General features: G+C 37.6%; 1 protein-coding gene across 3 annotated transcripts; it reads right to left on the bottom strand.

The window, feature by feature from the left end:
- Positions 1-12,754: 12,754 nt before the first annotated feature.
- On the bottom strand, positions 12,755-113,829 carry SLC25A12 (solute carrier family 25 member 12). Of its 3 annotated transcripts, XM_035007775.1 has the most exons (18): positions 113,747-113,827; positions 112,747-112,800; positions 94,846-94,988; positions 83,757-83,872; positions 75,400-75,539; positions 61,585-61,731; positions 59,279-59,417; positions 58,532-58,625; positions 56,870-56,954; positions 49,746-49,827; positions 48,298-48,456; positions 45,129-45,181; positions 44,798-44,878; positions 20,009-20,149; positions 18,092-18,230; positions 15,354-15,512; positions 15,148-15,238; positions 12,755-13,863 (listed from the first exon to the last, which is right to left on the bottom strand). In XM_035007775.1, exons 1-18 carry the CDS (start codon positions 113,756-113,758, stop codon positions 13,662-13,664), a joined length of 2,037 nt encoding a protein of 678 aa, XP_034863666.1. In that variant the 5' UTR covers positions 113,759-113,827; the 3' UTR covers positions 12,755-13,661. The 3 variants fall into 3 exon arrangements, with proteins under 3 accessions (XP_034863666.1, XP_034863667.1, XP_034863668.1); XM_035007776.1 differs by lacking the exon at positions 15,148-15,238 and having other exon boundaries at positions 113,747-113,829; XM_035007777.1 differs by lacking the exons at positions 94,846-94,988; positions 112,747-112,800; positions 113,747-113,827 and adding an exon at positions 79,156-79,259 and having other exon boundaries at positions 83,757-83,844.
- Positions 113,830-130,282: the final 16,453 nt, after the last annotated feature.

The following is a 130,282-nucleotide window of genomic DNA, read 5'->3' as shown; positions in this document are numbered from 1 at the left end:
AAAAGGAAAATTTCAAAGTACCAACACTACAGAACAAATCCTAAAAACTGCCAGAGGCTAAGGAAAACAGATGATATACAAGTTAACACTACTGGCATCAGGCCTCTCTTTGACAAGAATATATGAAGACAAAAAAAAATTACTTTGAACTAAGAATTCTAGACTTCCAGTTTCCAGTCCTGCATGTAAGAAGTTTAGAAGTTGCTACTCTGTCCTAATAGCAAGAAAAAGCTGAACAAACAGCTCTTCCTAGATCCATAAGGGAAGTGAGGTCAAAGTGCAAGCCACTGTCCCCCAAATGGGAGAGACAGGCAAAGCTAGAAAACTACAACCTACTGGAGCAGTTACCTCCAAGGGAATCAGTGCCAGGGCAGGAAAACCTGAACAGCAGCTGACAAATTGCTACCTACCTTATAGGTGAAAAGTAATTTAAGAATAACATCCAACTTTGCAGAAACCATGGAAGGAAGGAGGGAGGAGTAAATATTTAAGTGTTGAGAGGGGGGAAAACCACCAACCTAGAATTCTGTAGCATAGCTCAAAGTAAGCAGGAACGGTATGATTTCTATTCTGTAAAAATTTTCAGTGTGTTTTAGGACCCAGAATGTGGTCTTCAAAAGTGAAGACAAAGATTTTCTCAAAACAAAAATTGAAGGAATTTTTGGCAGGAGAGCTGTCTTGCAAAAAATATTAAAAGTTCTTTAGAGAGTAAAAATGATATAGGTTTGAAACACTCTGATCCAGAGGAAAGGAAGAGCATCAGAGAGGGAATAGTGAAGGTAAAATTAAAACCTTCATTTTTCTTATTTTTAACTGATCTAATAGATAACTTTGTTCAAAATAATAGAAACACTATATTCAACTCTGTGTACTTTGTGTGTGTGTGCTTATGTACAAATGAAATGAATGATAACAATGAAGGGACAAAAGGGAGGAATTAGGATTATTTTGTTATTATAAAGTATTCTCACTACCCATAAAGTGGCATAATATTACTTGAAAGCGAACCTGGATTAGTTTTAAGTTTATATTGAAAACTCTATGGGAACCACTAAAAAAGGTAAAAAAAAAAAAAAAGTATGATATAAAAAGGAGAAAATGTAATCATATAAAATGCCCAATTAAAGCCAAAAAAAGAAAAATAAGAAAAAGGGCAAAGAATTGAAAATAGTAACAAATACGGTAGATATAAATATATCAATAATCACTTTGAGCATCAGTGGTCCAAATGCACCAATTAAAAGACAGATTTTGGGGTGCCTGGGTGGTTCAGTTGTTTGAGCATCTGACTCTTGGTTTTGGTTCAGGTCATGACCATGGGTCATGGGATCGAGCCCCACAGTGGGCTCTGCACTCAGTGGGGACTCTGGTTGAGATCCCCCCACTCACACTATCTCTCTCAAAATTTTTTTTAAATAAAAAGGATTGTCAGATCTGATCAAAAAAGAAGACCCAAATATGTGTTGTCTATAGTAAACACACTTTAAATATAAAGACACATAAATTAAAAGTAAATGGATAGAGAAAAATATACCATGCCAACACTAATCAAAAGAAAGCAGGAGTAGCTATATTAATTTCAGACAGAGCAGACTTCAAAGCAAGACAAGTTATTGGGGATTAAAAAGGGTTTATATAATGATAAAAGGGTCAATTTTAAAAAAGAAATAATAATCCTTGATGTGTATGCACCTAACAGAGCATCAAACTACTGGAGGTAAAGACTAATAAACCTGCAAAGAGAAATACATAAAACCACTATCATAGTTGGAGACTTCAACATCCCTCTCTCAGAAAGGGACAGATACAGCAGGGAGAAAAATCAGTAAAGATGTTGTTGAATTCAAAGCACCATCAATCAACTGAATATAATCAATAATCTGTAGACTACTTTATCCAGAAACAACAGAATACACATTCTTCTCAATCTCACATGGAACATTCACCAAGACAGACCACATTCTGGTCCTAAAACACTGAAAAAAAATTTTTTTTAATTAACATATAATGTATTATTTGTTTCAGGGGTACAGGTCTGTGATTCATCAGTCTTACACAATTCACAGCGCTCACCATAGTAATACCCTTCCCAATGTCCATCACCCAGCCACCCCATCCTTCCCACTCTCCTTTCACTCCAGGAACCCTCAGTTTGTTTCCTGAGATTTAGAGTCTCTTATGGTTTGTCTCCCTCTCTGCTTTTGTCTAAACACTGAAAATTTTTAAAGAATAGAAATCATACAATATCTACCCTCAGACCACAATGTAATTAAATTAGAAATCAGTAAGATAAAGACAACTGGAAATCCCCAAATATGTGGAGATTAAACAACATACTTCAAATAATATGTGGGTCAAAAAAGAAATCTCAAAAGAAATTTTAAATGCAAACAATGAATCATGGAACACTACATCAAAAACTAATGATGTATGGTGATTAACATAATAATAAAATATTTTGAATTAAATGATAACACCAGAATTCATGGGATGCAATAAAAGCAGTGCTTGGAAGGAAATTTAGCATTGAATACATATATTAGAAAGGAAGAAAGATCTAAAATTTATCATCTAAGTTTCCACCTTAGGAAACTAGAAAATGAGCAAATTAAATCCAAAGCAAGCATTAGAAAAGAAAAATTAGAGCAGAAATCAATGAATTGAAAACAGGTAATCAATAGAGAAAAATCAATGCAACCAAAAAGCTGGTTCTTTAAAAAGATCAATAATATTGATAAACCTCTAGCCAGGCTAAAAAAGGAAAGGAATTATTACTAATAACAGAAATGTAAATGGGAACATCACTTTAGATCCCAAGGACATTAAAAGGATAATAAAGGAATACCATGAACAACTTTATGCCCACATATTTGATAACCTAGATGAAATGGAAATAATGCCTTGAAAGACACAACTGCTAAAACTCACAAAAGAAATAATCTGAATAGGTTCGTATCAAAGAAATTGAATCAATAATTAAAAACTCTCTGAAACAGAAGAACCAGACCCAGAATAGTTCACTGGTGAATCCTACCAAACATATTGGGAAGAAATTCTACTAGTTCTCTACAATCTCAGAAGACAGAAGAGGGAGTATTTCATCATATGAGGCCAGCATTACCCTAATACCAAAGCCAAAGACATTACAAGAAAACAAAGTATAGACTACTATCTCTCATAAATATAGATGCAGAATCCTCAATAAAATATTAGGAAATTGAATCCAACAATGTTTAAAAAGAATTACATACCACAACCAATTGGGATTTTTTCCCCAGGCATGCAAGACTGGTCAACATTTGAAAATCATTGTAATCCATCACAACAGGCTAAAGGAAAAATCACATGAACATATCAACAGAGGCAGAAAAAGCATTTAAAATCCTGAACAGTCGGGGCGCCTGGGTGGCTCAGATGGTTAAGCGTCTGCCTTCGGCTTAGGTCATGATCTCAGGGTCCTGGGATCGAGTCCCGCATCGGGCTCCCTGATCCTTGGGAGCCTGCTTCTCACTCTGCCTCTCTCTCTCATGAATAAATAAATAAAACCTTTAAAAATAAATAAAATAAATAAAATAAAATCCCGAACACTCATTCTTGATTTAAAAAAAAAAAAATTGTAAACTGGGAAGAGAAAAGAACTTCCTCAACCTGATTTAAAAAAAAAAAAAAAAGATCTACAAAAAACCTACACCTAACATTATACCTAATGGTGAGAAACATGAAGCTTTCCCACTAAGATGGAAGAGGGAAAGCTTTCCCATTAAGAGAAAGATGGCAAGGATGCTCCCTCTCACTACTCCTTTTCAACACTGTACTGGAAGTACCAGCTAATGCGCTATAGACAAAGAAAGGAAATAAAAGATATACAAATTGGGAAGGAAGGAATAAAACTGTTGGTTTGGGTGCCTGGGTGGCTCAGTTGGTTACGCGACTGCCTTCGGCTCAGGTCATGATCCTGGAGTCCCGGGATCGAGTCCTGCATCGGGCTCCCTGCTCAGTGGGGAGTCTGCTTCTCCCTCTGACCCTCCCCCTTCTCATGCTCTCTCTCTCTCTCATTCTCTCTCTCAAATAAATAAATAAAATCTTAAGAAAAAAAAAACTGTTGGTTTGAAAATGAGCATAATTGCTTATGTAGAAAATCTGAAGGAAGTGACAAAAAAACCCCTCCTGGACCTAATAAGTGATCATAGCAAAGTTAAAGGATATGGGGCTAATGTACAAAAGTCAATTCCTTTACCATATTCCGCAATGAACAAGTAGAATTTGAAGTTAAAAACACAATACCATTATCATTAGCACCCCTAAAATGAAATGTTTATATATAACAAAATATGTACAAAGATTTACTTGAAGAAAACTATAAAACTGATGAACAAAGTGAAAGAATGAAATAAATAGATATTCCATGTTCATGGATGGGAAGACTCAGCATTATCAAAATGTCGGTTTTTCCCACATTGACCAATTGATTTCAATGAAATCCCAATTGAAATCCCCGTAAGTTATTTTGTAGATAACATCAAACAGATCTAAAGTTTATATGGAGAGGCAAAAGACAGCCAACACAATATTAAAGAACAAAAAAGGGGTTCTTGGGTGGCTCAGTCAGTTAAGGGGCTGCCTTCAGCTCAGATCATGATCCCAGGGTCCTGGGATCGAGCCCCTCATCAGGCTCCCTACTCAGCCGGGAGCCTGCTTCTTCCTCTCCCACTCCCCCCTCTCTGTCAAATACATAAATAAATCTTAAAAAAAAAAAAAAAAAAGAACAAAGAAGACTGACACCACCCCTCCTCAAGACTTAGTATATAGCCACAGTAGTCAAGACAGTGGTATTGTTAAAAAACAAACAAACAAACAAACAAGCAAACAAACGGAACAGAATAGAGAAGCCAGAATGGTATAAATACAGTCAACCAATCTTTGATAAAGGCGGAAAGAATGGAGCAAAGATGGTCTTTTCAACAAATGGTGCTGAAACAACTGAACAGTCACATACAAAAAAAAAAAAAAAATCTAGACACAGACCTTCCACCCTTCACAAAAATTAACTCAAAATAGATCCAGAGAGCTAAATGTAAAACATGCAACTATAAAACTCCTAGAAGGTAACACAGGAGAAAACTTAGGTGACCTTGGACATGGTGGTAACTTTTTAGATACAACACCAAAGGCACGATCCATGAAAGAAATAATTGATAAGCTGGAGTTCATTAAAATTAAATACTTATGCTCTGTGAAAGACAATGTCAAGAGAATGAGAAGACAAGCCACAGACTGGAAAAAAATATTTGCAAAAGCCACATCTGACAAAGGGCTGTTATCCAAAATATACAAAGAACTCTTAAAAATAGGTAAACAATCCAATTAAAAAGTAAGCCCAGGGGCGCCTGGGTGGCTCAGTCAGTTGAGCGTCTGCCTTCGGCTCAGGTCATGATCCCAGGGTCCTGGGATCGAGCCCCGCATCGGGCTCCCTGCTCTGCGGGAAGCCTGCTTCTCCCTCTCCCATTCCCCCTGCTTGTGTTCCCTCTCTCGCTGTGTCTCTCTCTGTCAAATGAAAAAATAAAAAATCTAAAAAAAAATAATAAAAAAAATAATAAAAAGTAAGCCCAAGACCTTAACACCTCACCAAAGAAAATATACAGATGGCAAATAAACATATGAAAAGATGTTCCACATCATATATCATCAGGAAAATGCAAATTAAAACAAAAGTGAGAACCACTACTATTAAAATGACCAAAATCTGGAACACTAACATCAGATGAGGTGTTGATGAGGATGTGGGGCAACAAGAACTCTCATTCAATTGCTGGTGGGAATGCAAAATGGTACAGTCACTTGGGAAGATAGTTTGGTGGTTTCCTACACTACTAAACATACTCTTACCATATGATCCAGCAAGCATGTTCCCTGGTATTTACTCAAAGGAGCTGAAAACATGTCCTGCACCTGGATGTTTATAGCAGCAGCTCTATTATAATTGCCAAGACTGGAAGCAACCAAGATATGCTTCAGTAGGTGAATGGATAAATATGTGGTATATCCAGACAATGAAATATTTAGGACTAAAAAGAAATGAGTACTCAAGACATGAAAAGACATGGAGGAATCTTAATTACATATTACTAAGCCAATCTGAAAAAGGCTACATACTATCCGATTCTAAATATATGACATTCGGGAAAAGGCAAAAGTATGGAAATTAAAACATTAGTGATTACCAGGTGTTAAGGGGCTGAGGGGAGGCAATGGAGGAATAAGTGGAACCCAGAGGATCTTTAAGGCAGTGAAAATACTCTGTACAATACTATAATGATGGATAAATGTTATTATATCTTTGTTCAAACTCATAGAATGTACACCACCAAGAGTGAACCCTAATGTAAACTATGTACTTTGCGTGATTTTAATGTATCAGTGTAGGTTCACTGAGTGTAACAAATGTACCACTCTGATGGGGGATGTTGATAATGAGGGAGAGGCTATGTATGTGTGGAGATACAGGGGGTATATATGGAAAATCTCTATAATACCACTTAATTTCACTGTGAATCTAAAACTGCTCTAGAAAAAAAATAAGTATTTTTTAAAATGGTAAAAACAAAGGAATTAAAATGGTACACTACAGCTATAAATATAAATAATAGATCTAGTTAAACATATCTATTTTACACATGAAAGCAGTACAGAAGGAAGATAGGAACAAAAAGATATGAGACATATAGAAAACAAAACCCAATTATCAAAACTAATAAGTGAATTCAGCAAGGTCATAGGATACAAGATCAATATAGAAAAATCAGTTGTATTTCTATATAGTAATAGTGAGCAATCTGAAAATATAATTAAGAAAACAATCCCATTCATAAAAACATCATAAACAATAAAATAATTAAGAAGACTTGTGCATTGAAAACAAAACAGCATAGCTGAACTTTTAAAATATCTAAGTAAGTAGAGAGAGATTCCAAGTTTATGGATTGGAAGAATAAAGATTAAGATGGCAATTCAGGGCGCCTGGGTGGCTCAGTTGGTTAAGCGACTGCCTTCGGCTCAGGTCATGATCCTGGAGTCCTGGGATCGAGTCCCGCATCAGGCTCCCTGCTCGGCAGGGAGTCTGCTTCTCCCTCTGACCCTCCTCCCTCTCATGCTCTCTGTCTCTCATTCTCTCTGTCTCAACTAAATAAATAAAAAATCTTAATTAAAATAAATAAATAAATAAAATTTTTAAAAAGATGGCAATTCACCCCAAATTGATTTATAGATCCAACAAAATCTGTATCAAAATACCAAATGACTTTTTTGAAGAAAATCTCCAGCTAATCTAAAATTTATATGGAAGTGCAAAAGATCCAGCCAAAACAATTTTGAAAAAGAAGAAAGCTGGAGAAGTTATATTTTCCTATTTCGAAACTTAATAAGAGGCTATAGCAATCAAGAAAGTGTGGTACTGGCGTAAGTACAGTCATATAGATGAATGTAACAGAATGAAGAGTCCTAAAATAAACATGTATGGGCAATTCATTTGTGATGGAAGTACCAGAACCATTCATTAGGGAAAAGATATGAGACAACTGGATAGCTGCATGCACAGAGATGAATTTAGACCCTTCACACTGTACACAAAAATTAACTCCAAATCGTTCACAGATCTAAATATAAGAGCTAAAATAGAACATTTTTCAAAGAAATCACAGTAGAAAATCTTGATGACCTTGGTTTAGGCAGAAGTCTCAGATGACACCAAAACATGATCCATAAAATTCAAAAATTGATAAACTGGACTTAAACTTTAAGACTCTTGCATTCCGGGGCAACTGCCTGGCTCAGCTGGTTAAACATCCAACTCTTGATTTCATCTCAGGTCATGATCTCAGGGCTGTGAGAATGAGCCCCATGTCCAGCTCATGTGCTAAGCATGGAGTCTGCTTGAGATTCTCTCTCTCCCTCTCCCTCTGCCCCCACCCAAACAAAAACAAACCAACAGAAAAAAACCCTCTTGCATTTCAAAGACATGATCAAGAAAATAAATTGGGAGAAAATAATTGCAAATCTGATATAGGACTCATTTCCAGAATGTATAAAGAATTGTTACAACTCAATAATAAAAGGACAAATCCCCATTTTAAAAATAGGCAAAAGGCTTAAACACAAATATCTGTAAGTACATGAAAAGATGCCCAACATCATTAGTCATTGTGGAAATGGATGTTAAAACCACAATGTGTATCACTACATACCCACTGAGTAACTATAACAAAAAACAATAAAGTGTTGGTGAGAATGTGGAAAAACTGTATTCATAATTACTGGTGGGCATATAAAATGATATATTTTACATTTGGGGAGGTGATGGAAATGTACTAAAATTGAACTGTGGTGATGGTTACATAGCTCTTTAAAGCGTACCTCAGCAGTAAAGCTGTTAAAAAGAAAAATTAACCACTGTACCACTAGACTTCCAGCTTATAGTATTGGGACAAGTTAGACCATACCACAAGGAAACAATGAGATAAACAATGTAAGATACTCTTTAAGACAAATGACTTACAATGTTAAGGACCGACAAACAAGTGAAAAAGCATGGAACTATTCCAGAGTTAAGAACTAAAGATGCATAACCAAGCATAATGTATCAATACTGATTAGAATCCACATCAGAAAAACAGACATTTCTGGAGTAGTTGGGAAGGTTTGAATTTAGACAATATCAGATAATATGAAGTTATTGTGGATTTTTTTTTAATGTGTGATAATGGTGTTTGGTTGCAGAATGTCCTCACTGTTAGGAGATGTTTGCTAAAATATTTAGGAATGAAGTACCATGTCACCTGCAACATACTTTCAAATGGTTCAGCAAAAATAACTATTTGCAAAGATAAAGCAAGCATGGAAAAATGTAGATAAGTGAATCTAGTTGAAACACATTCAAAGAGTTTCATACTACCTCTTCAAACTTCTCAGGTTTGTAATTTTTGAAAATAAAAAGTGGGGAGCAAACTCAATTATATTCCTATGTACCAGGAATGACTTTTTTAAAAAGGTATAATAGTATATGATATATACTATGATATATATATAGAAACAAATATACATACACACAATGTCCAAGACCTCTTTGGTGATAATAAAATTTTATTAAGACATTAAAAAGACTTAAATAAGAAAATAAGAGATATATCATGTTCATGGATTAGAAGGTCCAGTATAATGATGTAAATTCTCCCCATATGGCCTACAGAGTCTTTGCAACTCCAATTAAAATCTCAGTGTGTTTGGTTTGCTTAGTCTTTGGGAGGAAATTCACAAGTTGTTTCTAAAATGGATATGAAAGAGCAAAGAACCAAGAAAAGCCACAAGCTCTTGAAGAACAACAAGGTGAAAAGACTTGCAATACTGTATTTCAAAACTTTTTTCAAGATAGAGTAATGAAGAGAGTGTATATTGGCACAAGGAAAGACCAACAAAACAGTCTAGAAGGAGATGTCTGCACACATCAACGCTCAATATATAATAGAGAAGGCACTTCAAAGCAGTAGGGAAAGGAAGGTCTTTTCAATAAACAGTGCTGGAACAACAGACTAACCATATAATGATGAAAAAAAAAAAAGTTACCTCATACCACATGTAGAAGACATTTCCAAGTTGGATAAAATCTCAATGTGAGCCGCAAAACTATAAAGCATTTATGAAGAAAATATCAACCATATTCATGACCTAGAGAGCGAACAATTTTGAACTGAAATCTAAAACATGCTAGCCATAAGGTAAAAATATATGTGAACATATTAAAATGTTAATATATCAAAAACACTGAAAAGACAAGCCACAAATTGGGGAAAGATTTTTGCAAACACAACTCATAAAGGAGTAGTATCCAGGATATATATCAGAATCCCCTGCAAATTACTGGGGAAAAAATGGACACAAAACTTTACAACATACTAAACTCACCAAAGATGAAATCGAAATATCCAGTAAACATGTTGGCCTTCTCGTGTGCTAAATAAGTCTTTTTGAAGAGCAGTGTGGCAATATATATGAACATAATTTGACATAAGGAAAATGCTAAGTTAAACCACAGTGAGATAACATTATACACCCAACAGATTGGTAAAAACTAAGAAGCCAATATACCCTTGGAGGAATGTAAATCAGTACAAGAATCTCTGGGGAAAGTTTGGCATGATCTGGCAAGAATCTAACAAACCTGTGCCTCTGTGGTTCTACTCTTAAGTACATGTCCTTTTAAAAGTGCATACTCTTAGGGGTTCCTGGGGGGAGCATGCGACTCAATCTTGGGATTCTGAATTCGAGCCCCATGCTGGGTGTAGAGATTAAATAAACTTTTTTTTTTTAAGTGCATACTCTAGAATACACATACAAAATATCCAGAGCAGCACTGTTCGTGATATCCTCAAATTAGAAACCACTCAGATGTCCGGAGTAAAATGGAAAAATTATAATATATTCATATAATGGAATAAGCAAAGTATAGATATACATGATTATATGGATGAATCCTGTAAACATGTTTAGCAAAAGAAACAAGTCTCAAAAGACTACAATATAATTTGAGTCATATAAATTTCAAAAATAGGAACTAAATATTTAGGGATATATTTAGGGATATATACATAGGTCTAAAACTATAAAGAAATGAAGAGTAGGGCTGGTGTTAAAGAGGAGAGAAGGAGTATGATGGGGAGGATATGTGGGAATTTCTGAGGTGTTAGAACTATTCTATTTTTTGACATGGGTAGTTACATGGATGTTCACTTTATGATTTTAAAATATTTATGTATATACATACATACATGTACATCTCATGTACTTTCTGTATACTCCACAATAAGAAAGTATACAAATGGCCAGTAAATATGAAAAGACATTCAACCTTACTAGTAATTAGGAAAATGAAAATTAAAACAACAGTGATCACCTGTCATGATTCACCTAAAATGCAGGACTGATAATACCCATTTTTGCGGAGGTTACAAAGAAAGAGGCATTCTCATATGCTGTCAGTAGGAAAGTAAATTAGTAAAGACTTTTTGAGGAACAATGTGGCAATATATACAAAAATGTAAAACCCATATATCTTGTGAATCATCAGTTCCAATTTTAAATATCCTAATGAAATACTAGCACACATATTCAAAATATATGTACAAAAAGATGTATACCATTCACTACGGTAGTGCTTGCAACAGTGAAAAAAATGAACGTTAATAGGGAGTATTTACGAAAAGTGTCATAACTCATACAATGCTGTCCTATGTAGCTATTAAAAATTAAGATCAATCTTTATGAATGGGCATGGAAAGATCTCAAAGATATTAAATGAACAGAAGTCACAGAACAATACATACATAGCATAACCCTGTTTTAAAAATATAAATATACACATACTTTTTTCTATAGAGATGTATGAAAAACAGACTACAAATTTAGACTTTAACCTATTAGTGATTACCTCTCAGGCAGGGAGTGGTGAAGGGAGAAGCAGGGTGAAGAGGGCACGAGGGCACTTTCATATCTTACTCTAATACAGTTGACCCTCGAACAACTTGGGTTCGAACTGTGTGGTTGGTCCACTTATATGCAGATTTTTTTTTTTTTTTAAGATTTTATTTATTTATTCATGAGAGAGAGAGAGAGAGAGGCAGAGGGAGAAGCAGGCTCCCCGCAGAGTGGGGAGCCCGATGCGGGACTCGATCCCAGGACCCCGGGATCATGACCTGAGCCGAAGGCAGACGCTTAACCATCTGAGCCACCCAGGAGCCCTATGCAGATTTTTTTTTAATACAGTACTGTAAATGTATTTTCCTTATGATTTTCTAAATGTTTTCTTTCCTCCAACTTACTTTATTATTAGAATACAGTATATAATATATATAACATACAAAATATGTGTTAAGTGGCTGGTTATGTTACTGGTAAGGATTCTGGTCAATAGTAGGCTATTAGTAGGTAAGTTTTCGGGGAATCAATATATGCCAGTTTTCCACTGTGCTGGGGGTTGGTGCCCCCTGCCCCAAGTTGTTCAAGGGTCAATTATATACACAGATATTCTATGAATCTTTTGTAAGAACATATCCATGAACTACTTGAATATTTTTAACAGGTGGTAATAGTGAAACAACTGTACTATTTATTCCATTCCAATGAGAACTGAATACATTTGGGGATAACTTGCTTTCAAAGCTAAGTCTTTTGCTTCTTGAGGGCCTGAGAGCCTATGGTTGTGGTACAGGGCTGTGAGCCATCAAGTGTAAGTGCCGTGGAGGATTCTAAGTGACTGGGTCTATCTCCAGGTTTGCCCCTTGAAAATATTTGCATACATTCTCATATCCTGGCTCACTGGCAACAGCAATAATGTTTTCCCAAAGCACTTTGCTCAAGTGAATTGTGATGTACACATCAAATCACAACCACAGTAAAGTGTAGATGTGGCTGTCAAGATGCATGTTTAGATCTAAATTAGTAATCACACCCTTCGTGAGTGACTTTTGGAGTAAGTAGTTTGGATTTGGATTCATAAGGAAGATCCTAGAGACACTAAAAATCACAAGATACAGCTTCTCTTTTTCTTCTTCCCTCCCCCCTCACTCCCATAGCCCTTTCCAAATCAAATAATTTCCTATAGAAGTGGGAGAGAGGGAAACCTAATGATGAGTTATTTGGAACTGGTAGTGAATCGAAATAAAAAGCACTATCAGTGAATTTATGAAGGAAAATCCAACTACATGTATACATTTTGGTGTGCATTTTATTATTTTTTTTGGAATCATAGCCATATGAAGAAAAATTGCCAAAGTATCCTTTAACCTTGAAAGCTAGGCCCTTGCCTTGCCATGTCAGAGGAAAGCAAAACAAAGTCAGTAATGCTGGAGACACCACTGTTTCCAAATGCACACTGACAGGAGAGAGGCTATCGAGGAAATGCCTTTTGATTGATGATGAACAAAGGAGAATCTACACACATGTTAAACACAAATGGAAACACATCAGCACACACAAGTCATTAGCCTGGTCCTCTGGCATCCACGAGCATGCATCTTTTCCAAAGGACCTCTTATTCAATGGTGTAAGCACTGGGTGTCTCACTATGCCTCCTATCAGCAAATACCTTTTTATTCCAGAATGGAAAACGAGCTGGGAATTAAATACATCCAATATTGATGCTTTATTGCCAGAAGTCACCAATAAGAGAATGAATTTAATTTTAATACATTTATTTTTGTGTGACTCTTAATAAAACACTTTCAAAACATTCTGTACATTTCAAGCCACTTAGAACTGCAGTACATTCTATAAACGTGATTTGTTGGGATGAGGTGCCAAGATGTCTCTGTACAAAGATGTACAATATGTACAGTCACTGTAAGTGCAAGCTGTGCAAAGCAGTCTAGGACACTAATTCATGCCAAGGCTTAGAAAACATTTCAACACTTAACACTAAAGCTCAAAACTGCGTGGTTGTTTTTTCCTGGGCAAATGGTTACTTTATAAACAAATATATGTATATGTCATATAGAAAGAATAGTTTGACTCCTCAGCTCAGTCAGCACCATGCAGCTGACTGGATACATTACAGGGCTGCTCTTCTAGGCTTCTCTCTCCAGGGCACCATTTGGCCACGCTCAACGGTTGTCTCATCACTGAGCTGCCGCCGCCACTGCCTTTGGCTGAACTACAGCAACGCTAGGAGATTTAAATTTGGGGAGATAAAGGCCAAACTTGTTTTCAATGCCAGCAAAAGTGGCCGTGGCAAGTCTGTATCCACCGATGTGATCGGGATTGGCAGGAGGAAGGTCTGCGATGCGTGACTTAGGTGTTGGTTCTGAGCCAGAGGGTTTGCTGTTGATAGGAAAAAGCCAATGGTTAGAGCGCTCAAGGCTGATGCGGATGGCACATGCGGACAGGACATTTTCAGTCTCACCCATGCGCCCCAAAGAGGAGTCTTTGTCCGGCTACCTCCTTGTCATCTATGCCACATTTCTCAGGATTTATGGCTGCTTGGAAAGCAACACATTCATATTTTTTATTTGGAAGAGAAATGGCCTCAATTTATAAATAAATCCACAGAGAAAAGATCAGAAGAAAATACACTTAAATATTAACACTCTCAGGGAAGTAGGATTGTGAGTGATTTTCTCTTTTATACTTTTACGTTCTCCAAGTTTTCTGCATTAAGCATAAATTAGTCATAAAAAGTTTACATTTTTCTTTTATTTTGACCTAGTTAAAAAAGTTAACTTTTTAAGTGGTAGACTCATGACGGTTATTACTAAATTTAAAGAGACATAGATATAATTCTTACTTTTACAGAATGTGAAAGCACAGAAAAGCCTGGAATCGTAAGATTGCTATTCTTACTTCCTACTTTGTAGAAGTCTCTCTATTCCTTGGGTTCAGCAGCTAATTCCCTGTTTGGCCTTTAAGCAAGGAAGGGGGTCAAAGGTTTATGAGCTGATGACCCAGATATGGGATTTGATTATCTGCTGAAAAGCTGACAATTAATTGCTTTAGGTAAAACCTTGCCCACCCAGCAGATTCAACAAGTAATTCCTTTTCTTCCCAGCACAGGCTTCAAGTGGCCCAATTTCTGACCTAGATTTCACAAGTAATTATGTCCATATGCATAACCTCTCTCTGAACGTTTTTTTTTTTTCTTTTCTGTTTGTTAGCTCTAAGAACATCTATACCTACTTAATAATAAATAAAAATAAATAATGAAGTCTCGGAGGTGTGAAAAGGCTTGAGTCTTGGAAACAAAGTTCATAAAACTGTTACTAAAACAAATTTACCTTATATCTGGTGAAAAGGCCATATAATAGAATTCAAATAATAAGGACCTAAATCCATGAAGCTCTGTATTTGCTTACACTAAAAAAGATAATTTATTCACGTAACAGTTTAATTTGCTGCTTGCCTTCACTTTCCCCAAGTCGCTGCTTAACACTGCGTATGATGTCCCCTCATACGGAAGCTTCTCAAGCCCACTGTTTTAAATGCACTGGTCCTGTAGGGTTCTCTGTCCTACCCAGTTCTAGGAGTTCCAAAACTGCCTCCGCAGAATGAACAAAGACCTATTTTGGTTTCAGTGCTTTCTTTTACAAGGAGTTGAACAGCTGCACTTACAGGCCTCCAAAATCAATGTAAAACCACCGCTGGAGAAGTTCATAGGTGACCAAGGTAACACCAAACTGGGGAGAAGATCGAAACACTCGAGCTGAAAAACAGACCGGAGTGGGGATACTGAACATGACTGTGGCAAAGCCAGTCGGTGAGTAATGGGAGCAGGTCCCTAACACCAGCGAGCCATTCTGCATGGCTGTAGCCCCTACCTGCAGTCCCCTTCCAAAATGCTGAGGGCCCCTCTTCCCGGAGTATCTTCCTGAAACAGTCAATGACACCACTGTATGTCGTCTGGCCCGCACGGGCGGCCACTTGCAGTCTTGTCTTGATGACATCAGCGGGGGTCACCAGGGAAGCAGCAGGCACACCTTTCAGGAGAAAGGCACACTGAAGTCACCCAAAGTACCTTATAAGGAGCAGAAATACTGCCAACAGCCAACAATACAATTAGCAACTCTAACTGCTCTAACTCCAGTAAGTAGGTGCCTGGGCACTCATGGAAAAAAGGATACATAAGCCTATTAGCTGCTTCAGTGTGGAACAAAATTCTTTTTTCTTTCTGAATTAGGAAAATCACTCTACACTGCATGATCCCAAAGAACTAGGAGAGGAAAAAACGCAGCAACATTACTAGGACAATTCCCAAGTGTTCCCTTTCAGGTTTCTATTATTTTACCTCCTTTTTTTCAGCGAATAAGATACAAGTACTTTTGTATATAATAAGAAATGAGGACACTGCCCGTTTGATGAGATGCTAAACGTAGTGTTTTCTTGCTGATTCTTGTCACCTTACTGTGCAAGGTGAATGTCAATAGTCATATCCACTCACCTGTTTGAGGGGCTAACTCGGGAGTTGGCTGAGACTCTTTTCAGACATGCTTACATGACAGAAGTCATTACAACGGGAGCTGAGGCGGCCAGGCAACCAGTTAAGGAACAACAGGGGAACTGGTCATCAAAAGGCCTCATCATCTATCCCCTGTGCCGGAGCTCCCTGGGTCATGCTGAGATTGATCAGCAGTGGGACACCCAAGATAGATTTCACAACCATATCTTTCCCTTATAAAACAAAGCTGGGGACAAAGGAGCAAGATAACCTTCCTCAGAGGGATGATATTCAATTGGGCCTCTGACTATCACTGAATCTCCACTAGGCAGATGGAGCTAGCGGACCTGTGGGACCTGTGGGAGCCGCTGTTACAGGAGGATGCAAATACCTCCGCTCCACGCGGCCCTGCACCGTAGTCAGATGAAACTAGGTAAACTACCTGTCTTTGGAATGTTCTGAATTCTAAATGTTCTTAGGGCCTGCCAGCAAGGCTTTCCTGTAAAAATTAGAAAAAAATCATCTCTCATTCTGAAAACCGACATCAAATATCTGGGGGCAAGAAGTTGGCACTGACAGTTCCATGAAAACGTTTACTTGGTTCCATCAACCACTGGCAAAATGCCTGTCCATGATTAGACTGTTCTTTGGCTGTTTTTTTGTTGTTTTGTTTTGTTATGTTACTGCTGACTGGAAAGCAGAGGCAAACGCTTGGGGGGAAAATCTGCTGGCCCCATTTAAAAGTGGGAGACTTTGGTGAGTACAGAAAAGGGGCTGGAGGAGCACTCAGCACCAACACGGAGCAGGCAGCTTTTCTGGCTTTTAAAGGACTGAAGTAACAAATGCCAGAGAACATGGGATTTGCTAGACCCCAAATAAGGGCTCAGAGCTCCCTGGGAGAGTTTCTTAACCATCACAAGTCATTCCCTGTCATCATGGGTGAGAACAAGAACACGGTCCATCCCAACACCCTCAGAACGCCGCCATACACACTACACTCTAGGAAGTGCTCAGGCTGTCTGGCTGTCCAGCCAGGGCACCGGAGGAGAATGAACGCAGTGAGAGCTACACAGTACCATGAGCCCAGGTAGGCAGACCGACACCGAGCATCTGGGCACTACGTTTGAGTTGGTGTTCACCCTTCACGTTTCTAGCCTGGACCAGCAGTAATGGGGAGCAAATACATGCCCTTTCCTTCCTCTGTCATTTCTGAGAGCTGGTACAGCCAAGAACACCTGGTCCTCCCCTTCTATCCCAAGTCAGCTCCTTCAAGAGGAAGGCTAGACCTGTGAGACTGGAAGGAAACAACTTAGTACCTTCCTACATTTGTTAGGCTCCTCTTTCAGATGGAATCTCTTTTGTGTCTAACTTGGGAACTCAGACCAAATGAAGATTTTCATTTGTTCCACTGACATTTGAGCTCCTATTATTACTATGCTGGCCATGAAGGGAAAGCAAAAATGAAGAAAATGAAGCTCTTGCCCTCAAAAAGCTCCCAGCCTAGTACAGAAAATAAAACTTATGCAAACAACTATTACTAAAGAAAGTGTTAAGGGACAGAGAAGAGATGCCAATTGAGTACAGGGTCGTTTGCCAGGGAAGTACTGCTCACTTGTATCTAATGAGAACGATGGTAGAAGGAACATCGACAGTACCATGAAGAAAGCTCAATTTTGAGCCAATCATGTAGACTCCATCATGCAGAAATAGCAAGTGAGGCATGCTAGACCTGGGCATCACATGAGGTACAACCAAGCAACTGATTTGATGAAGAACTCTTCCACCTTTATGCTTAGCTTGGCTGCACCCAAGGTTTCAGGGGCACGGGAGGCTAAGAAGCATGTTAATGATGAAGGCCCAATTTAGATGGGCAGATCTAATTTGGCTCTGAGTTGCTAAGCTGCATTATGCTGTTTATCCACATTATGCAAATGTAATTAACTCTCATCAGAATTACAGCACATCCCACAAAGGAGAAAAAGCAATCATATTTAAACTAAGTCAGATACAAACAATAACCCTTCCAGAAATAAAGGCGGACAGGGCACAGAAATTGTGTACTTCTTAAAGAGAATGGGGGGGAGGGTTCTTTGGCTTAAAAAAAAAAAAAATTGTAGTTACCTGCCATGGCTCCAGCTGCAAGGAGATTTATACCTCCCACGTGTCCATTTTCATCAGCCAGAAGTAGTTTGCAATGAGCATAAACAGGAAAATAGATTGCAGAGAAGGGAATGTCTCGGAGGAAACACGCTTTGGCACCCTGTCACAAGTGAGGAAACAGTGCAAAACAGTTGTGTAAACAGGGCCGTGAATGCCCACAACGGATCCAGGGTGGCAAGCCTTAGGTGTTCCCTCAAACAGCATGGGGACTGAGTGGAATGGAAATGGGGGGGAACGAGATGGGCATAGGAAATATACCTGGCTCAAAGTTTGGAGACCTAGAGTTAGTTAACTGGGTAATGATGTTATCCTGACAACTAAGAATTTTCTGGCATTTCCAATACAGATTCAGATTTTAAGGTTAATAAAAATTCAGTTCTCAAACCTCCAGGCTGTTTGTTCTGTGTGGCTTTGGTGGAGTGTACTGTACGTTGTTAACAATGTTAATACCTTGATTCCAAAGCAACGAGCAAAGGCAGCCCACAAAACTAACAATTCATCCATTCGATCTACACAGCATAGAGCCCATGAAGTACCAGTTAAGCTATAGGCAGTGGCACTGGAAAAGAAAGGTGACTATTCTAGGGAATGGGAAAAAGAAACCACTCCTAGATAGCAGAGGACTGGGGGAACTGGGACAAATTATTTTAGCAGAAGTTTCCACTGGAATAGAAAGCTACCCAGGGAGAGCTCGTCTCAGTGACTGAGGAACAGTAAACACCTTCCTCAACTTGGTCAGTTGCCCAGGCTATTCTCCTGCCCAGGGTTTGACCTGAATACTCATCTTCCAGCCGAATACTCCATCTTCGGCCGCTGTTTCCCTAATGGTTCTGTTTTGAAAAGACAAACTCAAAACATTAAAAAAAAAAAAAAAATCCAAGGACTCTGTGAAGGATGATACAGACAGAAGCAGTATTAATAAATTCAGCTCTCAAAGGGAATTCCAAAAAGGATGGAAATTGGGGGTGGAGGGGAGGAAATGTGTACAGAACTCTCTCAAGATAAACATCATTGGTTTACTGGTTTCCTAAGAGCCCTGTACCTGTGTGATTCTAATCTAGAGAATTTCTGATTTCCAGTTCGTAGCTACAGAAGCCAATTTACACATTTCTACAGTGATAGATCTATAAATAAATCAGATGCTGTAGAAACACTGTTGTCTAATAGCAGCCAAATTTACGTATTCCCCCCTTATGCTAGGCAAAAGAATGGAAAGAAATACTCTTCCTTGTTTAAGAAAAATAATAGCTTCTGCTCCATTACATCCGATCTGTAATGATGGGAGTAAGTGTACCTGCAGGGAAGGAGTCTGTTGACTGGCATTTTGCTAAAGTACAGTACACTCTGCGGTGTGTGTGTGTGTGTGTGTGTGTGTGTTTTAAATGGAATTCATTATTGACAAATCCCACCACTTAACTTCTTAAAGACCTGAATTCTCCCAAACTCTGCTACTGTTTCACTGTGGTCAAATTATTAAGACAAACAGAAGCTCCTACTGGGAAGATAACAATACAGATAACTCAGACTCAAAATAAACACAGGACTATTTTGAAGTCCTAAAAAACAGACCAAAGAGAACACCAAAGAAACTTTTCCCAAACCTGCCATCAAATCAAAGGCTGTGAGGCGGCCTTCCCTGCCGGCAGCTTCATAAAGGCTGAAGGCGACAACAGGACAGTGTGTTTGTATAGCCCACTGCCTCTAATAAAAGTGTGCTGATTTTGTCTTTTTTGTCCGATTTTGTACTCGAGGAACCACCCTGCTGGACAAAATTGCTTTTCCACTTTGCAGGGAGAAGCCTGGTTTCCACATTCTTTCACGGTTCTATTGAGTACATGACAAGCTCTCTACTGAGATCACCCAAGGGAATCTACTCACCTTATACAGACCAAAAAGTCCCAGGTCCCGGAGTACATTCAGGGCACTGACCCTGGGTCCTGTGGTGATCTCTCCAGCTACCTGCAGGCGAATCTTTACTATCTCCAGTGGATTAGTAAAGATGACTTGAGAGCCGCCAGCCTGCAGGCAAGGGAGGAGAGACGGAAGCAGATTTCCAAATCAGAGACGGACTGCAGCGTTACCAAGAAAAATCCAGAAAAGCCTCTGCACGGCACTGCTTTACTCCTCCCTCTTCATAGGGGAATGAGAGGCCCACACTTTGGCCAATGCTAGAGGGGCTCACAGGGATGGTCCCAAACTCAGTTTCTTTTTTTTCTTTCTTTTTTTAAGATTTATTTATTTGAGAGAGAGAGAATGAGAGAGAGCACATGAGAGGGGGGAGGGGCAGAGGGAGAAGCAGACTCCCTGCCGAGCAGGGAGCCCGATGCGGGACTCGATCCCGGGACTCCAGGATCATGACCTGAGCCGAAGGCAGTCGCTTAACCAACTGAGCCACCCAGGCGCCCCCCAAACTCAGTTTCAAGAGAATCTTATGTCTGGATGTGTTTTGATTCGAAATGTCAAGAGTATTTCTCAAACCAGTCTTTCCGGGGTCAACCCAGCCATATCCAAAATGGCAAAACTAATAAACACATTTGGAAAACAAAAGTGAAGCCAGATGAGGCAGCAGGGAGCTTCCCAATGAAAGGGAAAGAGATGGTAAAAGACTGGTTGGTATCTTTTGTAAGCTGGAGGTAAAACGTGGATCTACAAGGGTCACTTTCCTTCTCTTAGCAAGGATTCATTTTAGCTCAGCCACCCGGTTCCGCTTCCTTGGATTGTAGAGCAATTAACACAACTTCGCCCCACAGAGGTGCCTAAGTCATAGGGGAAAAGTCTCCCCCCGTTCAAATTCTAAAATCTATTATACCGAGCAAAACTCTTGAGACAGATACGTAGCTAAAAGGAGAGAACCTAGAAAGACACTTTGAGTATCAAGACAAAACCAGAAAAACTGCTGGGAAATGGATCATCTAGTTACCATGAGCAGGAAACTGGGCAAATCAAAGCTACACTCCACAATGGTAGTGAGTGACAGGAATTTGAATTTGGATAATGAGGGTGTATTCGAATCTGAAATCTGTTAACTGGGAGGGGGGAAAGAATGTGTTAACAAAACTGCTACCAATTCTTTTTTTTTTTAGTTTTTTGTAAGGAAAAAATGTGTTTGTATGGGTGTGTGTATATGATATATAAAAATACATTTTTAAAGCATAAATATAGGGGCGCCTGGGTGGCTCAGTCGTTAAGTGTCTGCCTTCGTCTCAGGTCATGATCTCAGGGTCCTGGGATCGAGGTCCCCCCATCGGCCTCCCTGCTCAGAGAGGAGTCTGCTTCTCCCTCTCCCTCTGTCTCCTCCCTGCTGCTCATGGCTCTGTCTCTGTCTCTCTCTCTTAAATAAATAAATAAAATCTTGTAAAAAAAAATGAAACATAAATATATCTCCACGAAGTGAAAAAATCTCATTTGTACATCTTCATCTGAACTGCAGCTGTTTATATTACACAATCATAACCATAGTCACATAATCATATTATACTATATACTTGTAACTTCACTGCAATAGCACGTCCCATGTGGAACAGGAACTAGGAAAGGCCTCACTGGGGCCAATTCCACTGGTATAGACACACTACAAAAAATACCCTTAAAACTCATGTGCAGCATTCAATGACGCTTCAACACTCTACCTTCACCCACATTCCTGTTCATGTTTCTAAAACCCACAGTTCTTCCAGTCCTACTTCCAAGGGGTAGCAGGTCTCAGCCCATTCTCCTCAACTGCCTGCTCCAACCCTGACCCCTTACTCCTACGGACCACGCTGTTCCCAAGTGCCAACACTGACACAAGAGCCCTTCCAGCTCTGTGGGAAGCTTACTATCTGGGATTCCCCAGGGCCCTGATCCCTTTGCTGTCCACCAGGCATGGGGTGCAGCAATGTGCTGTCTCTCTCTGGGTTTCCACAATCCATACCACTGGCACACAAATCCCAGAGTGACAACTGACCCAATTTTACATGTTGATATGCCTGAGTTTCCCTCTCTTAATTTACTGCGCTGCAGGGAGAAGGAAGCATTTCAATGTTTCAATCTAAGCAAACAATACTTTCAAAAGGATTGCTGGGTGAAAAATTATGTTAAAATGATAATCCAAGTAATTGTTCCCATAGCTAGTATTAAAGACCAAACCAATGGAAAAAGTTTACTACTTCCCTGAAACCTCGTGTTTAAATAATGGTTGCGAAGACTACGTGTGGGAAAATGCACCTTATGTTCTAAACTAAAGCAGATTAAAAAAAAAAAGACAGAAACACAAATTTTGATTATAATCTCCAAACTTTGCCACCATCAGATAATGTCAAACCTGGGACGCCATTCATTAATTATGGACATCATGTTTAAACAAATACAAAGTTCTTCCATGTTTTTAATCATTAGTAAAGTACAATGTCCCACAGAGCAGGCGTACTCCAGTCAGTCATACCCCACCCCACAGCTCCTCCTCCTCTCCTCACCAGGCCCTTCGGGAAATAATTGCCAGTAGATTGAGATTTGTACTCCTTCAGCAGCTCTTCACATTTCTTTCTGAGTATACATGTAACATCTAACACATTAACTTTTGTATGCTTTGAAGATCTGTTACCCAGAATGCATACTAAGTCCTGAGGATGCAATGGACATAAGGACAAAACTAAACTGATCTGCATTTATATATACATCTGACAAGTGAGCATGTAAACAAGAAAGCAGGGACAGTGTAGCAAGGCGCACATCTGTGAGCGTGTTTCACACTTACGTACTCTACTGTATTTGAAGGGAGAAAACGTCTAGCAGTTGCACAGTCTGTATATGACTTAAATATTTATATTTTTAAAAACTTTATGATAGGCCTAGGAATACGTAGGCCAATACTATCCAGAAACATTGAATAATTTTAGAAAAAATAAAGATTGTTATTTAAGTTGTCTGAAACTTTGGTAACACTTAAAGGGAAACATCCATGGCAAATACGCACTGTCCTTTTCTAAACTCTGAGATTGACCACTATCTCACACATGTTAAACTGGGGACAGTGGGATGGGGGAAGAAAATGTGCAATTAATTCAATCCCTCTAGTAAGAAATCTAGAGACATAGAACAAGGATTATGTGTTATCACATTCGTAACTGTTTCCTCTCGGAAAACAAACACAGGAAAATAGCATTTCTCTTCTATTTTAAGGCTCTACTGATTGTGAGTGATATTATTACATTAAAAACAGCTTTTCACAGGGAAAAAACACAGTAAACATAATGAATATAATGAATTTCAGGAAGTATCAAATTGTGAAATAAAAATATGGTAACTTTTCAATGGAAAAAAGTATCTGTATTTTTACAAATATGCTAATTATGTTTGCTGTTCTACAAATATGCAAATATGTTTGCTACTTTAAAGAGCAACAAAGTTAAACAAAAAAATGTAAATGCCCAATACGGAAATAGTTAAGTAGAAACAATTATAAGCTCTTAAGCAATAAGATCTGGTAATAAAATTATGCCAAGTAACATAAACCAAACATAAAACATAGGTATGCACTGATCAAAATTAGTTTGTCAAAATTAGAATGGCTGAGGCATGAAAATATTGGTTGCCTTCTGGAAAGAGAAATGAGTACCTGAAAGAATTTTTAAAGCATACCCTATTGTTCCTTTTAAATTCTGAATCATGAAATGTATTAAGTACTCAAAACACCAACCAAAAAACAAGAAACAGAACTGGTCTTAGAAACAATGGCTTCCTTTATAGACTAGGTCCTCTCTCACATTCTTCCCCATGATAAATTTGGTATTTATATACATTAAATGCATTTTAAAAACTAGTTAGCACTAGTTATCTGCGGATCCAAAACTTTAAACAGGCTTATCCATCTATGTAGATATGAACATCAAAAAAATCTAAGCAATTATAGCTAGTGATCTGAAATAACAAAGATATCTAAAATTTCAAATTACATCATGATGATACACAGCTCTATACTCTTAGTGGACTTGGTCTAATTTGACATCCTGATGCTTACATTAGATAACACCATTCCATGCAGCACATTCGGTGACTTTTTCCCCCTTACCGAATTACCAAAATTAGCTCCGAAACTTCTAATGGTGAAATTTCCCTCTTCAAATCTGCTGCTTATTCTTATAAAGAGAGGCAAACATTAATATTAAAACTTTCAGAGGCTTTCATTTTTCATTACCAAGTTGTTTTGTTGTTCTAGAAATGAATTACAAATGACACAAAAAAAGAGAATAAATCTCATTTTGAATGAAGGTTATCTATATATAACAGAAATGGAAAGAATGTAAACACTTCCATTTAATCTTGTGTCACATAATTATTTTTTTAATGAGAAAATAAACCAACTCAAGTGGGCAGTACAAATTAGGAGGAAAAAGTATGTAATATTGAGATGTCACCAGGCCTCTGATGTGCCTGAGGCCAAGGGGTTACACACAGGATTAGGCCTGTTCAACCTCCTGCCCTTAAAATCCTACCCCAGGGGCAGAGTCCACAAAGACGCAGGCAACCTGGCCCTGCTTGTGCCCAGTCTCCTGTTTACTTTCTTCTTTGATCTGTTTTCTCCTGTCGTTTGGAACTATTTCCCTCCTACTACAATCTGAACAATTCATTATAGTCTTCCCTTACAGAGATTGATGAAAATCTAACTTCAACTTAAGGCCACACCAGGAACTTGAACAGATGTACAAAATATGTGCATTTAAAATAACCAAGCTAATAAAAGCCACAGAATTAGCTGTCACTAGGACTGACTCAAGAAGAATAGGAACAGTGACTCTGTCTCACATGCCATCAACCAAGCATTCTTAGATATTTTATAAAGCAATGGGAAATGCAATGGTTCTTTCTAAAATAGCCTAGGACCATGATAACTTAAAAGGATTAAGTTGCAATTTGCTCACTGCTGAGTCACTGATATATGCCAGGGTGTTAGGATATGGATAGATAAAACTGCACATAGCCCTAACTAGGGTAAAGGAAGAGTCAAAACCTCTGTGTACCTATCATGAGCCACTCAGACATAAATATATATAGACTCTGAACTTGTTCACATATGTATATGTGCTCACACAAGTATGCAAGCATCAAGTCGGGGAGCACACTGATTCCTGGGACGGCAGGTGGAGATACCATTTCCAACAACTCTTTGGAGTTATGCAAACTCAGTTTGCTGAGGAAGACACAGCATAAGGGCTGGTCAGCTACAAATCATGGTCCTAGGATTAGTAAATGCTCCAACTAACAAGTGGACCTCTTGCTGCATCTATGGGTGTGGACACCCATAGGCCAAAGGGAGGAAGCATGGAAGAGTAGAAAGATTCTAGGTTTGTTGATCTATACTGCCATTAACTTTGTAACCTTGGATAGGTCATAACCTTCCCAGTCCTTGGTTTCCTAATATGACAATAGGGATCCCAACAACTGCCCCCATATACCTCGCAGAGCTCTTGTGCACTAATGTGGAAGCACTGTGCAGACGGAAGGGAAGGGATGTATTCTTCAGGAGCTATGTTCACACAGGGCTAAGAACATCTGCAACATGATGAGATGACACTAGCCTTTTGCTGAGCAATAAATCTGTTCTGAGTCAAAAGACTTCTACCCATTCAGAAGTATACACTCTAAAAGAGGTAATGTGATCAGGCAGGTATGTGCTCTGGTTAGAGTTTAACATAAAAATAGGTACTTACCAATGGGATATTTTTAAAAATACATATAGATCAGTCCATTTAGACTAATTAACTTTCTGCTTTTTTGACTTGGAAAGACATTAAATTTTTTTCCTGTTTAAGTTTATAGGTAGTCTAAGAAACTCTACATAATCTTTTCTTTGAAAAAACCACCACAGAGGGGGCAGGTCAACATGGTATAGAAAAACCCAGAACACACCAAATCTACACCTACATATAGAACAATTCTCTCTGAAAAAGACGTGAAAACTAACTCAACAGCTCCTCCACAACCACGGATAAAAAGACCACAATGAGACAGGTAAAACAGGCAGAGATGCAGTATGGCCAAAAACCGCACTCATGCGGGGATGACCCACAAGCAAGAGTGATCTCACAAATACAGAGAACATCCGTGAGGAGCAACAGGTTCGAGTTCTACATCAGGCACCCCAACTCTTGGGACCTGTACCAGAGAGACAAGTCCCCAGAATATCTGGCTTTAAAGACCAAGAGATCCAAAGAGCTGAAGGAAACGGAGACTCCCCGTTTGAAGGGTTCATGCACACACTCACGCTATGACCCAGCGCAAAAGCGGCAGGTTAGAGGGCACCTACGCCACATGTGACAGAGATCCACTGGCTAGACATACGGCATCTGCAGGAAGGAGAGGGGCCTGCTGGAACCCTCTCTTGAGGATGAGGGTGCTGACAGGTGCAATTCTGCACTCTTCTCCTGCCTGGGTAGTGCTGGCACTGGTAGGCATCATTTTTGTACTCTTCCTCTCCTTGCCCCAACCCTGCACTCTCCCGGAGCCTCGCTCCACTAAACCCAGTGGGCAAGCTTACCCCAGCCCTGCCCTCTCCTGTGACTCTAGCCCTGCTAACCCTGGCAGGTGAGCTTACCCTGGCCCAGCACTTTCATGAGGCCCTCCCAAAGCAAGTGGGTGCATGCAGTCCACACAGGGGATACCCCTTGAGCATCTGTAGTCATGGGACTGGCATTTCTGGGGCCCATGGGACTGAAACAATTGGAGAGACGGTTCTTAACAGGCTACCACCCCCAGGGTACACAGGCAACAGACAGAAACACACCCCCATCTTCCTGTGAGCACTTCTTCAAGACTGGGAGAGACAGCTGTTTTGCCTAATATAGAAAAACAAACAGAGTCAAGCTGAGGAAACAGGAATGTGTTCCAAATGAAAGAACAAGACAAAATCCCAGGAAAAAAAAAATCTCAATGAAATGGAGAGAAGTCATTTACCTGATAAAAAGTTCAAAGTAATGGTCATAAAGATGCTTACCAATCTTGAGAGAAGAATGGATGAATAAACAGAACTTCAATAAGGGGACATATAATGTAAGAAAGTACAAAAAAGAAGAGCTGAAAAATGCAATAACTGAACTGAAAAATATACTAAATGGATTCAACAGCAGACCAGATGAAAGAGAAGAGAGGCTCAGTGACCTGGAAGACAGGGCAGTAGAACTCACCCAGAGTGACAAAAAAGAATTGCTGCAGGTCTACAAATAGAAAAGTGACCACATTCTACATGAATCACAAGATGGAAAAACTCACCTCAAAAAGGAGAACCAGAGGCAGTACTGACTGCCAGGGACCTAATCAGTATGGATATAAGATGTCAGAATTAGAGTTCAGAATAATGATTATGAAATACTAGCTGGGCTTGAAAACAGCATAGAAGACACTAGAGAATCACTTTCTGGAGAAATAAAAGAGTTAAAACCGAATCAAGTTAAAATCAAAAAGGCTATTAATGAGATGCAATAAAAATGGAGGCCCTGACTGCTAGGATAAATGAGGCAGAAGAGAAAATTAGTGATACAGAAGACTAAATGATGAAGAATAAAGAAGCCGAGAAAAACGGGATAAACAACTACTGGCAAGGCTGTCATTCAAAATAAAAGGAGAGATAAAAAGCTTCCAGGACAAAAAGAAACTAAAAAGATTTGTGATCACTAAACCAGCCCTGCAAGAAATAATAAAGGGGATCTTGTAAGCGAAGAGAGAACCCAAAAGTAATATAGACCAGAAAGGAACAGAGACAATATACAGAAACAGTGACTTTACAGGTAATACAGTGGCATTAAATTCCTATCTTTCAATAGTTAACTCTGAATGTAAATGGGCTAAATGCCTCTATCAAAAGACACAGGGTATCACATTGGATAAAAAAAGCAAGACCCATTGATATACTGTCTGCATTTTATTTTTCTTACAGATTTTATTTATTTATCAGAGAGTGCACAAGCAGGGGGAGTGGCAGGCAGAGGGAGAAGCAGACTCTCTGCTGAGCAAGGAGCCCGATGAGGGACTTGATCCCAGGACCCTGGGATCATGACCCGAGACAAAGCAGACACTTAACCTACTGAGGCACCGAGGCATCCCTGAAAGAGACTCATTTTAGACCCAAAGACACCACCAGATTGAAAGTGAGGGGGTGGAAAACTATTTATGTTAATGGACATCAAAAGATAGCTGGGGTCGCGGGGCGCCTGGGTGGCTCAGTTGGTTAAGCGACTGCCTTTGGCTCAGGTCATGATCCCAGAGTCCCTGGATCGGGTCCCGCATCGGGCTCCCTGCTCGGCAGGGAGTCTGCTTCTTCCTCTGACCCTCCCCCCTCTCATGTGCTCTCTCCCTCTCTCATTCTCTCTCTCTCAAATAAATAAAATCTTAAAAAAAAAAAAAGATAGCTGGGATGGCAATTCTTATATCAAAAAAATTGGATTTTAAACCAAACACTGTAATAAGAGATGAGGAAGGACACTATATCATTAATTAAAGGGTCCATCCAACAAGAAGACCTAACAATTTGAAATATTTATGCCCCTAACATGGGAGCAGCCAATTATATAAACCAATTAATAACAAAATTAAAGAAACACATTCAAAATAATACAGTAATAGTAGGGGACTTTAACACCCCACTCACTGCAATGGACAGATTACTTAAGCAGAAGATCAACAAGGAAACAAGGAATTTGAATGACACACTGGACCAGATGGACTTCACAGATATAATCAGAGCATTCCATCCTAAAGCAATAGAATACACATCCTTCTCAAGTGCACATGGAACATTCTTCAGAAGAGATCACATACAGTGTCACAAATCAGGTCTAAACCAGTACCAAAAGATTGGGATCATTCTCTGCATATTTTCAGACACAGTGCTTTGAAACTGGAACTCAATCACAAGAGGAAATTTGGAAAGAACTGAAATACATGGAGGCTAAAGAGCATCCTACTAAAGAATGAATGGGTCAACCAAGAAATTAAAGAAGAATTAAATTCATGGAAACAAATGAAAATGAAGACACAACTGTTCAAAATCTTTGGTGGTCCTAAGAGGGAAGTATATAGCAATACAAATCTTTCTCAAGAAACAAGAAAGGTCTCAAATACACAAACTAACCTTACACCTAAAGGAGCTAGAGAAAGGACAGCAAAGAAAGCCTAAACCCAGCAGGAGACAAGAATTAATAAAGATTAGAGCAGAAATCAATGAATTAGAAACCAGAAACACAGTAGATCAGAAACTAGGAGCTGGTTCTTTGAAAGAATTAAGATTGATAACCCCTGGCCAGACTTATCAAAAAGAAAAGAAAAAGGACCCAAATAAATAAAAGTCATGAATGAAAGAGGAGAGATCACAACCAACACCGAAGAAATACAAACAATTATAAGAACATATGTTGAACAACTATATGCCAACAAATTAGGCAATCTAGAAGAAATGGATGCATTCCTAGAAAGGTATAAACTACAAAACTGAAACAGGAAGAAATAGAAAACCTGAACAGACCCATAACCAGCAAGGAAATTGAAGCAGTCATCAAAAATCTCTCAACAAACAAGAGTCCAGGGCTGGACGGCTTCCCAGGGGAATTCTACCAAACATTTAAAGAAGAATTAATACCTATTCTTCTGAAGCTGTTTCAAAATATAGAAATGGGGGGGCGCCTGGGTGGCTCAGTCGTTAAGCGTCAGCCTTTGGCTCAGGACATGATCCCAGGGTCCTGGGATCGAGCCCTGCATCGGGCTCCCTGCTCAGCGGGAAGCCTGCTTTTCCCTCTCCCACTCCCCTTGCTTGTGTTCCTTCTCTCGCTTTGTCTCTTTCTGTCAAATAAATAAATAAAATCTTAAAAAAAAAAAAATGGAAGGAAAACTTCCAAACACTTAAGACACCTAGGTAAACCTAGCCAAAAAGGCAAAGGATCTATACTCAGAAAACTAGAAAACACTCGAAAGAAATTGAGGAAGACACAAAGAAATGGAAAAAGATTCCATGCTCATGGATTGGAAGAACAAATATTGTTAAAATGTCTATGCTACCTAGAGCAATCTACACATTCAATGCAATCCCTATCAAAATACCATCAACTTTTTTCAAAGAAATGGAACAAATAATCCTAAAATTTTTATGGAATCAGAAAAGACCCAAATAGCCAAAGGAATGTTGAAAAAGAAAAGCTGGTGGCATCACAATTCTGGACTTCAAACTCTATTACAAAGCTGTAATCATCAAGACAGTATGGTACTGGCACAAAAACAGACACACAGATCAATGGAACAGAACAGAGAGCCCAGAAATGGACCCTCAACTCTACGGTCAACTAATCTTCAACAAAGCAGGAAAGAATGTCCAATGGAAAAAAGACAGCCTCTTCAACAAATGGTGTTGGGAAAATTGGACAGTCACGTGCAGAAGAATGAAACTGGACCATTTCCTTAAACCATACACAAAAATGGACTCCAAATGGATGAAAGACCTAAATGTGAGACAGGAATCCATCAAAATCTTAGAGGAGAAAACAGGCAGCAAACTCTTCAACCTCAGGCACAGCAACTTCTTGCTAGACACATCTCCAAAGGCAAGGGAAACAAAGGCAAAAATGAACTATTGGGACTTCATCAAGATAAAAAGCTTTTGCACAGCAAAAGAAATAGTCAACAAAACCAAAAGACAACTGACGGAATGGGAGAAGATATCTGCAAATGACATATCAGATAAAGGGCTAGTATCCAAAATCTGTAAAGAACTTCTCCAAAGAAGACATCCAAATGGCCAACAGACACATGAAAAAATGCTCAACATCACTCAGCATCAGGGAAATACAAATCAAAACCTCAGTGGGATACCACCTCATACCAGTCAGAATGGCTAAAATTAACAAGTCAGGAAATGACAGATGTTGGCGGGGATGCGGAGAAAGGGAAACCCTCCTACACTGTTGGTGGGAATGCAAGCTGGTGCACCTCTCTGGAAAACAGTATGGAGGTTCCTCAAAAAGTTGAAAATATAGCTACCCTACGACCCAGCAATTGCACTACTGGGTATTTACCCCAAAGATACAAATGTAGTGAACCAAAGGGGCACCTGCACCCCAATGTTTATAACAGCAATGTCTATGGAAATAGCCAAACTATGGAAAGAGCCCAGATGTCCATTGACAAATGAATGGATAAAGAAGATGTGGTATACATATATACAATGGAATATTACTCAGTCATCAAAAAAAGGTGAAATCTTGCCATTTGCAATGACGTGGATAGAACTAGAGCGTATTAGGCTAAACGAAATAAGTCAGTCAGAGAAAGACAATTATCATATGATCTCACTGATATGTGGAATTTAAGAAACAAAACAGAGGATCATAGGGGAAGAGGAAAAAATAAAACAAGATGAAACCAGAGAGGGAGACAAACCATAAGACACTCTTAATCATAGGAAACACACTGAGGGTTGCTAGGAGGGAAGGGGGGAGAGGGATGGGGTAACTGGGTGATGGACATTAAGGAGGACATGTGATGTAATGAGCACTGGGTATTATATAAGACTGATGAATCACAGACCTCTATCTCTGAAACCAATAATATATGTTAATTAACTGAATTTAAATTTTAAAAAATAATAAATAAATAATAAAAATTGCTTTAACTGTTCTAAAAAAAAAGGCAGGTATTACATAATAATAAAAGTCATTCCAGCAAGAATATATAACATTTGTAAATATTTATGCACTCAACAGAGGAGCACCTAAACATATAAAGGGAATATTAACAGAACTACAGGGAAAAATCGACAGCAATATAGTAATAGTAGGGGACTTTAATACCCCACTTACATCAATGGATAGATCATCTAGATGGAAAATCAATATGGAAATATTAGACTTAAAGGATACATTAGACCAGAGGGACTTAACACATACAAAACATTCCACCAAAAAGCAGAGTACACATTCTTTACAAGTACACACAGAACGTTCTCCAGTATAGATCACATGTTAGGCCACAAAACAAGTCTCAATAAATTTAAGACTGAAATCGTATTAAGCATTTTTCAGACAATAGTACAAAACTGGAAATCAATCACAAAAAGAAAATAAAAATAAAAATCACAAATATGTGGAGATTTAACAACATGGTACTGAACAACTAATGGGTCAACAAAGAAATCAAAGAAAAAATTAAAAAATACCTTGAGACAAATGAAAATACAACACAACAAAACTATGAAATGCAGCAAAAGCAGATGTAAGAGGGAAGTTCATAGTGATATAGACCTACCTCAAAAAACAAAAATAATCTCAAATAAACAATCTAACTTTACACCTAAAGGAACTAGAAAAGAAAAACAAAGGAAGCCCAAAGTAAGTCAGTAGAAGGAAGGAAATAATAAGGATCAGGGCAGAAATAAAGGAGACTAAAAAGAAAATAGGAAAGATCAATGAAACTAACAGCTGGTTCTTTGAAAAGATAAACAAAATTGATAAACCTTTAGCTACACTGACTAAGAAAAAAAGAGGGTTCAAATAAATTAAATCAGAAATGAAAGAGGGGAAGTTATAAGCCATACCAAAGAAATACAAAGGATTATAAGGGGCTACTATGAGGGGCGCCTGGGTGGCTCAGTCTGTTAAGAATCTGCCTCCAGCTCAGGTCCTGATCTCAGGGTCCTGGGATTGAGTCCCACATGGGGTTCCCTGTGCAGCGGGGAGCCGGCTTCTCCCTCTGCCTGCCACTCCCCCTGCTTGTGCTCTCTGTCAAATAAATAAAATTAAAAAAAAAAAAAAGAGGCTACTATGAAAAATTATATGCTGACGAACTGGACAACCTAGAAAAAATGGATAAATTCCTAGAAACATAAAATATTCAGTCTTCCAAGACTGACTAATGGAAAATCCAAATAGACTGATTACTGAGAAGGAGACTAAATCAGTAATCAAAAACCTCCCAACAAACAAAAGTCCAGAACCAGATGGCTTTACTGGTGAATCCTATAAAACATTTAAAGAAGAGTTAATACCTATCGTTCTCAAACTCTCCCAAAAATTGAAGAGGAGGGAATGCTTCCAAACTCATTTTATGAGGCCAGCATTATCCTGATACCAAACACCAAACAAGAACACCACAAAAAAAGAAAATGACAGACCCAAATCCCTGATGAACACAGATGCAAAAATCCTCAACAAAATATTAGTAAACCAAATTCAAAAATACATTAAGAACATCATACACCATGATCAAGTGGGATTTATTCCAGGATGTAAGGATGGTTGAACATCTGCAAATCAGTCATTGTGATACACCACATCAACAAAATGAAAGCTAAAAATCACATGATCATCTCAATAGATGCAGAAAAAGCATCAGGCAAAATTCAGCATCCATTTAATGACAAGCTCACAACTAACATCACACTCAATGGTGAAAAACTGGAAGCATAAATCTCTAAGATCAGGAAGAAGAGAAGGATGCTTGCTTTCACCACTTTTATTCAACATAGAAATAAAAATTTTAGCCAGAGCAATTCAGCAAGAAAAAGGAACAAAAGGCATCCAAATTGGAAAGGAAAGAGTAAAACTCATTATTTGCAAATGACATGATTTTATATACATAAAATCCAAAAGACCTCCAAAAAACTGAATAAACAAAAACAGTAAAGTTGCAGGATACAAAGTCAACATACAAAAAGCTGTTGTGTTTTTCTACACTGACAATGAACTGTCAGAAAGAGAAATTACAAAAACAACTCCATTTACAATTGCATCAAAATGAATAAAATACCTAGGAATAAATTTAAGGTGGTAAAAACCTGTACATAAAAAACTACATTGATAAAAGAAATGGAAGAAGACCCAAATAAATGGGAAGATGTTCTGTGCTCATGGACTGGAAGAATTAATATTGCTAAAAAGTCTGTATTACCCAAAGCAATCTATAGATTCAATGCAATCCCTATCAAAATCCCATGGCATTTTCACAGAAATAGAGCAAAGAACCCTAAAATTTATATGAAACCACAAACGATCTTGAGTAGTCAAAGCAATCTTGAGAATGAAGGACAAAGCTGGAGACATTATGCTCGCTGATTTCAAGCTATATTTAAAAATGATAGTAATCAAAGCAGTATGGTTTTGGCATAAAAACATATAGATCAATGGAACAAAAAAAGAGTCCAGAAATAAACTCATGCATCTATAGTCAATTACTTTACAACAAAGGAAGCAAGCACATACAATGGGGAAAGTACAGTCTCCTCAATAAATGGTGTTGGGAAAACTGCACAGCCACATGCAAAAGAATTAAACTGTACCACTATCTTACCCCACACACAAAATTAACTAAAAATGTATTAAAAACCTGAATATAAGAGCAGAAACTATAAAACTCCTAGAAGAAAATGTAGGTGGTAAATGGGCAGAAGACATGAACAGACATTTTTCCAAAGAAGACATCCAAATGGCCAACAGACACATGAAAAATTGCTCAATATTGCTCGGCATCAGGGAAATACAAATCAAAACCTCAATGAGATACCACCTCACACCAGTCAGAATGGCTAAAATTAACAAGTCAGGAAATGACAGATGTTGGCGGGGATGCGGAGAAAGGGGAACCCTCCTACACTGTTGGTGGGAATGCAAGCTGGTGCAGCCACTCTGGAAAACAGTATGGAGGTTCCTCAAAAAGTTGAAAATAGAGCTACCATACGATCCAGCAATTGCACTACTGGGTATTTACCCCAAAGATACAAAAGTAGGGATCCGAAAGGGTACGTGCACCCCGATGTTTATAGCAGCAATGTCCACAATAGCCAAACTGTGGAAAGAGCCAAGATGTCCATTGACAGATGAATGGATAAAGAAGATGTGGTATATATATACAATGGAATATTATGCAGCCATCAAAAGGAATGAGATCTTGCCATTTGCAACGACGTGGATGGAACTGGAGGGTAATATGCTGAGCGAAATAAGTCAAACAGAGAAAGACATGTATCATATGACCTCACTGATATGAGGAATTCTTAATCTCAGGAAACAAACTGAGGGTTGCTGGAGTGGGGGGTGGGGTGGGAGGGATGGGGTGATTGGGTGATAGACACTGGGGAGGGTATGTGCTCTGGTAAGCGCTGTGAATTGTGCAAGACTGTTGAATCTCAGATCTGTACCTCTGAAACAAATAATGCAATGTATGTTAAGAAAAAAAAAAAAGAAGAAGAAGATAGCAGGAGGGGAAGAATGAAGGGGGGGAAATCGGAGGGGTAGATGAACCATGAGAGATGATGGACTCTGAAAAACAAACTGAGGGTTCTAGAGGGGAGGGGGGTGGGAGGATGGGTTAGCCTGGTGATGGGTATTGAGGAGGGCACGTTCTGCATGGAGCACTGGGTGTTATGCACAAACAATGAATCATGGAACACTACATCAAAAACTAATGATGTAAGGTATGGGGATTAACATAACAATAAAAATTTTTTTAAAAAAATGTAGGTGGTAAGCACCTTGATATTGCTCTTGGCAATATCTTTTTGGATCTGACTTCAAAGGCAAAGGCGACAAAAGCAAAAATAAACAAATGGGACTACATCAAACTGAAAAGGTTTTGCAAAGCAAAGGAAACCACCAACAAAATGAAAAGGCAACCTACTTGAATGGGAGAAGATACTTGCAAATCATATATCCAATAAGGAGTTAATATCCAAAATATATAAAAAACTCATAAAACTCAACAAAAAACAATCCAATTAAAAAATGGGTAGAGCATCTGAATAGCATTTTTCCAGAAAAGACATACAAGTGGCCAACAGGCATATGAAAAGATGCTCAATATTATTAATTACCAGGGAAATGTAAATCAAAGCCACAATGATATATTATCTCACACCTGTCAGAATGGCTATTCTCAAAAAGATAAGAAATAATAAGTATTGGTGAGGACATGCACTGCTGCTGGGAATGTAAATTGTGCAGCCACTAGGGAAAACAGTATGGAGCTGCCTCAAAAAACTAAAAATAGAACTACCATATGATACAGGAGTACTACTTCTGGGTATTTATCCAAAGAAAAAGAAAACACTAATTTGAAAAGATATTTGCACCCCTATGTTTATTGCAGTATTATTCACAATAGCCAAGACACAGAAACAACCAAGGTGTCCAATGATCAATGAATGGATAAAGATGATGTGGTGTATGTATGCAATGGAATACTACTCAGCCATAAAAAAGGATGAAATCGTCCCATTTGTATCAACATTGGATGGACTTTGAGGGTATCATGCTAAGCGAAATAAAGCAGAGAGAGAAAAACAAATAGTGTAGGATTTCACTTATATGTGAAATCTAAAACACAAAATAAATGAACAAAACTCACAGGAGCAGAGAACAGATTGGTGGTTGGCAGAGGGGAGGGGGATTAGAGGAGTGGGTAAAATAGGAGATGGGGGTCAAGACACACAAACTTCCAGTCATAAAATAAATAAGCCATGGGGATGTAATGTACAGCATGGTAACCATAGTGAACAATATATTGCATATTATGTAACTTTTTATGGTGACGGGGGTAACTATACTTATTGTGGTAATCATTTCCCAGTGTATACAAATACTGAATCATTTTGTACACCTCAAACTAATAAAATGTTATATGGCCATTATAACTCAAAAAAAACACAACACAGACACATTAAGATAATAGGTGAGTCATAGACTGGGAAAAATATTCATAATACATATATCTGACAAAGGACTACATCTATCATGGATAAAGAACTCCTACAAGTCAATAATAAAAATATAAATAACCTAATAAAAAATAGGTAGAAAACTTGAACAGATACTTTACAAGAAAAGATATACAAAGAGCCAATAAACACATGAAAAGATGGTCAATGCCTTAAGCATCAGAGAAATGCAAATTAAAACCACAGTAAGTATGCTTTCACACCAACTTGAATGACTAAAATAACAAAGACTAAGACCCTCTAACGTTGGTGAGGGTGTGGAGTAACAAATACTCATATACTGCTAATGAGACTGCAAAATGGTCCATCCACTTCCAAGAACCAAGTCACAGTATCTTTTTTTTTAAAGATTTTTATTTTTTTGACAGAGAGCGAGAGAGAGCGAGAGAGCGAGAGAGCGCACAAGGAGGGGGAGGGGCAGAGGGAGAGGGAGGAGCAGGCTCCCCACTGAGCAGGGAGCCCGATGTGGGGCTCGATTCCAGGACCCTGGGATCAGGACCTGAGCTGAAGGCAGATGTTTAATCGACTGAGCCACCCAGGAGCCCCCTGGCAGTATCTTTTAAATTGAACATACCTGGGGCACCTGGGTGGCTCAGTCAGCTAAGCATCGGACTCTTGGTTTCAGTTGCAGTCATGATCTCAGGGTCCTAGGATCAAGCCCCACCCAGCTCCCACTCAGCATGGTATCTGCTTGTATTTTTTCTCTCCTCCTCCCTCTGCCCCTCCCCGCCATGTGTGCATATGCATGCTAATAAATGGAATAAATAAATCTTTAAAAAAATAAATTCAACATACCTGCAGCCTATTCTATCTTATTCACCCATGAAAAATGTTGACAAAAAGATGTGTACAAGAATGTTTATAGCAGCCTTGTTTTTCTTTTTTTTTTTGAGAGAGAGCACATGCACACACAAGTGGGGGTGGGAGGGAAGGGAGGGAAGGGTGGGAGGGCCAAAAGGAGAGGGAGAGAGAGAATCCCAAGCAGGCTCCATGCTCACTCCCACACAGGGCTCGATCTCATGACCCTGAGATCGTGACCTGAACCGAAATCAGGAATTGGACGCTCAACCAGCTAAGCCACCCAGGTGCCCCTATAGCAGCCTTATTTATAACAGATACAAACTGGAAACAACTCAAATGTCCATTAACAGATGAATGAATAAACAAATTGTGGTCAATTCATACAGCAGAATAATAGTAAAATTAAAAACAAAAAACCAACGACTGATACCCACAAAATAACATGGATGACTCTTGAAAACATGTTAAACAAAAGAGACCAGCCATGAAAGGATGCATTTGTATGATTCCATTTATATGAAATCTAAGAAGAAACAAAACTATTATCAGAACAGTGGTGGCCTGGGGGACAGAGGAGTGACTGGTTGGAAAGAGGCATGAATGAATTTTCTGAGGTGAAATGTTCCATACCTTACCTTGAGTGGTGATTTCATGGGTGTATACAATTGTTAAAACCCACTGAGCTGACCTCTAAGATCTGATCATTTCTTGCTATCTTAATTATACCTAAATAAATGATCATATATATGTATATATATTCAGATAGAAGCTAAATTTTTACTACATATACAATATAATTTTAAAAAAGAACAAAAGCCACTACAAAGTTGATCTAGATTTATTTTGACACATGAAGAAGGCCTGGACTTGACTCTCCAAGAGAACATGATCAAACAAAAGGAGTTGATCTTAAAATCAAAATACTTGGTGCTCACAGGAAACCAGCATATATTAGCTACGTGATTCGGGGTGAGAGTTAACTTTTCTGAGCTTCTGTTCCTCATGTACCTATTTCACAAGAAGTGACAATGTGCATATTAAAGTACTTTGAAAATTCTAAGTTGACATTAAAGTATTATTCTTGCTCACAACAGATATCATAATTAAGCACTCAATTATATTTATGTCTGATATGCACATGTAATATGTATGTGTACACAGATACGTATTTATACATATACAAAGAGAGACTTCTTAATAGAAGAATAAAAACATATGGCCTGATAAGAATGGCTTATCTATGAGAACAATGGGAAAAATTATTTGAAACCAACTGCTATATATACACTACACATACAGCATCCATAACATGTATTTGTGAGTAACTGTATATATAAATACACTCTTGCCCCAACCGCACCTAAAGAAGGGTCAAGCAACTGTTAAGCCTAAAGGTCAATTTATTGATACTACTACAACAAAAAAATTTATGCTAGCACCTCTATATTATAAATTCCAAACTAAGTATTTTTTGAGAAGGTTTTGATATAGATATAAAAAAAGGTTGGTTAGGGGCACCTGGGTGGCTCAGTTGGTTAAGCGACTGCCTTCGGCTCAGGTCATGATCCTAATCAGATCATGAACAGATACTTTACAAGAAAAGAATCAGATCATGAACAGATACTTTACAAGAAAAGATATACAAAGAGCCAATCTGTTCAGCAGGGAGTCTGCTTCTGCCTCTGAACCTCTCTCCTCTCATGTTCTCTCTCTCATTCTCTCTCAGATAAATAAATAAAATCTTTAAAAAAAAAAAAGGTTGGTTAATGTTCACAATGAAGACTTAAAATTTGAAAATGCACACTGCTTATACTTCTAGAAGTATATACTTCTATATTCCCAAAGGTTATATTCTATTTTTTTTTTTAGCATCTTACCATAATGCACATTTATTATCTCATGGTTTCTTTTTTTTTAAATTTAAATTCAACATATAGTACACATTAGTTTTTGGTGTAGTGTTCAATGATTCATTCATTAGTTGCATATAAAGATGTGGTTCATATATACACTGGAATATTACTCAGTCATCAGAAAGGTTACATTCTATTTCTAAAGTGAGAGGTTCTGCTGTGATTCTCTGCTGCCTTTAGAAAGTGAGAGCAGCTTGCATTTCCAATCAGGAAATCAGAGTCAACAAAATTTCCATTTAGTTTAAAAAAGTGAGTGTGTGTGTGTGTGTTTGTGTGTACAGACACATGTATGTGAGCATGCATATGAGAACATTAGAAGGAAATATTTTGGGGCGCCTGGGTGGCTCAGTCAGTTAAGCATCTGCCTTTGGCACAAGTCATGATCTCCGGGTCCTAGGACTGAGCCCTGCATCGGGCTCCCTGCTCAGTGAGGAGTCTGCTTCTCCCTCTCTCTCTGCCCCTCTCCCCCCGTAACACTTGTGCTCTCTGCTCTCTCTTGTGCTCTCTCCCTCAAATAAATAAATAAAATCTTAAAAAAAAAGAAGAAGAAGAAGGAAATATACCAAAATGTTGACAATGAAAAATAAAACTGTCATTTGGTAATCTATGCTCAAGGCAAAAGACCCTAAAAAAATTAAGGTTAATAATTTGTGTGAAAGATCCAAGACCTAAATATAAGAGCTAAAACTATAAAACTCTTAGAAGAAAACAGAGGTATTAATCTACATGATCTTGGATTAGACAATAATTTCTTACCTATGACACCAAAAGCACAAGCAACAAAATATTGTTAAATTGGACTTCATTAAAATTAAAGTCCAATTCTTCAAAGGACACAAAGTGAAAAATATTGGAAATCACATGTCTGATAAGGGACTCTAAATATATAAAGAACTCTTATAATTTAATCATAAAAGACAACCCAATTTAAAAACAGGCAAAGGTTCTGAATAGACATGTCTCCAAAGGAGATATACAAATGCCAATACATTCTTGAAAAGATGCTCATCATGTCAGTTATTAGATTACAACAAGATAACACTTCATATCCACTAGGATAGCTACAATCAATAACAAGAATGTGGAGAAATCTGAACCCTTATACATTGTTGGTAGGAATGTAAAATGGTGCAGCCACTTTGGAAAACAGTCTGGCAGTTCCTCAAAATACAAATTAGAGTTACTATATGACCCACCAATTCCACTCCTAGGTATATACCCAAGAGAAGTGGAAACATATGTCCAAACAAAACTTTTTACATTAATGTTCATAGCAGCATTATTCATAATAGCCAAAAATTGGAAACAACCCCAATGTTCAACAACTGGCTAAAGTTGTTGATGCATAAACCAAATGTGATATAACTATATAATGGAATATTACTCACCAATAAAAAGGCCTGAAGTACTGATACATAGTGCAACATGGATAAATCCTGAAAACATTGTGCTGAGTAAAAAAAGCCAGACACAAAAGGCCACACATTTTTTATTCCATTTATATGAAATGTCCAGAATTGGTGAATCTATAGAGATGGAACGTTTATTAGTGGATGCCTAAGGCTTGGCAGGGGGCAGATAGGAAAAACTGATGGGCAACAGCTAAAGGGTACCAGGTTTCTTTTTCAGGTGATAAATATGTTCTAAAATCGACTGTGGTGATAGTTGCCAACTCTGTGGATACACTGAAAACTGCTGAGCTGTACACTTTAAAATGGGGGAACTGTAGGGTATGTGAATTATATCTCAGTAAAGCTGTTGTTTTTAAAACATTCCTGAAACATAGCAGGCATTCAATGAGTGAGAGAATAAATAAATGAGAAAATGAATGAATAGAAGCATATACCAAATATTGAAGAATATGGATTTGGAGACGGAAATGGCTTAAATCTCAATTTTTCCATTTGCTAAGTGCTGGATTTCACTGAGCTTTTAATTTCTTCAACTCTAGCTGGGAATAATGAGATGATGCCTATAAAGTGCAAATCCAGTGCAGGATGCTCAAGGAATGGTAGCTCTTATGATGACTTATAATCATAAGCATGTATTTTCTTTGGTGATATGCAGAAATGAAGCAAATCACAATAAGGAATTCTGCTTTCAAATTACCACAGTAGAATATGATTAGACTTAAGATTAAGTTTTACCTGGTGAGAATAATCAGGAACTACCTTTTTTTCTATGAGATGTAAACATAACCTAAGTCTGGTTCCCTTCACAGGAAAAAAGAAGTAAATCCTTCTAAGACTTGACAGCTTGTTGAATGAGAATGAATAAATGGAAGAACGAATGGAAATATACCAAATGTGAATAAATATGGATTTAAAACAAAAGTGGTTTGAATCTTAACTTTACCACCTACTAAGTCTGGATCTCACTTAGGTTTATTTTCTTCAACTCTAGTTGGGAAAAATAATGAGATAGATAATGCCTATAAAATGTTTGGTGGGGGGTGCCTGGGTGGTGTAGTTAGTTGGGTATCTGACTCTTGGTTTCGGCTAGGGTTGTGATCTCATGGTCATGGGATCAAGCCCCAAAGTGGGCTCCGTGCATAGTGCAGAGTCTGCTTGGGATTCTCTCTCCCTCTGCCCCTCCCACTCGTGCTCTCCCGCTTGTGCTCTCTCTTCCTCTCTCTAAAATGAATAAAAAAATAAAATGTTCAGATAGGCAAAGTCCTTACTGCTCATTAGCAATCCTAGCAGATTAAGAGCTACATTAGAAGCAAAAACCAGTGTCAATGACAGTAATGTTTTAATTGAGTGATAGGTTTACAGATGCTAATTATAACGTGTACTAGATTTATAATGTGTACTCTTCTGCATTTATCAAATATCACATACTCTTAAAAACAGATCATAAAACTAAACAAACAAACAACCAAAAAAAAATAAGGTATGGATATTTTTATTTCTTGGTCAATTCATTATCTAGGTCAACGAACACCATTTTTCCTAAAGGGCAGCAGTCATTTTCATAGCAGAATTTCTCTCCCATATATAGGGAATTCAAAGCCCAGGTCCTAGATGATCCCTTTGCTGGGAAAAAACTATAACACCAATACTGACTATTCAGTTTGAGCCATTTCTTTTGAATTAATCTGCATTAGGTTAACACATTTTGCAATAGGTTAACACAAGGCACATCTTTAAAATTGAGTGATTTTTGAGAAAACAGCAGCACTGATCTCAGCTGGTGATACAGACAGCTTTTAGCCCAACACCCACAGGGACCCTGCACATCATATCACCACCACTACCCAGGATGGTGAGGGTTCTCATGATCAGGCTCACAGGCAGCCACTCTTCCCGGTGTCTATCCAGTGGCTGCTTACAAGGTTTCATTCAGTAAAGAGAACATTCCTATATTCCACAGTGCCTGATATTCTTTAAACAGAGACTCATTCATTTTGTTTAAGGCTTTATTCTTTGCTGAAATACACAGACATGGGGAGAAGTGGCAGATTATGCTTTAACAATCATTTACACTGTGGTGTGACTGAATTCATCAGTACAAACTCAATAGATAAACATTTTCTTTCCTCCCTGAATGAAGAGATTTAGAAAAAAAGAGGGAAGCATAAAATGTTTGAGGTGAAGAATGGCAGACAACCTTATCATTCTGCCTAGAGCCCAACCTGTCTATTTTTCATGCTGTCAGTTTCCAACTAGACAATCCATCAAAGTTCTCAGAAATGAGTCATGATTAAAGAAGAGATTTAGAGTGGCAGCACAACCCTCAAGGCACCCTAGACTTCAAGAGAAATTCCCAAAGTTCAAACCTAGAAACAGGGTCCATAATAGGAAAAACAAAGGAACCAAAGATCTGATTACGGTTTAACCACTTAGGTCGCATGTCAGACATGGGAACAGGTCAGTTTCATGGGCAAAAACCTCTGGGTATTACTAAGGGAAACAGAAATAATTAACTATGTGGAACAGAAAGAGCATGACTTAGGAGATTTCTGGCAGATATATGCATGAGCAGTGGCAAAACTGAGTTTGGAAACTTCTTAACCAAACTAAAACTAAGGCCACTGAGAAAAAGAGTATTTATGATTTGCAAACATTCTCTCATTTGAAGAGAAATAATTACAGCATCTAATTGGGGTAAAGGAAGAGGAGAAACTACTTTTTTTGTGATCTGCTTAAACAAAGGTCTTATTCTATGTTTATTATTTGTCCTTCATGAAAAAAAAAAAAAAGTCAGCCAAAGAGGTGAGTTTGCTTCTTGAGAATGCACTTGGACGGGCATGAGTGCAATCATACATGCAAATGCACAGACATACGGTACATAGACACACACACACACACACACAAACACACACACACAGAGCCCAAGTCACCTTTTCAGCAGGACCTTTGGTTGCACAAAGGTGAGGACACAGGTACGTACCAGGCTGACAAATCTCATCAAAAAGAATCCAGAGCAGCCACTCTCTCTGACCCTTGGGGCTTCTTTGCAGAATTAAAAGCTGCAAAGGTCATTGACCTCATCACCTCAAGTTCCACAAGCAACTGAGGAGGGTTTAGCCAAGATTGTCAGCCAATTCAACTGAAGTTATTAAGGGTTTCAGGGACAAAATGGACTAAATAAGTCTTAAACAAATCATGTATTAACAAATTTGAAATGAACACCACAAATAAAATCAGTTGAGCTACAAACTTAACTTTGAGAATTGGTCTAAATCCAATGTCATGCTCACGCTTTAAAGATAGAAACCTTTGTGCTCTAAGTGAATATAATCTGAATCTCTGCATTCAGAACTGTAATCGCCTTAACATAATTATGGTTGTTTGCTATAACCTCTGGTCCCTAAAGAAGGAAAATTATAATTATACCACAATGGTTTATTCAGTCCTACACCTAAAATCTAAGAGCCCAATTAATCAGTCATCTCACACTTATTTTAAAGTTCCAGACAATATAAATGTATGGGAACTCTACCCACTACTCTATATTCTGTGATATTTAAGAATCAGGATTAGAACTTTTAAAAGTGTGGAAGGTAATGTCAGGGGCTTTTAAGAGTCAGAGTTGATAAAAATACTACCTCTTTTCTTAAAACCAGTTAGATAATGCAATGAAATTAAAAAGCATTCCTTATGATCACTGAGAAAATCCTAGAATCCCTTGAGTTCAGAAAGAATGTCACTCAGGTATTACATCTAATGTGCAAAAAAGGTTAAAGGAACATACTTGCCATGAGAAATGCCCGGTATTAATACTTACACAACCTCCAGCAAGGATTTCTGCTAAAAGTGGAATGGAGCCATCTCTTCTGGTAAATTTGTCCCGGACAAAATCATTAACCTAATCAGAAAGACAACATCAATTAACAGGAATTCTCAACCATTTCCTCCACTGGCATGTCATTGGTTTTCCAAGTCATCAAAATACCTGTGTCTCACGATAAAATAAAGAATTATCAAATGTCTACATATAAGTTGAAAGTTTTACAAATGTCTTGATAGTGTGCCAGACTCAGCAGCATCAGCATTAATTTTTGGCTTAATGATAATCTAAACAAATGACATGTAAATTCAATGAGAAGGAAACTTACAGTCAGTTTAATGGCCTTTTCTGGAGCAACCCCTATAAGTTGTGGTATCAGACCTACATAAACAGAGAGAAGCATCAGCAATATGAATGTACTAGACATGAATATAGAAACCCAATAAGTAATAGTTTCCCCCATATTATTTCCCTATCAAACCTTTTAGGGTTTTCACTAAAATACGGAAAAATGGATTATCCTAAAAAGTCTGTACATGTATGTAATAATTATTTATGTCAAATATAATGCTATGCTTTCTTGAGGCTATAGATCCTTTTGTTAAGCATGCTTCCTTTAAAGCCTAGTTATCTAACATCTCCCAAAAAGTACCTGAGGAAGGGATGGAGCCCATGATCTTCTCTACTCCCAAACCCTGCCAATAACAATGTAACCAAATTCCCTCCCTTTACAACCAACAACATACAAACATACACAAACACTTTAGAGAAGTCAGTGTTGTGTTTGGAAAACCTCTGCAAAGCATGATGTTGAGTAGACCCAGATTTTGCCACAAATGACATTATTACCTATGTAATAGCGTATGGTGGTTTTGTTATTACAGAATACCAACTCCCATAATTTTCTCTTTAGAAAAAAACAGAATTCAGTACTCATTTATTTTGAAGGAAGCCAAAACTGCAAAGAAAAATGCAGTTTTAAGTATCATTTAATGGGTGTCTTCTACAAGCAAAAACATATGCCTCCTGCGTTCTTATTTACTAATATATGTCAAACTTAAGACATTTCAAAAGAATCTTCTTAAAACAAAGGAAATCATTATTCTTAGAAAGTTAAATTTCCCAGGTTGGCTGCAAACTGGAAAAGAAAAAAATATATAAACAATTCAACATCTGTAGATATTCATAAGGCTCAGCTTTCTAAAAGCACACAGATTATCCAAATTGCTGGCGTACATTTTTTGCATACATTTTTTAAATATGCTAACAATAAGCATTCTATACCCTTTAAATCACCCAGCCATGGGGGAGTTATGTATGTGTTTGCACACTCACTGCTGATCTTAAGCCTACTTTGAGTGATTTTCTATGAGTTGAGAGCCAGCAAGTAATCATATATACAGGCTACTGTCAGTCAAACTGAATTATCAATGACAAACACAAATCTGCACACACCTTTAATGGGTAGCAGATTGATTTAAAAGAATAAATCAGCAGATGGCAGTCTTAACTTTCTAACCTTCATGATTATGAGGCCCTATTACTTTTAATCTAACTTCCATACAACCATGTCAGTGTATGTATTTGTTTTACAACTTGCCTCAATAAAGCTCATGGAATTTTAATAAAGTACTGATTTATGTCATTTTATCACTATTGCCTGCAAAGAGATTTAAGCTAATCTGTCAACAATTTTGTCAATCATCTGACAGAATAAAGGACCAGTTCTAAGCAATATATGACAATCTCAATAATCACAGTGTTCACATACAGGACTCCTACAATCTTCTCCCTGATACAAGAGTCTCTCATTTAAAGAACTGATTTTATCAGTTCACATCCTGAATAAAGCTAACAATCCCTCCACCTCTCCCCACCCCCAAACTTGCCATATCAGATCCATTTAATTAACATGGCATCTCTCTGAAATGAAATTTTCTCTAAGCGTCCATCCATTGAGAAGGCTAAACTGTGCAGTATACATCCAGGTTACTTCTAATAGGAACATTCCCTTTAAAATTATACCAAGGAGGAAGAAAGGTTATTATTCAACAAAGAAAGACTGGAGATGACAAAGGAAAAAAAAAAAACCTTAGCACCACTCAACCCTCCTTAAACTCCTCACTGAATAAAATCTAGATATGCAAGGTTTGATACACATTAAAATAAGCATTCCCATGAACGATCTGCATTCTGGACAACACACACCTTTTCCTATGGAGTAACTACATGTTATACAGCTAGAATTTAGAGAGGCTAGAGTTTTGAATATTGAGTAAAATTAACTACATGCTAATTAGGAGCAGGGTATTTGAGCCTAGTTTGATTTGACCACTCTCTTTTCTTAGTCTGTATATAATGCCAAAAATGAATATTCTCATGACCCTCTCCTTTAAATGTAAGTATATCAGAGATACATTTTTCACTCGAATATCTGCAAATAACGCTAACCAGAGGTGTTTTTTTTCTCCTCTCTGTGAGCAGAAGCTTTGTGCAGTTCCAATCTTTCTTTCCAAGGAAGAGGTTCTAAGCCAAACAGTTCAACAGAGCTCAGAGCGAGCTAGGGATTAATGAGATCGTGTGTGCAAACAAATAAGTACAGTAAATTACATAAACGCTCTGGACTTGAACATGTAGAGAATATTTTCAAAGAATTCCAAGTGGCGCCCAAAGGGATTAAAAAATTAATCTCCCTCCCAAAGGAAACCCTAAATTCTTATGTGAAAACATGTACATGAAAGTCATTCCCTCCCTAAAAAGAACAAGTTCCTACAAAGCCCACGGGGGTGGGGAGAATTCTACAAGGGGCTGTTGCCTCTGATGCAGACAGCACTGTGCTCAGCCTCCACTTGGTGGTAACATTCCCTGCGAAAGAAAATCTCTCTGCTCTTACTCAGTGCCTCTGAGCTAAGGGGAGGAAAGGAGAGAGAATGAGACCTGAAGCCAAAGGTTTTCTTTTACTCATTTTTTTTAACTTCAGATAACTCACTGGAAAAAAGATTTATGGATGACCTCCTTGGAAGAGACAAACACATCTGATAATCTCTTTCAATTGAAACAAGTGCACAGAGGGTAAACTCACCACCTTCAAGTAACAGCCTGGCTTCAATTTCACAGAGAAGAGGTGCATCTCTCTTCTCTAACTCTGAGAAAAGCAGCTATCTACTTCTTAGCTGTCATCCTTTATTCAACCTGCAGACATGTGCCTGAGATTCTAAGAGCACAGTGACGGAGACTCATGTTGGGACAAACGCAGGATTTGGATTCCATGAAATATAAATATCAGGAAGAAGAAATGAAGGCCTTGTCTGCAGACTAATATTGCTAGCTACAGCAAGGATGTGAAAAGGGAAACAAGCAACAAGAAAATAAAAAGAGAGAAACAGCTCTAGTCTGACTGGACAGGCTACACACTGATTTTCATAATGATGGAGTTAAAAATCTGCTGCTGGGGAGATAAAATCACTAACTTTGGCAGCTGAGATACGCTTACTCACCCCGGTAGAGTCCAAAGAAGCCCTCATAACGCAAGACTTTCTTAAAACAGTCAAAGCTGTTTTTGTACATCAGCTCCCCAACCACCGAGCCAGTGCCACGCTGGTTCTGCATGCGGGTCTTCACCAGGTCTATAGGATACACTGCTGTGGCTCCCACGGCTACAAACAAAACGGGTTTTAGGCTTAAACAAGAGCACAATTAAATGGAGGATCTTTAAGGACAGGAAATCTCATCTCAAAGGACTAGAAAACAAAACTCAGTTATCTATTTCTCACAAAAAAAGAGACTAAGTGGTTTTTCCTTCTCCCGTACACCCTGTACCACTGAAGGATGACAGGCTAGCAACTGGGATCCATAAATACAGCTGCTTCAGAGAACAACTGCAGTGGATTTTCAAGTCATCCCCAACATTAAATAACCAAGACTTGATTTTTTGTAACAACATGAAACTATTATATATATATTTCTTTATGTTTTCCATTCAGTGCCTAAACATAATACCATTTACCCCTTAAAATAACCATATATTTCACACAGGTAGCTGTAATTTTAAAATTTAGTTTACTAAAGCGTTTTGATAAACTAATCTTCGTTATGAGCATAATATCGGAACCAATCTCAACATGACCTTATCCCTTTGTACAGAATTTGGTCTTTAAAAAAAAAAAATGAAAACGCCAGGCTTTAGAATTTTTCAGAGATTGAGAAATTTATAAAATGAATTAGAGTGTTATATTTTTCAACTGTTGAAAACCAAAACATGTTCTGCAACTTCTAAAACTGAAACTGAAAAGAAAAAAATAATAGTTTCATCAGTTCAGGCTTGTTTTGAAAAATCATAAACATTTTAATCGCACCTCCTAGGTTCTTCTCAACAAAGCAGCTTCAGATTCTACACATTTTCTATGGAGAGATTTAAGCCAAAGAAGTCTCCCAAATTTTGCCCAGGAGCCAGGAGGGGAGGTTCCTTTTAGAAATAGTTAACTACAAGTCTAGATATTCTTCAAGCAGTAAAAAAGGGAGAGGAAAAAAATACAAGTAGAAAAGCCAAAGTGAATCACTTTAGGAGGTTGTTTTACTTCCTAAGGTCCTGGGATTTCTATCCCAAATCTTGATTGCCCACCTGCCCTCACCCCCAACACCATTGACACAGTATCATTTCCATTTCTTCATCCTGGTTCTCAGCGGGGTGATTGAAGTGAGAGTAGCACACATCCAGACTTTCACTTTATTACAGAGCTTTTGTCCTGAAGACAGGCTGGAGCCCGAGGGGCCACGGCTGCGCTGCAGCAAGTCCTCTGATCACAGGGAGAAATCAAGAACGCTTCGGAAAGCTCTGCAGTCCTGTCCCGCAGAAACGATGAACTGCACTTCTGATCTGTCTCGGTCTAGTGAGATAATATTACATCAACGCAAGCTGGGAACAGCACAGGGCCGTGTCACTCACCTCCAGCAACTGAGCCCAGAGTGAATCTATAAGCAGACTCGGCTATCTGGAGCCAGACAGGCCTGCCTAAACCGTGAGATTGCTGTGGGGAGGAAAACACGTAAAAAAAATTTTGGAAAAGTATAAGGCAAAAAAAAAGCGCTACGAATCAGCTATTTTAAGATTTTTAAAATAGATACCTCAATTAGCATTTAAAAACCACATCCAGCCAAATAGACACCGTTGCTTTTTTCTCCCCCATTTTTTTTTTTACAAGCCTATTAATAGCTGATTTGTCTGCTACTATTGGGGAATACACTATCATTCCAGAGAGGTGACTCTTTCAGGTAAATAAACATTTCGGGTATAAAATCCTTTCCCCCTTCTTTACTGTAACCAACCTAAAATTTTAAAATATTTCTAAAATGCACAAGAACTACCTTGAGGGGCGCCTGGGTGGCTCAGTCAGTTAAGCGTCCGACTCTTGATTTGGGCCCAGGTCAAGATCTCTGGGTCATAAGATCGAGCCCCGTGTCAGGCTCCACGCTCAGCAGGGAACCTGCTTGAGTTTCTCTCTCTCTCCCTCTCCCTCCGCCCCTCCTCACCCCACTTGCTCACTCACGCGCTCTCTCTCACTCTAAAATAAATAAAATCTTAAAAAAACCCAACACTACCTTAATTCCTAAATCAGAGAATACTGATCATAATCTACCTTCTCTAATGACTGAAAGTCGTCCTATTCCGAGGTCCATCAGTTACTGCATCAAGATCTAATGCAGCTGGTTGTGCTATCTTCCCATGCCTCACAGACATTACCTCTTTTACCAATAGCCTCCTAGTTTGGTTTTGCCGCCTCTTATTAGGGCTGGAGAAATCACATAACTAGGACTGTTAGAATTATATTTGTAAAGCAAAGTCAAATACTTCTCTTTGGGGCCAAAGTGAAAACCTTTAATAATGACTATTTCAAGTGCTCAGAGCCTTGGCCCCCTTATTTCTGGCTTTACAGCTCACCACTGAAGTTCCCACTACTACAGTATTTCTGACCTATGTTACCGAGCATTTCCTCTCCCAGACCTATGTATTTTCCAGCTACACCTATGCAAAGAAAACAGCTGAGGGGCTTTCAAAAAATAAATTCCTAAGGCCTGGAGCTTATCTATTTTTTAAAGCCTTCATATCATTCTGCTATACAGTTAGGTTGAAAACCACTATCCTAGCCATATTTATAGTTCCACCATAGAATCTATAATGATAATAATGCAAAGAAAAAAACCCTATTGTGACCCGGAATATTATTTCATAGGTAATCCCACAGCATAAAGGATCGAAAATAATTGGTCTATACTTGTCTGCCAGTCTCGTTCTTTAATATTTTCTTCATGAAGACAGCAGTTATGCTCTATAAACAGTTTGAGATGAAAGAATAAAGAATAAAATATTTGGTTTATCATAAAGGAAACTTGAAACATATTACCTTGGAATAAGCTTTTAAAAACCAGCATAATAAAAATAGATACACTCATTAAAATAATTTAATGGAGAGGGAATCCATGCCTAAAATCTAAAAGAAGGAAAAAAAAGCTAGTCCACTCGGACTTGCTTTCATCTGTACAATCTCTTCAAAGCTCAATTAACCAAGCTAAATATGGCAAACCCAGATATTTACAAATAATCTGAGAAACAGCCTGTAGAAAGGTTTTATCTGCTTCTTGTTTTGTAAATTCTGTACCACAATAAGCGTGTTTTCAGTTTTTAACCAAAGCATCTGATACCTAAATATTTAATGTCTGATTGTGATTTCTGTAGGCAGAGATCTTTTAAAAGCTCATTATGTTTGCCAGTATTGTAGTTCAATAAATTTTATAGTAAAAAGGAAAATAAATAATGTTTGATGAAAAGTCAAAATGAAACCCTTGAAAACCCTTGGCAAAAAAAAATTGGTACACCGTTATTTCAAATAATATCAGTACATATTTTATAAGTCTCAACTATCACAATATGCTAAATTTATTATAATCCAATTAGGTGAAAGTATACATCTATTACATACAAAACTGAATTTAGTATGTGGAAGAAACCATCATCAAAAAGGTGGAAAATTACAGAGTAGTACATTATCATGATCTTGTAGGAAATACATTTTTTCCTATCAAGTTAGCCCAAGCAACTACACAGCCATCCATTATGTTTGATTTACATGCTGCAACAAAAGTGAGCAATTAATAATTGGAAATTGATATTTTTATTTGAAATCTAATAAGGGAAAGAGTAGGATAGTTTAACAAAACCTTGAGTATAAGCTTAATTTTGATTCATTCATAGAATAGCAAAAAATGGGCCTTCCAAAAAGATACTTTTTATTCTCTTTATCACTATAATAATAACACTAATTTTATTTATTTATTTATTTTATAATAACACTAATTTTAGACTGTGTTGAGATTTATTATCTCCCAAAGGGTGAAAGTCCTTTACCAAGTACTCAAGACCTGTGCCCCAATGCAGCCCTCAGGGGCCCAGTGTTTTTCAATCTTCTGTAAATAAACTCCCTTGTGAGACCATCAGGAGGATGCTTTCAGCAATTTCTGTACTAATTTGTCAGTCAGTTCCCTGTGCACACAAAAGGTGAGATGGCCATACAAGAGACAGGACAAAAGACTTGCTACAGGTCTCATCGTGAGATGGGGAATAAGCAGAGTAATGGCGCAGTTTCCTGCACACCCAAGAATGATGCAACTCTCCATCATTCTTTAAGTCAACAGCTCCAGCAACTCTTTGGGATTGAACACGCCTGCCAGGAGATTTTAAGCATCTAACCCCAATATATGATTTCATTTATAAATCATACTCATTTATAAATCATAAATCATAGTTCCCATTGTAGTAGTAATATCTATATAAATCTAAGTAATATGGCTTATTAAATTACAGAGTATGCATTTTAAACATATATAAAAGTAGAAATTATAAAAGAATGATATGAAATTAAATGGTTTTTTAAAATTTTTATTTTCATTTATTAATCCAAAAATCTTTTTGGTATCACTTCAATGTGTTATATTGACTAAATATGCTTGTTAGTTTTTTAAACATTGAACAAAGTGAAGCTAACCAGTTAATTCTGATACTCTGTTTTAAAAATAACATAGTTGAAAACACAATGGGTATCTTCACAGCAAAGATGATGTTTTTAACATCATGTATTTTGAAGAAATTCAAGTAATGGCATTTTAGCTTAGATTTAAAAATTGTTTAAAATCAATGGGGCTGTTATGCTACCTTTTAAACACACAGCAAATTTTTTTTTTTTTTAAGATTTTATTTATTTATTTGACAGAGAGAGACACAGCGAGAGAGGGAACACCAGCAGGGGGAGTAGGAGAGGGAGAAGCAAGCTTCTCTCCCAGCAGGGAGCCCGATGCGGGGCTCGATCCCAGGACCCTGGAACCATGACCTGAGCCAAAGGCAGACGCTTAACGACTGAGCCACCCAGCCGCCCCCAAATATTTTTTTTTTTTTAAGTTTTTAAACTCCAGTTAGTTAACATACAGTGTAATATTAGTTTCAGGTGTACAATATAGTGATTCAACAATTCCATACATTACTCAGTGCTCATGATGATAAGTGTACTCCTTAATCCCCATCACCTATTTCAGCCATCCCCCTACCCACCTCCCCTCTGGTAACCATCAGTTTGTTCTCTATAGTTAAGAGTCTCTTTCCTGGATGGCAAATATATTTTTAACTTCTAAAAACACGCACATAAAGCTTTTTTCCAAAATGGAATTTCTCAATCACAAAACTGAGTGAAAATAAGCTTCATTCTCATAGATTGTTATTTTTAACCATGTCTCCTTTCAAAAGAATATGTTGAACTAAAACTCATAGAATAAAAGGACTATGATCCCAAATAAGAATCAAGTAACCACTAATTCTTATTCATATGAAAAGTCTCTCCTGTGTTCAACCACATATATTTTCTTTACCCTCTCTTCCTTTAAAGAATGTTTATAAGCCCTACAAAATCCTATGAAAACTGAAGGATTATAGTGTGCTTTAATTCTTAGCTAAAAACATCTCTATAAATGCCTAAATGCCTTTTGGCCTCTGCCCTTATTAAATAGCATTTTTTTTTTTTAATTACAATATATGGTCAGTAAGAAGGTTTTTTCAAGCTTAGCTAGCACTGTAACTTATGGTTCACTTGTATTCAGGTATGTAAATTAATTTAATTAATGCTATGGATTTCACTTCATGAATATTCATAAGTAGAAATGCTACTGTAGCTGTCATTCCTATTAATGACTGTGTACTGAATTTTTAGCATTTAGGCTGAAAGAAAATACTCAGCCCTAAGAAGATCGCCTACCGTGAGCAAATGGGCCAAAGGAAAAGGCACTCTTTCCCTTAAGGTTATGATTATGATCATGAAGGTGATATTTAACAAGATTAATTAAGTGTTTTTCAAAGCAAAATAAGAGCTGAGAATCTTAACTGATTTTTAACTTGCTCCCTAAGCATATGTGTAAGACAGGAAATGACTTGAGACTTCATTTGATAGTAGAAAGTTCTTGTGCTTTTGTTGTTGAATGTAGCTCATTCTATAAATGAGAATTAGATAAGACAAGATCATTCCAGTGAACAAGTCAAACTACCTGCCCTAAACACGCTGCTTCAGGCTGTATGCCCACCCAATAAAAAGAACTGCCCCTTCAAAATTGCACACTATTAATGGAGAGAAGAAAAGGAAGGAAAAGCTGATGATTTTTGTACTGAGCATACAAGGGGGGAAGAAAAAGGCTAGATTTTAATACCAACTGAAATGTAGGATTGGAATGGCAAAATAAGTCCAGGAAAAATAAAACAAAATTCTTTACCTATAAATCACAATGGATTTGAAGTCAATATTCCTGGCCTTATAAAACAAGATTTAAGTGTCTGTGGGTTTTTTGTTTGTTATTTAGCTATGTCATGTAAGTGAAATGAAATGCTATTTGTCTTTCTCTTAGTTCACTTAGCATAATACCCTCTAGGTCCATCCATGGTGTCACCAATGGCAAGATCTCATTCTTTTTTATGGCTGAATTATATTCCTCTGTGTGTGTATGTGTGTGTGTGTGTGTGTGCATGCACACGTGTGCAGGTGTGTAAACATACCACATCTTTCTTATCCATTCTACTGATGGACAACTGGGTTACGTCCATGTCTTGGCTTTTGTAAATAATGGTGGCCAGAGGGAAGGTGGGTGGGGGGTCGGCAAAATAGATAAAGGGGATTAAGAGGTACAAACTTCCGGTTATAAACTAAATATGTCACACAGATAAAAAATATGGCACAGAAAATATAATCAGTAATTTGCAAGCTATATTAATAGACATTAACACTGAAAATTATCTCCTTTTGAAATGCATTTTTTTTAAAGTTCAAGAGCAAATTTTTATAAATGTACACTACATAATGCAAAATTAAATTCACGAAGCTCTATAAATATGTCAAGGTCTCAATTATTTAATAAATTCATTAAATTTTATAAATCAATGAACTGGAATAAATCCACCTATTTTTTTAAAGGATCTGAGAATATTCGGTGGAAATAAACTTTGATAGCAGCAGATAATAATTTTTTGCTACTAAAGAAGCTAAACTGTAATGGGTTACAGGTATATTTTAATCTGCAGGAAGCTTTATCCCATTCCAAGCAAAGAAAGTATTACCATAAAATGTAGATATAAAAGCAGTGTTTTCCATTTTCAATCTACTTATCTAACTAAAAAGTTCTTGTTTATTATGTAAAATAGAACTAGAAATTGTATTTAGCTTCAGAGGCAGAATCATCATTCCATGGAGCTCAAGCAGAAGAAAAATTTCCTATCAAAATTTCCCAAAGTGAACCCCACTTACATGCCTGATCTTTCACTAGCACGGATGGCTATTCACCCGTGTGGCAGCAATGAAGAAAAAGCAGACTTGGGCTCTTTCTATGGCATGCCCATTTAGTTTTTTTTTCTCTCTCTCCTTGTTTCTGGTCTTCTTCCCTGTCTCCCCACACCCTTTCAATGTCTCCTAGGGCACCACAGTCTCCTAAGGAATCATGTGGGACACAGGCCTCATCTATTAGAGCAGGGAACAGCAGGAGGACAGGGAGTAGCCCTCCTCACCTTCACCCCACACACAAAGCCATGTGACCATCACTACAACTGAGGCTGCCTCCAGGTACTACAGAAGTTAAGGGTTTCAATTTAAAACAAGACCTAAAAGGTGCGCCTGGGTGGCTCAGTCGTTAAGCATCTGCCTTTGGCTCAGGTCATGATCCCAGGGTCCTGGGGTTGAGCTCCGCATCGGGCTCCCTGCTCCGTGGGAAGCCTGCTTCTGCCTCTCCCACTCCCCCTGCTTGTGTTCCCTCTCTCGCTGTGTCTCTCTCTGTCAAATAAATAAATAAAATCTTTAAAAAATAAAAAAATAAAAAATAAAACAAGACCTAAAAAAAAAAAAAACTGTTCCATTCTACTCTTCCACATAGTATCACAGGGTTTATTTTCCCACTAAGGTAGTATTTTTGAAATCAGAAATGGGACTGTATTAACTTTATGGGACTCAGAGCTATTGTTTAAATCATCCTTTAAGAAAAAATGCTAATATTTTATCAAAAATGTAATAATAGTCAAGGTTTCTTTCTGGTTCATTAATTACATAGTTTTCCTGTGTTACTATTGTAATCTATCAAACACAATCTCAGTGAAAGATTTACTTCATTAGAAGACTGTTTTACATTTTAAAAGCCCTATAAATATCAGCCCAATGATTCAAAATGAACTTAACACTAATATCTAAATGTCACTATACAAATGAAAGGAAAAGACTGCTAGTTCTAGGAAGAAGGAAGTCAAGCCCTTGTATGTTTGCACTCTTATTTTCCTTATCTTAATAGCTAAAAGAAAAAAACCCCATAAATTTAGTTCCCCATAAAAATACTCCATGAGGATGGGGGTAACAGTTCTATAAAGGTAATCTTTGGGCTAACTATAGAGTGTTTTTCTGGAAAGTAGTTTTTAATTTTCATAGCATTCACAGGCTCTAGGCTGTGGCGTACATATGATTTCAGCATTTTTGAAGGTGATTCTATTTATGAGACTCCTCCTACCTGTCTCTGAAGTTCTGCCAGGTTGTAAGGTAAGGCCCCCTCAGCCAATGGGGCTATTCTCTCAATATCTGCCAAAGTCAAGCGCCTTCAGGCAAAAATACGGGAAAGGAAAATGGTTAGACACCAACAAACTCCTCATACCAAGATCATATTTCTTCCGGGAAAAAAGGAGTGGAGAAAAGAACTATGCTTTAAAAATAGTATTTCTCTATCTACCCAGATCATTTTTTAGTGAGAAAAAAATCTCCAGGCCCAGGTTCCCACAACAAAAAGCAAAAGACCCCAGAAAAGTAATGTGGAGTACATAAATTTAATAAGACTCCCCAGTGATACATAATAAAAGAACTAAAATTACCAGAAACAAAGTATAGACATTGACAGTTCATACATACTAAAGGTATTTCTTTAGCGTACATATTTAATGCGTAGGTACAAAGTACCTTGAGAAAGGTAAACACAAAACTGATAAATACTGCTGGCCTTTAAGGAAAGGCACAAAGGTAGAAGAGAGACTTTTTATGGCACTCTCTTTTAAACTGCGAGTTTTGAACCATGCACTACTGTTTTCAAAAAATTTACTTAAAAATAAGTATGTTCCATGAACGAGGTAGGTCCTTCAGATCCAGTTTTGAAAAGCACGTTTTTGAAACCATTTATTATCATGAAGGAGGCTCAGAACCTTTGCTAAAAATGTGAATTCTAGATGGATGAGACGTGGCCTGATATTTCACATCAATCACCAAAGATGGGGTGGTATGTTCAGTATCATCTCCAGCCCAACAATTCATTATGTAGCATGAAGGCAATAAATCATCCAGTTATACTCAGCTTCTATTAGTCCTCAGCTCTACGGTTAAAACCCATTTTTCAGATATTCCTACACTTAAATAACTCCTAAAAAAATAACTCTAAAAAAAAATCTTATTACTTAATAGAGCATATGTCCCCTATCCCACAAATCCTGCCAGAGATGAAGGTTTTCCTTTTGAATTTGCAAAAAAACTCTGCAAATTAAAAACTCTCAATGTGCTTTGGTTTTTTTAGTCTATGACGTGGAGGCATAAAACATCTGAGCTTGTCCGTGATGGTAACTATGATGATAATGTCACAGGCATATTTCACAAAAATGATACCCTCTAACACATAATGATACATACTATTCAGTAAAATGACCATTTACAATGAACCAAAAAGCTTATAAGACTCCTGAACATGTACTTCAGTTTATTTGATAAACTTAGGCAAATTTTCACAAGTCTCTTACATTTAATGGAGTCCAGATGAAATCAGTTTTTCCCAACCTTCTCTTACTTCTCACTCCCCCTTACTCTCATTTTTCTTCCGTCCCCCATTTCCCTCTCAGGCCCCTTAAGCTAACCTTGTTCTTTTACCTCCCTCTCTCCACCTCTTCCCTCCCTTCCCCCGCCCTCTTTTCCTTTTCCCTTTCCTTTCTCCCTTTCTCTCTGTCCATCTCCCTGACCTAAGGGTCTGTCTTCCTCTGTCTCTCCCTCCTCCCCTGCTTCTCATATTGCCTATCTCTCTTTCTTAGAATTTGTAGACTGAATTAACTACTGTTAAAATGAACTAAAAGCATACCCCTGCTTTACATGTTAAAGGAACTGTCCTATAATAAATAACACAAAGAATTATTGAAATAGTTACCCTGTAGCGTTATATAAGTCTGCAAGTTGGTAGAGGATATCAATTTCTAGTGGAGTGACCTGTCCATAGCGTATGGCGCTCTGGGCAAATTCCTCTAGAAGAAAAAGAAAGTATTTTAAAATCTTAAAAATTCTTAATATGCTTCTACTTTACCAATTATAATCTGAAAGCAAAAGGCATCTTAGTATTATTTTAAAAATCTAAAACTGAATTTAAATATCTAAGTTCAACTATACTTCTGAAAGCTGGCAAAAGATAAAATGTTAACATCGTGAACAGCAAAAACAGACAAATTAATTTCAAAGATAAAGCAATCTCATTAGAATCCTCTCTCTTATCCTGCTTATTTGCTTTGGTCTCCAGGGTTACAAGATAAAAGAATTGGCTATTCTCCAATCACCTAAAACACCCTACTACAATATAGCAGAAAGAATAGGCTTGCCCGTCTTTCTGTGACAACTCTTTCCTAGAACAAACAAGCTGCACCACACTGCCACTGACCAGTCTGACAGACTGGGCCAAGGTTCTTTTCAAAACTGTCAAAGCCACTTTTCCATTCCTGACCCCAGCATCCCATTAATTCCACCTGGATTTTTGGAGACCACTAGGGCCCAAGTGAAGCATATACACATAGCAACATACTTTCTGGATCTGGCTTCAGAGTGGTAAACTTAGATCAACCTCATGCCCTAGAGAAAGAAAAGTAAAAATACAGATTCAAATCAATACATATTTTTAAAATCTTACCCTTTGTGACTTCAACATCTTTCCTTGTGCCAGCTAGAGTGCTATATATCTTACGAACAAGCTCCATGTTATTCAGTAAGGAGTTAAATGCATTGAAGTAGGAGAAGCTAACCTGATGTGAGATACTTCCTCCAGCTGCCTAGGAAATGACAACACAAAAAGTTTAAAAAACAAATGAAAACAAAAAAAACACGCTTAAGGACATTACACTTTTCCCAAAGAAGATCCAAAGGACTCTTCATTATTAAAATGATTAACAACCAGTCCATAAATACAAAGAAAGTATCATACTGAAACAGTGCATTTCACGCCCTCAGGGAGGTCTATGTAATTTAGGTTTTAAGGAAGAAAGCAACATCTGGAAGTTGGACTTCACGGTTCATCTACCTATAAGGTCAGAAACAACAAATACAATCATCACAGATCAAAAACAATACTTATTTAAACAGGATTTTCAAGATCCTTAACTATGGAACTCTTGCTAGTCCAGCATAATTCAAACATCAATGTACAACATAAGGAGTATTTTTTAAACTTGTTTTTATTCCTATACACGTACACAAAAACCAGTGCTAACTGTACATTTTAAGACTATGTCACTATATCAACTCTCCTAATCTTTTTTTTTTTTTTTAAAGGCCACTGTTATAATTAAGATATTTAACAATCTGTGCTGGGCTCTGAACCTACATCATGAAAGGTACAACTACCAAAAACTCCAAAAAATGTAGAGAAAATCTAGAGAGGATTTATTCACCATGAATTACATCTTTAGTGGAATGGTGCAGAAGAGGCTCATGCCTGCGGAGCAATGGGGGGGCAATGTGGCCTTCATTACTTCTGCAAGGTGAGGAGGTAAGTTCTCCCTCTGCCTACCCGTTGGACATAAACTCAAAAGAGAATATTTTTCATAGTTTGTAAAAGCCTAATTTCTAAGCCAGGAGTCAGAGGAACCCATATGATTGAAAACATTCTCTATTAAAAACTCAAAGAAATACTTAATGGAAATACCAGCGTGACCTTAATCATAAAGGTCTACTAAGAACAGTGTAGGTAATGATAGGCAAATGCACCCATCCCTCACATACATGCCTTAACCCAAATATAGATGATATGTGTATTAGCCTGAATTTGGATGCCAGTGACCCAAAAGCAGAACTCAAATTATTTAATACATTCCTTCAGGAATTGAAATGCCATTTGGTAAGCTGAAGCTATAATAGGTCTATGTAACCCAACTGGAAAAGATTAAATGGGTCCCCTCACTCCAAGGCACTGAGCTGAGTCCTTCCCTCTAGGATATCCCACCACCACTACCACCACTTTCCTCCCTCTCTCCCTTTCTTCCCTTCCTTCTCTCATTTTTTGGCTGGGGTATGAGGTAAGGGTTCAGGGAGTGGGAGACGGGTGTCAAGGAGGTGAAATGTGTAGGACAAGGTGACATGCTCCATGTTCACATTCACTGAAGAAAAAGAACAGAAGTTGATCTTCCTACCCTGGTCTAAATCAGGGATAATGATCTTCAGCTGAAACAACAAAAGCACTCATTGGCTTCCCTCCATTTAAAACAAGCAGCAATCAAAAACTTACACATAAGTACAATGCATGAACAAGAAAACTGGTAAGTGAGGAAAGTTTCGCCACTCTTTGTGAGGAAGTGAATGACATCAGTTTGCTATTGGTCCAGATGATTACTTTGTAGAGATTAGCAGTTTGACAGAACAAAAAAAAACCCCGTCTGGTCCATGCAGACTGAATGCACAGGTGAAAGGGCAGAGAGAGGAGGGAGCCACAGAGGCTGATGCCCACATATTTCCTCCATACCTTCTGCCAGGGCAATGGTTATTAAAACAGTGCAGAGGCCAGTGATGATCCTCTAGCAAACAGCACCCTGCAGGCAACAAAGGAAGGAGCCATCTTTATAGCAAGGCTTTAAAAGGAGCCTGGGGGGGGGCAGAAAGAGGCCAGGGTGAAGGCAGTAGTGTCTGGGAGAGGTACTGCCGCTGGAAAAAGTAATTGCACACCCTTGTCTACAAACTCCCTTGTTTTCTTTAGTTGAACTCTATAAACGGAAATAAACAATTTGGAAATCTATGAGAGCAAGATGGTGGCTCTAAAAAAGCTATGATCTGGGGAAAGACTATTCACCATCACCCCCACCTCCCTTACACATACCTGTTTACCTTCTACAACCAAACATAAAGTTAGAATACTAGAGAGTTCGATGGGTCCAAGGAGGCAAGCCAGGACAAAATGGCTCAAAAATTTTAAGGAAATACACAATGAAGTACTTGCTTTCTACTTACTGAAACTAAGTTCTCCTCCACGAAGGGAGTGAGCATGTGAGACCGAATGGTAACCATGATGTCACTGAAATCCAGGCCAGAAATCATGCCACTTTTGCTTTTGTCTTTTAGTGCAAAGGCTTGTCTTGCGTGTTCCAACTGTAACTCCTAGAGAGAAAAGTTAGAAATAGGACATTAGATTGGTCAAAGCACATCCCAACTGCATGTTTTGAAAAGGAAGGACATTCTTTCCCTACATGCACTTACTACAGAAATCAACACTGTAGAGCTCTGAATTTATAAAACTTTTGATTTCTTTTAAAAGGAACATGTTTTCCTGAAAATGTACCACACACTATTCCTCAGGAAGAACGAAGCACAGCATGGCAATAAAGAAAAGGGAGGAGGAAAAAACCCTTCATTTACTTGAAAAGTTTCCAGCACTGAAAACAGTTCTGTGCTTTCCTTCGACTTTTAAAATGTACTCTCTCCTGCTTGAAGGCATTCTTATCCAAGGGTAATTTCTGAATTAAAAGTTTAGATTCATTTTCAGTATTTCAATTTCAATACTGCAATTATAATGTCTCTTTCTCCCTCTCAATGAATTAGACTACTTTTCAAACAATTTTTAAAAATGAACTTCGTGAGGGCGCCTGGGTGGCTCAGTTGGTTAAGCGACTGCCTTCGGTTCAGGTCATGATCCTGGAGTCCCGGGATCGAGTCCCGCATCGGGCTCCCTGCTCGGCAGGGAGCCTGCTTCTCCCTCTGACCCTCCCCCCTCTCATGTGCTCTCTGTCTCTCTCATTCTGTCTGTCTCAAGTAAATAAATAAAATCTTTAAAAAAAAAAAATGAACTTCGTGAGAAACTCTACTGACTGGTAAGAGCAATACTTAGTAATTCTAACATGAAAATTATGAATAACAAACCGATAACTAGTGTTCAGCTATCATTCTGTCTGGCTTTGAGAAGCAGTTACTCATAAACTGTAAAATAATCCAAAAGATCACTGAACTTTTAAACTATTGGGCAGCCAATTTTTGTCATAAATGATATCAACAAAAACAATAAAATATGCCAGTAATACTCTAAATACTATAGAAAAGTCAAAACTGGAGCATTTCTGCCCTGACGACCCATAACATAATTCAAATAAATCTGTTATCACAACATAATAATGGTGCTCTTGGATGCCATTTTCACACTATTTGCAACTCTAGAAATAAAATTCATATCTAAATAAATATTATTCATAGATACAATACTGCAATTTTCATTGTAATTTATTTATGCAAGCCTACAAATCAATGTTGCTTTTTCTGACATTTAAAATAGTTTTGGGGGGGTGCCCAGTGGTACATTCAGCTGAGCATCCAATTCTTGGTTTGAGCTCATGTCGTGATCTCCAGGTCAGGCTCTCTGCTGCTTGGGATTCTCTCTTGCTCTGTCTCTGCCCCTCCCCACTGAGCGCACGTGTGTGCGTGTGAACTCTCTCTTTCTCAAATAAATAATCTTTAAAAAAAATTAAAATAGTTTTTGACAGAAGTCTCACCATTTTACTAATTTATTTTCCTATGGGCTTGTGATAGATCAGTGGTAATTCAAAGACATTTAAATTATCTTAAGTGTTTGTCTCATAATAACTCATCAAACTATTTGTTGTATGCGACTTTCTGTATTTGTATATTAAACAAAACAATTTTTTCACAATATGGTTTTATTAATAGTGTGAAAGCATCAGTGATAACTGTGAACATTAAATTTCTTTTAAACATCCATATCTTGGCTTTAATATTGTACATACTGGACTCTATAGCACTATAAGTAAATATGAAAATAGTTCCCATTTCCTTGCACAGGTATTAAGCTATAACACCATTTACAAATTATTATGGACAAGGTTACCTCTGGAATAAGTAATATACATTTGGACAACCAGAATTAAATGAATATTAAGTCAAGCAAGAAGTAGGCTATGTTCAATATGCTTTAGATGTCAGATTAAAATATTTAATGTTATTTAAAACTTAATTTTCTTATTTTTTTAAAGGGACATCTTTTAAGATTTTATTTATTTGAGAGAGAGAGAGCACGTGCACACAGAGGGAGAGTGAGAGGGAAAAGCAGACTCCCTGATGATCAGAGAGCCCCATGTGGGGCTCGATCCCAGGACCCTGAGACCATGACCTGAGCCAAAGGCAGATGCTTAACCGACTGAGCCACCCAGGCGCCCCAAGAGACATCTTTTCTATATGTGGGTGCTCAAATGAAAACTGAGGAATGCGTGGTTTGACCAAATAACCAAATTCACATACAACAGAGTGCTTGCCGCCTCCTCTAAAAGAACCAATACATTTGCTCATTATCTCTCTCCAACAAAACAAGTTGTTCCGTTGTTGTTTTTTAATATTTTATTTATTTATTTGTCAGAGAGAGAGAGAGAGCACAAGCAGGGGGAGTGGCAGGAAGAGGGAGAGGGAGAAGCAGGCTCCCCGCTGAGCAAGGAGTCTGACGTGGGACATGATCCCAGGACCCCGGGTTCGTGACCCAACCCAAAGGCAGACACTTAACTGACTGAGCCACCCAGGCACCCCAGCAACAAAAGAAGTTTTTAAGATATTTTTTCTTAGCAGGTTGGCAGGCTAGAGACAAGTATATCAAAACTACTAAATCTTTCAATAGTCATAACTTTAAAAAATTAAATGATAACACTGAGGAAAACATCTAAACATTGTAACATCTATCATTAAACATCTAAATGTTTGGATTTTCTTGAAAAGAGCAACAGGAGTGGAGAAACTAAAACTCAACTGGTAAGTACAAAATAAACAACCAGCATGATTTGACAAAGTTTTCTTTTCCCACTCTTCTACTTTTTTTAAATTTCAACTCTATTGAGATAAAATTAATAAAATCATAATATATTTAAAGTGTGAAACATGATTTGATACATGCATACACTGTGAAAGGAGTCCCACCAAGTTAAGTAACACATCCATCACGTCACAGTTATCTTTTTTTTTATGAGAACACTCAAGTTCTACTCTCTTGGCAAATTTCAATTATACAGGGGTGCTGGGTGGTGCAGTCGGTTAAGCGTCCCAACGCTTGATTTCAGTTTAGATTGTGATCTCAGAGTCCTGAGATTGAGCCCCACGTCGGGATCCACTCTCAGCGTGGAGTCTGTTTAAGATTCTCTTCTCCCTCTGCCCCTCCCCACCCCGACTCTCTAAAATAAAATCTTTTTTTTTTTTTTAAGATTTTATTTATTTATTTGAGACAGAGAGAATGAGATACAGAGAGCATGAGAGGGAAGAGGGTCAGAGGGAGAAGCAGACTCCCTGCCGAGCAGGGAGCCCGATGTGGGACTCGATCCAGGGACTCCAGGATCATGACCTGAGCCGAAGGCAGTCGCTCAACCAACTGAGCCACCCAGGCGCCCTAAAATAAAATCTTTTTAAAAAAATTTCAATTATACAGCACAGTATTATTCAGTCACCATGATACACAGTACCTCCTCAGACCTTACTCATGTTATAATTGAAAGTTTGTAATATTTTTCCAGCTTCTCCTGAGAGGCTTTCTCTCACCACCCCTCTTCCCAACCCAGCCCCTGGCAACCACTATTCTACTTTGTGTTCCTATGTGTTCAACTTTTTTTTTAAGATTCTGCATAGAAGTGATACCTTGTAATACGGCTTTCTCTGGCTGGCTTATTTCACTTAGTATAATGTCCTCCAAGTTCATCTAAATTATTGCAAATGAGGGGCGCCTGGGTGGCTCAGTTGGTTAAACGACTGCCTTCGGCTCAGGTTCATGATCCTGGAGTCCCGGGATCGAATCCCGCATCGGGCTCCCTGCTCAGCGGGGAGTCTGCTTCTCCCTCTCCCGCTCCCCCTTCTTGTGCTCTTTCTCTCTCTCACTCTCTCTCTCAAATAAATAAATAAAATCTTAAAAAAAAAAATTATTGCAAATGACAGGACTTCCTTCTTTTTTTAGAGTGAATAATATTCTCACGTGTGTGCCTGTGCATGTGAGCACACACCCACATCTTTATCCATTCATCCACCAATGGACACTTTGGTTGTTTCCATACCTTGGCTATTGTGATAATGCTACAATAAACATGGGAGTCCAACTACCTCTTTGAAGTAGTGACTTTTTGTTTCCTTTGGATACATACCCAGAAGTGGGATTGCTGGATCATAAGGTGGCTCTATTTTTAATTTCCTGATGAGCCTCCATACTGTTTTCCATAGTGGCTGTACCAGTTTACATTGCCACCAACAATGTACAAGGGTTCCCTTTTCTCCACATCCTTGCCAGCATTTGTCGTCTCTGGTCTTTTTGATAATAGACATCCTAACAAATATGAAGTTAACATCTCATTGTGGTTTTATTTTGCCCTTATCCCTGATGATTAGTGAGGTTGGACAACTTCTCATATACCTCTTGGCATTTGTAGGTCTTTTTTGGGAAAATGACTATTCAGGTCCCTTGCCCATTTTTATTTTTATGTATATATGTAGGTATGTTATTGAGTTGTATAAATTCCTTGTATATTTTGGATATCAATCCCTTATTAGATAAGTGGTTTGCAAATATTTTCTCCCATTCCAATGGTTGCCTTTTCATTTGTTGACGGATTTCTTTACTGTGCAGCTTTTCACGTTGATGTGGTCCTACTTGTTTATTTTTGCTTTTGCTGCCTTTGTTTTCGGTGTCAAATTAAAAAAATCATTGCCAAGCCTGAAGTCTAGGAGATTACCTACTCTGATTTCTTCTAAGAGTTTACAGTTTCAGGTCTTATGCTCAAGTTTGAGTTGCTTTTTGTGTATGGTAGAAGATATGAGTTCAGTTTCATTCTTTTGCATGTGGATATCCAGTTTTCCCAACACTGTTTATTAAAAACACTACCCTTCCTCCACTGTATATTCTTAATTCTTTTGTCAGAAATTAATTGACCATATATGCATGGGTTTATTTCTGGGCTATTTTGTTCCATTGATCTATGTGTCTGTTTTTGACAATACTATACTGTTTTGAGTACTATAGCTTCACAATACAGTTTGAATTCGGAAAGTGTGATTCTCCAGCTTTGTTCTTCTCAAAATTGCTTTGGCTATTTGAGGTCTTTTGTGGTTCCATACAAATTTTAGGACTGTTTTTTTTTTGTAAAAAGTGCCATTGGAATTTTGATAGTGACTCTGTTGAATCCATAGATCACTTTGGGTAGTATGGACATTTTAACAATATTAATTCTTTGAATAAATGAACACAATTATTTTTCCATTTATTTTTGTCTTCTTTAACTTCTTTCATCAATGGCTTACAGTTTTCAGTGACCAGATTTTTCACTTTCTTGGTTAAATTTATTCCTAAGTATTTGATTCTTGTTGATGTTCTACAAATGGGATTGTTTTCTTAATTTCTCTTTTTAATAGTTCATCATTAATGTATAGAAATGCAACTGTTTTTGTATATTGATTTTGTACCCTGAAACTTTCCTTAAGTCATTTATTAGTGCTAATAGTTTTTGGTGTGTGTGTGTTGTGTAGTTTTTTAGGGTTTTCTATATATAATATCATGTCATCTGCAAAAAGGGACAATTTTATTTCTTCCCTTCTAATTTGGATGTCTTTTATTTCTTTTTCTTGACTAATTGCTCTGGCTAAAACTTCTAGTACTTTTTTTTAATAAAAATGATAAAAGTGGACATCCTTGTCTTGTTCCTGATCTTAAAGCTTTCAGCTTTTCACTGTTGAGCATGATGTGAGCTATGGTCTTATCATTTATGTGCTTTATTATGTTGAGGTATGTTCCATCTACACCTAATTTGCTAAGCATTTTTATCATGAAAGGATAATGAATTTTGTCAAATTTTTTTCCTCTATCTGTATCTATTGAGATGATCATACGATTTTTACTCTTCATCTTCTTAACGTGGTATACCACATTTAATGATTTGCATATGATGAATCCTCCTAGCATTCCAGCAATAAATCCCACTTGATCTTGGTGTATGCTCCTTTTAATGTACTATTAAATTCAGTTTACTAATATTTTGTTGAGGCTATCTGCATCTATCTTCGTCAAGAATACTGACCTGTAATTTTCTTTTCTTGCAGAGTCCTCATCTGGCTTTGGTATCAGGGCTAACACTGGTCTAGTAAAGTGAATTTGGAAGAAGTGTACCCTCCTCTTCTACTTTTTGGAAGAGTTTGAGAAAAATTAGTATTAACTCTTATTTGGATGTTTGGTAGTATTTACCAGGAAAGCCATCTGGTCCTATACTTTTCTTTGTTGGGAGGTTTTTAATTACTGATTCAATCTCCTTACTAGTAATTGGTCTGTTCAGATTTTTTATTTCTTCATGATTCAGAATTGGTAGGGCGTATGTTTTTAGGAATTTATCCATTTCTTCTAGGTTATCTAATTTGTTGGCATACAAATATTCACAGTTTATGATCCTTAGTATTTCTCTTATCAATTGTAATGTCTCTTTGATTTCTAAGTCTTTTTTCCTCAGTCTAGCTAAACATTTGCCAATTTTGTTTGTCTTAAAAAAAATACAGCTCTTAGTTTCACTGATCTTTTCTATTGTCTCCCTAGTCATTATATTTCATTTATTTCTGCTTTGACTTTTGTTATTTTCTTCCTTCTGATGACTTTTGACCTTAGTTTATTTTTCTTCTAGTTCCTTGAGATGTAAAGGTAGGTTCTTTATTTTTTCTTAATGTAGGTGTTTATTACTATAAACTTCCCTCTTAGAATTGCTTTTGTTGTAGCCCATACATTTTGATATGTTGTGTTTTCATTTGTCTCATGATATTTTTTGATTTTCCTTTTGATTTATTCTATGACCCATTAATTGTTCAGCAGTGTGTTGTATAATCTCCACATATTTGTGAATTCTGTCCTCTTCTACTTTCTTCATTCTCCCTACTCACTCCATCCTTCCTATCACCTCCAACCATATCACCCTTCAAATGAAGCAGGAATTTTAGGTCTTTATTTCAACCTTAAAATATTGTTGAAAGTATTCCCCACAGAAAGGATATTCCTAAGCAGCATCAGAAACAGACACAGGTCCACTCCCTGTCTTATATGTTTTCCCTTACTCACTCCTCTTTTTTCCCTCCTTCTTTATGTTTTTGTCATGTCTTTATCTTCTCCATGTCTTAGTCTCTCAGAAATATCCAGTGACAACCATGGACATAATGAAGCCTTATTAATGACACTCAGTACTGAAGAAAATGTGGACCTTTATATTAAAGACAAAGCAGAATCTTCACTGCAAGGGTAATGCTGGAAGAATAGATTTTCTATTTTCTATTAGGTTAACAATTGGAGAACTCCTATGTATCTTTTAAAGATACATAGTGAAAGTATCACAGATGAAACCATAGAGTGTATGGGATTGGCTTCCAAATGAGGGAGGGAGCCAGTGGAAACTATAGACAAAATAAGAGCAGCCAACAGTTAATAACTGCTAAAGCTGGTTGATGGGTACATGGAAGTTCATTACACTATCCTATTTTTAAATATATTTGAAATCTTTCAAAATAAAAAGTTTAAAAAAATTAACATTAAGGACTTCAAATGAGAAGCAAAACAAGGGGGGAAAAAAGAAGTTTCCTATCTACAGCTCTCCAGTTTATGTAGTATAATTAATATATCAGGGTAGAAGTAGATATTGTAAAATATATTCAGTAAATGCAAGGGAACCAATGACAAGAACAAACCATCTTTAGAGAAATCTTAAAAAACCCCAGTTGGAAGAACATTTCCTTTTTTCATTTTATTTTTTTTCTTTCAAGATTTTATTTAAATTCAAATTTGTGTAGTGTAGTATTACTTTCAGGGGTCATTTCCTTTTTTAAATAAACATGTCTCAAATAAATAATATTTTCAACTTTTCCAGTTTGAGCACTTTACAATGTCAGTCAGGTAGGCACTAACCGTGCAAGTGTTAGAACAAGCACTGAATTCTACAAACAACCACACCGAAAGGATATAGTTTTCAAACTGTGATCACGCTCATAAAGAAAAACAATACCCTAGGCTTATAAAAGATAAAATACATAAAGATACTCTAAAAAGATACTTTATCTAAAAAGATAAAGATACTCTAATAAATGAAAGATAAAATAAGTCTGCTTTCAGATTTCAAGTGTGGATAGGGGAACTGAAGGAAAGGGTAAAAAAAAAGGAAGTTATGCTCAAGTTAAAATGCATTTCAACTATGAGATGAAAACAGCTGAGCTTCAGAAACTGTGGGAGTGAAGGAGAATGACCTAGTACATGTAACGCTGCTGTCTTCTAAAACTCCACTCTTCACTAAAATCACAGTAAAGGAACCAAAAACAGACACTCAAGGACAAAGAGAACAGAAAAGAAGATAGCAACTATATTATTAAGATTAGAGAGCAGAAAGGCAAGTGACAACTGACTTAGCAGACTCAAGAAAACTGGACATGGAAAAAACCAAAAAGCAGTCCAATGTATACATGACAGCACCCCCCAAAACACGCAGGAATTGGCTACACTAGTACCCCTGGAAGTGACCGTAGACTGGAACTACAAATAGGAGGCTTAGATGGAAGTCTGTTTCAATGCAGTTAGTCACTTGCACTGCCTCACTGTAGCCAGGATTCTGCCCTTTCCCAAGGCTGGCAGAAGACTAGAAGTTCACTGCCTCGAGAATGTAACAGAGGGTCTCTGTACTAGGGGAGCCCAGGCAGTGTTGAAAAGAAGTAATTTGGGGCACCTGGGTGGCTCAGTCATTAAGCGTCTGCCTTCGGCTCAGGTCATGATCCCAGGGTCCTGGGATCGAGCCCCGCGTCGGGCTCCCTGCTCTGCAGGAAGCCTGCTTCTCCCTCTTCCGCTCCCCCTGCTTGTGTCCCTCTCTCACTGTCTCTCTCTCTCTCTCTGTGTCAAATAAATAAATAAAAATCTTTTTTAAAAAATTTTTTAAAAAGGAAGAAAAGAGGTAATTCAATGAAAGTCCATCTCCATACTGAATGTTGAGACCTCCAACCCTCTTGTCTTATTCAGCAACCAGAATGTCAAAAGCCAGACTGAATATTCAGGTGGGATGCAAAAGAAAAGACCTGAACATACAGCCATTAGAGGGTCCCCAATATAACAGCTGAGCCAGCAAACTTTACAATAAGATTAATAAGTAGTACCATGAAATCAGAACTCCCAATAAGCCTCACTCTTAAATATGAGCAGAGGACCAATGACAATCAGACATGAGTAAAGCCAAACAAAGAAAAAGAAAGAAACTTGGAGAAAACAGACACTTTGGAGGGGGTGAAAAACAAACACCTGCCTTCAATATCTTTGGGGAAGGGAGAGAAATAGCACATCCATGAAAAAATAATATGTTATTTTTTAAAAAGGAATATTCAGAAAGGAATATTCAGTTCTTTTTAACTGAAAATTTGAAATACAACAAAATTAAAAACTTAATAAAAGGTTCAAAAGTAGAAGAGAAGAAAAAACTAAATCATACATTTAATATGTTAACCAGTCCTAGAAAGAAAGAAAAGTAAATAAGAAAAGTAATAAGAATATTTTCAAGAATTGAGGGACAAAAGTTTTCAAAGAGCCTACTGAATGTCCCACACCAAGGAGTATCATCATGAAATTTCAAAATACTGAAGAAAAGAAAAAAAATAAATCTGAAAACCCTCCAGAGTGAAAAAAATGTTTCAAAACAGAATCAAGAATGAGAATGGCACTGGATTTTTCAGTGGCAAAACAGGAAGAAAACAAAAGAGAAATGTTTTCAAAATCAGAAGGAAAATAATTCCTACAAGAATTCTATACCCAGTCCAGCACCTGGGTGCCTCAGTCAGTTAAGCATCTGCCTTCGGCTCAGGTCATGATCCCAGGTCCTGGGATCAAGCCCCATATCAGGCTCCCTGCTCTGCGGGGAGTCTGCTTCTCCCCCTGCCCCTCCTCTCACCCATTCTTTCAATCCCTCTGTCTCTCTCCCTCTCCCCCTAATAAATAATCTTTAAAAAAAAAAAAGAGAGAGAGAATTCTATACCCCCCCCCCCAGTCATACTAAGTGTAAACAGAGCAGAGGTTTTCTGATATGAAAAGTCTCACAAAAAATTATTTTACTTTCTTCAAGAAGCTCCTGCAGGAAGCATTCCACCAAAAAGAGGAAGTAAACCATAATAAAGGAAGAGATGGAATCCAGAAAACAGGAGATTCAACATAAAATAATGACAAATGGATTCCCCACGATGAAGGTGAAGGGAAATGACAGACTGACAGTTATGCAAAAAGTACGAAGTCCAACCTCCAGCCATGAAGCAAGTCAGAAAGTTCCAAGAAAATGGTGCAGGGGCTATGGAAGACAGTCTGGCAATTCCTCAAAAAGCTAAACATAAAATTACCATATGACATAGCAATTTCACATCTAGGGATATACTCAAAAGATTTGGAAAGAAGTATTCAAACAAATACATGTACTCCAATGTTCACAAGTGCCAAAAGGTGAGGTGAGAACATCCCAAGTGTCCATCAACTAATGAATGGATAGACAAAATATTGTATATCCATACAGTGGAACATTATTCAGCCATAAAAAGGAATAAGGTAGTAATACATGCTACAACATGGATAATTGTATAATTTCACCAGCAGTATCCATATCCCCTTATCCAAGAGGGATATGTTCCAAGATCCCTAAAGGGACGCCTGACACTGCACATAGAACCAAACCCTATATATATTGTTTCTTCCCATACATACATACTTATGATAAAGTTTAATTCCTAAACTGGACACAGTAAGAGATTAACAGTAATCACTAAAATAATAAGATAGAACAATTATAACATTACATTGCAATAAAAGTTATGTGAATGTGGTCTCTTTCTCTCTCGCCCTCTCCAAATATCTTACTGTACTGTACTCAAACTTCTTGTGATGATGTGAGATGACAAAATGTCTAAGTGATAAGATGAAGTGAGGTGATGTGAGCATTGTGACATAGCATTAGGCTACTACTAACCTTCTGATGATACATCAGAAGGAGGATTATCTGCTTCTGGACCGCGGTTGACCGCAGGTACACTGAAACTGCAAAAAGCAAAAGTGTAAATAATGGGGGAGCTACCATATATGAACTACGCAGAGTAGGTAAATCCACAGAGGCGAAGGTAGTTTGGTGACTGCCAGGAGGTGAGGAGAAATAGGAATGGGGAGTAACTGCTTAATGAGTACAGAGGGGTTTTTTTGGTAATGAAAAGGTTTTGGAATAAGACAAAGGTAGTAGTTGCACAACGCTGTGAATTGTACTAAATGCCACTAAATTATGTACTTTCACATGGTTAATTTTATGTTAAGTGAATTTTACCTTGATATTTTTTAAAAAGAAAAAGCTCCTAGAGAGCTCCAAGAAGACGAAATTGATAGAATGAATACCTAATACGTTTTAAACATATTAAAATGAGATGTTAATAACGGAGGCAAAATTTAAGAATGAATTAGCATTAATACATAGAAAACTAAACAAATAAGAAAAACTAGAAACCCTAAAAAAAGTAATCATTTTAGTCATGCGTATTTATAAAATTATAGTAATTAAAATATGATTATTGATCTAAGCAGAATCATAACATAATTATATGGGTGATGGAGATAGAAAATATCCAAGTCTGTGGGAAAGGGAGAGGGGTAAAAGAACCAGCTCCTAATCTTCCACAGTTCAAATTCAAAGAAAAATACCTAAAAGTGAAAAATTTTAAAGTAGAGTACAAAACCACAGAAGACCCCTTATAGCCAATGCAATCTTGAGAAAGAAGAATAAAGCTGGAGGTACCACAATCCCAGATTTCAAGATATTCTACAAAGCTGTAGTAATCAAAACAGTATGGTACTAGCACAAAAATACACATAGATCAATGGAACAGAATAGAGAGCACAGAAATAAAACCACAATTTGACCATAAATGGTCAGTTAATCTACAACAAAACAGGAAAGAATATATAATGAGGAAAAGACCATCTCTTCTATAAATGGTGTTAGGAAAACTGGACAAAACGATGCAAAAGAATGACACTGGACCACTTTCTTACACCACACACAAAAATAAACTCAAAATGGATTAAAGACCTAAACGTAAGACCTGAAACCATGAAACTCCTAGAAGAAAACATAGGCAGTAATCTCACTGCCATTGGCCTTAGCAACAGTTTTCTAAATATGTCTCCTGAGGCAAGGGAAACAAAATCAAAAGTAAACTACTGGGACTACACCAAAATAAAAAGCTTTTGCACAGCAAAGGAAACCATCAATAAAAGAAAAAAACAACATAGTTATGGGAGAAAATATCTGCAGAAAAACAGGCAGAGGAGATGAATGGACATTTTTCCAAAGAAGACATCCAGATGGCCCCCACAGTCCATTAAGCATCCAACTCTTAATGTCAGCTCAGGTTGTGATCTCAGGGTCATGGGATCGGGCCCCGTGTCGGGCTCTGCTCAGCTCAGAGTCTGCTTAAGACACCCTCACCTTCTCCCTCCGCCCCTCAACCCCCCACACTCTTTCTCTAAAATAAATAAATAAATCTTAAAGAAAACCACACACAATGAGATATCTCCTCACATCTGTTAGAATGGCTAGTATTAGAAACACAAGAAATCACAAGTACTGTTGAGGATGTGGAGAAAAGGGACCCCTCATGCACTGTTGGTGGAAATGTAAATTGGTGCAGCCATTGTAGAAAATAGTATGGAGGTTCCTCAAAATAATTAAAGACAGAAACATCATACAATCCAGTAATTCCACTACTGGGTATTTACCCAAAGAAAATGAAAACACTAATTTGAAAAGATATGTGAACCCCTATGTTTATTGCCACGTTATTTACAATAGCCAAGATACCTGGAAGCAACCCAAGTATCCCTCAATAAATGAATAAAGAAGATGTGGTATATACATACAATGGAATATTACTCAGCCATAAAAAAAAAAAGAATGAGATCCTGCCATTTACAACAGTAGTGACAGACCTAGAGGGTATTATGCTAAATGAAATAAGTCAAAGACAAATACCATATGATTTTACTTATATGTGGAATCTAAAAAATAAAACAAATGAACAAACAAAGCAGAAACAGACCCATAAATACAGAAAACGTGGTTGTCAGAGGGGAAGCATGTGGAGGAATGGGCAAAATGGGTGAAGGAAAGTGAGGTGTATAGGCTTCCAGTTATGGCATGAATAAGTCAGAGATGAAAGGCACAGCATAGGGAATATAATGAATGGTACTATAGTAGCATCGTATGGTGACAGACGATAGCTACACTTGTGGTGAGCATAGACTAAGCAATCACAATTTAACGCTGTGTGTCAACCATACTTCAATTAAAAAAATAGATTAAGGGGCGCCTGGGTGGCTCAGTCGTTAAGCGTCTGCCTTCGGCTCAGGTCATGATCCCAAGGTCCTGGGATCGAGCCCCGCACTGGGCTCCCTGCTCAGCGGGAAGCCTGCTTCTCCCTCTCCCACTCCCGCTGCTTGTGTTCCCTCTCTCGCTGTGTCTCTCTCTGTCAAATAAATAATAAAATCTTTAAAAAAAAAAGATTAAAAAAAATAGAAGTGCCAATGCAAGTTTATTACTTAAAGCTATAGAAGTAATCACTTAAAGAAACAATTACAAGAGTTTTAAAAAGTTGCCTCTGGGAGTGGGAAATGAAAAATGGGGGTGTAATGCCACAAGGAATTGCTATTTTTGGTAATAAACTTAAAACTAAAAAAGAAGTGGAGGAGAAAAGGTATGTATTTACACCAGTTAGGAAAACTAAGCTCACCTGGAGAAACTGTGTGAATTCTGTGTAGTTAAGATGCTTCTTCCGATTATGCCCAAAATGCAGTCGGATAAATTCACAGTCCCAGTTAAAAGGGATATGATGATGAATAATAGTCTGTCCAAAAATTTCTTTGACATTTTCTTAAAAGGGAAAACAAAAATAAATAAATTATATCTGGAATAAGTAGTTTAGTCCACTGCAATGTTCCTACAGAAAGAAATTAAGAGAAATTTCAAGTCAATATTATCTGCTTCTATTAAGATTAGCTGCAAAATTTTTTGTGCCCAGAAACCCATGCACAGGAACACAATTGATACAAAATATAATTTTACACTTAAGATTGTGTACCATTACATATAAGGCCACGAGATTCTTAATTTCTCTTGATTTAATTTTAATTAGGAAGTGATTTATATCTTGCACTATAAATGGCTGCTACTTTGCATTCCAGTATAAAATCAATAGTGTTTTCCCGATTCCTCAAGGAGTCGAATTAAGCCCTTTATCAGAAGCATGAATACCTAAATTACAGTATAATGCAATATTTGTCATACTAAGTATGGTTTGATTGAGGCTTGATTATTACATTCACACTAGCCTGAATGTCTATTGAAGATAGGTATAAGAAATACTACCAAAAGCGTATCATTAGCTCAGCAGCAAGCACCTTATTAAAAGCTTCTGATATTGTCAAAAATATGGTCTTGACACAAAGCTTCAAAATCCCCATAAAAAGCATGATTATTAGTCTCAACTATTAAAAATATTTTAAGATAAGTGAAATTAGTGATTCACTTTTAAATAAAGAAGGACTAAACACACTACACTTTTAGATAGGAACCAGTCAAGCTTGTAATATACAACCAAAACCCTATGACAGCTTGTCTTCATGCACTAACAACGTCAGTCACTTTCTTTACACAGTTCTACACTTACTATAAAAGTCAATTCACAAATGACTGGTACTTTAACAAGCATAGACTGGATAGCCTAATTCAGAAGCTCATGCCAAAAAAAAAAAAAAAAAATCATTAGCAAAGTTAAGAAAGCAGGAAGCCTGTTTTACTGATGTCTTAAGAACAAAATTATTTTCAAGTTCATGCCAATTATATTAGTGGAAGTGTTTTACCATCCATAGCTATCAATTTTACTAATTAGTAAAAGTTTAATGTTTTATAATCTCCAACTATACTCTTTTCTCTAATTTCTGCAAATTCTTTGAATAAGATACCGATCTCACATTGTAAATGGTTTAATGGATTCCCTTTAGTTTTATATACCTTTTTTTCTTGATAAAAGCATTGCTATTGGGAGAAGGTGGAAGAAGGTAGAAGAATTCTGAACTGGAAATCCTACCAGTCTGGACTCAATGTACAGCTCCGAATAGGTCACAGCTATCAGTAAGTTGGAAGAAGGCATTGGATGTCACTGGGGAGATGGGATTCTCATCTTTCCTTTCAGATGGAATGTAGCATTTATTTCTTGCCTAGTTAGCAATACTGTCTCAGAGTTTTCAAACCATTTTAAATTATTTTCACCTTCCATAAACCCATATTAAATATATGGGTTTTTGTTTCTAAAAACAAAAAGAATTAACTCAGTAGCAATTCATGGGATCCTGGCTTATAACCAATACAAAAGTTTACCCTTAGATCTACACGGAATTTCAACAGTTGTAAAATATGTTAAAGTTTACAAGGTCATGAAAATAATAAGGGTTACAAATAATATTTAGAGCCAAATATGAGAGCAAAGATTTTTTTATAATCTCCTTTAATTAACTAGCTGCTCTATTCCCAAATTACTTTAATTTCTTATTTTTAAGGTCTAACAGAGTGTTAAACTAAGGAAACATGAAGAAATTAATCAAAAGCAGAATAGAATAACTTAAGTTACTATATATATTTATTTTAAATATTAAGAGTATGAAAGGGAATAAGTTATTTTATGATAACCTTTATTTTAAAGGTCACAAGTTCTAAAACTCAACTATTTAATAAGAAATGTACATACTACTACCTAGAGAAGTTTTATATAATGGTGGAATAAAACTGCATTCCCTTTATATAATCAGAAAATATTAGAATATTAGTGTGAACTAATCAAATATAATGAAAGATTCAAAAGCTTTCAAACTATGAAAGTTTACTTAATTATGAAAACTGTTTTCTACTATCACAAAATGGATACTTACGAACCAAAACTACAATGTCTGATTTACATTCAAAAAAAGTTCTATAATAAAAACTTTAACTAGGGGCGCCTGGGTGGCTCAGTCGTTAAGCGTCTGCCTTCGGCTCAGGTCATGATCCCGGGGTCCTGGGATCGAGCCCTGCATTGGGCTCCCTGCTCCGTGGGGAGCCTGCTTCTCCCTCTCCCACTCCCCCTGCTTGTGTTCCCTCTCTCACTGTGTCTCTCTCTGTCAAATAAATAAATAAAATCTTAAAAAAAAAAAACAACTTTAACTAAAATCCTATTTTGTAAACTTCCTAACAACCTCTAAATAAGATCTTGGAATATCTTTGAAACAATTAAAATGATAACTCAAATTACTCATAGTAATCTCCCCAAATATTGAAGTGTCCTTTTCCATGAGTATTTGTTTCAACATTTCCTACTTCTCGCAAAGTGGTCATTGACAGCTTTGTATATGGTTTTATTATGACCATTAATATGTGCTGTATTTTATTAACCACCCCCCCAGACACTTTTAATTATTTTAAGGATATCACAGGCTACAACTATAGTTACTAGGAATAACAATATTTCCAACCTACTTTGGCACCTCTTGATGTGTCCCACTTCCCTTCTGTTATTATTGTCACTACCAACTGCCTAAGGCTAATTCAAGAAGCTTACAAAGATAATTAGTACAACTATTGTTTTAAGGTCCAATTCATAATTACTACTTTACCAGGATGTGCTTTATCCAAAAAAAAAAAAAAAAAAAAGTTATGCAAAAGCTCCAGAACTGGGGAGCTTCTACTTGTGTGTGTGAGGCAATAGCTCAGAGATGCTGTTCTTACCTTACCCAGTTTTATCAAGTTCTGCATGACATGAAAGAAAACCCCAATAATCTCAAATATTCCCAGGGCATCTAACTGAAACTACATAGCAAGTTTTCCCCCCAGAGAGAATCCCGTCTTTCCAGTGGCAAACAAGGGTCTTTGGTTCTAAGCAGCACTCCTTGGAGTGCTATTTCAGTGGCCATAGTTCTGGCCTGGATGAAAGAGCTATGACGGTCACATCTTATGCAGCAAGATCATGATCTAGTGTTTTATACTAGGCTGGTTTTGCTATGGGATATAGGAATCCATTCGTTTTCTGACATATAGAAAACAACAGACCACTTTTTCACTTCCTGCAGAGCATGGGCTTATGAAAGAGAAGGTTTATAATTCCTCTGAAAAGGGAATTGGGGACAGATACAAAAGTAGCCTGTCATTATGTTCTCTTTGCTCAAAGGAAAGGAGCACAATTTGTCAGGAGGGCAGGTAATGGTGAAAACTGTGATTAAGTAAAAATGTTCACAGACGTATAACATTAGTCAGTTTAGCTGTATCAGTCACTTATGATAATAGGACTAGATGAAATACACATTGAAGCATATATATTATGTAAATATGTCTTAATAGAGGTTTTAATTTCCCCATCAGCCCACACTGTGTCTCCCCGTCTCATCCACCCTCATCCCTCCCCTGGTCCTTATGGGAGCTTCCTACTGGTCTTGTTCACCTTTCTGCAGTACAAAATTACCTCTGACCGGGGCTGGCACTCTTCTCCAAGACTGCCGCCATGCCTGTTCCATGAATGAGCCTGGAAGGAGCTGCTGTACCAACGGTGTGGCCAGAGAACTCCTCCTGTAGGTATACAAGCCATCAGCCCTGTGACACAGCCCACCTACCATCAGCCCAACGACATCCTGATTCCAAGGATTCCAGCCCAGCAGGAGCCACTGCTTCCAACTTAATAGGCTTGAGACCAAACATTTTTATTGTCAGGGAAAAAAAAAAAAAGAAATCCTCAATAGCTGAATTTCACCTGCACAGTTCTTAAAGTGAAGTCAGAGAGGCTTTTAGAAGGACTCCCACCAAAACAATGAATTCCTTGTGTATAACTGAACAAAAACAATGGCGAGACTTGTGGAAGTAAAGAGTTTTTCAGTGAAGGAAAACTTGGGGAGAAAGAAGAGGAACAACTAAGAGACCAAAAAGGAAAACAAACAACAACAAAAAGTTCAACAACAGGAACTTAGCAGAGGAAGTCCCAACCAACGTAGCATGTACTCAGTCCCAGACTGCTAGGTTGTATTTCCAGGTAGGGCATTAGTTTCCTAGGTGACTTCCTCTGTTTTTCCAAGCAAGAAAGTATTTCTATTAACCCTTTACCTACCTCCAGAAGGGACTACCACACAGTCAGTCAATAAAGTAGTCCTTCTGCCAAATACATGTGAAGGTCCATTTCTCAGGAAAGATAAGTTTACACTTAAAGAGCATCTATTACTATAGAAACTAGATGCTTCAAGAGTCTATCACCAAATGGCATAAAAACTAATAACGCCATATCCTTTCTTCTTTTTTTTTTTTTACCTCAAACTAAGCTACTTTAGTAGCTTTGAGTATTAATACGACCTTCTCTGTAGTATCTGAAAGGAATCTCAAAATTCTTCCTGATTCAATTTGAACACCCAAGTGAAGCTCTAATTCTTACCAGATTAAACTAGGTATTTGTTACTATTAGATTTTCATATTACTCCATGTCTACAGCTTTGTTTCCATGAGAGAGGGAACCTTTTAATAACAGTTGTGGTTATGCCAAACCCAATCTATTCTTCCCTTCATAGAAAAAGAGCCTATTTTAGAGGCACAAATGGAACACATATTTATTTGTTGTATCTAATGATGACCAAACACAGTATAAAATCAAAAGGAATCCCTGCTTTTGAGGGTTTTACAGTGAGGAGATGAAGACAGGCCCTTGAAAAAAATTCACTTTGAAGAGTTCCCATCCCTAGGCAAGCAGTTTGGAACACAATGTTGATGAGATTTTAATAGAAAACTTAGACTGTATAATGTATCTTATATTCATTTATTAGTTAATACACAGGAGTTCGGGTTTCATTTTTTTTAGAAGGATTACATCTTTGTTAAACCAATAGGCTTTGATTTTTTAAATGTGGGACAAATGCATGGCAGCTACTGAGAACACAATGTAGTATACTGGTTATCTAGGTTACCTTAACCTAATTCTATCGAGCAGAATATCCAGTACACTAGTGGCTAGCAGGGACACCAAGGCAAGTTTATAATGTATCTAGCAAACCCCAGTCATGCAGTGGCCTCTACAAGGCTCATGCCACCAGGCAATAACAGATAAACAAGCCAGTAAGTAATTATCCACAGCATGCATTAGAAGTTTTATTAAAAGAACATTGAAGAGGAAACAACTAACAGTTTTATTCACTCTTTTAAAAACTCCAGAACCCTCTCCTGAGCTTGCATATTCTGAAATGGATTATTGAGGTCTCAGTGTAAGTCCTCTCCGGCAAAGTAGAGGCATCTCTAACAATTAAAAAAACAAAACAAAACTTTTCCAGCACTCAAGTAAAGTTGTTCAATATTTCTATTTATATACTTTCAAAAACGTACACAGTTTAAGTATCTAATCTGATGTGTATTAAAAAGCATATCTAAAAAAAAAGCATAGATGAGAACAATATATACAAATACACAGATAACATCATCATCATAGTCCACGAGATATCGATGGCATAACAGTTTTCCCCACTCCATTACACCTGGCAACCAATATTCTCTCCCACCTTTCTCTCCTGATGTGCTCAAGAGAAAACTATAAACAAGTTCCAAACTAGAAAACATAAGGCCATTTAGTGAAAAGGATTTAGAGTTACTATGGATCTAAAATTTCCTTTTACCTAAGCATTTATCTATAAATACATAAGCATAATTCATTTTATTAAGTGGATACAAACATGAAAACTGACCTTTATCACAGATCCAAAATCCTATAAAAATAAACTCCAAGTTAATTATTTCCTTATGCGGAAATTCTGTCGTCTTGAACTGCCTGTAATGAGTAGGCCTTAGAAATCTTGTTAAATGGCATTTGTAACAGTTTCAATGCTTTTCCTCCTAAAAATATAAAATTAAATTTCCTCTCCTTCATTATGATTTTTATTTAAGAAAATTTGTCCAAAATGGATCCTCAAAACTAGGGAGGCAAGGCAGGAAGGGAAAATGGTTACGGTCCCCAGGAAATATGTGAACATCAAGACAACCATCCAGCTGGCCAGGGACTCCAAGAACAATGTTGAAAGGGCGTTCAGCTTTATATCATTCCATAAGAATCTTTCTATCTCTAGATTATGAAGCAGAAGAATGAAAGCAGAGTTTTGGAGGGCTTATGTTCTTCAGTTCATAACAGGCGTTATAACAACGCAAACAGATTTGTTTGGTTTTTAATCTTAATTATATTTTCTTAAAATTCTAACTCATACATCATAGTCTGGGGAAAACAAAAGATCTTTAAAATGCTAAAGTTGGGATCTAATAACTACAAGCTTTCATTTGCATGAAATAAATGTGTTTATAAACCACTCAGCTATTTTCTATACTCATTTTAATCTACTAATCAACACTGGCATGAGTCTCTATTGTTATTCTATTGGCTGAACTGACTTGAGTGACTTGTTTTTTAAAATAAAATTGGGAAAAGCAATCAAATTGAGGAGACACAAAGAACCAAGATACCAAGGTAGGTGGGACAAAAGAAACCACAATTTGGTTTTGGGAAATCTAATTCTTAAACAATGGACACATGCTAGAAGCACAAATATGCTGTTCTTAATGCAGATACGTGTATCAAGGTATTTCCCAAGCACTGCTGCACAACATTTGGAAGTGAGACATATGAGAATATGTGGTACCTACTGAAAATAGAAAATGCAGCATTATTCGTGGTCCAGGGTAAATGCTGAATGATGAGATGATAAAGGTTTTATACATTAAACTAGAGAATCTAGGTGCTTCTGGGGAAAGTCAACCTTCTTTAGGAGGCAGAATGGCCAGAGCTTGCACCAAAGCAGGAAGCATGCCAAGAGAGATGCAAAAACCTAAGGAGTTCTGTCTGCACTTGTATTTATTTGGGAAAATCTTCTTATACAGAAAATAACTGGGTCAATGGGCAAAAGGAAACAGTCAATGCCAAGCTAGAAAATGTGCCCACTAAAACCAGAGTAAAGGCACCACTGGTTCTTCTGAATACCTATACTTTCTCTCTTTCCATGGCAGTGACACTTCTTCCTTTGAGTTTAACTGAAGGATGCTTTTTATATAACAAATACTGCAGTGACTAAATATTTAGCACTATAGTCAGGGAAAGCTTGATTTTCAGAGTTTTTCTATCACATATTGATGCCAATTCACACCATAAAAGGACTCAAGCTCAGCTTTACAAGGTGAAAAAGTTCTGGAAATCTGTTTCACAACAACAAGAATATACTCAACATTACTGAATTGCATGCTGAAAAATGGTTAAGATTTTATGCGTTTACTACAATAAAAAATGTAAATGTAAAAAAAAGGGAAGAGAGTTCAAGGTCCTTGAAAACACTGCATTGATTTATTGAAAAGCCTGTTGTCAGAAAAATTAGCAGATACTTTAAACACAAACTAATTTCCACAAATAAGCATCTTTAAAAACTAACACATGGCTACAAATAGAAATTCTAGTTTATATGCTTGTCAAACAATGACATTATGTTAAATTATGTGCCTACCAAAGGGTTTATATCAATTTCTACATTTAACACAGATATCAATTTCAACGTACTAGGCTTGTTTCCTAAAATCAAAAAACTATAATGGGGGTTTAGAGAATGCTAACTATTCTCAACTCCCTCCTTCAGTTCCATTCTTGGTGCTACAATGACAAAGCAGCAATTTTCCAAACTGCTATTGAGAAGCTCTGCACTCTCTACCCAAAAATTCCTTAAAGAATGACATGATTATTCCATGTTGTTCACGGTCTGTTTCATAAAGAATTTTGCCCAGGCTAGCCCAGAACAAGAAAATTTTACACCACCTATTTTAGGAATGTAAAAGTGTCAGTGACTCAATGAGCAAGGCATTCCTAGATTCCTTACTTTTTTGCAATAGTCTAAAGCTTTGAAGAAAATACACCATTTTAATTTTATCTGTGTAAATTCTTTTAGGAAATTAATATTGACTAGCTCCTAAATAAGCAGCAATCTATATGCAGTTACTAGATTTAGCATTTAAAGACTGCACCAGCCTTACTGACTTCACTTATCCCTTATAATCTTTTTTTTTCCTTACCAAATGTCACCTCTCCATTTCCACTCTTGTCAAACAATTGGAAAGCCACTATGAACATAGAATCTGGAGCACATAAAACAGATTCAAATGCCAAGAACTCTTGATAGGAGATCAATCTGGAATAAAATATAAAATGTTATTGATTGGTAAAGAAAAGGAAAATACCAGGCATTTAACCTGCCTTTAATATATGCTACAGCTCAGGGGTAACCAAATAATTGAAAAAGGGAAATTTCTCTTTATAGAGATGTTCCAGATAATAAAGAAAGAAGAAAGGAATGAAAGAATTAGAATACTACCCTTTTGTGAGTCCCTAATAAATTAATGGACCTGGGCAATAATCAATCACTCCTAAAATCACAAAAAGAGAAAGAACTAAACCAAAAATAATTAAATTGGAAGCTGATAAAGTCTCTAGATCATAATTTCTCAACTGTGGCACTCAACAGTACCATTTTAAGCTGGATAATTCTTTGTTTTGGGGGCCTCCTGGGCAATGTATCATGTTTAGTAGCCTCCCTGGCCTGTACCCACCAAATTGCAAATTGCCAACCCACCATGTTAAGACCCACTGCTTTCCATGTAATCAATTTACAGAAAATACAAAGGACAAAGGACATGTTAAACATCACCACAGAAACACAATCAGCATAAATGCAGACTGTAGGAAACTACAGGGCGAACATTCTGTACTTGAAAAAAAAAAAAAAAAACAACTTTGAAAGAAGATATGGAGGAGAACCTCATTAAAGACCTAAAAGGTATAGTAATTAATTACAAGATAAAGATCTTATTTGGATTCTGATTTAAGCAAAGAAATTTTTTTTAATTTATAAGAAAATTAGTAAATGGTAATAATGATATAACACTAATACTTGATGATATTAAGACATTGATACTAATGTTTTTGAGGAGGTTTGTTTTGTTTGGTAATTTTTTTTATCTTTTTGAGATATACCCAGATATTTACAAAAAGTATGTCATCTGGAATTTGCTTCAAAATAATCCAGGGGATGAAAGAATGGGAAGAGGTATAAATAAAACAAACATAATAATTATTTTAATAATTACTAAAACTTGGTGATGAGGATATTGAATTCACTACACTAGTTTGTTTTGTATGTTTGAAATGTCAATAATACATTTTTTAGGGGCGCCTGGGTGGCTCAGTTAAGCATCCTACTCTTGATTTCAGCTCACAGGTCCTGACCTCAGGGTCATGAGGTCAAGCCCTATGTTGGGCTCCACGCTGGACATGGAGCCTACTCAAAAAAAATTTTTTAAAGAAAATGCATTTTTTAAAGGAAAATTCAAAACAAAAGGGGAGAAAACTAAAACATATTGAGTCCTAGAATACTCAGGGTTGTGAAATTAGCCAGTGGTCAAAATTATACTAAAATTGTCTTCAGTGATCTTTTTTTTAGGGGGGGAGCATGAGTAGGGGGCAGAGGTGCACAGAGAGAGAATCTCAAGTAGGCTCCACACCCAGCACAGAGCCCAACTTAGGGCACGATCTCACAACCCTGAGATTATGACCTCAGCCAAAATCAGGAGCCAGACACTTAACCAAATGAGCTACCCAGGCACCCCACCTTCAATGCTCTTACAGAGCTAGCATATGCTAGTTTAGAGTCATCTTCCACAGCAAGCTTGCTGCAAAGATCCCACACCCTGTTGCTGCTATTGGTGACTAGTATCCAAGTAACAGCATTATAAAAATCTGTTTTTATAAATATATAAATACATATACCAATTTATTTGCTTATTTATATTAGTAATGGTGCTGCCTTTTATTCTCAAATGGCCTGGTTTAGACAACACATTTGCAGTCACCCTGTAGAAAGGAACAGACCTAATCTGTAACATGGCTCCAAGTCCTTCAGGATCTGATCTCTGCACACCTCCCCCTTGTTCTTCTGCACTCCAACCCATTCATTCTTTTTTTTTTTTTTAAAGATTTTATTTATTTATTTGAGAGAGAGAGAATGAGAGACAGAGAGCATGAGAGGGAGGAGGGTCAGAGGGAGAAGCAGACTCCCCGCCGAGCAGGGAGCCCGATGCGGGACTCGATCCCGGGACTCCAGGATCATGACCTGAGCCGAAGGCAGTTGCTTAACCGACTGAGCCACCCAGGCGCCCGAACCCATTCATTCTTAAATCCATGATCTTTCCACTCAGGACCATTTCATTCTCCTTGGATTCATCCCACCATCTCCAAACCGTTGCCCATTTAATTTATACCCATCTTTACATAGTTCAGCTCAAGTATCATTTCCTCAGGAGAACCATCGCAGAGTCCCCAGATGACTTTACATACCCTTCACACCCCTACAGCAGCACACTGTACCTTTTTAGTGCCCCTTGCAACATTTTTATTAAAGTAATTATGTAATTCACTGTTTAAAGTCTAATTCCCGGACGCCTGGGAGGCTCAGTCTGTTAAGCGTCTGCCTTCGGCTCAGGTCATGATCCCGGGGTCCTGGGATCGAGCCCCGCATCAGGCTCCTTGCTCAGCGGGGAGCCTGCTTCTCCCTCTGCCTCTGCTCTGCTGGCTGCCCCCCGGCTTGTGCGCACTGTCTCTCTCTCTGACAAATAAATAAATAAATAAAACCATTTTCAAAAAATAAATAAAATAAAATAAAAAATAAAGTCTAATTCCCTGCAAGAAGGTAGGCTTGTCACAGAGCACAGGTTTGATTCAGGATAGGAACTTGTAAATATTCTTGAGTAAACTCAATTTAGAATACAAGGCTTTTTAGAGAGCCATATTTCTCAACAAAGTATTAGGAATGACTACATTTTACATTTCATTTTATGCCCCCACTCATCAAAGACATATTTTACATTCAAAGTTTCATTTTCTATTAAATAAAATACTTTGAAATATGTTAAGTTACGCAAGTTACATCATATCCAAAGCAATGGTGTATTCTATGCCTTTTCCCTTTATTGAGGAAAAGGCCTTTGTGGTGGTATTATTCAGGACACTAAAGACTATGCCTTCACTGCACCCCTGCTGAAGAATCTTTGATGAAATTAGGAGCTTGATTGCCTAATGAATCCTGGGAAGAAGAATAATCAAACTTTATCAGGTCACACGTCATAATACACTTTATGCATTGGTGTACTACTAAAAACTATAATAAAACTCCAAAGTGTGGTTATCATTACACAAATTCTAGAGTAGTAAAAACCAATGAAGTTATAACATATCAGGTATCATCATCCACACACCCCGAAAAAGCAATGAGTAATATGTGGGGTTTTTTTGTTGTTGTTGTTGTTTTAAAGATTTTACTTATTTGAGAGAGAGAGAATGAGAGAGAGTGAGCACATGAGAGGGGGGAGGGTCAGAGGAAGAAGCAGACTCCCTGCCGAGCAGGGAGCCCAATGCGGGACTCGATCCAGGGACTCCGGGACTCGATCCAGGGACTCCGGGACTCGATCCAGGGACTCCAGGATCATGACCTGAGCCGAAGGCAGTCGCTTAACCAACTGAGCCACCCAGGCGCCCAGTAATATGTGGTTTTAATAAGAATATATAACACGAATAAAATAATGATATAGGGGAGGACTTAGAGAAGGCCTTCATTTTCTACAGTCTGTATTTCTGAAATGTTTGAAATTTTTATCATTATTTAGCATTATTTCTTTTGATTATAAGAGTAATTTAAAAAATAAAAAGTAACTAGGTTGATGATGGATTAAAAAACACAATCCATAACATCTTGGCTTTTCCAAAACAGCCTCAGGAATCTAACATCAAAAATACAATCACCCTGAAATACAGAATATGTAGCTTTCAAACACCTTTCATACTCAGTAGCAAAACTTTCTGTATTTATCAGAAGAGGTAAAAGACTTTTTCCTTAACTAGCAAAGGTTATAAACAGTTGGCTGGCAGACGGAATTTGGCCCACACATGTTTTCTTTGGCAGGCAAAGTATAATTTTTTTAGTTACATTAGTTGTCAACATTAGGAAATCGTAAGTACTTCACACAAATATCCAGTTTTCTGGTTTCTCTTGTTAAATTGCAAGCGTGGGCAACATGTTTCTCATCCCATGTAGCACCAGCCCCCTGAGGCCAAAGCAGAAGCCGCCTCTTCAGAGAGACCAGGGCCCATCAGTTATCTACAACCACCCTCATGTAGGTTTCCAACTAAGTAGACCTTTCTCTAAAATATAAAGTCTGTGGACTTTAAATATCTACATTTCTTGGGGTGCCTGGGTGGCTCAGTCAGTTAAGCCTCAGACTCTTGGTTTCAGCTCAAGTCATGAAGTCAAGCCCCAAGTCTGGTTCCACACCCATTCTGCTTGGGATTCTTTCCTCTTCCCTCTCCCTCCCCCTCTGCTCCTCCCCCTGGCTCACGTGCACTCTCTCAAATAAATAAATAAATAATTTTTTAAAAAAATAAATATATATATATATATACATTTCTCTATCAGTATATTCAAAAAGGCAAATCCAAAAGGACCTCAGAAAATCCAAAGTCAAGTGATATGCTCAAAGAAATTCAGCAAGTCAGTGGAAGATTCTCAATTCCTGCCTTCAATTCAGTGCATGTATTCCTGCCCCCTCCCCAAATTTAAAGTTATAGATGAAAAATAGAAAGGGTACCTGGTGTTTGTACTAAGTAGACATTATAAGAAGGTATTGGGGGGATACACAGCCAATTCACAATACTCACAGTTACCTTTGTTACACAGAGCAATTTATTTGAAGAAAGGTCAATTAAGAAATACAAAAGCAGGGGCACCTGGGTGGCACAGTCAGGTAAGCCTCTGACTCAGGTCCTGATCTTGCTCAGGTCCTGATCTCAGCGTGGTGAGATCCAGCCACCAGCACCACCCCCAACCACCCTCCGTGCACAGAGTCTGCTTGAGACTCTCTTCCTTCTGCCTCTGCCCTTCCCCATCACGCTTGCGCACGCTCTCTTTCTCAAATAAATAAATCTTTAAAAAAAAAGAAACACAAAAGTATCAGCAACTTAAAAAAAAGCCACTTCATATTATTCAGCCTTAAAAAGGAATGCAATTCTGATATATGCTGTAACATGGATTAATCTTGAAAACAACAGACTAAGTGAAATAAACCAAACACAAAAGGACAAATATTACATTATTCAATTTATATGAAATACCTAGCATAGTAAAACGCATTAGAAACAGAAACTAGATAGAGGTTACTAGGGGCTGGGTACTGAGGCAAAACAGGGACTCATTGTTTAAAAGGTACAGAGTTTCAGGATGAGAAGATGAAAACAATGGAGGCGATGGATGGTGGTGATGGTAGTAAAACAAAATGAACATACTTAATGCCATTGAACTGTACACTTAAAAATAGTTAAAACGGTATTATATTCATTATATATATTTTAATACAATAAAAAAATCACCTGAAATTACCCAGGATATGCATTTATCAAAACTCCACAAATGAACCTTTAAGTTTTAATATTTGTCACTGTGTGTAAATTTTACATCTAAAGAAAACACTCAAAACAAATACTGAAATCCAGTTAATAATATGCATGCTGAAATATTTAAGGAGTATCAATATTTGGAATTTACTTTGAAATGTGTGAAAAAATAAGATGGATGGAAAAATAGAGGGATAGATATATGAAAAAGGAAGCACAGAAAAATGTTAATGGTAGAATATGGTAGGTATATAAGTGAATTTTCATTATAAGATACTGGGAAGAAGTAGGGAGCGGGGGGGAATGGACAACGTCTCTCTGATATGCCCCTTATCTATTTTTAGCCCATAGGCATTTTATACCACATGATAATGTAACTATAATTTTCATAAAGCAAGAAAAGCCTGTTTATCTGTGAACATAAAGCAAACATGTTCCAGAATAATTTTTAAGGCTCTTTTCCCCATATCCTGCAATGAGTTCCCTATTGTTAGAAGGTCCTGACCAAGATTTAAGCAGAATGCAAACCACAAGCCACTAACTCTGGGGTGAAGAAACCATTGCTTAGTTCATACTTTAATAAATGGTTTTCTTTTAATGAGGATGAGGTGGCACCTTCAATTTTTACCATACCTCCTGTTTGACTTTTTACAAAGAACATATATTCATTTTATAATTCTGAAATAATGTATTTTATGAATTGCATGTTTTAAATTTTTCTACAGGGGCCCCTGGGTGGCTCAGCCATTAAGCGTCTGCCTTCAGCTCAGGTCATGATCCCAGGGTCCTGGGATGGAGCCCCACTTCGGGCTCCCTGCTCAGCAGGAAGCCTGCTTCTCCCTGTCCCACTCCCCCTGCTTGTGTTCCCTCTCTCGCTGTGTCTCTGTCAAATAAATAAATAAAATCTTTAAAAAATAATAATAAATTTTTCTACAAAGTTCCTTTTAAATTTACCAAGTAGAAACTAATAAAATTTCATTATGTTAATTTTGCAATTTTTAGAGCAACCGAGATTTCTGTATAAAAGGTTTTTCTATATGCATGAAGAATACTTTTCCTTTTGGGGCACCAGGTGGTACAGTCAGTTAAGCATCCGACTCGTTTTGGCTCAGGTCATGATCTCAGGTGCTGACAGAGCCCTGCATCTGGCTCCATACTCAGTGGGGAGTCTGCTTGGCTTTCTCTCTCCCTCCACCTCTGCTCCTCACTGCCTCCACCCTCCTGGCTGCCCGGTGCTCTCTCTCTCTCTCTGTCTCTAAAATCAATCTTTTAAAAAAATATATTTTTATATGTATGTAGAACATTAAAGGAAAACAGTTGTGAAAAACTGAGAGGAAAATAATAGTTTTACACATTATAGGAGAATAGAGCCTCCAGATGAAATTCTGACTAGAGCTAAATATAAAAACTACAATTCTAGAAGTTACAGTTTCAAACAAGCAACTGTCTAAACTTTTAAGATCAGGTCACACAATAATAGTTCCCAAAACCTGCATTTAATGCATAAAATCATTTTGCTTTTCATTATATAACCACATCTTCAAAGTTTATGCCACAATTTCACAAATACTTGGCTAATGGCCTTTACTTTTAGACAACCCATCATGCTATTTTACACCATAAAATGTTGCTTCTACATGGCTTTGCACAGCAAACACCTATATCAAAACACTCCTGCTTATTTTACTATCTTTTGGAGGAATGGGAATGGGGAAGAGGAGAGGGGCAGTTTACATGCTAAGAAAACATGGAGCAGGGGGTGGGGGAGTCCAGAGCACAAAAAGGTATGGTATTCACTACTCCTAAACCTGCTTTTCCCACATACTTATTAACTAAATCACTTAGGCCTGCCTATACTAGTTCTATTAATTGAGAGTGGGTCTTGGGTAATTATAAACAATATTATGTGATGCTATTTCAAATTATCTGTACCTAGGGCGCCTGGGTGGCTCAGTTGGTTGGACGACTGCCTTCGGCTCAGGTCATGATCCTGGAGTCCCGGGATCGAGTCCCGCATCGGGCTCCCTGCTCAGCGAGGAGCCTGCTTCTCCCTCTGACCCTCCCCCCTCTCATGTACTCTCTCTCATTCTCACTCTCTCAAATAAATAAATAAATCTTTAAAAAAAAAAAAAATCTGTACCTACAAGATTCTCATCGAAAAACGACAAGAGGGGCGTCTGTGTGGCTCAGTTGGTAAGTATCTGCCTTCAGCTCAGGTCATGATCCCTGAGTCCCAGGATGGAGCCCTGCATTGGGTTCCTTGCTCAGCAGGGAGTTTGCTTCTCCCTCTGCCCCTCATCCTGCTCATGTTCTCTCTCTCTTGCTCTCTCTCAAATAAATAAATAAAATCTTAAGAAAAAAAAACAACTACAGTAAAACCAATGAATATCAGGGCTATAAAAAAATGTACCAACTGCACTATTCTATTCTTCCATCACAGCTCTGGATAAAGGAGTGGGTAAAGGAGCGGGGGGGAGAGAACATTTTTTAAAAAAATGATTATAAGAAGGAAAATGGACTAAAAAGAGAATTTGGTGTTATTGGGCAAATCAATCAACCTCTTTAGGTCTCATTTTCCTTAAATGTTAAATGAGCAAGGGTTGACTACTTGGAATAAATTAAACAATATCAAAGCTTTTGATTCTCTTAAATTACAAGTATTAAAGAAACGTTAACAAGGATACTTAACCTTTTTTGATTTCATAAACCCCCCCTCCTGAAAACCTGGGATTTCTCCCCAGAAAAATGCAGGTACAAATTCACTCTTTTAGCATTATATTTCAGCAAGTTCAGGAACCCCTGAAGACAAGCCATGAATAGGAGGTTAAGAATCGCTGTGTTTCAGGGTGCCTGGGTGACTCAGTTGGTTAAGTGTCCAACTCTTGATTTCAGCTCAGGTCATGATCTTAGGGTTGTGAGACCAAGCCCCACATTGGCCTCCACACTGGGTGTGGAGCCTGCTTAAGATTCTCTTTCTCCCTCTCCCTGTGCTCCTATTCCCCTTAAAAAAATAAATAAATAAATAAAAAGAATTGCTGTGCTTCTAGAAAATTCCACCTTTCTCTGCTTTCAGAAACAACCTATATGTTTCATAAACTCATTTAATTTTTATGAACTAACTCTCTGAATCAGATTTCCTATCCAATCCCAATCTGACTTATTCCAAAGGGAGGGAAAAAGTAAGCTTAAAAAGTTCTTAAAATCTGAAATAGAAAAGAGTTACCATTCAGGGGGAGGGGAAAAAAAAAGATTCACCTTTTACAAAGAAAAACAGGCTTGGTTTGTTTTGTTTTTTTTTTTAAGATTTTATTTATTTATTTGACAGAGAGAGAGATAGTGAGAGCAGGAACACAAGCAGGGGGAGTGGGAGAGGGAGAAGCAGGCTTCCCACGGAACAGGGAGCCCGATGCAGGGTTCGATCCCAGGACCCTGGGATCATGACCTGAGCCAAAGGCAGACACTTAATGACTGAGCCACCCAGGCGCCCAACAGGTTTGTTTTTAAGTGAACATTATCAACATTATTAGATACTTCACTAGCCAAAACCCATCTTTCATCTACTCTGGCAACTTAACCGTTGATTCCACTCAACCACATTAACAATGCACCTGAGTCTGGGAGAACCACATGAAGCTTCAAAAAAAAATACACTTACTGAGATGGACCAGAGCAAATGGGTCACAAAAAAAGCATCTGAAAAGATATGAGTACTCTGAAAGCAGGTCTCAGGCCAAATTAATGACAATAAATGCTCTTATAGTTTCTAAAAGATCTAAACGTATATGTTACCTTTAAAATTTTTGAAGAATGAATTCTGATTAAAAATAATTGATTTTCATATGTATTACTGCCTAATCACTATTGAGAAATCCAATGACTGAATAGTCCATAGTAACTTATCAGCTGATTTGATTAATTTTTTAAACTTTATTTATTTAAGTAATCTCTACACCCAGTGTGGGGCTTGAACTCACAACTCCAAAATCAAGAGTCTCATGCTCTACCAACTGAGTCAGCCAGGAGCCCCTGATTTGACTTTTTTAGAGACCAGTCACAAAATGTATACAAGTTCCCCAATATCTACTATTGATAAATTATATAAAATCTTTATCTAAGATATAAAATACTCATAGTAGATTTCATGCACTGTACTAGATTCTGTGGGAAAATACAAATGAAAATACAATACTAACGCTGGACTCAAACAACTTAGATACCAACATTTCTAGTTTAACTACTACAGTAGTTATCCATTTCATTTCCTAAATGGATTTCACTGCATGCAAGTCTTGCCCTATTCCAACCTACAATTTTTCTAAAATCTGATCATATCTGTGGTAATAGAAATAACTTTTAACAACTCCTCATTGCCTAGTTTTTCACACAACTACCTCTATAAGTAGGAGAAAGAACCTGGGCCTTTGAAGGCCTGAAGATGTAGCTTGGAACTCACAAAGCATGACAAAATTCTCTTTATAATTCATAAAAATAATTCATTTGCTCCATAATACAATCATATTTGATTTAATAAAAAAATGGTGTGCGTTTTCCCCCGAGTAAACTGACACTCTAGTAAGATGCACCTTGCTATTTCTGTGGCTGTACACACCCACACACTGCCAGGCTAAAAATACTTCCAAGACTAAGTCACGAGCCTTCAGGATACAGTCAAAACTTAGCACACAAGGTCCCCAGCTCCACTCCAACCACAACTCCAGCAGCAACAGAGCAACACCACAGCCACGCCAAGGTACACTTAACACAACTTCCCCGTCACTCCCCAAAACACACACACGCAGGCACACACACGCACACTCTCCTTGATGTTTCATTACCACTGCTGTTCCCTGTCCTAGAATCCTCCTCCCTACTACCCAACCACCAGCAATCTCCTGTTCATCTTGCCAGATTTCACTCAAGTATCACCTCTTCTATAATGCTGTCTAGATCACCTAAAACAGAGTTAACCATGCTTTCTTGGGTGTCCTTTGTATCTGTCACATACTTTTATTATAGCACCTTATTCCCAAAGTATTATTTTCTTTGTTTACTCATCCTCTTTCTCACTAGACCATGAATTTCTTCTTAAGGCCAGGAACCCCATTTTACTTATGCTTGCATTACTAAGGCCCAACAGTGCCTATCTAATGGTGGTTGTTCAATAAATTTTGTCAAATAAATGAGACAAATAAATACATAAATACCACTCTCTAAATTCTTCCCTGATTTATTCTTCTTCATAGCACTTACAATCTAACATGCTATAGTTTACTTTTAAATTTGTATACTGCTTTTGCATTTATTAGTTTATTCACTCATGTAATTCTAGGCCTTAGAACATTGCCTAAAACATAGAAGGTATTCAATATTTGTTGTATGAGTGAAAGAAATACACTTAGTTATCTGAAAACCATTCTGTTCAGATTATTCAATATAAAATATGGTTTTTTACGTGTAGTTTTCTTCCCCCCCCAAAAAAAGCAAGCAAGAAAGAAATGCTAATTATGCCAAATCCTTGATAATGGCAGCAAGTAACACTTTTTATAAACTTCTAAGATATGGTTTAATATTAAAATTCCAGATGGTTATAGGTAAACTTAGAGTTTACTATTTTCTAGTAAGGTATTGAGGAACATTCATTTTCAAAAAATGTATAAAGGTTCTTACCCATCCTTGGTTTGATCAGCTACTCCTGCCAAGAGCTGCACAATCTTCGGATTGCTATTTGGATCATTATACAGTCCAAGATAGCGCTGGACAAAGTCTTCTGGGGTCATATAATGTTCTCCATCAACCTCAGTACTGGCATACTAAAAAATAAATAATGTATACTTAAAATTATTCAACAACATCTTGTAACCAAAAAATGTTTGTGAAAAGGTAAATTAAAGGCCAGTTATCAAAATCATAATAAAGATAATAAATGCAGGGCTTTTCTCTGGATAGTAAAAAATACTCATAGCCTGATTTAATATACTGATACATGCTACAACATGGACAAACCTTGAAAACATTATAAGTTAGAGAAGCCAAATACCGAAGGCCACAGATTGTATGACCCCTTTTACATGAAATGTCCACAGTAGGCAAATCCACAGTGACAGAAAGCAGAGGCATAGTTGCCAGGAACTGGGAGGAAGGAGAAATGAGAGTAACTGCTTAAACACATATGAGATTTTTTGGGGGGGGCAATGAAAATGTCCTGGAATTAGATTGTGGCAATGGCCATACAATATTGTAAATATACTAAATGACATTGCACTGTAAACTTTATTTTTTTTTAAAGATTTTATTTAGGGGCGCCTGGGTGGCTCAGTCGGTTAAGCGGCTGCCTTCGGCTCAGGTCATGATCCCGGGGTCCTGGGATCGAGCCCCACGTCCAGCTCCCTGCTCAGCAGAGAGCCGGCTTCTCCCTCTCCCTCTGCCTGCCACTCTGCCTACTTGTGCTCTCTGCCAAATAAATAAAAGATTTATTTTTTGCCAAATAAAAAAAAGATTTTATTTATTGACAGAGAGAGAGAGAGAGAGAGCGAGGACAAGCAGGGGGAGCGGCAGGCAGACAGAGAGGTAGAAGCAGACTCCCTGCTGAGCAGGGAGCCCGATGTGGGACTTGATCCCAGGACCCTTAAATCATGACCTGAGTGGAAGGCAGACACTTAACGACTGAGCCACCCAGGCGTCCATGCACTATAAACTTTAAAATGGTTAAAATGGTGAATTTTGTTATGTGACTTTTATCTCAACGAAACATATAATACGTAAGAGAAGAAATACAAGAAAGACGAAGAAAGGTGAAAGGGCAGCCGAGGTGACCAAGACCTGAGAGTGAGAAGATGACACCTGTAGACTCCTAGAGGGTTTCCACCTCCAATAGTGGGGAGCTGGGGGGCGGGGGAGGGAGGGTGGTGCAGGACAGACTACTAAACCTTAGAAAGTGAAATGAACGAGAAAAACATGACCTTCCATCATAGGTATTTGTTCTATGTTCCAGTAGCTGGAAAAAAGAAACAAAAATATTCTGCTTTTATGTGATTAATTTTTACAAAGAAAATAATACCTGCCTATCAAATAAATACCTCATTATTTTAAGCGTTTTATGTACTATGGCATGATCAAACATGAACAACCAAAGCTCTCCTCTTTGGGTTGCAGCTCATCAATTTAGCTACTTCAGTCAAATATCAAAGTAGTAACATCAGAAATTTTCCCAGAATTGAAGAATACAAGAGATCACTAAATGCCAAGCACAATATATTAAAACAAATTAAAAAAAAAAAAACCCACATCAGGACCTGGCCCATCATCATAAAATTATAGAACATCAGAATAAAGAGAAAATCCTAAAAGTTTTCAGACAGAAAAAAAAAGGTCACCTATAAAGAATTATGAATCACCAGCATCAATGCTTCCTCAACAGAAACACTGAAAGCTGAAGACAATGCAGTAAGACCTTGAAAATTCTAAGATGAGTTTCAGCCCAGATTTCTAAACTGAGCCAAACTTTCAATCAATCAATTGTAAGAGTAGGTTAAAAGTACTTTGAGGGGTGCATGGGTGGCTTACTCAATTGGGCATCTGACTCTTGGTTTCAGCTTAGGTCATGGTCTCAGGGTCATGGGATCGAGTCCTGCAGCCAGCTTGGTGCTCAGCATGGAGGCTGCTTCTCTCCCTCTCCTTCTGTACCTCTCCCTGCTCATGCATGCTCGCTCCCTCTCTAAAATGGATAAATCTTTTAAAAAATAAATAAATAAAAATAAAAGTACTTTGAGATATCCATGTTCTCAATACTTTTTTCTCTCATCATGTGCCTTCTCAGGAAGCTATAGGAAAATTTACTCCATCAAAAAGAGGGCATGAACCAAGTCAGAGGAAGATGTGGGATCCAGGAATCCGATGATCCAACCCAGGAAAGTGGCCAAGAGAAATCCCAGGACAACTGTGCTGTAGGCCTCTAGAGTTCATAATCCTGGCAGGGAGCAGACAAAGGGCTCCAAGAAGGAAGCCACTGGGGAAAATGAAATGTTAAATTATCCAAGGCATTTGGCTATGTGAAAAATAACATTGGGAGGAGTATGAATCTTTGTTCAAATGTCACCTTCTCAATGAGATCTACTCTTATCACCCTATTTAGTATTACCCATGCAACCCATGCCTGCACCTATATTCCCAACCCCCCATACATTGCTCTTTTTTCCCCATTGGCACCAATCACTTTCTAACACACTACGTATTTTACTTCTTTATTATGTTTATTGTCTATCTCCCAAAAAAAGGAATGAATCTTTGTCTAGTTTGTTCACTGTTGTATCCCAAGCACCAAGAATAATGGCACAAATGGTAAATATTTGTTAAATTAATGAATTGGTATTAGGTATACAAATTGCTAAGTAAATGGAAAGTTAGGTGATTTTTAACCCTATGAGAAAGTAAGTTATGAAAAGGTATTTTTGTTGTACAAAAACAGGAAATATAATACATGACTTGGCTCAAAACAAACAGTATTTATAGTCATACTAATATAGATACAAATATTAATTTAATAACAATGATAAACATACTGAGAGGAATGGAGGGAGAAGGAAGGAGGAAGAAGTATAAGGAAGTCCTCAACTACTACCATAGGAAGTCAATAATGCCTAGAAATAGCAGTATAGAGATACGAAGGGAAATACTACAATAAATAGCTAAGAGTTAGAAGTGGTTACTTCTGGGAAACAAGACAGGAATGGAAAGGATCAAAGCAAAGGACTATTGGTTTGCTTTTTGGTTAAGCATTTCAAATATTCTCATTTGTGAATCTGACTAAACCAAGCAACCAGCTCTTTCAACAAGGAAAGAATTAAATAAAATACGTTTCTTTTGTCATATTCTAAAACACACCACAGAGGCTATCACAGCCAATGCTTTATTAGCCTGCACAAGAAGTAGCCCAAGGTACACATGTTTTTACTAGCTTGTACTACCAAAAACACCTAACAAATATCACCTCAAAATAAAGTCATGTTCTCTCTACATGCTATAAACGTCATTCCCGAAATGGTCCTAAGTTTAAGTCCTGGCCCTACCACTAACTCACCGAGTCCTTCAAGAACTCCATTCTCGGGCGCCTGGGTGGCTCAGTTGGTTAAGCGACTGCCTTCAGCTCAGGTCATGATCCCAGGGTCCTGGGATCGAGTCCCGCATCGGGCTCCCTGCTCTGAGGGGAGCCTGCTTCTCCCTCTCCCACTCCCCCTGCTTGTGTTCCCTCTCGCTGTGTCTCTCTCTGTCAAATACATAAATAAAATCTTTAAAAAAAAAAAAAAAGAACTCCATTCTCCCCAAGCTTCTAGATATATCATACATTTATAAAATGAAGACCAGGTGGGGTGGGAGGGATGGGGTGACTGGGTAATAGACACTGGGGAGGGTATGTGCTCTGGTAAGCGCTGCATTGTGCAAGACTGTTGAATCTCAGATCTGTACCTCTGAAACAAATAATGCAATATATGTTAAGAAAAAAAAAAAAGAAGAAGAAGAAGGTAGCGGGAGGGGAAGAATGAAGGGGGGGAAATCGGAGGGGGAGATGAACCATGAGAGACGATGGACCCTGGAAAACAAACTGAGGGTTCTAGAGGGGAGGGGGGTGGGAGGATGGGTTAGCCTGGTGGTGGGTATTGAGGAGGGCACGTTCTGCATGGAGCACTGGGTGTTATGCACAAACAATGAATCATGGAACACTACATCTAAAACTAATGATGTAATGTATGGTGATTAACATAACAATAAAAAATTTTAAAAAATAAAATGAAGACCAAATAATCTTTGACATTTCAAAACAATAGGTATGCAAATATAGAATAAAGAAAAAATTAACTGTATAGTATTAATACTAATAGTGAGTGGATTCTACCAATTCCTGTCAACTACTTCTTTTGCTCTTTGTTCTTCAGTGTTCTTCAAAATCTGACATGTTTTACCAAAATCAGAAAACCACGGAGTTAAGAATAGGCAGGAGTGGGGAAAAGCACAATGTCAGGAAGACTACCGCAATTGAAAAGAGGAATCAACACAAGAAAGTCTAAAAATAGAATATAAAGACACTGACAAGTCAACAACTCACTAGAACATGAGTGCCAAACAATGGTATGGGAAATACTATGGGATTCAAAAAAGAGTGGTTCATTCTAAGAACAGGTGGAATGAGGCTGCAGTAGGAAAGAGAAAGTAACATTCAGAATAGGCCTTGAAAATAAAATTCAATTTTAACTGCAAACAGACAGGGTCTTTCAGGCTAAAAAAAGAAAAAAGAAAATGTGAACAAATATAGAAATTTTAAAATACTTTTTTTCCTTTTTGGGGGGGGGAGAGTTAGTTGAAAAGGAAATGGTAATGAAGAGAGGATATATACAAAGATAACATGCAGAGGTGAGACCAAAAAGGCAGTTTGAAACCAGATGATAGAAGACTTTGAATGCTAAGCTGAATAGTCTGAACTCCATTCTGTGGACCTTGGGATGCCACTAAAAATTTTAGAGGAGGACAGAGATGTGATTTAACCTGTGCCATCTCTGGTGGCAAGGGAAAAGATGGTTTGGAGAGGACAGAGACTGACTGGGGGCAGGGAGAACAAGTGTCCCCTACTGAAGATCCAGATAAAAGAGGATGAGGCCTGAACCAACCAAGGGGGTGGGAGTGCAAATAAGAAAACAATGGGTATTTTCACCCCTTGCTAATGGCCTTTTTAAAAAATGATTCTCATAATGTTACAGTCACACCATTCAAAATTCAAAAGGTACAGAAGGGTATACAGTGAAAAGTCTTTCTAACACCTCTGTCCCCACTCAATACCCCACTCCAGAGGCAATCAATTTTTTGTATATCCTTCCAGATGTTTTACGCATAAATGATTATACACATATAAGATATATGCATATACATGCTAATGTATATACATGCAAATATGCATGAATATTCTTACTCATTTCTTTTTACACAAATAACTATAGATACTGTTCTGTACATCTTGCTTTTTTCTAATTCAGTCATTTTGAAAAGCAATTCAGCAATATATATACATATACATATCATATATAAAGAACTATACGAATGCTCACGTCCTTTGACAAGGAATCCTGGGTCTGACTCCTATGAAAATTTAAAAGAAGGAAGAACTAAACACAAGATGCAAAATAAAAAAAAATACTAGAGATGGGTTATGGAGATCTTTGTTCTCTCTCCAATGGTTTGAGAGCTGCTTGCTTTCCTTAATCAGATGTCAGTTTTCAAAAAAGAGAATATGAAAACATTTCAGAGTTAGTATTAACAAAATGTGGCAACTAAGTCTCCATTTCTTTTTGCCACATAGGTGTCTCACATCTAACACTAATACCTGAATTTGACTGCCAGGATTACCACCACTACACACACAACACCCACACACACACAAATTATACTGTACTTACAGAATCACCAGGATTTCACAACATTCTTGACTTTATCAGGAAATAAAGCAGCCTTAGCACAAACCAAGGACACAGCAGCCAACAAGGAAAACAAATGCTTTTCTTGACAAGTACCGGAACAGGCTTTGCCAGTATCTGGGGTTATAAATGATGCCAGAGAATCACTTACCCTGAGGTATTTTGCTAGTGTTTTCCCCAACTCTCCTAGTCTATTTTAACTTGATTTGAACTGAAAGATAAAGTGTATAGCTCAGAGGGAAAAAAAAAATAACTCTTCTCATCCATAAGGAGTTAGTACTTGACTTTTGCAGGAGACAGTTAACTAATTAACTCATTAAATTAGAGACAATTACTTGGCAATGTCAGTGAGTCTGTTTGCCTGAACAGACAGAACAGAAGAGGGAGTATAGAACTGAAACTAGAATCTACCCACAGTCAGTCAAGATGCTAAAACATTTTAGATATTATGTTAACAAAGAAAAGCAGGTACCTTAAAAACAGATGATATATTTAAACCAAAAGTATATTTTTAAATACTTTTAAAAAAAAGAATGACCCATTTATTTTAAACAGCTTCATTACTTTCAATGTTTATTTTAATTGACTGCATAATAATGTTTTAAACAAAGTAAACATGACCTTGAGTAACACAAAAGGCTAGAAATCAGAATAGATTAAGTAGCCATTTTGAGACCTCTTTCTGCTAACCAAAATGACTCTCATATTTATACTAAAAACAGTAAAAAGCAATGTAAAACAAAGTTTTGGGTCTACCATGCTAACAGTTATGCTAAAAATTTAATGTATCAACTAACTTATTCGTTTCATAATATCATTTCCATTTTGTTCCTGTCATTTCAAAGAGTGAACCAAAATTACTTTAAATGAAATTGACCAAATATTATATCCATACTCCAAATAATTTTAGAGTTAATCATTTGCCATTTCAAAGATGTCTCTTAAGCAGTTGTAAATCCCTCTTGGGCAGGAAGTCAAGGACACATGAAAGACATTGACAAGAAGTAGCTGACAGTATCCAAACAGAAATAGTGACATTTTCTTGATTAAACTTTTTCCAAATCCAACTCAAGTTTTGGAATGTAAAGGTGCACATAGATTTGACATTTCCAGAAATATTTAAATTTACATTGAGTGTAGTTCACATGTGCTTGAAAAAGTCTTTACATTCTGAAGATTGAGAAATAAAATGGATCTTAATGAAAGATTAGAATCTTTATTGCTGATGAAAGATGGTAGGGTTTCACATATAGATATATGTACTTACACTACTGTACTTACACTGAACTACCTCTAGCTCCAAATGAGATCATGTTATCTAGAAATATTTTGCCTACCAAGCCAATAGATCAACATATCAAGGTCTTACTTGACTGAAGCAAGTTAGACAGTAGTAACTAACTCCTTTACCTATTTACCAAATTTCAACCTATATTACAGGTTACTATAAAGCAGACTTTACAAAGAGTTTTCACACAATCCTAAATTTCTATTGAGTAAAGAGGAAAAGAAGGTTAACATAAAATTCAATGACACAAATGAGTAAAAAACCCAAACAGTCTAAATGATACAAATTACCTGTTAAAATGGTTTAAGTTCAAAGACAAATAGATCCTTTGATATTTTATGTCTAAAGGACTTTCCAGAGATTATAAAGAAAAATTCTGATCTGCTATAACTATAAAGCGGATTACTTTTTAAAAAGCATAGTTGTATCAAGGATTTTCTTTTTAAGTATGCACACCAAAACCAAGGTAATATATTTAGAGGCACTACTTAAAATCTGCTAATTTCAAATCTTCCGGTCATTTTGCATTTACTTAAAAAACATTTATCAAGTAGCGATTGTGTGCTAGACACTATGCCTGGTACTAGGGATGCAAAGATCACAAAAACATAATTCCTACCCTCACATAGCTCAGAGACGATAGCATGATGGACACCAAAACCAGGGTCAGAAAACGAGTTCTAATCTCCTGTGCGATTTCTTGAGTGAAACATAGCTTCTTTGAGCCTCTTCTCTAATAAAACAGTACAGAAAGATAGCTGTCTTGATGTAAGGGAAAAAATGAGATCTTGAACACCAAAGTACCTGGAATTGTAAAACTAATGCATATTGAAATACTGTAGTTCTTCTAAAATGCTTAGAAACACAGAAAAGCATAGGGTCCCAATTTCCCTCCTTTGCTTATTTAATTATTCTGCTTTTGCCCAAGCATGAAGGAGTTAGTGTTCTAACTCTTCATCTTCCTCCAAACCAAGGTTTCCTTGGGGGTGGCTTCCACTATTCTTGGGTTTACCACATCGGTCCTAACTGGTCTAGCCAGCTTCATCTCTGCTTATCTAACATGGGGCTGTAATATGAGTTAAAACACACTGTTGCTCCATGACTTTGTTCCAACGGAGATGAACTGACATTTTTCAGATCTCAATATCCTTTTAATTTCAGCAACTCTCAAATGACAATGTCACAAAGTTTGGTAATTACAGATATCACATAAAGCATTTCCCATGTATAAAAATGAATACATTAACAATGGAAGAGCTGAGCATACAAAGTTAATCCTCTTGCTGTCCTTCACTTTTACTGCTCTTACTCCTAACGGAAGCCAAATTTAGTCAGGAATGTATGCCCTTTCACTACACGAGCACTCTCCATGAGGAGCAAACTGCAATGGGTCTGACACACAAACCCTGTTACAACAATACAATGTGGAATTCATCTATCATAAGTAATACTTTAGTAAGAAAAAATACTTTTAACACATATGGCCAATTTTTTAAAAGATTTTAATTAGCAATGCAAAATTTTTTTGATATTTACTAAAATCAACTACACATGCATTAGGAAAAGGTAATTTTATCATCTAATTTTATTTATTTATTTATTTATAAGATTTTATTTATTTATCTGTCAGAGTGAAAGAGAGAGAGAGAGAGAGAGAACAAGCAGGGGGAGTGGTAGGCAGAGGGAGAAGCAGGCTCCCCACTGAGCAAGGAGCCCGATGCACAACTCAATCCCAGGACCCCAGGATCATGATCCAAGCCAAAGGCAGACACTTAACTGATTGAGCCACCCAGGTGTCCCATCCATCTAATTTTAACTAGCACTTTCTGTTGCATATTTCACAAACACGAGAATCAAACCTTCTATTTGATTTTACAAAAAAAGTTCTCCAAAAGTCTGCTTTCTAACTCAGCTTGTTTCCATGAAATATTATGTGCTTATTTTTCTTTTTGCTTCAGTATATGTATTTTTACTGTCCATTATATCAAGTCCTACTGTCGGCTACTAAAAAATGCAAGTCCTAACAGAGCATGGAGGTACAAGACCCTTGTTAATCACTGAAATCAACTGAAACTACCATAATAAATGAGGTCTACCAAAACAATTTTCCCCTCAAAATGGCCAAAAACCTTGGAAATAAAATAATGACCCCAGAGAACTCAATAACTCAAACTAGAATGCTTCTCAGGACAGATTAAGTTGTATAATTAATTTGCATTGTTCTTAAAATAATACTTCAATCTCTTGGTCTAAGTAACCATGGGAACATACAAGGAGCATATATATTTGTAAGCCTGAGCAAATCATGTCTTTGACAATCAAGGTGCAGCTCCTAGGGGGACAGAATGCTTTAATGTTGGTAAGCTTTGATTAAATACCAAGATTTTTGCCACAGAGATAGAAGGACCTTTATCCTGGTAGGGAGTGGAAAATATTAAAAGATTTAAGAGACAGATCAAACAAATGTAATGTATGAACATGGCTTGGATCCTGATTTTAATAAAACAACTTTAAAAAATGAAACAATCAGGGAAATTTCAACACTGAATGGAAATCCACATTATTAAGGAATATTTTTACCTGTAATAATCGAATTATGGTTTGATGATTTTCAGAGTCATCACCTTTAGAGATACTAGAGTATTTGTGTATGCAGTGATACAATGTCTGGGAATTGCTTCAAAATAATCCAATGCAGCTGCAATACAGATGAAGCAAGATCAGCCATAACAGTTGGTGAAGCTGAGTGATGGATATATGGTAATTCATTATACTATTTTCTCTAACTGTATACAGGTTTAAAATTTTCCATAATTAAAAAAGACTTTTTAAAAGACAGAAAAAGAATGAGATGATTCTATATGTACTAACATACCCCTATCTCCAAACAATATTAACTAAAAAAGCCAAGTTGCTTTGAAATACATAAAGCAAGTCTCTTCCATTTACTGTATAACCTTGATCAAGTTACTTAACCCTTCTAGGGCTCAGTTTCCTCATCTATGAAAATGGGAATATTAATGGTTCCTATCTTATAGAGTTGTTTTGAGGATTAACTATAAAGATTTGTATAGAATACTTACAATAGTGCCTGACACATAATAGTGATTCAGTAAGTAAGCAATGGCACATTCTAGAAGCCCAATAGTGGCTATGGCACCGGTTTCAGTGAATGATGCTTCAGAAACTTCAGTAATATTAAGTAAAAGAGAGCTGGACAGCACAAGGAAATGATTTTTAAGTTACACACTGAAGAATGAGTTACAAGTCTCTTTTAGGTCTGTGTCTTGGTATTTCAGAGCCTACTTGGACTATTATTTCTTCTCTGGTCCAGACTGAGCAGCTGAAGTTTCCAAAAACAACTCTGTACACATCTTTCATAGTCTCTCAATCTTAGACCATGGCTATATCCCTTCTCAGAACCTATAAACTTGAGAGAAGTCACCTCTTATGGCGGTATTTCTGAATGTGGGGATTTGTAAAGATCTTCAGGTGTATGTCTCAAGAATGTGAGTAATTAGCTGATTACATACATAATCATAAACACATATTAACATCTTAGTCACTTTATAGGTCCAGCACAGTTATCTTGGAAAGACAGGGTCTCAGATCTTATTCAGGAAAGAAAAGTCTTCATCTCATCTTAGAAGAAAAGGAAGGGAACAAGGAACTAAGCACCATGTGTCAGGCATCATTTACAAATTAACTTAGTTAATCTTTATAACATCCCTATGCGCTAGGTGTAGTTATCCCTTCTCAGACAGATGAGGAAACAGACTCCAAAGCTAATGTAAATGCCTACAGTAATACTGCAAAAAGGGAGCAAATAAGGACTCAAATCCAGATCAGACTACAAAGCCATTGTAGGCTCCAGCTACTGGTCTTCTGGATGAAAAGGAGTCAGTGAGGCCTCACTCAAGGTAGTCTAAGAACCCCAGGGACAGGAGGAAATTAAATAGGAAGGCTCACAGTCTACTCAAAGCCGTCATCCATAAGAAAGCACAGAAATGTATAAGAAAGCTTATATAATAGGTCAATATGATCTACTTAAATATGATCTATTCAAAATGTAAACTGAATTATTCCACTTCCAAGGTGAAAGACCTTCAGTAGTTTCAACAACGCTCTTAAAAAAAAAAATCCAAACTCTTCTGTGGCCTGCAAACAAGGCCGTGCCTGATACGGCTCTCCTTCAGCCTCATCTCTTACTGGCCATTCACTCCCTCACTAACTGACACTTCAGGCACACTGGCCCGCTTTCTGTTTGCCAAACATACAAACCCTTATCTCTGTCTAGGCCTTTAGACTTGTGAGCCCTCTGTTCAGAATTCTCTCTGCCCACCTTTTAGTCTCATCTCTAGTATCACCTCCTCAGGGGTCTTTCCTGACCACCCCTTGAAAAATGATGGCCTTTTCCATCATTCTGTTTATTTCCTTATCAGACTTATCACCTTCTGCAGCTGCTTTTTGTTTTTTTTTCCAAGTCTGTGGGCTTTACTATTGTCTATCTCACAACGACCTAGAACGTGAGGTTTTACCTTCACTGAAATCCTCTATCTAAAATCTATAAAGGTAGGAGCACCTGGGTGGCTCAGTCAGTTAAGTATCTGCCTTTGGCTCAGGTCAAAATCAAGCCCCACAGCAGGCTCCCTGCTCAGTGAGGAGTCTGCTTCTCCCTTTCGCCCTGCCTCTCCTCCTGGCTCATGATTGCTTTCTCGCCCCCCAACAAATAAATACATTTTTTTAAAAAAAATCTTTAAAATCTATAAAGGTAGAACCTAGCACAATGCCTAGCCTGGCACATGGTAGACAATTAAAAATATATTGATGGGTCATAGAACACAACATGCATTTAATAACACTAATTTTCTCATCTTTTCAATTATTTTTCAATCCTTCAGTTGACTCAAGGATAAAGTCTATGGTGTGAGTATGCCCTTAATGCCTAACCCTTTTTTTTTTTTTAATGAAAACTCTATATAGTTTATGGCAAGTACTAATATACTAAAGATAGGGGTGCCTGGGTGGCTCAGTTGTTAAGCATCTGCTTTCGGCTCAGGTCACGATCCCAGGGTCATGGGATCGAGCCCCACATTGGGCTCCCTGCTCAGTGGGAAGCCTGCTTCTCCCTCTCCCACTCCCCCTGCTTGTGTTCCCTCTCTCGCTGTGTCTCTCTCTAATAAATAAATAAAATTTTGGGGGTGCCTGGGTGGCTCAGTCGTTAGGCGTCTGCCTTCGGCTCAGGTCATGATCCCAGGGTCCTGGGATCGAGCCCCGCATCGGGCTCCCTGCTCAGCGGGGAGCCTGCTTCTCCCTCTCCCACTCCCCCTGCTTATGTTCTCTCTTGCGCTGTGTCTCTCTGTCAAATAAATAAATAAAATCTTTAAAAAATAATTAAAAAAATAAAATATTTTAAAATAATATACTAAAGATAAAGGCTTGGGGCGCCTGGGTGGCTCAGTCAGTTAAGCGACTGCCTTCGGCTCAGGTCATGATCCTGGAGTCCCAGGATCGAGTCCCGCATCGGGCTCCCTGCTCGGCAGGGAATCTGCTTCTCCCTCTGACCCTCCTCCCTCTTGTGCTCTCTGTCTCTCATTCTCTCTCTCACAAATAAATAAATAAAATCTTAAAAAAAAAAAAAAAAGATAAAGGCTATCATCTTCAATGCCCACATTATAAAGAACTGGTGAAAACTTAATCAGTCAGATACCCTTTTGTGTGTCTCATACTGGGTTTATTCAACCCAATTTAGTCTGGGAAGTCCTCTTTTAACTTCAGGTTCTGAACTGCTAAATTCTTACTTTTTAAATTATTCACTTGATCAAAATCTAATACATATACATCAAGACTTTGTTTTTATTTTCCCCTAATTCTTCTATAAGCATATATATGTGTAAATATAAATACAACATATACAAAATGACTTTTAGAAAACTATAATCATGCTATATACACTTATTTACATCTTTCTTATCTCACTTAATAGTACATTGGATATCTCTCTAAATCAGCTGAAATAGGCCTAACTCATTCTTTTTAGTTCTGCATAATTTTCCATGGGCTGGTTATTCCATAATTTTTCTACTACTCCCCTTTGATAACATTTCTCATTTCTTACTTTTTTTCCCTCAAGGAACAAATGAGTACTGCAACTAACAACGCTGTACATACATATTCTTTTTTTTTTTAAGATTTTATTTATTTGAGAGAGAGAGAATGCAAGTATGCCCGCACAAGCAGGGGAGAGGGGCAGAGGGATAGGGACAAGCAGACTCCCTGCTGAGCAGGGAGCCTGATTCAGGACTAGATCCCTGGACCCTATGATCGTGACTTGAGCTGAAGGCAGCCACTTAACCAACTGAGCCACCCAGGCGCCCCTTGTACATAGATATTCTTATGAGTATTTTTATTTCTCTGGGATAAATATCCCAAAGGTTGGATTGTTTGTTCAAATGGTATCTTCTTTCTATTTTAAACTATCGCCAGATTGCTTTCCAAAGAGTCTTTGTTTCCACAAATACCCTGTGAGAGCACCTTTTTCCTCCACATTGAGCCTCAGTAGATGTTATCATTTGTAATCCACATTCCATGCTTCCGAAAACATAGCCCTAATACCTATTCAACAAAGTGGAAGTGTGTCCTGCTTAACTCCCTTCTCAGCTCCAGGTTACTGCCCAAAATAAATAAATACGTAATATGTAAACAAATTATTTATTGAATAAAAGGATATTTCTTTCAATTAAAAATTAAATGTTATCATAAAATCCCTAAGGAAGAATCACTCTTTGCTTTATATTAGCAGCATCTTCTTCCACTTCTTCTCTAAAATAACACAGAAGAAAATGAATTTTCATAATTTTTATATGGGATATGATCTTCATTGTTACATTGGTGATAATGAGAAAAAGAACAGGGTGGGGCACCTGGGTGGCTCAGTCGTTAAGCATCTGACTTCAGCTCAGGTCATGATCTCAGGGTCCTGGGCCCGAGTCCCATGTCAGGCTCCACGCTCAGCAGAGAATCTGTATCTTTCCCTCTCCCTCCACTCCTCCCCCTGCTTGTGCTCTTGCTCTCTCTCAAATAAATAAATAAATAAAATCTTCAAAAAAAAAAAAAAGAAAAAGAACAGGATGGAAATAATATTTGAGTTCTATATTGCACCATGTTTCTAGTCTAACATATGTAATGATAGTCTCAACATGTGTTGCTTTTACCATACAATACATTGATAAACAACAAAAAGTCTACCAACTGAAAAAAGAGACCTTGACAAACAATTCACTTAAAACAGTTTTTGATAAACCTACTTTGCCACAAAGCATAGACTAGATTAACTCCTCATTTTGAAGTTTGTCAGGTTTATAACAAACAGCCTGTGACATTCCTGTTATCCTCACCTTACCTCCTTCTTCATTGCTTCTATTGTCTCCTTTTGCTACTGTGTATTTCTGATGTAGCAAAATTGGGTCAATGATAGTGTGTGGGTGAGAGAGGTAAAAGAAGAGATAAATCAAGAAATGACAGTTGTAAAGACAGTAATAGTAAGATCTTAACTTGACAACCGATTGTAAAATTATAGCACAATCTAACACATACCAATTCATTTGTTGTACTACAATTTCATGAACTTGTAGGGGACAGGAAAAAGCAGAATCCAAGTGAATATTATTGTTCTTTTTTTTAATTGAAAATATAGCTCATCAAAATTTGAGAAGCAATGAGCACAGAAAAAATAAGCCTATGTCCCTATATTCAAAATGTTAATGCGCTTTACTTTTATAAAGCCTTTCTCACAAACTTGCACACGTAATTCCATTAAATATAGAGAGATCAGCACTTTCAAAGAGGAATATTTTGCTGATGACAAAAACAAATGAGTATTTGTGAATTAGAGAGTTAATCTAAATTTTACAAAAAACAGCTTTCAATTAGGGGCACCTGGGTGGCTCAGATGGTTAAGCATCTGCCTTCGGCTCAGGTCACAATCTTCGGGTCCTGGGATCCTAGGATTGAGCCCCACATAAGACTCCCTGCTCAGCAGGGAGTCTGCTTCTCCCTCTCCCTCTACCCTTCCCCAAACTCGTGAGCGCATGCGTGCTCTCTCACACACAAATGAATAAAATCTTTTTTTTAAAAAAAAAGCTTTCAATTGTATTCCAAAATTCAAAATTAAATATTCTCTGTAGTCTTTAAACAGCTCAAATGATCCTAAACTCAAGCGGCCCCAAAATCCTACCAAAATTATAACAAATTATACTAATAACAATAACCTATATTTTAATCTTTGACTACATCTTTTTGAAACTACTTTAAATTCCATTGGGACGATTCTCCCTAGTTCTCCTCTTCCTCCTTCCCACTTCAATTGTGGATATCACTTATAAATCAGTCCCTTATTCCTGGTCTTGTTTCTTTTATATTTAATCCCATCACCACAAGGATTTATCTACCACCTGTATAAATTTGTCTCTCCCCAAACCTGACAGATTCAACATAATGGGACATATTTATTTAACAACCCAACTTAAACTGCTCCCCCCCCCAAAAAATCCCAAAATGGATGCCTTATCAATTAACATCTATCCAGATTCACTACTTCTTCCTTTACTTTTATATTTAATACCAAATTCAATGGATTCATCCTTACAAAGTCCCTGGTATTGTCCTTCCTTTCCTTTTCCCCAGCCATCAGCCACTCCAGATCATTATCTCCCACATGTATTATTTCAATAGCCTCTTAGCTGATCTCCCTACCTACTTCCAACCTCTCCACACTTTATCCAACATACACAAAGAGCTGTCAGAATTCACCACTTCAATTTGCTCACTCAGAAACCGATAGGCCTCCCTACTGTTTCAAATCCAAACTCACTGGCCAAATGTTCTAGGTAGTTACAGTGTAAAGGCACTTTTTTTCATCACCTAAGTAACTAGATTTTTTTCCTTTAACTTAACAAACACAGCTGCCATTAGCCCCTCATATACCTCTAGCTTTCAAAATATTACCTGCCCCCCCCGGCCTGGGTGGCTCAGTCATTAAGCATCTGCCTTCGGCTCAGGTCATGATCCCAGGGTCCTGGTATCGAGCCCCACATGGAGCCTGGCATTGGGCTCCCTGCTCGGCGGGAAGCCTGCTTCTCCCTCTCCTACTCCTCCTGCTTGTGTTCCTGCTCTCACTGTCTCTCTTTCTGTGTCAAATAAATAAAATCTTTAAAAAAAAAAAAGATATTTAATTTTAGAGAAAGAGAGAGCAGGGGGTAGGGGAAGAGGAACTCAAGCAAACTCCCCACGGAAAGCAGAGCCTGACATGGGGCTCAGTCTCATGACCCTGAGATCAGACGTGAGCCAAAATCAAGAGTCCAACGCTTAACTGATTGCGCCACCCAGGCGCCACTCCCTAAGATTTTTAAAGCTGAAAGGACCTCAATTTCCATTTCCTGACGCCCCACTGAATCCCACATATGAAGGTGAAGCCCAGAAAGGCCAGACAGGTAGCCTACAGGTATAACAATCAAAGGCAGGTCAGGGAATTGAACCCACCGTTCCTGACACCTTCACTACATCATGCATCTTTCAACTGATTTCTTCCATATCTACTTAATCTAGAAAAAATTAACTATATCACACGAACTTTTCACAGAACAACTAAGTATACGGTGCGGTTAATACTGACATGTTTTTCCATTATTTTCAAGAACACTTGTGAGGAATAAAGGTTTCAAGCCATAAATAGATCATTTCTATTACAATTACTTACGTTCTGGAAATGATGCTTCCCTTTATCAGATTTTGTAAAATTTAAGATTCCAATTTTTGCTAATTCTTTTTCATGAACTACACATATGTATGGTCATCTAGGCAGCCTCCTCCCCAACAAAAGCTTAAGCAATCTATGCCTCAGATAAAAATGTCATCTATTCCAGGCTGATCAGCATATGTTAGAATCTGTTCCTAATATAGAATCATAGACTTCTGGAGTTGGAAGGAACCTTGGAGATCAACCTCTCCTTTTCCAGAGGAAACAAATACCCAGCAGGGACCTGCCCAAGGTCAAAGTTTCTATATAAGAACGCAGCTCCAGAATAGAAAGTTTTCAAAAGAATATTTCAGAGAAAAACACCGTACTTGGTGGAATACCTTAATTTATCTCCCTTTTCATCTATTTCTTAAGTACAACTTCCTGCCTGAGGAACTTCTGAAATTTAAGAAAAGAAAGCAAAACAAAAAAACTAAGACAACTTTTTAAGTCTGCAGCCAAGTTGCTGATCTTAGAAACTTAGCAGAAGGTGGATCTTTGCAAGAATTGCAGACAGTAACATTTTGTAACAAACCTTAAAAGCTGATGAATATAAATAAGTAGAGGGAGAAAAGACACACACAAATTAACAATAACTATAATATTCTTATCTCTGTAACAAATAACATAAATGCTTATAAGGAGGAAAACTATAAACTTGCAACTTTCAAGAAAGAAATTTAATCACCATACCTAGTAATTACACAAGAGTGTCAATACATTTTGAAATAAAATTTTGATCATAGTGCTTAAGGGAAGCCAGAAACTCTTTTTAGTGTTCTTCTTTACATATTTTAAGTCATGTTAAAAAAAAAACAGTATTTTGAGGAAAATATTTTATCAAACCTTAATAAAAAAGAAAATCTTTATTCAAACCTTAAATTATAAGCTATATTTGTCTATCCATATTTTTAAAAATAAATGAAAATAGAACAATCCTGAAAGTTAAGGCCTGAAAAGCACTAAATTTACTTTTTTTTTTTTTTTTGTCCCAATAAAAGAGCATGCTACATAAGCCAATTTACCTGTAGGAATATGTTTCTTAACTCATGGGGATCACCTCGCTTGGTTGTTTGCACCTGTAAGAAAAAAAAAAGCCAGTTAATACTTTACTAGAGACCACATAATCTCTTCAGATTAGAGTTCTCAGACACTAACAATCAATGCTCTTATCTTTTATAAGGATGTTTGGTTTAAAACAAACCAAAAGAACTAATACTGATGACACCTGTCAAATTGGAGCTCTGTGACTACAGAGGGGGGAAGTACAGGTGTGAAGAGCTTAATATATAGCAAATCTCCCAGATTCCTCTGGACTGGAAAGGGAAGGCAGTGAGGATCAATCTCTTACTTTACTCCACATCCACTAGCAACACAATAGCAACCAGCCACCTCCAAATCAAGAGGCCATCAAGAACAGAGCAACAGGAAAGTTGAAACACCCAAATTAATCGCCTGGCCTAGCAGCCTTTCTTCCCCATGTAAAGCAATCCAGAAAATAATTATCTCCTCTCTTTCTCCACCCAAGCTAAAATATGAAAGCTGCGACAATGTTTCCAGATACTTTCGACATCCTGCCACCTGCAGCACAAATGCCAACCACTGCCCCAGGCCCCACTGAAGCCCCAAATTACTCAATTACTCACCCCCTCCCCCACTGCAAAACACAGATGCCTTAGGTATCCCCGGCTTTACATGCCACTTCCTCCTACTCCCTTTCTGATGCCCTCCAAGTCCGGGCTCACAATCCCATGCATCTAGAGCAGGACACTACTCTTCCTCCTCCGACCTGTGGTCCTCAGAAGCCCCTCCAACTCCTAATCCCTCCTACTTCCCCTCCCCCAGCCGGGCATCCTCTCCCTCCAGTCCAAGTCGCACACAGCTCTCCCACCCACAAGCTGGAGCCCCAGGATACGCTATCTAAGAACCAGGCAACGAAGAAAATGATGAGAGGTGAGGGGCTGAAGGCAAGGTCCCGGAATGGCTCTTATGCAATAAAGGCAGCAGCAGAGAGTTGGGAGTCACCTTGACCGCCATGCTGTGCTCGGAAGCCGGGGACGAGCAGAGTGAGCGAGCAAGGCCGAGCTGTCAGGGCGCGCGCGCGCCGCCTCCCCGGCCGCGCCCGCCTTCCCGCTCGCCGGCGCCGCGCGCGTCCCTATGCAAATGAGCCCGGGGCGGGGCGGGAAGAGGGCCCCGAATCCCCGCCAGAAAGGGAGCTGGACCCGGGCGGGCGGCCTGCCTCGCTGGGGAGGAGGACGCGCCTCCCACGGAGAATGCTGGAGTGCCAGCCCTGGGATTCCGACGCGCCGCGTGCTTGCCTACAGCTGAGTCGCCGCCGGGAAAGCCCCAGGTTTCTTAAGGCCTCTTAGTGGATGTGGCTTTGGGCACCGACTTCAGCCAAAGTCGTTTTGTCCTGAGACTTAAAGGAACGCTTGGGATCCAGATTAAGCAAGATTTCGACGGATCGAATGGCATGTCCCATTGATGAATAAATGAATTAATTACAACAAATGGCAAATACTAACAATAAAAAAGATGGGGGACCATGCACTCTGGGGAAAACCTAAGGAAACATAACGATAAATAGGTCCTTAAATTGGCATGAGATGAATATGCTTAATATATTTGTAATTCTTCTTCTATTATAAAGCTTTATTAGTAGGCTCACTCCACACTCCTAATCACCCAAATCCTTTGTGCAATGAGGTGGGGCACAAATGCATATGGAAACAATCCATTTGTCTTTGACAGGTCTGGGACTGAATCCTGGCCCGATCTGCCCCTACATAAACACTGCCAGTCCTGCCTAAGTAGTATCTCTACCTTGAACCAAAATAATGTCTCTAAAACCGAATTTTGCCATTATGACTATATTGAACCACAGATTGATTCACTCAACAGACGTTTACTGGGCATCTATTATATGCCAGACATAGTCTTGCTTGTAAAAAATACAAAAACAAATAACATATAGTCCCTAACCTCTAGTATCTTACAGATGGTCAATGCGACCCCAAACCCCAACCTTAAGTACATTTCTTTTGTTTGTGACTACAGGCATACTTCCTGTTTTTTAAAAAAAAGGCTAACAACATAAGATTTATCTTAATCTCACTTAGTTCTGTAACCCCTCTCCACCCTCTTTCAAGTTTCCAATGTTGGATCTAACAGGAGGCTTTCCTTTTCTCCAGTTTCACTAATCATAATATTTATGTTAAGTATCCAAGTTTACAGAAATGAGGAAAAGAGGAGTGGCAAATGGAAATTGTTGATAAGGAATGCTACGTTACTAGTACTATAATGAGCTTTCCTGCTGCAGTTGGTTTAACTATTACATCTATTTATTCAGTTTGTTCCAAGTTCTTTTAACAATACTATTGGACATAAGGATTTACAAATTCATATTTTGTTATTCTAGCACGTTATGCCCCTGATACTTTGCTCTCTCTTATTTCCTGAAGTTTCTCTAAGTAGGAATCTCAAAATGTTTATTTTACATTACTTTACAAGGGAAGAATGTCTGTTTAGTAGGCGAAAGTTCCTCAGTTTGAATAAAAGTACTTAAGGGAAAGGAGGGCATTTATTTAAAATGAAAGAATTATTACCTATTGGAACATGTTGCTGACCAAATCTATATTGTTGGAGTGAAAATTTAGGGTCAGACTGGCCACTCCTACAGAGGAAGACAACATCACATTTAAACAGAGCCCACCACAATAATTCCTAGGAATAAGCACCAAGCCACAAGGAAAATTTTCTTGAATAAAAAAATAGCTGAGGGGCGCCTGGGTGGCCCAGTCGGTTAAGCTTCTGCCTCTTGGTTTCAGCTCAGGTCTGACCTCAGGGTCACGAGATCAAACCCCACCAAGTTGGCTTGAGAATCTCTCTCTCTCCCTCTGCCTCTCCCATTCATGTGCTCTCTCTCTCTAAAATAAATAAGTTTTTAAAAAATAGGCTATCTTTGAAAAAAATTATATATATATGTACAAATCTCTTCAAAAAAATAGCTGATTTTGAGCAAATCCAAGACCTTCACTGGTCCTAATCTAGTTGCAATGGAGATGATGTAATAATTTAAAACTAAATAAGGCTAATATACAGAGAAAATAGAAAAGCTCAGCTACCGTAAATAAAGGTGGGTTTTGATAGATTTTTTATCTATCCAAATATAATAAACAATAAAATGGATAAAGGAATTAAAATAGTAAACTATACAGCAATAAACCAAGTATTTAAAGGAATACAAAAGGGGCGCCTGGGTGGCTCAGTTGGTTAAGCGACTGCCTTCGGCTCAGGTCATGATCCTGGAGTCCCGGGATCGAGTCCCGCATCGGGCTCCCTGCTCGGCAGGGAGTCTGCTTCTCCCTCTGACCCTCCTCCCTCTCATGCTCTCTCTCATTCTCTCTCTCGCAAATAAATAAAAAAAAAAATTAAAAAAAAAAAAAATAAAGGAATACAAAAGTCTATGAGTTAGAGCTCCTACTCTGAAAAGCTTTGTGATCTATCCTTCTGTTATAATGATTGATGAAAGGTATTATTAAAAGTTAAACAAATTAAAACTTACTTTTGCCTCAATTGCAGATGATCAGAGTTGAAGGAAAACTTATTAGTTAATGGGGTATCAAAAGACAATCCTGTCAAATAATATTCACAATATATTTGGGAAAAGGTGGTAGAAATAGTTCAAAACTTTTCACAGCTTTTTAAAATTACTTGCCAATAAAGTAATTTATAACTCTTTCCTTAAATTGCAAACGACATTTGTAAACAAGAAATAATTTTAAAACTATGGAACAACTATAAGTTGAAACTTTAATAATTAAAACCGTCTATAATGACATTTCAGAAAGCAAAATTGGAAGTTAAAGGCTAAAAGGCTAGTTGCAAATATATTGCCATTAATAGCCACTTTTTAGAATTGATTTAATAAAAGATTCAATATGTAGCTTGACTGAGCTGGGAATTTAAATATGCTTGTAAAGTTGTTGCCCATGAAAATAATATACTACCCCAAATGCAAAACCAAAATATAGGTTTGCTAGACAAACCCACAGAAACGTGTTTCTAACTCCCAAGCAGCTTACATTATATTAATTTGAAACCAGCCAGGCACTTTGTGGGTGAAAGTTAGAATTATACTAATGCCTAGTGTCTTAATAAACTAAAATATAATAATTAAAACAAGAGGCAATTTCCAATGAGCTTGCTCTGCCACAACTCCTGGCCTTCCTTCCATTTTTAATAACATATTATTTTTGTTTATCTTCTAGCCTCCTCCAATTATTTTACTGACATGAATACATTTTTGTTCTTGTTTCCATATCCCACACAAGCTACTATGGATGTCATCTTGCAAGAAGTAAATCCAGGTGGTGTATAAACACTTAGAAGAGCATTAGGATATCATTGACTGACTAAACCAGGAGTGAAGCTCTTCCTAGGTTAAAAGTACATATACCATCATTATGATGAGGAATAAGCTGCATTTTATGCCTCCCATCAAGATGAAGCTCACTAAAAATATTTGAAATAAATAGCATGATCTGACTTCGGCACACACACACAAAGGATATTTGAACATCTGGAACTTTTTTTTTTAAGATTTTATTTATTTTTTGACAGAGACACAGTGAGAGAGGGAACACAAGCCAGGGGAGTGGGAGAGAGAGAAGCAGGCTTCCCGCGGAGCAAGGAGCCCGATGCAGTGTTCGATCCCAGGACCCCGGGATCATGACCTTAACGGAAGGCAGACATTTAACTACTGAGCCACCCAGGCGCCCCTGGAACCTTTTTTTTTTTTTAAGATTTTATTTATTTATTTGACAGAGAGATAGAGCACAAGTAGGCAGAGCAGCAGGCAGAGGGAGAGGGAGAAGCGGGCTCCCTGCGTGGGGCTCCATCCCAGGACCCTGGGAACATGACCTGAGCCAGAGGTAGACAGTTAACCAACTGAGCCACCCTGGCGCCCCTGAACATCTGGAACTTTTAAGTATATATTGGTTCTGACCTAATAGAATTATAAAATGGTTCTTTTTATTTTACTGAAACACTACAAAACTTAAATTTTATAAGATGTGCTTCAACTCTTTCCTTGCTAAGAGTCTATGTGGGGAAATGGTAAGGGGAAGGCTAGGGAGAAATATTAAGCGTTAGGTGTCCAAGTTTGAACAAATTATATTCTACTTCATAGGCTGACCTCAAAATCAATCAGAAAATTATTATTTCAACCCAAACCACTTATACATACTAGATAAATTAGACCTTTTAGGACTTCTCTATACCATACAAGTATTATACTCCCTCTATGAATATTTGGTCTTATTGAAATAAATTCTCTTTTTGGTGGAGAGGGAAGAGTGGGGTATCAAAAATCAGATGATATAGTTGTACTTTTGCAGTTACGTCTTCCTAACCTGCTCTTCCTCACAGTCTGACTCTGAGTCCTATAAATTATGCGATGGGGATAACAGTGATCTTATTTTTGGACCACAGTCTTCTTTATTCCCTTGTGGAGGCAATAACAGTTTTCTTTTCAATGGATTTGGGAAGGAATTCATGGAATGAGCTGCTCTAGATGTTTAAGTCTGTGAGGGCCCTATCACTATACTAGTCATGTGTAAGCTGATATTTAGTGAAAAACCTTATGAACAGATGGAGGATTGAACTAGATGAACTTTAATGCTTCTTTTAATACTCCAATGTCATGATTAAGAGTGAGCCAAATTTTAGCTAATAAAAATTTATTGAGTGCCTTCTGTTTGCACTAAACTCACTGTTTCAACTATAGGAAATATAAGAAAAATAAATAGCATGATTCCCAAAGCATGGAGAATATTTGACTGTGGCAACTGCTATTATTCTTTTTTTTTTTTTTAATGAATGATACCAAACCTTCTGCATATGCCAAAGGCCAAGGGAGCTTTAGGTAATAATGCGGTAAAAAATCTGTGGTTTGCCACAAATTCCTGTCCCAATCAAAAGTATATAAATGGGACAATAAATACCCTGTTCAATCCCTCAGATGCCCACCTCTACCAATCCCTGGGGATTTACTTGGATCTGGTTTTTGACTCCCTTCTACTTAGAGGTCAACAAGGAAGGATGGTTGGAATCTGGTCCAAAGTAAAGAAAAATTTTCACTTTAAAAATTGTGCCAGGAGAAAAGCAAAGGCCTCGGAATATCCAAAGCAAAGTTGAAAAATAACAAAGTTAGGGGACTTACACTACCTGACTTCAAGATTCATTATAAAGCTAAAGAAATCAGTACAGTGTGGTACTGGCTGGTATAAGGATTGATAAATAGATGAATGGAAGAGATTAGAGAGACCAGAAATAGATACAAAATTATAAAGTCATTTGTTTTCTAGCAAAGGTACTAAAACAATTTAATGGGGCAAGGAATCTTTTCAACAGATGACTCTGGAATAACCAGAAATTCACGGGGGAAAGTCAATAAACTTCAACCTCTACCTCAAAACATACACTAAGACTGAGTTAAGATGAATCATAGACCTAAATGCAAAAGCTAAAATCATAACGCTTTTAGCAGAAAACATAAAATAATATCTTAGTGACTCAAAGGTAGGTAAAGGATTTTTAGTCAGCATATTAAAAGCAATAACCACAAATTAAGAAATTGATAAGTTAGAATGCACTAAAATTAAAATTTATACTCATCAAACAACAGCATTAAGAAAATGAATAAGCAAGCCACAGTCTCTGGGAGAAAAATTAGCAAAACATATATACAAAAGGGCGCCTGGGTGGTTCAGTCAGTTAAGCGTCTGCCTTCGGTTCAGGTCATGATCCAGGGTCATAAGGTTCCCTGCTCAGTGGGGAGTCTGCTTCTTCCTCTCCCTCCCCACCCCCACCACTTGTGCTCTCTCAAATAAATAAAATCTTTTTTTTAAAAAGATTTTATTTATTTATTCATGAGAGACAGAGAGAGAGAGAGAGAGAAGCAGAGGGAGAAGCAGGCTCCCAAGGAGCAGGGAGCCCGATGCGGGACTCGATCCCAGGACTCTGGGACCATGACCTGAGCTGAAGGCAGACGCTTAACCGTCTGAGCCACCCAGGCGCCCTAAATAAAATCTTAAAAAAAAAACCCATATACACAACAAAGGACTGATATTCCAGTATATAAGGAACTCCTAAACTCAGTGATAAATAAGCAGCTTATTTTAAAAATGGGCAAAAGATTTGAACAAATACTTCACAAAAGAAGATGTACAAATAGCCAATAAGCACGTGAAAAACCGCACAACATGATTAGCCGTCAGGGAAATGCAAATTAAATCACAGTAAAAAGATAGCACTACACACCCACTAGAATGGCTAAAATTAAAAAGACTGACAACAGATGCTGGCAAGGATGTGCAGCAACCAGAGCTCTTACGCACTGTAGTGGGAGTGTAAATGGTATAATCACTTTGGAAAAAGATCTATCAGGTTCTTATAAAACTAAACATACACCTACACTATGACCCAGCAATTCTACCTTTTGGTATTTACCCAAGAGAAGTGAAAATATGTGTGGATAAAAAGACTTGTACAAGAATGTTCATGGCCATTTTATTCACAAAAGCCAAAAACTGGAAATAGCCTAGGTGTCTATCAATAGGAAAATGGATAAACTATGGTATATCTACAAAATGTAATACTACTCAGGAATTTTCAAAAAAGAACAAATTACTGATATGCACAACGTGGATGAGTCTTAAAAGTATCATGCTAAGTGAAAGAAACCTTACATGAAATTATACAGTGTAAAAGGGCATACATACACTGTATGATTACATTGATGTAAAGTTCCAGAACAAAAAAAATAATCTATGGTGGAAAAAGAACCATGTTTTCTGGAAGACAGGAATCGAGGGAACTATCTGGAGTGATGGTAATAGTCTATGTCTTGCTAGGGGTTTAGATTAGAGGTGTATGTATTTTCCAAAACTTAGGGAATGTACACTTAAGGTTTATACATTTTATCATGCGTAAATTTTTCCTCAAAAGAAAAAAAATCTGTGAATATTGAATTCTAGCTGATGAAGTATTTAGGGGGGAAAGTCCTAGTATCTTAAATTTACTTTGAAGTGCATAAAAGAAATAAGATTGATGAATGGATAGAGAGACGGATGGATGGATGGATGATGGATGAATAGGGAGCGGGGAGAGATAAGTGATACCTGAGGGATATGTGGGAATTTATTGTAAAAATTCAACTTTTCCATATGTTTGAAATTTTTCATAATTAAACATTGCAGAAAACTGTGCTGGATCTTTGCATTACAAAGATGGCTATTCAGGGACATAATTCTGTTGTTTGGCTAGAAATTGTAATGGGACTTGTTTTTTAAACACTGTTAGCCTCTGTGCCTTGCTGGAAAGTAGGGAAAGGAACCTGAAACTGCTTGACAAATAATGTACCTCTATGATAGGCAGGGGAATCTATGAAAACCACATTGAACTGAAGGAAAAAATGTTCTCCTTAACATGGATTCAGATAGTAATTATATGTCCTTGGGAGCTGTGTTTGTGTGTTTGTGTTTCTCTGGTCTAATAGTTACCTACAGGAAATAAGTTGTTTTTTTGTTTGTTTTTTAGAGAGAGACATAGAGCGTACCAGAGCAGGAGCTGGGGGAGATGCAGAGGGAAAGAAAGAGAATCTCAGGCAGGCTCCATGCCCAGCACAGAGACTCATCTCAGGATCCCAAGATCATACCTGAGCCAAAATCAAGAGTTGGATGCTTAACCAAGTGAACCACCCAGGCACCTCATGTGGAAGTTTATTTGTATAACACACTGACAGAAATCTTGGAAGGTACCAGACTTAGAATCTAAAGCCTACCCTGGGGGTGCCTGGGTGGCTCAGTTGTTAAGCGTCTGCCTTCGGCTCAGGTCATGATCCCAGGGTCCTGGGATCGAGCCCCGCCTCAGGCGCCCTGCTCAGCGGGAAGCCTGCTTCTCCCTCTCCCACTCCCCCTGCTTGTGTTCCCTCTCTCGCTGTGTCTCTCTCTGTCAAATAAATAAGTAAAATCTTTTAAAAATATAAATAAATAAATAAATAAATAAATAAATAAAGCCAGCCTACCCTGGAACTCTCCTGCTTAAGTACACCAGCGTGTAAATCTAGACTGAGAAACTCAAGACTTTGGTGGGAAATATTCTGTAATGGATCACTGTGTCATTGGATTGCCCTATTGGGAGAAGGAGAACTGATATACAAGGATGAAATTAACCACTGAGTAGGAAGTTTCCAAAAAGAGGAGGGCGTATTTGTAGTGGAAGACTTAAAGAAAGGACTCATTGAGGAAGAGAGGGCCACAACCCTCAAGACAAGAAAACTAGGAACTGGGGTATGCGTAGGAATAGGCTTCTGAAGAATTACTATGACAAAAAGTATAATATTGACCAGTATCGGATTGTACTGATCAGACTAATAATCTGGAAGTCTAAGTTAGAAAGTTCTGAAGAAACAGTATGAAACAGGTAGACTTTGGAGAGTTACGCCTTCTGGAAAGAGACAGATCAAGGAGGAAAAGTGGGCAGAAATGTGGAATGATTGCATTCTTTTATTCAGAAGAAGATGAAGCTGAGAACACAGAAGGAACCTGACCAAAAACTGTTAAAGGTCTCAGTCAGAGTTGTACTCTGCATATTCCATTCCCACTAGCCCTGACAATAGAATACCACCTTAAGGTAATGACAACATAATAAAGAAAAACTACATGAAAAAGAAATAAACAGGAATTAAGAGTTAAGTCAGAAGAGGAAAATGACATAACGTCTCTGTACTGCAAAAGATGCCAGAAAGGATAAGAATAAACTGACATATAAAAACAGCTAACTATAGCTTGCACTTCTGAGGAAGTTTCTGGATAATACTGACCTGCTGCTTCTTCCCTGATTCTGGTCAAGTAAACACTGGAAAAAATCATGGAGTAACACATCTACATGGTCTTTCCTGTATTACCCTCACTATCAGTACTTGGAAAGAAGCTACAGAAACAGTCACTATTTGCTCACCCTGTTCTTCCATCATCCTGGATGGGTAGGCTTACCTGGATGGTGCACAGGATAAGGGATGGGGAATAAAATAGGGAGTCAGCAATTATACTTCACTTAATCATCCCCAACCCTTCAATAAAGCATTATATAAACAAGTTTTGTATTGATGGTGTGGAAGAAAATCAAAATCAAAGCGAAAAGAAAATCAATGGGAAGTATGCCTTCCACATATCACCCCTTCACTGAGATCCATGTGGCAGAAGCAACAATGTCATTTCATCAAACACAGTAGGCTCAGAGTTCTAGATGGGGAACAGAAACTAAGTGAGTATAATCCATGACATGATGAATTGTAATGAGGGGCATGGATCACAGAAAGCAAATGCTCAATAGCAGATGGTCAAGTCTCCCTCTCCTTAAACATACTAAAGAACTTTTGAAGGGGTGGTCGGACATTTCATCCTACAGAATTCTATATGGCTATCTCTTAGATGTGGTATGTCCTTTATTATTGATACCTGTAAGTAGGAAATATGAAGGGAACATAACTATCCTTCTCTATAAAGATCTTACAATGTACTGGGAAAACAAAACATAAGTAAAATCATTAATTTACAATGTGTATGCTTAATTGTGTAGTAAATTTATGCAATACAGGCTTAGAAAATGAAAAAAATCGGTTCAAGCTGGATTATACACCAAAAGTTTCATGGAAACCATAATTCACCACTTGTTCTTGAATTTACCATTTCTCTGCGTTCCTTGCAGAGTATGTCTTATTCCCCTATCCTTCCTCCTTCACCCACACCCTCAGTCCTAACACTTATCTCAATGCCTGACATTAGCTATATAGGTACTAATTAAATGTTTGTTGATTATTCCTCGCTGATCACTCTAGCACTAGCTATTAGTACTTTTATATTTCCTAAGTGAAGACCATTACCATTGCCTTAGTTACTCAAGTCAGAAAGCTGGGTATCAGACTCTTCCTTACCCCTCACATCTGAATAGGTCCCCAGTCCTTTGTTTTCTATCCCCTTCAGTGCTTTTTAAATCACTTCTCCTCATTAAAATAGCCTTCATTAGGCCTCCTGATTGTTCCGCAAGCCTCCAGTTTTCTACTTTCTGCCTCTTGTCACTCTCCTCAAATCCATTCTCCACAGTGCTGTCAAGTGTTCAATCTAAAAGGGAAATTAAATTTTGTCACTTCAGTATAAAATCCAAATTCCTCAGTATGGTGAAGAGTGAAACCTTCCTAAATTGTTCCCTTTTCTTACTTAAATCTTCGGCCTTACTGCTACTATACTTGTTCCTTTAGTCACAAGGATTTTTGTGCTATTTCCTTTGTGCTAATCCTTTGAGAATATTTTACTCCACGTTTACTCCACTTTGCCTACCCTTTAAGATACAGCTCAAGAATCTTCTCCAGAAAAACAATCTTCCACCTGTTTTCCCTGACTGGAGTAGGTAGGCCCCACTCTGTGTATAGTATTTATCATTGTGTTATAATCACTTCTTCATTTATTGTCTTTTCCACTGGTGGCTTTCAAACTTTATTGACACAGACCTATACAGTATGAAATACATATTTTTAATCACCCCACCCCAGTACACACTGAAATAAAAATTTCATGAAGCAATACCAAACTTTACTACATGCAATATACTCTGGTATTTATTATTCTGTATTATTCTCCCTTTTTTCTAATTCTGGTTTTAATATACTGAACTGATTTCATGGCCCAGTTTAAAAATACTACAACACGGGGTGCCTGGGTGGCTCAGTTGTTAAGCATCTGCCTTCGGTTTAGGTCATGGTCCCAGGGTCCTGGGATCAAGCCCCACATCGGGCTCCCTGCTCAGCGGGAAGCTTGTTTCTCCCTCTCCCACTCCCCCTGCTTGTGTTCCCTCTCTCGCTGTGTCTCTCTCTGTCAAATAAATAAATAAAATCTTTTTTTAAAAAAATAAAAATACTACAACAGACTGTGAACTCACATAGATTCTTAAGCATGATAGATGCTCACTATAAGTAATTGAGAAAAAGATAAAACAAAAATCTCTGTATCTCTAGGAATTAGTGCAAGGTTAGGCATATAGCGGTAGTCAATAAAAATGTTTGATAAAAAAATAAATACACACCTCTGGGAAGACCATCTTCATAAATCATCTTTTGCCCCCTATCACTTTCCTTTTTTAGAAATAAGAGTTTCTTATAAGACATTAAATTAAGATGAAAACATAGACATGTAAGCACAGATACAGAGATAGGCAAAACTGGAGAAGGGACTTGAAAGATTGTTGAGTCTGAAGGGCATATTGAGATAGAGAGGCATGATTGCTGAAGGCCAACTGTTAAGTCTTTCAAAAAAGGCTTAATATGGTGAAGTCACTGAAGTCCGGAATATCTGGTCATTGGTTCCAGAGGTCAGAAATCATCTTGTAAATGACCCAAAGATCACTTAAGCTAACCAAATACACAAGATACTGATGCATAGCTCATAGTAACTAATATTTACTATTGAATACTTACTATGTATCAGACATTATCCTAAGCAGTTAATATGAATCTATCCTCAAAACAACCATGTGAAATAGGGCTATCTCATGTTATTATCTCTGTTTCTAAGGGGTGCCTGGGTGGCTCAGTCAGTTGAGCATCCGACTTTTGATTTTGGCTCAGGTCATGATCTCAGGGTCTTGAGATCAAGCCCTGCATTGAGCTCTGTGCTGAGCATGGAGCCTGCTTGGGATTTTCTCTCTTTTCCTCTCTCTCTACCCCTCTATAGAATAATAAAAAATAAATTTATTTTAAATAAAATCTTTAAAAAATAAATAAAGAGCATTGGCATTGGCTAGCATTTTAAATCTCATTATCCTGTGATGATATGATATGTCTACGTGTGCCCATCGTGTTGGGGACATTGATTGTCACACAAGAGATGATACATGAATTTCTTACAGGTCAAATGACACCAGGAAGATATTGGGACTTGAATTGCTTTTGCAGTGTTCCATCCTAAAGGGAGGTCTACTAACAAAGGAGACAAAAGCAGCGAAGAGTCAGAATTTTCTTCTCAGGTTGGTATAAAATGGATGTCCCTTTCAACTCATTGAATAAATTAAGAATGCATGCCATGTGAGAGACAGTAAGGGCACCGATGGCAGCCAATATCAACTGGAGAAGCAAAGATAACCAAAACATAGAGTAGTTAAGTAGCTAGATTCATCTCTCCTCTATTCCTACTTCTAGCCCCCAACACCAGAAGAGCTTGCCTTGAGAAGGAAAGAAAAAATGTCCTAGACCAGACATTCCCCAACCCAATCTTTAGGGGTTTGGAAAAGGAGAAGGAGTGAAAAATTGACTATACTCCCTTCTTCATTTCAAGTCCCTGTGGCTACAAAGCTAGACAGCAATGGAGGAGGTTTTAAAACACTGAAGTTTTAACTAGGATAGGCTAGACTTTGAATAACTTAAAAGACCAGAAAAGTATGGAATCTCCCTGGGGGGAACACAGTATAGTGGAGCAATGACTAGAGAAAAAGAAAGCATTTTAGTTCATACCCCAACCAAGTTCAGATTCCTTAGTAACTTGGTCACGTAAAAGAAATAGTAGTATGTAGTTTATGATATAATGTTAAGTGAATGAATCAGAACTTGAAACTGTATGTATGTGGCAAGTACAAATGTATGAGTAATCTGAATATATTAAACAACACCTGGAGCAGATAAGTGAATTTTCTCTAAATCACAATTTTGCATAAGGTCAGCAATGATTGTATATCTAACCAGACCTACTATTACACTTCTTTTTTTTTGCCATTTATTTGTTTTAAGAAGTAAAATAAGTTTATCTAGCAAGATTGCTTTTTATAAATCCATGTTGGAAAATAGATACGTGGCCTCCCTCTGTGGACTTGTAAATTAGGGTGGTTGGTTTTTTTCTTTCTTTTTTTTTTTGTTTTGTTTTTGGTTTTTTTTGGTTGTTATTGTGTTTCAAAGATTAACACCATAGTATTTCAAAGAAGAAGACTAAATGATCTCTCAGTTCCTCCTTTTTCCATTAAAATTTGAGTATTATGCTTGACTTTTTCCATTATCTGTAATTATTCTAGTTTGCAGGGAGTCCAGACATACAATTGTTAATAGCAGAGATATTTTAGAGAACATATTTTTGAGCCCTCCAGTGAAGATTCTTTTAGGCCCACCTGATGTGAAATCATCTACCCTAACCTATTCTATCTCTTACTCTAATTTCTATAGCATCATTGTTAATATTTGTATGAGGACTCTAATTTATAAAGTCTTCCTCTCACATTGGAATATTTTAGGATACTGGCGCAGGGTAAGAATCTCCTGGAATTGTTTACAACATATTGATGTCATACTAGGAATATATGTCAATATATATATTACAATATATATACAATACACTAGGAATATATGTCAATATATATATTACAATATATATGATGTCATACTAGGAATGCCCTAACCCTTTCTTAACCCAAGCCTGGTAAGAGATAAAAAGTTTATGGCTATCTTTTAAAAATCTCAACTCCATATGACCCCAATGGAAAATATATATGAATTAGATAGCATAAAAATAAAGTAAGGCTCACTAAAGAACGACCTTTTAAATTACAGCTTATTGTTCTTATCTGTCACAATTATGATTTAGGTAAGTACTTACCTTCCTTTAATAAATGGATAAGGTGTTGTGACATACTAAATACATAACTATGCAATTTTCATTTGTGCTTATAAATGGGCTCATATACAATTAAATCTCTTAATAGTAAATGAAATTGTCATTTGGCATTTAAACACATTATCTGATTTATTTTTTTAATGCAAAGCAAAGCAAAACTAAGATAATTAAATCATATTGATACTATTTGAAAGAATTGGACATTTGTCATCTCCCTGCTACAGTTCTTCTGTGCATTTTGCTCAAAAGAACAATGTGAAGTTCAAAATCTGAGAATCAAAGAATTTGAAAGTCCACTTAAAAAGGAAAAAATAGCAAAAAAAAAATCTTTACTAAACGAAAGAAACATACAATTTAGCTCAGCAGGGCTTCTATACACCCAAGGACAATGTAGATGTGCAGCCACAATTTTTTGAAAAGAAAATTTCTTCCTGGTCTTTCTTGTGATTCTGGCATAGCAAAACTTACATAAAACAAAATATTATAATTATTTGTTAATATTTTAAAATATTTTAGGAACCCCTTACAATTGTTCTTACAACGTTTTTAAAATAGAAGTTTTCATTTCTCCAAGTATTTGTTCTTAAATGAGAATATTAGATATTTTTTTAAAGTCAACATTCAGATTTTTAGGTAAGAATTCATAAAATGAGAATACAACCCAGTATTGCAGTAAATAGACAATTCCAAGGAATTGTCCTTAAGGACCAGGCAGAGAGGGGAGGAAGATAAACAAACCTGAGAGTGGCCCTAAGAAGAGAAGATATGAGCAAGTTTAATATTAACGTATTCAAGGGGAGCCTGGGTGGCTCAGTCGTTAAGTGTCTACCTTCAGCTCAGGTCATGATCCCAGGGTCCTGGGATTGAGCCCCGCATCGGGCTCTCTGCTCAGCGGGAAGCCTGCTTCTCCCTCTCCCATTCCCCCTGCTTGTGTTCCCTCTCTCACTGTGTCTCTATTAAATAAATAAATAAAACCTTTAAAAAAATATTAATGTATTCAATGTAATACTTCATCTGAATAAAAATCTTTCACAAATGGTAAAAGAATTTGTTCTCACTTCAAGTAAGAACTCAGAGATGAAGATAACATAGTTCCAGCCCTGGAGGAGTTATCAATAAGAGGTAAATAAGCTTAAGAGTGGAGAAGGTGATGATTCATAATTATCCCCTAGGAGGACAGATCAGAAAGTGAAGCAATCTTTCTGTGATAAGTAGGCCTACCTTGGTGAGTGAACACAGCAGGCCCCAGATACAGCAGGCCTCAATGAAGCCAACTGGAGAGAAGTGAGAGAAGAGTATAAAAGCCTCACTTGGGGTGAAATGTGGGGCTGCTGCAGGGAACAGCATGGGTTCGCTCCTGTTTGTTGTGGGAAACCCAGGGAGAAAAGGAGGAAGGATGTTATATCCACTGTACCACTTACCCAATACCTCTCCTTCGACTCTGTAAGTATATTCCTGATAGGACCTGGCTTTGGGGAGATGACAGCCTACATCTAGTGACTGAATGTTTGGGTGCTTAACTGATTGAAGGGTAGAGATGGAAGTATAAAAGAGCAGGGTAAGCTGCTGATGAGGAATAGCTAGGCTGTCTTAGAGCTCTGTGAGAAAGCTAGAATCTGGGTTAAAATTTTCTGGCGAAAACCAGGGCTACTGACGATTTGGGCTCGTCTACAAGAATACATGTGTCCTGGAGAATCTTGTCTTTGGAGCTACCAGGGATAAATGTACTCTGGCAAAAGATCATCTCCTGGCAATTGTGTTGATTACCCACCTTAGGCCAGAGCTACTTCCTGGTGACATCCAAAGAACAATTTAATAAGAAGGAAAGGCCTGTATTATACATGTCGGTAGGATGGGTTGAACATGAATAAGGTGATTTTTAGTCTTTGATTCTAATCATCTGCTGAAGGATGTTTTAAAGCAAAGAAACTTAGCAGTTTCCTTTTTTTTTTCTTCAAAGATTCTATTTATTTATTTGTCAGAGAGAGGGAGAACACAAGAAGGGGGAGCGGCAGGCAGAGGGAGAGGGAGAAGCAGGCTCCCCGCTGAGCAGGGAGCCCGATGTGGGACTCGATCCCAGGACTCTGGGATCATGACTTGAGCTGAAGGCAGACACCTAACCGACTGAGCCACCCACATGTCCTGAAACTTAGCAGTTTCCAATCCCAAGAACCATGAAGTGCTGGAACAAAAGTGGAAGCTTAGTTGTTTGGGGGAGAACTTGTGCTCTTGATGGTATTACTACAAAATCATTTAACAAACATTTAATAGATGTCAATCATGTACCAGACACAATGACTTTCTTTCCAAAGTAAAGTATTTCATGAAGGAAATTTAGTCCTTTCAATAGCAAGAATGGAAAGAAAAAAGTAGAAAAACAAAGGACCAAACAGAGATACCAACAGTATCACACCTATCAGTATCTTGCTGAGAAGCCTGAAACAAGAATGTGGGATGAAGTCAGGGATTTTCAGGGGAGCACAAGTGATTTACTTGGGTGGGATATATTAAAAAATAGTATGCATATTCTTTTTTGTCTAAAAAATAAAAGGTTAACAATAGTAATATTTAATATAGGAATGAAGATTAATAAAAATATATTAGATATATATTTATATGGAGATATGAACAAAAATTTTTATGCATATGTTACCAAATAAAAAAAGATGGCAGTGATTAGATTACCTGATTTCTAAAATCACTATGCTTTAAGTTCTGGTTCTATATTATTCAAAGTACTTTAGTTTCTCTTAAACTATGTTTAAAAATCATACCATATCTATAATAACATAAACTTCCTCATATACAACAAAATTTAATTTTACAAAGATGTGAAACAGTAAACCTT

Source organism: Mirounga leonina, unplaced genomic scaffold (assembly GCF_011800145.1).
Source record: "Mirounga leonina isolate KUSES-001 unplaced genomic scaffold, KU_Mleo_1.0 Mir_151, whole genome shotgun sequence".
Taxonomy (NCBI): Eukaryota; Metazoa; Chordata; class Mammalia; order Carnivora; family Phocidae; genus Mirounga; species Mirounga leonina.
Note: the sequence above shows the minus strand (reverse complement) of the source record. Positions and strands in the feature narration are given on the sequence as shown.

Coding starts and splice junctions, on each gene's coding strand:
- SLC25A12 (XM_035007775.1), bottom strand. Junction 75,540..83,756: donor AAATGGAGAGGTGACATTTG/GTAAGGAAAAAA, acceptor TTCCCTTTTAAG/AAAATGTCAAAGAAATTTTT. Junction 59,418..61,584: donor TGGAGGAGAACTTAGTTTCA/GTAAGTAGAAAG, acceptor GTCATTTCCTAG/GCAGCTGGAGGAAGTATCTC.